General features: G+C 48.3%; 7 protein-coding genes and 4 long non-coding RNA genes across 35 annotated transcripts; 8 read left to right on the top strand and 3 right to left on the bottom strand.

Annotated features, from left to right (window-relative positions):
* The first annotated feature begins 18,633 nt into the window (after nt 1-18,633).
* LOC130159647 (polymeric immunoglobulin receptor-like) lies at nt 18,634-25,312 on the top strand. The gene is made up of 8 exons (XM_056361462.1): nt 18,634-18,840; nt 19,868-20,206; nt 20,515-20,829; nt 21,497-21,826; nt 22,894-22,969; nt 23,776-23,891; nt 24,307-24,356; nt 24,823-25,312. Exons 1-8 carry the CDS (start codon nt 18,732-18,734, stop codon nt 25,003-25,005), a joined length of 1,518 nt encoding a protein of 505 aa, XP_056217437.1. The 5' UTR covers nt 18,634-18,731; the 3' UTR covers nt 25,006-25,312.
* A 145-nt stretch (nt 25,313-25,457) lies between these two features.
* On the top strand, nt 25,458-34,316 carry LOC130159650 (triggering receptor expressed on myeloid cells 2-like). Of its 2 annotated transcripts, XR_008825813.1 has the most exons (5): nt 25,458-29,058; nt 31,627-31,971; nt 32,329-32,383; nt 32,788-33,341; nt 34,166-34,316. XR_008825813.1 is itself a non-coding variant. In XM_056361481.1 (4 exons), exons 1-4 carry the CDS (start codon nt 28,845-28,847, stop codon nt 33,002-33,004), a joined length of 831 nt encoding a protein of 276 aa, XP_056217456.1. In that variant the 5' UTR covers nt 25,458-28,844; the 3' UTR covers nt 33,005-34,316. The 2 variants fall into 2 exon arrangements, 1 of the variants encoding a protein (XP_056217456.1); XM_056361481.1 differs by having other exon boundaries at nt 32,788-34,316.
* Nucleotides 34,317-35,025: 709 nt separating this feature from the next.
* On the top strand, nt 35,026-42,435 carry LOC130159653 (uncharacterized). 2 transcript variants are annotated; one of them, XM_056361489.1, is made up of 5 exons: nt 35,026-35,252; nt 38,535-38,634; nt 39,374-39,477; nt 39,717-39,772; nt 40,373-42,435. In XM_056361489.1, the coding sequence occupies exons 1-5, from the start codon at nt 35,210-35,212 to the stop codon at nt 40,628-40,630; spliced, it is 561 nt and encodes a 186-aa protein (XP_056217464.1). In that variant the 5' UTR covers nt 35,026-35,209; the 3' UTR covers nt 40,631-42,435. The 2 variants fall into 2 exon arrangements, with proteins under 2 accessions (XP_056217464.1, XP_056217462.1); XM_056361487.1 differs by lacking the exon at nt 35,026-35,252 and adding an exon at nt 35,328-37,340.
* A 3,478-nt stretch (nt 42,436-45,913) lies between these two features.
* On the bottom strand, nt 45,914-62,228 carry NFYA (nuclear transcription factor Y subunit alpha). Of its 18 annotated transcripts, none has more exons than XM_056361464.1 (10): nt 62,093-62,228; nt 58,907-59,028; nt 57,148-57,234; nt 54,681-54,827; nt 53,264-53,395; nt 52,484-52,589; nt 51,787-51,953; nt 50,812-50,985; nt 50,328-50,429; nt 45,914-49,536 (listed from the first exon to the last, which is right to left on the bottom strand). In XM_056361464.1, exons 2-10 carry the CDS (start codon nt 58,979-58,981, stop codon nt 49,483-49,485), a joined length of 1,044 nt encoding a protein of 347 aa, XP_056217439.1. In that variant the 5' UTR covers nt 58,982-59,028; nt 62,093-62,228; the 3' UTR covers nt 45,914-49,482. The 18 variants fall into 18 exon arrangements, with proteins under 18 accessions (XP_056217439.1, XP_056217442.1, XP_056217438.1 ...); XM_056361467.1 differs by having other exon boundaries at nt 57,148-57,231; XM_056361463.1 differs by lacking the exon at nt 62,093-62,228 and adding an exon at nt 61,126-61,543.
* On the top strand, nt 61,696-66,195 carry OARD1 (O-acyl-ADP-ribose deacylase 1). Of its 5 annotated transcripts, none has more exons than XM_056361486.1 (6): nt 61,696-61,860; nt 62,969-63,036; nt 63,551-63,695; nt 63,845-63,903; nt 64,290-64,402; nt 64,706-66,195. In XM_056361486.1, exons 2-6 carry the CDS (start codon nt 63,001-63,003, stop codon nt 64,806-64,808), a joined length of 456 nt encoding a protein of 151 aa, XP_056217461.1. In that variant the 5' UTR covers nt 61,696-61,860; nt 62,969-63,000; the 3' UTR covers nt 64,809-66,195. The 5 variants fall into 5 exon arrangements, with proteins under 5 accessions (XP_056217461.1, XP_056217457.1, XP_056217458.1 ...); XM_056361482.1 differs by lacking the exon at nt 61,696-61,860 and adding an exon at nt 62,440-62,458; XM_056361483.1 differs by lacking the exon at nt 61,696-61,860 and adding an exon at nt 62,489-62,650.
* Nucleotides 66,196-67,660: 1,465 nt separating this feature from the next.
* APOBEC2 (apolipoprotein B mRNA editing enzyme catalytic subunit 2) lies at nt 67,661-88,989 on the bottom strand. The gene is given in 6 exon segments (XM_056361491.1): nt 67,661-67,849; nt 68,430-68,977; nt 76,797-76,957; nt 86,411-86,549; nt 86,979-87,185; nt 88,832-88,989. Coding segments are annotated over 4 exon segments (1,014 nt in total). The 5' UTR covers nt 87,152-87,185; nt 88,832-88,989; the 3' UTR covers nt 67,661-67,849; nt 68,430-68,436.
* LOC130159660 (uncharacterized) lies at nt 85,486-86,461 on the top strand. Its single transcript, XR_008825818.1, has 2 exons — nt 85,486-85,943; nt 86,304-86,461. It is a non-coding gene; the product is annotated as an uncharacterized LOC130159660 (long non-coding RNA).
* A 594-nt stretch (nt 88,990-89,583) lies between the features above and the next one.
* LOC130159656 (uncharacterized) lies at nt 89,584-101,477 on the top strand. Its single transcript, XR_008825814.1, has 3 exons — nt 89,584-90,137; nt 94,311-94,419; nt 101,396-101,477. It is a non-coding gene; the product is annotated as an uncharacterized LOC130159656 (long non-coding RNA).
* Nucleotides 98,759-117,767, bottom strand: BAK1 (BCL2 antagonist/killer 1). Its single transcript, XM_056361490.1, has 6 exons — nt 117,612-117,767; nt 113,482-113,598; nt 106,835-106,970; nt 106,563-106,706; nt 104,335-104,515; nt 98,759-104,178 (listed from the first exon to the last, which is right to left on the bottom strand). Exons 2-6 carry the CDS (start codon nt 113,564-113,566, stop codon nt 104,074-104,076), a joined length of 651 nt encoding a protein of 216 aa, XP_056217465.1. The 5' UTR covers nt 113,567-113,598; nt 117,612-117,767; the 3' UTR covers nt 98,759-104,073.
* On the top strand, nt 106,124-112,241 carry LOC130159658 (uncharacterized). Of its 2 annotated transcripts, XR_008825816.1 has the most exons (4): nt 106,124-106,365; nt 106,521-106,737; nt 107,659-110,010; nt 110,933-112,241. It is a non-coding gene; the product is annotated as an uncharacterized LOC130159658 (long non-coding RNA). The 2 variants fall into 2 exon arrangements; XR_008825815.1 differs by having other exon boundaries at nt 107,659-112,241.
* Nucleotides 113,607-131,799, top strand: LOC130159659 (uncharacterized). The gene is made up of 6 exons (XR_008825817.1): nt 113,607-115,452; nt 115,560-115,720; nt 116,281-116,907; nt 123,166-123,254; nt 123,730-123,997; nt 124,686-131,799. It is a non-coding gene; the product is annotated as an uncharacterized LOC130159659 (long non-coding RNA).
* Nucleotides 131,800-139,022: the final 7,223 nt, after the last annotated feature.

Raw genomic sequence — 139,022 nt, 5'->3', positions numbered from 1 at the left:
TTGAGCAGACAACCCCTGCGAAGACTGCTTGGAGAGCAGGCAGATGAGCTCTCAAGGTGCTTCCCAGACCCCTAGTTCAGATTTTGCACTATTACTAGAAGAAAAAGACAATACGGAGGGTAGCTCCCCTACCGCAGAGTGCTTTTTGTTTACACTGGTGTTAAGACATCAACAATGTTAGATCCTGAACTGATGGTTCTGACTGAAGGCTTGGTGATGCCCAGCTGGAAATAAAGCAAGTCCTTCCTTCACGTGTCGGAGCTGCTGCTTGCCGTGTTCCAATAACCCCATTGATTTCTATCAGGAAGGGTGACACCACAAGGAGTGATAGTTTTCTAGTTTCTGATGGCTTTGGTTTCTGGCTGCCAGAAATCGGAGAGAACCAGCACATGGGAATTTGTGTACTGCTCTGTTTTCAAAGGAGTGTGTTCAGTTAAGGTGGGGCCCCCCAAGTTATTTTTAGCTCAGTACAAATAACGGAGCAGAAGGCTTTGACGTTTTTCCTGAACGAGTCCCAGGACCAAATTAAAAAATCTAGGCGATTTAAGCTCCGATCAGGAATTTTTATAACCTTTCACCTTGATTTGTGCTGGCTTTGGTGAGTTTGAGCACAGGCCGGTGATAGCAGTGGGAGGATCAGCAGGAAGAAATGCACGGGGTACGGTTGAGGTGAGCTACACCAATTGAGACCTCATTTTTATGTCCAAAATATGGGCTTTGTTCCTTCTCAGATCTGCTCTGCAAAGTTGCTGAACAGTAACTCTTGACTTCAAGGAAGTACTCCAATGCCTCAAAGGGCTGAGGGCTCGCTGTTGCCAAATTAGAGTAAACAAGCCAATTTCCACGTCCCTCGGAACTGCAAGCACGCTGATAATCACTCGGGAGAAAGTTTAAGTGGAGCTGGGCCTCAGCAGTAACAAAGCCAGGGCACGTTCTAGTTGGCACACCCAGATGGATGTTTACACTCACACCCACAGAGGCGCCAACCCCAATCTCCTTCCATTGCAATGACAGGCCCGACTTTGCAGGGCTTCCAAAGGCGTAACACCTCCTGCCCTGCAGAGGAATTTTACTCCCAGAAGGCTGAGAAGGTTTTCCGTAGGAATCTGCAGTTGAGAAAGGCGCTGTTTTCCATGTTTCAAATACGCAAAGTGAGACATCATTTACTGCTCACGTTCCATAAGCCACACACCATCTCTGTCAAAAGCTGGAAGAAAGGTACTGACTTGAGTGGACTTCTTATGGACTCACCAGGGTTGCTCGTCAGCGAGACAAGGGGTAGCTTTCCAGTTCCTCTTATTATATATTTCCAGGGTCTCTCATTTAAACCTCTTCTATGCCTCTCTACCATCAACCCAGCGAAACAAAGTACCTTCCTCCAGGGACAGCTCAGCTGACTGCACAGCCAAAGGTAAAGCTACTGTGGACATTAAGAAGCCTCCACGCTACCCCCCGTCTGAGCTCAAATCTCAAAAAAGCCAAAAATCTCCAGCTCAAACTAATAGACACATCTGCCAACAACTTCTTTTAATTTTTTGGAACTACTCTATAGATTATTTCATTGCCAAGAAAAAGAAGAGATATTTATGATGGTGACTGAAAAGCCTTGAAATTCCAATCAGATCCTCAGTGGTGTAAACTGGAGCTGCTCCAGTGAGTCAAGGGGACACTGCCAATTTACACAGGTTGAATCGGCTCTCTAGTTTTATCTGCCTGGCTCTCTAGCACACATGGACGTTTAAAGGTAGCTTATTGAGGTACTATATGAGTATCTGCCACTCTGTCCTCTGGAGTCATCCAGTTGGAAGAGAAATATAAGGGCGCAAATGCAGAAATAAACCCAGACATTTGTTCCTACCTTGAACTTAGAGGTAGCTGGTGTTGCAGCTTTGGCATGAAAGTGGGAATTGAAAGCTGGCCAGAGAGAGAACACCTGATGACACAGTGCCAGGCAGTTTCCTTGAAGGCACTGGGTCTGTCCTATAAACCAGGCATGGGCAGGAATCTTTAGTTTGTGACAGAGTGGTGAGTATTAAAAACAGGTACCACAGGGAGGTGTTTCAATAGGAGCACGGGGGAGTTCTAGAGGTATAAAACACATGTGCTTAACATTCAGCAGGTGCTTAGGTATATATAAAGTGCAGCTCAATGGATTTCCTAACTTCCCTGTCCTGAGGTTCTTCATGAATACAGTTTCCCCAGGTGGGTCTCATTGAGAATCAGGGCCTTATTTAACATCAGGGAGGTTCTTTTGATCTGTTAAGTCTCCTGGTTTCCATTATAACCGAGACATCTTTTTGAGAAGGTTAAGGAAATGTGTATTAAATAATAATGGCCTTTATTCTTACTCTTTGGAATTAAAAAAAGAAGTATACAGTCAACAGAAAAATATAGGTACATTATAGTAGCATGCAACTGAGGACCTTCCTGAAGGTCCAGAAGACTGTGGTATTAGCAACTACACACATCAGTAACTTTACTCATGGCAATAGTCTCCATTATCTTAAACTACTCACACTGGTAAAGTGACTCCATGATTGAAAGTGCTGCAGGATTGGGCCCAGTGTACTCAACAGCGCATTTTAAAAAATTTAAATGTATCTAATCCCTTAAAAAAAAAAAAAGTAAACCAATTGTGACCTCCTGGCATCCTGTGAATTTAATGGGGAGTTTTGTCAGCACAAGGAACGATTCCTTTGTTAGATCAGAACATGCTGAATTTAATCTCAGAATGAATTTTTATGGCCAAGACATAACCCACCCTTGAAAAGAAAGAGAGTTTATAATGGAAAGGCTGACACAATCTGAATTATAGAGCTATAAATGACAGCACTTTAATCATTCGATTAAAGTGACCAATCACTTCCAACAAAGAGGTGCTTGAGCCAAAGCTATTGTAGCAGGTGGAAGGATCCTCCATTGACTTCAGAGGTCTTTGGATCAGGCCCAGATAATTTATGGATTTCAACTATTTTATATTCATTTCAATCCTTATTCCCCTAAATATTTAAACATGTGTTAAATAGTTATTGTTTGTGCAACCTGGAACTAATCTCAAGTTTCAGACTAGGCCTGGGTGTAACTATTTTGCCAACTGGTACTCAGATGAGCTAGATTAAAAAGGCTCTTACTTGAATTTGGTATTATATTTTACTTAGCTTTTTGATTTACCCCGATTGATTTAATGCATTTGTCACCTTTTGTTAAAGCACATATTGACACTGCAGTGCAGTGGTTTTAATTGTGTGGGTTTAAAAACCCCACAACTACCCTCTCCAGTTATTTGGGGTTTCATTTTCATTTTTTTTCATGTTTGGGGAAGAAGAAAAGACACAGGGAAGAAAAAAAAAAGAGAAAATGGAAGGTTGAAAATGATTGGGTTTCAGGAAAAAAAATATTTTTGGCAATGAAATCAGGAAAAGAAGCAGGGGTTTTGAATAGTGAAGCTCACCAGCTAAGCCTGGGAAAAAAACTGAACTGAGCTCTGAAACTTTACCTTCCTTTAATTATACAGGTGACATTTCAGACATTTAGTCTGATTTTTTTGCATCTGCATATTGAAAACACGCTTTTAAAAATACTTTAAAAAATAGCTGCTACAGAACATTTATTTAGTGAAAAGTAAATCTTATAAAAATTCAATTGCAAAGTAGTTAAGGTATTTGAATTTTTTTTAAAGAAGAAGAATCCCAAGAAAGAAAGTATTTGATGGCTAATAATCTCATTTCAATATAATAGGACCTTTCTTTTGCAAAGAGCAAGACAGGTTAAAAGATATAATTATGACTTTGCAAACTCTCCCAAGTGCTACGAGATCATCTGACAGTTCTGATCCCGGGCTCAGCTCTCAAAGGGGAAAAGTCTTTGTCTAGTTAGAGAGTTAAAGAGACAGGATCCCTATTCCACCCTCTGCCTACATTGCAATTTAACTGTCAAAAAAATCCAAGCTGCAAAATTGTCTTATTCCAACACAGCGCAGGAAAAGAGAGAGAGGTTTGAAACTGACCTGTCAAAAGCACCCTGTTTAAAAATGTATAATATATTTTAAACATTTTTTTCCAGAGGTACTTAAAGGTTAAAGATGTGCCAAAGAAGTAGGATGGATTTTTTTTCCCCCCTTCACTAAAGCTTTTTAAAACAATTAAAATAAAAAAAAAATCATTTCAAAATTAGGGATCATCAGTGTAAAAAATCCCCTGAAGATCAAAAGGAACACATTAGAATCACATTAATTCCGATTAAAAAAAAAAAAAGGAGAATAAATCCCCTTTTTCAATGGAAAGAGAAACTTCGAGGACATTTAAATAGTGTTTTCATTGTCAGAATTTACAAGAAGGTGGAGCAGAGTGTCTGGAAGAGACGAAGACCGAGGCAAGCACTGAGCCGTGAGGAAAGATAGAGGCTGCTGTTGACAGTCCGTCCTGGATATTCTTGGGCTGTTTAAAGCTTTGCTTTTTTTAATGTTTCAAAATAGTGAAAGAAGGAGGGGAAAATATTTTTCCCAAGTAACCAAACAAAAGAAGCCATTTCTTAAGGGGGGGTTTCCAAGGAGCCACAAACAAACAATTCCAAACCATTTTTTTACCAAATATAGATGGCAGATGGCTGGACACGACCAAAGGCTTTTACACAGTCCACCCGCTTGGCATTGTGCAGTACCACGAGCGCGTGGCATTGCACCAAAGCAGATCCCATCTGTCAAGATTACAGCAGCAGTTCCCTCGCCCAAGAGCGCTTCAACAGGATCAGGCCCCGAAGCGTGTCAGCAAACGCCAGTGGGAGCCTGGAGGCTGCAGGAAGGTCAGGCTGGGATCTGTACACGAGCTGTGTGTTTATCTCTTAGAGCATGCGATGCATTCCCCTAAGCAGGGACCAGGGGCCAAATTTCCCTATTATCCATCATACTGCAAATCGGGAGTGAGCCCTGCATAAATCAGGAGTCAGTTCCTCCGAGACAACAGTTCCCCCATCTGATAGAAACCAAGTGAGAGTGTGTTCAGGTCTGTTCATCCAGCCCCAGCAAACACTACAACAAATTGGAGCAACTGTGAGGACTCTCGCACGAGCAGCCTCTTTGTAGCCTTCATTTGCTGCAGGGGGGCTTGTCATCCAAGGAGCCAGTTGGGGTTTCCTCCCTCCTAATCAGCAAATTGTAACCTGCTCCTTCCCAGATGTGGCTTGACTAATGGTCCTGCCGTATGTCTGGCGGGGGCACAGGCCAAGCTGTTTCACACACGTGATTGCACGGAGAGCCGAGGGACAGGCAGAGCCGTGGGTGAGAGATTTGTAGCTTTTGGACAGAAAAGTTGCAAGATAATGTCCTTCCCTATCCCTCTTTGGCATTTTAGATCTTTCCCATAAATGAGTCCTCTCCCAGATGCTTAGGTCCCAAACCCACCAAGAAAAATGGGACTCCCGTTTGGGCTCTGCCACTGGTCCTTCTAACCGAAGGCTGACAGGGAGGACTACCAGACTCTCTTGTCCTCCAAGTCACAAGCTAAAATCTTTCTAGGACTGAGAGCCAAAGGACGCTACCTCAAGGAGTTCCCCAAGTCACAGGAGGAGATCAAACCAGCCCTAACAGAATAGCACTTACAGACAGCCGGCATTGCATTGCCAGCACGGGGGCCATGCCGCTGGGCTGATGCCATAAAGTGCTTTGAAACATACATTTATTTAGATTTATACAAACACCAGGGCCATAGGCTCCAGGCATCCTTGGCCTACCAAATAAATACACCCAAAACGTTATCAGGACAGTCCAAGATAACATGGCACCAGCAAGATGAGTGGCATAAAAATCAACCTATCCCCCTCTACTCCCCCTGCCAAATTTCTTCCCTTTCCAGCCCTCTTCAACCTGTCATTTCCAGGTGGGTGAGAAAATAGATGAGCTTTGCGACAGCACTGAACATCACCGTCAGACACAAGGAATTTTGGAAGAGGGGTAAAGCAGCAGTTGTGTATTGGTACTTACCTTCAGTATTTTAATATAGATAAAGAAACTCTAGTAAATCAAACAAACAAAAAAGGGGATGGGGGACCTCCATTAAAGCATCCTTGCAAGCTGATTTGCATACCTCCTGCTGCATTAGAAGGTGTGTCAACACAGCCCTGTGTTTCCACAGGACCTGCAGGGTGACCAGGCTTTAAGTATTACTCGCTAAAAATTAAAGCCAAACTGGACTCCTGCCCTAGGAAACTCGCCAGATTTCTGCTCTTAAAGGAACGATAAGCCTTTGGGATGCTGCTTTACTGATTGTGCAAAAATCAGGGTCAAGTCTGGGATAAGAGCTCCTTATTAAATAGCTTCGATCCTGCTTCCCTTAAATCTGGAGGGAAGTCTTCCTTGAAGAGCAGGACCAGAACCCTGGTGTGCTCCTGACAGCCCAGACGGATTATATTAGGGCAAAGGGCTCTGCAGAAAGTGTTCCTTTCATCATGTTGCTCATCAGATGACAAGAAAGCCTTCCCCAGCCTTTCTATTAAGCTCTCTGGACCCAAATTCTCATCAGTTTGCCTCAGTGTTTCAAGAGATGAGGTGGTGCTGAGGTTTTCCTGGTGCAACCAAGAGTAGGATCTAGGTCTCCCTGGGAAATATCGTATGCTAAAGCTGGCTGCCTCACGCCAGTGGAAAGCTGCCATGATTCTGCCCATGTACGAACCAAAACTCATCTGCTTTGCATGTCTTCCTCTTAACCCAACCTGTCCTCCAGCTCATCTTTTCTAATTTGTGCTCAGTTGGGAAGGATTTGTGCCTTTGTGCCAGGGACAGTCTAGCTGCTTGCTTATAACAGCACCAAGAGGGCTGCAGGTGTCAAAAGGGAATTCCTGCAGTGAAAATCATGGAGGCAGCTCTGAGGAGACATGGACAGTGGAGAGTAAGACAGTGCAAGTGTCACCTGGTGAGAAAACAGTAGAGTGTGGCAAAGAGCCATGGAGCACAGATTCAACATGTATTAAGGCTGTAGCTACACACAAAAGGGGAGAAGTGAGCAGGTGTAACCCCATGAAATTACCCAAGACCCATGCTTGGGTTTAGCATTTTCACCTCGTCACTTCCCTTCCTTCCCGTCGCTGCAGAAACCACCCACATCTGAACATCCCCAATGACCCATGCCAGCCGGCACCCTCTTACCGGGCAATTCAAACCAAAGGCCATGGTTAATACTAACAGCTTTGCCATTCCTCAAATAACGGAAATTTGCAAGTGGGTGCAGCTAGTGATGCTGGCTTTACACAGCAGAGCGTGACCCTACGGAAGCAGAGTACCTGTCCTCAGAGCAATGTCTCTCCATCAAACGATGATTTCAGCTGAGCTGCGAGCTGAGCTGCCTTCAGGCTGGGACAGGCTCAGGCGACGTCCCCACTCTGCAGTTGGTCCCCCCTCAGCGCACAGCACACGTTTCGGTTTGATTGATTTTGTAATTGCTCGTTTAATTGAACAGTTACAGCAACACTATCAGGAAAAGGTTTCAGGGCTGGGAAGGGAGGTGGGAGGGTGAGGGGGTGGAAGGGGAATTGGAGCTGGGGAAAGAGCAAAATGGGTTTTTCCCTTTCTCTTAAGATGAAAACAGAGAGAAGAAGAGGCAAGGAGATGAGTTCCCTTTAGCAGGCACTGAGGAGGAGGAGAGCCGAAAACAATAAATTACAAAAAGAGAAGAAGAAAAATGAGAAGTGGGTTGAAAAGTGTGGCAGGGCCGGAGGGTCCCAGGGACTGCTTAGCCTCTAACTGACATCCCCTTCCTGCGAGCTGTGAATGCTGCTGGCATGAGGAAAATGGGCCACAGAGAAGGAAAGCTGTGGGAGCTGGAAGGAGGCGAACAAGCAGGAGAAGGTGCCTGTGTGCCTAAATAAAAGGTGCAGGAGCAACGTGGAGAGACAGGGAAAGATATACCTGTGTCAGAGAAACTGCAAAGAGCTGAGAGCGTATGAAACCCAAACGGATGTGTACAGGGAAGTCTGCATTTCAAGCACAAGTAAGGGTGGTGTGTGTAACATACCGCTGAATGAGAGGTAAACCTCCAGGGAACGGGAAAATGGACAAGCAGGTATACACGGAAAAGCTGGAATATGCGAGTGTGAAGGAAGGGTGCACATATATGAGAGAGAAGTGAGAAAAATAGTGAGAGAGATGGATGGACACCTCCACAAAAGGAGATGAGTGCAAGAGAAGTTGGGAGACACGCTGGCTGGGTTTATTAGCAAGCCTGCTATTTATTGGGTATGCTCCGCCGTCATGCTGTGGTACGAGGTTGCCACTTCTTTGCAGATCTGGTGCCACACTGTTTTTCATGTCTGGAGCTGCGTGGGCACTACTTCCGTGTCTCTCTGAACTTTCTGGAGCATTTTTACCTCCAGTCTGCATACACTGCCTAGGTGGGTTTCCCAAAGGGGTGAGCAGTCTCTAGTTCTTGGCACGGTGGGTGTTTACATCACTTTTCACAGCACATTTGTCTATACCTGTCTGAAGGGGTGGGCACGGATATGTGTGTAAATCCACTGCACGCCCATCTGTGAGGTGGGCATAGCGCACCTCTGCCTCTGCTTTCGCAGGTCCAGATGTGGCAGCATCACTGTGTGCCCCTCCGTGGTATGCGTGTGTCAAAGGAGCATGTGCTTGTTGGGTGTGTGTCAGGAAAAGGACAGGAGAATCCAGACAGGGTCAGGGGGGAAGGTGCACACAGAGGCCATGGTGCAGCTCCACAGCAAAGCAGATCAGGTTTCAGGAGAGCCTGGAGCTGGGGCTGGAGGGGGACAGGAGGTGGGCTTTGCTGCCTGCATTCCCTGGCAGGCAGCACAAGGCAGGTTTAAAGAATATCCTTCCATTTAGGAGTTTGTTTATTATTCTTAACTAAGCAGCTCAGACAGGCAAGCCGGCAGCGCCATATCCACGCTGACTTCCCAGGAAGGCAGGGAAGGGAGGGACAGGAAGGCAGATTTCCAGACTAGGGGACAAAGGCATTTATGTACCGCTGGGCTAGGGAAGGGGCAAAGCCACTTTGCCAGCTATTTAGAGAGTGTGGAAGACACTCAGCTTTGGGATGTCAGAGTGGAGTCTGGGTGGGGTGCAACTGGAGTATGGCAAACAACATCATAGCTGACTCGCTGCTCCAAACCCCAGCAGCACCTTGGAGTTGGCTGCCCCTCTTACACTTGAGAACTCAGACTTTTGTCTGAAATTCCTCACAACTAGGAGCAGAGACTCAGCTGCGTGTTTTCTAGGGTGGAGGGAGAAGTGATCTCTTTGTCTCCTCTTAAAATCCGTTTACTCCATCAGGAGTCACAGGGTACCAGGGTATTTGTGGTAATAGAAATTCCCTTACCTTGCAAGGTCCAGGTGAGTCAACGCACACCTCCCAGCTCTGTGTTTTGGGCTGTCTGGCCCATCTAGCAAGTTTTCAGCTACTGGAGCAGTGACCAAGTACACAGTAACCTAGATAGAAAGGAGGGAAAATATTGGTGTGTCACAGGGACAGACCGCATAGGCCTGTGGGCTCCCCTGAAGCATAGGTGATGGAGAAGGGAAGAGTTCTGCACATTTACACATGGAGTGAAACGCGTGGGAGTATTTTCCTGCATACTGCTTGTGCATGCATGCCAGCTCAGCTAGACACTGTCCATATGTGCAAGGATACAACAGATGAGCATTTTTCAGCCAGCACCTTCCACATCTCTGGGCCCTAGTATGCAAAGGAGTGCTGCAAATCTAGGTGATGGGTCACGCATCTGCAGCAGGTGAGCACACACCAAACCGACCCCACGTATTGAACAGGAGAGTCAGCATCCTTGCGGCTCAGAGAGCAGGACTGCAAGGGAGGGACTATCTTTGCCATTCGCTGAGTGCCCATGTGTGTGCTCACACTGTCATGAAAATGAGGTCAAAGAAGGTCATTCAGTTCAACAGTATAAATCAAGGAGGAAAGTAGAGTGGAAGCCTGTGAACACTCGGGAGATCTCACCAGTGGGGGGTGGCCGGGGGAGCGGAGGAAGGGCTAATGAGACCGAGAATGCCACACACGGGTGAAGCAGAAAATAACGGTGAATGAAAGCAGCCAAACGGTGGCAGCCCAAACAGCAGGCAGGAAAGCCCAGCCTCGGGTCCTTTATCCTGCACTATAACCAACGCTTCGTGTTAACTCACAAGATTATTCTGCCAGAGCAGGCAGAAGGGCTCCACACCCTCCAGTCCCAACCTGCTGACAGGAAACCTTTCACTGGAAACTTGCTTGCATTCAGTGCAAAATGTCTCACTTCTGTTAGCAATTTGTTCCCCATCACAAGCATTCCTGGGGAAAATTTGGTGGGGGTAGGAAACGGGCCAGGAGGGCTGCATGCGGGGTGCTTCCACCTGGCGACCTGGTTAATAACACAATGGAGCAGACAGCCAGCCTTTCACCACCTCTCGCTCTCCTCCATGTCCCTCATTCTGCCTTTCACCACTTCCCCCTCCATTTCTCTCCTCTCTCCTCCCTTTTGCCAGCCTCCTCGTTCCCCTTCTCCGCTTTCCCTCTTCTTTCATCCCTTTATTTTTCCGCTGCTATGTGCTCTTGGACCTCACGCTCACTCCCCTGTGTGCAGGCCTCCCAAACTCATCACACCTGCACCCCACCACACTCTTGGGTATGGCAGAGCTCAGCACTTTCTCCCTGCGCTTGATCTGAGCCTCCAAAATGCTTTTTGTGATCGGTCTTTCCCCAGCACACTCTGGACAGAAGTCTCCCTCTTCCCTTCCCCCCTCTCTTTCTCTCTCTCACATAATATTTTCCATATGAAGAAGCCTTCCCGAAGCCGCACACTGCCCTCTTGGCGAGTCTTAGGCGGGTTAGAGGAGACCCTGGGAGCCTTTAATCCTCTCTCTCTCACTTGCTTTCATCCTCAGCCACAGCTGGACGCCCCATTGATGTGGAACAGACCAAACACCAGGCCTCTCGCTAAGCTGCTGCTGTGGGGCCTCTTCTCCTTTAGAGCCGAGCTGAGCCCATGGCCCATGTCTTGCTTCCAGAGTGCCTGTCCCGTGCACCCAGCAGCTCCTGCACGCACGTGGTCGGTGCCCCTGGCCCCGGTTCTGCCTGCCTGCCTCCCCGCCATGCTTCTGCTCTCTCTGCTCACTAAAGCTGCTGTTGCCCTGAGCCATCGTCTACCACCTTATTCTAAGGGAAGCCCCCACCTTCTCCCTTACCCCAGCATGCCCCCTTCATCAGGATTATATAGCATCAGTTTCCCACTGCCTTGCATCCCTGCAGAGCATCAGGCCCACGAGGGTGAAGGACTGGTTTGTGGGGCTACGCTGAAGAAGCAACTGGTGGCGATGCCCCCAGGAAGGGCCTGGCAGGCTCCATCACCTGACAGATAAGGTCTTAAGGCTGCAGCCCACCTGCAGTTTTGAGAAATGGCTTTGGCTGCCTGTTCGAGATCTCTCTTCGGCCGCACTGCAGGGTGAGGCAAGGGTATACAGCTTCTCTAAAAACTTCGCAGCACGCGCAAGACAAGGCTCAGGTGGGCACCTGCCTCCCGGAGCCAGGGGAGACAGACAAATTGCCACGCCTGGGCGCCTGCCTGCAGCCGGCGGCGTGATGCCCTGGGTTTCGGTCACTGCGCAGCCCGCCAGCCGAGCGGAGCATCTCTTCTTCACGCAAAAGATGGGCAATATCGCGGAAGCACTGCGCAGGCCAGCCCGTCACTCGGTGCCGAGCTCCATCCAGGCAGCTCAGCGGCAGAGACGGGCCCTGGCTGCCGGAGCCCCCGGCTGCCCGCGAAGCCGCCCCCGCGGCCCCCGCCCCCCATTCCTGATCTTCCTCCGCCCTCTAGCGGCCGCGCGCCCCAGCCCTGCCCCGCGCACCCCGCGGAGCAGCCCCGCCAGGTCCTCCCGTACCGCTCGGCAAGGGCCAAGCTGGTAAACCTAAAGCAGGGAAGGCTCTGTAAGGCCACTGACACTGCGAGAAGTGCCTAATCCGAAGAGGCTTCTGCGGGTTCCTCGGCAATGAGAGTAAATCCACGGGAAACAAGAATTTCTACGGAAGGCAACGGAGAAGCGCGCGGTTTCAGCCTCGACTGGATGCAAAGCTCCTAAGAAACTTCAGGAGGCTTTGGGGGCTCCGAGTAGAGAGGCAGAGAAGTGGTGGATTGATGAGAGAGTTCAGGGAAGGGGTGGTGGTGGTGGTGTGATCCAAGCTGTCAGAAACACAACCTAGGAGGGAAAATTAAAAGACATGGGGGTGGTTAGTCTGGAGTGGAAGACTGAAGGGAGGCATGGCAGGCGGCGTTGCATGCCAAGCAAGAGAAAGGGAATAATCTGTTCTCCGAATTCACAGTGGGTACAAAAGGGAGCAAGGTGCTTAAGTACCAGGGAGAGTCAGGTGTTAGAAGCAGCTTTCAAATAAGGATGCTGCAGCACTGGAATGGGTTACCAGGAGAATGCTGCAACCTAAACTAGTTAAACAGGGATCTTTAGAAATTACATTGAAAGAGCCGATCCTACTGCGTGTCACTGGGCTAGATTAAGCGATCTCCTGAGATAACATTAATCTTATTTTCTGTGATACTATAATTAAAAGCCATATTGATCCTCTGTCAGAGATGCAGCAAAAAGACCAACTTCATTACTTCCTTGCTGCTCCTTAGTGACCAATATGCTAGGTTCTGGACAGACATCTCTTCATGACGCGTCCTGCCCCAAAGAGCTTCTTTCCTCAAAGACAGGACCTCCAACGGACACGGCAAACACAGATGCTGTGGGAAAGGATAAGGCATTGCAACGCAGCACAGTTCGTGGTTCGGTTTGTAGGCAACCAGTTGCAGAAACTGAACTAATTGCAGACTCTTGGGATTTGTTCATAAGAGAACGAGTGCATTCCCCCTTCTTGTTACTGAGCATCAAGTGCCTGATGAGAGAGGGATTTGGGGACAAGACAATGCGAAGATATCTAGCACAAAATGATTAGCCAGAATGTATTGTTAATAAGCTCCTTATTCATATAATTGGAAATTATTTGCAGCCAGGGTGTCAGTACAGTCTTTCTGCACTGCTCTGATGGAGCGAGGCAGGTAGGTACTGGCCCAGGGGAGACCACTGCGAGAACATCTGCTGGCAGAGAGGAGGCAGAGGAATTTACTGCCATAATACTTCCTTACTGTCACTGCCTTGAAGGGCAGAGAAGGGCACAGGGATTTCAAGGGGAGGCAGAAGGGAATCTGCCAAGCCCCACTGACTACGGGCATGTTTCCCAGTCTGGCAAGCACAAGGTGTCTGGGGAACAGAGTGGAAGGACAGGCCTGCTCCCGTATCCTTAGAACGGCTAGAATGAAAGTAAGACCATGAAAGCACAGAGTCAAGGCAAATAAGACCTGCCACTGCTTACACTTCCCAAAGCAGCTGTTTGCAGTAGAGCCGGGTGTGCAAGATTCAAGAGTCCAACCCAGTGCTGCGGCAGCATCACTAAAGGGAGACTTTGGTTGTGGTTATGATGCACACATTGTAGCTTGATAATTGAATTGCAGGTTTCCACAGGTGGCTTTGCTCACCTTGAGGAGAACTGGCTTTACCCTGATTTGCAGGAGGCAAAGTTCCTCAGAGGCCGAGAGAAAGGAGGAGAAAAGCTACAGAAGCCATTCCCCATTCCCTCTGTTAGCTCTGCCCAGCAAGTGCACACATACAGGGATGTGGCATTGCACCACCCCATGTCTTTCTCCTCCCCTCCGCTGTGGTTGAACCCAGGCCTGCAAAGCACCTGGGATCAGAATCAGTCACACTGAAGTTTATGTACCTCCAAAACCTGAATTTTCCCTCATTTCTTTGAGACCAAGGGCTGGCTGAATTTAATTATGATGCTAGTGCCAAGTGTCAAAGCGTCTTGAAGGAACAACACTGAAAGCGTGGCAAGATGAAGACTTAGGAAGAAGCTCCTGTTGATGCAACGGGGAGAAGAAAGCTTATCCTTGAATTCTGCATAATGCATCTGTGTCTTCCGAGCTGGCCAAGCTCTATCGATACAGACAATTCAATTATTTAAGTGCGAATTTAGATGTAAAACAGCCGCAAAGGATTTCTGTGCCAAGCCAAATGGTAAGCCACTAAGCTCAGCCACTTCCCAGGATAGAAGGGTACAGAGAGAACACATCTACGAACCCTCTGATCTGCCTTAGTGTTGCTCTTTCTCTTGGCCCAACACAGACATGGAGCATGTTTCCTGTTTCTGCTCTTCTGTTTTTCAGGGAAGAGAAGGGGTGAGGTGGTACAAGAGGCAAAGGGAGCTCAAGTACAGTGTTTCTCTTGCATTTTGCCTGAGGTCCTCTACAATGCATGATACTCCAGCACTCGGAAAAGAATCTTCTGAAAGTTTGTAGCACCAAAGCAAGTTTCTTTTCAGACAGAGAAATTCTCTGCACTGCTACAAAAGGAGATGGGCCAGCTCCAGTTCTTATTACCTGCAGATTCTGGCTTCTCCAGGTCCATAAGCCAAGTCATTTTGGGCACAGTTTCCTCTTCAAAAATAGGTGTGTGTCATGCAGACAACGTGTCCCTTGGCATTGCCTGGTCTAGCTCCACCACTCCCTGAAAAGACCATGTGGTCACAGGCTCGAGGGACAACTGTCCTGGCCGCGATTCCTTCTCTGCATGTGTAATATTTAACAGAAATCACAGCTACTTAAGGACAGGCTAAATCTGTGTGAATCAAATAGGAAGGCCTTAAAGCATTTGTTTCATGGCTGTTAAATTCCTCTTAGGAGTGGATTATTAAGATGCAGAACGCCAGGTGCTGAGGCACACCAGGCTAAGTGCACAGAGCACCGCACCTTTGACACAGCACAAAAAGCAACTCTGAAGGGAAGGATTCCTCTGAAAGCTTCTGTCAAGGAAAAGGAGAGTCTTTGGGAGGTAGCAAGGAAGCAAACGTACATAAAAAGAGTTGCTAATAATTTTGGAACTGGGATCATCCAAATGACAGTAGCATAATACCACTTCAGCAGCCCCCAGGAATGACTAGCACAGATTTACTATCACACACGACTGACATCGTCTTCTGTTTCCTTACAAAACCTTTTATATCCTCAGTCTTTTGAAGCCTCTGCAGAGCCAGCTCAGGCCTGTTAACTATTCCATAGAGGGAATATAATTCCATATATATTTGTGCTCACTGTATCTCTAGACACAAAGCTTGCATAGCTATGAAAAGATCTGTCCCTGAGCACAGTACTAAGCTGTAACCAAAGCTGGAGAATCTCCTGATCTTTTGATGACCACAGTTTCCTGCCTGATCCCTCCCTTTCTCCTGAACACGCACACTGAACCCACCAGCCATCACAAGGACTTGTGCAGAACTACAGGGGAGCTGGCAGCAAGGCTCACGCCACAATTTCTTCATTTTTTAAGGGACCGTTTCTGACTCATGCTCCAGCAGGTCAGACTAAAACCAGCGAATCCCCCAACACTACAATACAAAGAACAGTTTCTACAGCAGATCTTCACAGACAGTCAGCAACCTTTGGTTAAAAAAACCCTACATTTTAGTGCAAATTTGTGACTTTTAACCCAAAAATATATTTGCTTTCTGTGAAAGATCAATTTTTTTAAAAAAACTAAGTTTGTGTTATCCTTTACAATACAGTAAAAAATTAATTTGGAATAAGGAAAAGCCCCCATTTTCCTATTAGCAAAGCTGAGGGATGCCGAGATATAACATTTTTTCTCTCACACACTCCAAGACCAAGAATTCAAACAAAACGCTACTAAAATTTGTCACACTAGTTTCCTTTTTCTCCATTGTTGTAAAAAAAAGGACACGTTATTTTAAGGCTTACTTCAATTTTATGTTCTTTCCAATATTTTTGCAAGAGGCTTACCTTCCCCTCAAACCACAACCTGAGATAAGGCAGCCTAAGAATTTACTCAGCAACTCCTACCTTGCTAGATTCTTCCATGGAGTCTGAATAAGAGAACAACTGCCTCTACCAGAGGTTTTATATGAACTCATTTGATAATGGGCTGAGGCTGCTCAGCTGTGAACACTGATGAGTTTCTCCCAGCTTGCTGTGATGGTGGTAACAGGAAAGGAGAGATGGAGTGCTTCTATCTTAAAATTGCTACTCCACCTAAATCCAGCAGCTTCTTTGTGTCAGAATTTGGGACATTGTGGGAAAATAAGTTGCTATGCAAGAGGCAGAGAGAGAGCAGCCGGTGTGTGAGGTACACAGGACTGATGTCCCAGCTGAAGCCAGGGTCTGGATTTCAGCTGTGAAGACTATCTCATAGTAGATATGTCATTCATGGAAGATGTGTCATTGTGGCTCTTAGCTGGGATTTATACTGCTGTTCTTACGTCCTGCAGTGGTCTAACACCACTCTCCTATGGAGCTGAAAAGTATTCCTGTTTTATGTCCCTATAATATCCAGAACTACAATGCTACGAGGAAAGCCTGGTGCTGAAGGAAATATAAAGATAAATGTGGTATCTTGGGTCAGCACCGATTACCACCTATCAGTGTATCAAAACAAGGTTTATTCTGAGAGAAGCACTCCATGTGATGACATCCAGAAGGGAACAATTACTGTCACGACGCAGAAGCTGCAAGCTGAAGACTTAGGAGTGCACTGGTGTGCACACTGTAAATCTTCTCATTTTTTCCCAAATAATTGAGATTAAGCTGTCTGTTTCCAAGAATGAGTATTTCTTTCTAAGGAACATGTCGGGTATTTTGTAGATTTCTTCCTCCCTTTCTCTGCTTACCTTTTCAGTGTCTTGTTCTCAGGTTACTGAGGAATAGCCATAGTAGGTCAGACCAAAGGTCTCCAACACTGGCTGAAGGACATAATTAGGAAGGAGTATAAAACCAAGAGGAGCACGTAGAAACAGCTCTCCTGAATACTCTCCCAGCCTCCAGTGAATTTCTGGAGAATTATTTTTGTTATAATAGCAATGGCTAAATTCTTTTTTCTCTTGAGTTCATCTACTCATTCTGCTGACACATAAAAACTTTTGGTATTTGAACATCCTGTGGCAGTGAACTCCACACTTGATGCATGCATGGAGAATTTCCTTTTCTCCTAACTAGTGACTTCCTTCTTAGAGTAGAAAGTGAATTGTTGCTCCCGTTCTCTCTCCCCCTGCTATTCCTGATTTTATAGATGTTTTTAATATCACCCCTGTCACCTCCTTTCCAGGAAAAAAGTTGGTTTAGTAATTTCTTGTACATAAGGTGCCTCAGATCTTTCTCTGTCTTGGCTATTTCTCTCTGATTTCCAACTCAGCTGATGAATTCAGAGCAAAGTTTCCTGATGTTTCTGTTACAATAAGCTTTGCTTTGTTTGGGGATATGATTATATTATTCTAAACTTGCTTTAGGAAAGAATATTTTGGACATTATTTAGCATCCCAGTTCAATTCGACCTTCCTGTAGCTAAAATGCTTGTGAATTGGACTACGATATTGTGCTTATTCTAATGGTGGAAAACGGATGTAATTGGACATTTTGCCTGGGCCATACTAACCAGTGTGACCTTTTCCAGAAACCCAAGGATATGTAGCTAGGGAGATGCAGTCTCTGCTGAGTGCCCATATAACATGCAAGATTACAAGGCTGCGTGGAAAGCCTGGTGCAAAAAGACAGTTGGAAAAGAGTGTGCTGTCTTGGTCAGTACAGAAAAGATGAGCGATCAGTATGAGACTATAACACTCAGAGGAAGATACACTGCACCCAGAGCGGTGTTCTCAGCATCACCATGGAGAAGCTCACAGTTCAAGACACTGGGGAGTACTGGTGTGTTCTTTATCATGCCTCTTGCTTCTTCCAAATAAAGGAAATTAAGTTGTCTGTTTTCATAAGGGACTGGATATTTTTTTTTTTTTAATTGGAGAAACTCCTTCCTCATTTTCCTTGCAGAACAATTAACTTCCCAGGCTTGCTGCCTCACCTGCTCCACCTGTTCTCTGCTCTCTATACTCTGCAGTTCCTGTTACCTACTAGGCTGCTCCCGACTCCTAGTTCCCTCACCCTACCATCTCCCATTCCTGAATCGTATGGGGGAACCAAAAGGACATGCAGAGCCAGGAAGCTGTGTTTAGCTGTCCATTTTCACAGTAAGCCAAGATTCAGTCGTGTCAGGAGCTGCTTTGAATGGATTATTCCAATATTTGCATTGTTTCCCCTGTACTTAAAATCTCTTCAGTCATGTGGAGACATTACTGTGTAATGTGCAAAAGCCAAATGGTTCTGGTTTGATTTCTCCAGCTGGGCACTCTGGGGGTAGTCACTCTGTGCACGGCAGAGCACAGGGCGCAAGGGGACTGGCTGGGGTGGGGGTGGAGATGAGGGATCCCAAATGGCACAGCCCATGGGACAGTCCATGCAGACACAGCCCTGGGCTTATTGCCACACTGACTTTGAGGTGACTTTTCAGCAAGGGCCTGGGCAGAGAATGCCTTGGGAGCCCAAAGAGAAGGGCTGGGCCAGGGCAAATGACCTGTTCCATCTCCCATGGCTCAGGACTGCCAAGCGAGTGCCCCAGTGCCACCCATCTGAGGGCAGAGCATAACGTGGCCAGGCGAGAGCAGCAAAGGGCCTTTGCCATCAGGATGGGGTGGGCCCTGCTCTCAGCCACTTCCCCAAATGCACTCTGAAATTATCTTAATTCAGTCTTGTAACAAAATGTAGTGAAGGATTTCCTCTTGAAGCAAGACGTTAGGCACTTCCTCTGGCAGTGCCACTGTGATGCAGAACTGTACACAAGGAAGATGCTTTTGCACAGGACACATAGAGCAGCCTCCAGCAATGCCCCTTCCCTGGGCCTGAGGACAGCCATGGAGCTGAGAGTCCTCCTGCTGCTGCTGCTCTGCTTCCCAGGTAAGAGAACGGCTGGGTATGCCTCAGGCTTCCCACACACTCAGGGGGAGTGGGACACCCTTCCCCACCTCCTGCCGCTTGGAGAGCTCCATAGCAGGGGGGAATCCCACACCAGCAGGACTCTTGAGCTGGGCAACTCGCTGCAGGGGTGGGAAGGGGCAGCCTGAATTCCCGCTACTGCACGTCTGGCTCCTCCATGCTCCCAGGACGTACCACCCCGGGAGCACAGAGCTGCAGCCTCTAAAGCAGCCTCGGTGCCTCCCCCAGTCAGCATTTCCCATCGTGCTGCCTGGTGCCACTTGGCTCCTCTGATCGAAGTCCTGGCTGAGGACAGAGTCGTCTGAGGGCACCTGCCTGCCTCCCCTGCCATCCCAGCAGAAAGCACAAAGCTTTCAGCATGTGGTATGTTGGGGAATCAAGGCAGCCCTGCACTTAGCACAGCCTCACACCTGTGAGTTGCTGGGCATCCTCCGAGGATACGGCATGGAGGAGCTGCAGGCTGCTGAAGGCGAGTTCAATCCCAGCCGCGGGTCGAGCATTTCATCCCCAGCACACACACTGCCCCGGGTCCTGCCCTCTGCCCCATCCCGCCATCCGGTACAGGTGGTACCCGGCCTGAGGGGCACTGTGTGGGGAGGGGTTGGTCCCCATTTTGCCTGCAGTGAGGAGCAGTTACAATGGGGCTGGGCTGCTGGGACAGCTCCAAAGACCGCATCATGCACGGCTCCATTTAGGCTTGAAGGTCCAACACCTCTAGTACCTGCATGTTTGTGAGATTTAAAGCAAAGATACTGGATTTTAAATCACGGTCCTAGCTCAGATCTCAACACTGCACACCAGAAATCAACCTTCCCGTTTTCAAGCAGGAGAATTTAACAGGGAGAATGGTTCTTGGTTTTTGTAGTTCCCCCAGCCACGAGTGCCCATGGGGGAAGGTCAGAGGCAGAGCTTCCCTGCGTCCGTCGGGACACTGTGGGCAGCCCTGCGTCAGCCCCCCTCTCCCTCACACTACATCTGATATTTGCAGGTCTCCAAGCCCAAACACCCGATTCTGAGGAGAGGCGATGGGAGGGAAGCACTCTGTATATCCGGTGTCCTTACACAGCAGGGGCTAACTACCAGCAGAAGAAAGTCTGGTGCCGTATGAGAGATGACATATGTGAGCCCTTAGTGGAGACGAATCACCCGTACCAAAAGGAGGTCACAAAGGGGAAGGTTAGAATAGAGGACAACCCCACGCACAAGACTGTGTCCATCACCATGACTGACCTCCAGGCAGAGGACTCAGGCATATACTCCTGTGCTTCTCGTTCCCGCAGTCACAATTACCTTCCACTAAAGACGATCTCACTGAGTGTTTTCAAGGGTGAGTACCTTTTTCCCCACACAAACCCACGTATTGTCAGAAAGCACCATCATTCCTTCCCCTGCTTTGTCCCCCCTCTCCCGCACAGCCGGGCAGCTCCCCCCGATCCCCACGGTCTCCCACCCTTCCCAGCTTCGCTCGCTGCCTTCCACGCTCATGCAGGCACAGTGTGCAGGAGCCCCACAGACCCGGCTGCCCCTGCAGACTCTCAGCTCTCTCTTGTCCTGCCCTAACCTCACCCCGGCCCTGAGGTGGATGCCCGTGTGGCCACTGCTTGTGCGTCAGTGACCGCATTTGCTGTTTTGCAGAGTTGCACAGGTGGGAATTGGACAGTCTCTCTCTGCAGTGCTCCTACAGGACCTTTGGGTACAGCTTGGGGACAAAAGTTTGGTGTCGTAAGGAAGGTCAGACTGGCTGTAAAGACCTGGTGAGGACAGATTCAACAGAGCATAACAGCAGAGCTCTGCAAGACAGAATATTGATCCAGGATGACACCCGCAAAAGGTCTGTCACCATCACCATGAAGAAGCTGCAGGCCCAGGACACTGGTGTGTACTGGTGTGCATTTGCCAGAGGCACTCATCTCACCCGGATAATGGAGGTCATGCTCCTTGTGTCCAAGAGTGAGTACCTGCTGGCAGCCAAGTGTGGATTTCGGCAGATTTCACCCCCACCTTCCCTGCTTGTTGTCCTTCCCGTCCTGTGCCACACCATGGAGAAGGCCTGTGCTGCCACTGCACAGCTGACACCCATCTCTCCCTGTCTGGTGGACACGCTGGTGGCTGCCCAAGAGGTCTGTGGAGCCAAAGCTCAGGCCGGGCCCTGCGTGCTCTGCTCACAGCAGAGACTCAGGGGAGGTTCCCATGAGCTCCCACAAACGGGGCCGCTCGTCGCAACTGCTTCCCACAGGGCTGATCCAGCGGCGCCAGGAGCAGCTTCCCCAGCTCAGTGTTTGGCTCGCCCATGCTGGGCGCTGCCGCCGACCTCCCCGCTGCCACGCATTGCTTTTGCTCTGACACCGCAGCTGCCAGCCCTGCCCTGTCCTTGCCTCCCAGACCCTACGGGTTGAACACCTGGGAGCATGCGGCCCCTGGGGGAACCGAAGGAAGTGGACAGGACCTACCCAATTTCGCGACTCACCATCTGGGTCTAGTCCCCTTCTGCTCCTCATATCTGGAGGTAGAAGGACATCCAGGGAGCGTTCAGCCCACAGCAAGTATTCCAGTGATGGGGAAAGGGTGCCATCGTGCCTGCACTGGGATCTCACCAAATATGCTGGGTGTTTTCCAGGGACCCAACAATACACAGCCACGGAGTCAGGCAATATCTCTGTCCAGTGCCTGTACAGTGCCCCAGTCTACTGGGCTGTGAGCAAAGCCTGGTGCAAAGAGGGAGCGAGGACAGCATGTATCGTACTGGTGAACAGCTACGTTAAGCCCACAGGGTACCGCAGATTACTCCAGAAAGGCAGAGTCACGATCCAGGACGACAGCCAGCAGGGGATTGTCACCATTACCATGGAGAAGCTGCAGGCACAGGACTCCGGCATGTACTGGTGTGCACTTTATGAACCCAACGGTCTTTTCCGAATGGCAGAGGTTACGCTCAGTATTTCTGAGGGTGAGTACTGACCTGTAGAAAAACATGGTTAGTTGTAGGTTGCAGACTCACTTTCCTACTCTCTCCCTCTAGTCTCTGCACTGCCCAGCTTACACCACCTCCCACGTTACATCTGTGTTTGCCTGCCCAAACCCCACATCACTCTACCTTCTCACACTAACCGTGCTATGGAATAGCAGCAGGGATCAGAACTGAACCACGTGTGTGCGCCGTGTGGCTTCTCTTTTACCTGAGAGCAGCTTCAGTCATTTTTGCGGAGGTGTTTCTGTCACTAATTCTCATAATACAAGTTCTTCCCCTTTACAGCAACTCATCCCTTGGCTTTTAAAGACATTAAGATCTTCACGTGTGGTTGCCTTCACCTTTATACCCGTATTTTAAAGATTTGTGACTTCTAGGTTTTATTTCAGCATAGTGTTTTAACAATATGTGATAACATTTAGGCACTGATTGTGGCAGACCAACACCACGCTGTAGCTTGTCTTTCAGGGGTGTGGCAGAGCAGCACCGAATGGATATGGCATTCCAGAAGATGACAGGGGACGGCATAATTCCCTAGGAGGAACTCCTATCGCATGGGACTGAATGCAGTCTCTAAGCGAGCAGGTTTCTGCACGCATAACCTCCTCTGGGTACTGAAACAGCCCCGGAAGCAATTTTTACAGCCAAGTCTTTCACAGGCAATGCTGTATGCTTAGTTCTCGCAAGCTTCGGTCTGCTTAAGCACAGAGTCGTTAAGTACTTCATTGCTGCCTGAAGATCTTTGCCATAGCACATACCTGCTTGCACTTAGAGCACTTCCTTCTGCCATGCTTTGGGATGGGAACACACAGAGAGGGGGTCCTGCTGAGCTCCTTGCCCCTCCCTGCCAGGTTTTGATCCTTACATTGCTTTGCCTGGTGGCAGCAAGTCTTGATGGCACAGGTTACAGCCTGGGCAGCTTGCCTGTGCCAGGTGTCACAGCGGGTGTGGATTTATATCCATGGTAGCAATGGCCGGGAAGTTTCGCTGGTAAATGCAAAGCAGCCCAGTAGTGATTATTCTTGTCTTCATGTTTGTGATTGCAGTATTGGCTGGAACAACTTTGTCAGGTACTGCAGGCAGAAGTGAAACAACCCCTTCTGTCAACACCCCAGCATCAAGGTAAGCCCTAAGGAAAGTCTCTGATCTTGAACACAGACAAGAGTTTGCAATGTCTCGTCCACAAAACACCTGTCTCCCTGGCTGGGCATTCTGAAGACTCCTGCTTACAGAGGAATTAGATATGACAGGTGTCCTTGCCAAAGATGGCCTTTCCTCTTCCAGCTCCTGCCCAGGGTGTAATTACAAGCAGAAGCAGACTGGTAAAATCAAGCCGCAGCTTTCTGGAATGTAGATGCCTATCTACTTTTTTTATCCTTATCTCTTTGGGCTGTGCTCTTTGCAGTAATAGAAACTCCCAGATACTGCCCCTAAGCCTTTCTGTCTCGATTTTGCTCACCCCTGCCCATGAATATTTAACAATGAAATAGTCCTTGGCTGCTATTTTATCCTTCTATTTCCATGCTGTTAAATGTAAAGGCTTTTCTTCCCCTTTGGACATCTGCTGTCATCAACACTACAGCAGCACTTTAAGAGTGCAATCATACATCAGCCCCAGTGTGCTAGGTGCAGCAAAACATGGGAGGAAAAGGCAGTACCTGCTCCAGCGAGCCTGGAATTGTGCTCTGAACTTTGAACAGTGGCTTGTTTTTAAAGCCTGAAGAGCGATTTAGGAAAAGCTCAGAAGGCACAGCCAGCTAGAAAAATCAAGACAGCATTGCTGCAGGAGAATCAGACCCTCCTTCCAAGTGCATAAAAGCTATTCCTGTTCCCTTTTTTTGGTCACTGTTTGTTTGGTAATGGGCTGTGCCAGCATCATGCAGTGCTACCCTATAACACTAGTAACTCATTCGCTTTCCTGGCTTCAGCACAAATGAAAACACCTTCATTGTACTCTCTGGGATCCTGAGCATCCTGTTCATCCTGGCAGTCATCAGCTTGATAATACTGTGCATCAGGCGGCGCAAGCAGCTGAAGAAAAGAGGTATGTGGAGACTGGTGATGCTTCATGTTCCACTCTATACTAAACAGGGCCTTCTCTGGCCATCACTTTTCCACTCCAGGTGAGCTTATTCCCAGTTTACAGTGCCCTGGAGAAGACAAGGCAGGTGCAGCCTGGGAAGCCTCATGTCAGGCTCCTTGCTGTAATCTCCTCTCACAATAAGTCAAACCCATGTTCCTCCAGACTCTGCACAGGACACCTGCTCACATGTTAGAGAAGTAAAACGAGAGCAACGTGTTCACCACATTCAGAGTAGATGGGTCCCACTGGCACACACATTGCTTCTAGCACTGGGCAATACCACAGCCTTCCCCAAAACTCCTGAACCATAGGTAATGCCCAGGCATTTCATGGACTTCTCTACTTCTAAAACCTCTGATTTTGGCTCGTTCCAAAGGTAACAGGCAAGCAGAGGACACCTATGACAAACAAGAGGACACAGCACAGGTAAGGAAAACATTTTACTTCCCGTACAGTAACGAATTCCTTACCAATAGTCTGTGAGGAGCTGGCTGATCCCCCTGATGTGGACCTTGGTGCTCATTTTTGCTTGTGAGCAGGAGGGGAAACGGTATTTAATGTCACCGGAGAGAAGCTGGAGTTCCTAGCTGGAGAGAGAGAAGGGTCATTAATGTAAGGAAACTCCAGTAGGAAAAAACCACAGTGGAGCAAATTGGGGTGATCTCTTAGAATTTACTCAAAGACTAGAAAGCAAGGTTAGATGATGAGGTTGTAACCTGTATCAAGAAGAGGTGATGAAGGAAAAACTTTTCTGTTCTTTCACCTCTGTCACGACCGAAGGTCAGTTTTTACATGGCTTCTCCTTTCCTCCTGGGAAAGTCTTGTTCTTTTGATAACAGCTGTGGCCTGGCACTGAATCATGCTAACAAGTGTTTTCCCTTTCTTTTCATAGCCTGACAGCACGGAAAGAATGGAAAGTCCCAAGGATGACAGCAAAGACCTAAAATATGTTGCTATGAACTTTAGATCCCGACTCAACCCTGGGGATCCTCTCTACTGTAATGTTGAACCAAGTCAGGCTCACAGGAAACCCAAAGATGAAAATGTGGAATATGCTACCATTGCGTTCAAGTAGTTACCAATGAATGACAAAGGATGAAGCACAAAATCCCCAAACAATCCAGAAATGGGAGAAAAGAACTGGAAGACAAAGTGGGAATAGGGAATAGAAGCTGTGTGGATGGACACTGGGGAAAGATCTAAGTCTTTGCTGCTTTGTCTATGTTGCCTATGCATTTTAAGACCACCCTCCTATTAGAAGCCAGTAGAGAATTTTGCCACAAGTGTGCAGATTCTCTCAGGTCAGACAGAGGTGTTGCCTAATTCTCAGGATGCCTTGCACATTTGCTTTCTTCGATTCCATTAAAATGAAGACATTTGGAGAGGCAGGTGTGGAGGACTGACCATTTGGAAAAGAGCAGCATTTGTCTGAACATGGATGGGTTTGGTATTTCAACTATGTTCACTGGTAGAAACTTTATTCCACTCCTAAAGGTTCAGCTACTATGGCCAAGCAAACTCATTCCAGTGCTGGAGGGATAAAACTCTAACCTTGCTGTGACCAGGTTCATTTGCCGGGTAACGGTTGGGGGAAATGAGCACTGGGTTGTAAGAATAAGCAGAACCAGCACCTACGTGAAGGTAAATAGCTTGAGGGTCTATTGCAACATGATGATACGCTGGATTGCAAACTTTGTAAACTGAGATTGTGCTGGATGAATCTGAGCACCAGAAGGTCTTGTAGCTACGAAACAACAACAGTGCATATAAGTAATATGTACACATTTTGAGACTTAAAGCAAATTCCCTTATAACCTAAATTTATCAGGCTGCTTAGGCAAGGAGTAAGATGGCAAGAGGCTTTCAAACTAAAGCGAAATGTTTAGCTTTAGATCAAGAAACAGAGCGTGCATGCTGGTGTTTGGGGGTAAGAGGGAATGAGAGTGATGACACTGCTGAGTGCGTGTATAAGTACCCTTTTAAGAAGTGCAGAGGGTTGTGGGATGCATTCAGTGCAGCTGCTGTGGATTACGCTGGTGACGGTCTCCAAGACTGTATCCTCTAGACAATTATTTCCAAGCTTGAGGGCTGAATTTGCTCTCAGGGTCATCCACATCTTCAGCATATTTATGCAGTCTTTGAGGCCTGTACATTAAAAACCAGTATGAGGCAGCAGCTACGGGCATGGCTTCCCATGTGTAGCTTGTGCAGACTGCCCCATTCTTTCACGACCTCCGAATCAAAGACCCTTACTTTGTTCAACAATTTCTGGCTGGCCTGTTGTCTTGCTCCCTCTGCTCCCCAAGAACACACAAACCAGCTGCTTAAACCAAGGCAGTGTGGAACCAAGACAAGTAGGAAGAACCAAAAATGGGTATTTCTGGAGAAAGGAAAGAAGGGTACAACATGTGGTGTTGCATTAGAGGAGTGGACAGAGCACTGGGACATTTTTGGACAAAATGTGCCTTGCTATGCTAGCTGCAAGGATGAGCCCTGAGACAGACGTGAGGAAAGTCTGTACAGACAGTGGCACAGAGCAAGAAACTGGTAGGCTGTGTGAAGAAGTTGCAGGAAGTATGACACACATAACAGAGGAAGAAGTATAAAGTTAGAGAGTTGGTCTCAGCATCAGATGATATAACAGAAGGGACACTATTGTAGTTAAGAGTGGATTATTTACGGATGTAAATGTCCGAGTAAGTCAGACATGCTTACTCATGTCAAACATATAAATACATTTATAGATCTCTAGTGCAGCTCTGATGCAGGTTGGCAATTTCCAAGAGCTGCCCCAGAAACACTAGACTGGCTGGGACCTCATCAAACCCTGCTATCCTGAATAATCACACCATAAACTACCAAACATGTTTTTCCAGTGCACTTGGTCACCTTCATTGTTATGAGGCATCTTTGCATCTCTGCAGGAATCACTATCCGGCCAGTCTCAGATGTAGCTCTGTTCCTTTGCAGCACTGTGTTGTACTTTTAGCAGCTCTTCCCAGCCTATTCGCACGTGCAGGTGGTTCTTTGTAAACTCTTTGGGAGACCAATACAAACCAGCATGCCTACTTCCAGCACCTTTTTTTTTTTTTTTTTTGGCTACAACATAGAATCATAGAATCTTTTAGGTTTGAAAAGACCTTTACAATCATCAAGTCTAACTGTTAACCCAGCACTACCAAGCCTACCACTAAACCGTGTCCCCAAGTGCCACATCTACATGCCTTTTAAATACCCCCAGGGATGGTGACTCCACCGCTTCCCTGAGCAGCCTGTTCCAATGGCTGACAACCCTTTCGGTGAAGAAATTTTTCCTAATATCCAATTTAAACCTCCCCTGGCACAACCTGAGGCTGTTCCTCTCACCCTATCGCTTGTTACTGGGGAGAAGAGACCGACACCCACCTCGCTACAACCTCCTTTCAGGGAGCTGTAGAGAGCGATAAGGTCTCCCCTGAGCCTCCTTTTCTCCAAGCTAAACAACCCCAGTTCCCTCAGCTGCTCCTCATAAGACTTGTGCTCTACACCCTTCATCATAGGATGCAAGCTTCTGTGGCTGCTTCTGAAGCCATAGACCAGAAACGCGTGTGCAGTTTCATGGGAGAGCTTACCAGAGCCTTGGAAAGTGATACCATTACTTCCATCTCTCTGCTGGAAATACTCCAAATGACATGCCTGCCACCTTCATTTAGCAGTCATGTGGCCACCAATATGAAATGAGTTTGCTGGGGCTCAGCTCAGTTTCTCCAAAAGACCAGAGACCCTGGCACTTTATTTAGCTGCGCCAAGCTCTGCAAACAAGTGGCAAATTAAAAAGGCCTGAACCACTCCTTATTCACAAGCCGGTCGCATCCAGTAGGTTTCTCTTCCTATGGCTGCAGCAGGGAAGCTGATGTGTTCTTTGAAATTTTCAGACTTGACATGTTTCGCTTGAAATGACAGAGAGAAAACAAAAATGGTTCATTCAGCTCAAGATTCCCCTAACTATTTACTATTCATTCAGTAAGTTACACTGGGTCAAACAGTGGAAGAGTAATAGTATAACACAATTGAGTGGAAGAGAGACATTTTCAGGGAGGCAGTTGCTTCTGATCAAAGAGAATTCAAATTTGTGCTCACTGGAGCAAGAATGAACAAAACCTGCAATCAGTAAGCCTCACACAGAATTTTTGGATACTGTAAGGTACCATTTTCTTAAACACTAATTACAGGAAAGAAAAAGAAGGCACATTTATGAATGGGTAGACCTGCAGGTTTACCCACCTGTTAAGAAGCAGATAAGCACACAAGTTAAGAAGCCGGGGTCTATTTGTACTTGCCTGGAAGGCTCTGGGTAAATAAATTCAAAAAAGAAAAAACAGCAACCCATCCACAGCCTGCCAGTTTGCTAATGCTGCAGTCCTAAACTGCTATTGAACTGATGAGGAACTACTGCATCAGTATGGCACTGATCGGCTCTAAATCAGTGCCCCCATCCCTTGATTTTATGTCCTTTCTGCTAGGTACCAAATAAAGATGTCTTTTTTTCCCATTTAAAGCACCTCACCGCTTCACTCAACACAGTGCTCTTGTCTTCCTGACTTCACGGACGGGAACGCTTCATGCAGAGGCTCTTCTAAATCTTCTTTCCCCTGAAAATAGCCCACAGGATTATGTCCTTACGCTCCTTTCACCCTCGTGATGCTGACTGAGCTACCTGCAGAGTCTTAATGAGAGCCACCCTCTCCCTTTTGGCTTTCCAAAAATTCACCCCCTGCGAAGCCTGCTCTGGTGGACAGGCACCATAGCTGAGCTGAGAGGACTCCAGTACCACGGCTTCAGGCCATCACATGATGCTCTCTTTCAGGCTGTCTAGACTAAATTGTTGCTGTGAGTGGGCAATGCTGATGCCTGAATTTTCAGCCCACGAGAGAAATGCCTGTCCCTGGCGAATTGCTCAATATGCAGGACAAAAAAGATGCCAAGTTCCTGTGCTCATTCCTTCCGGCAGAGCAAGGAGGGGGGGGAAAGCAAGCTGCTCTTGGGCAAGAGCTCTTTTTACTTTTCTCCAGACTCCTCTCTTGTCCCTTTCTCTGCTCAACTGACATGGAGAAGCTCATGCACCTCATCTTCATGGTCTTCTTGTCAGGTAAGAAAGCGTACGTGACCTTGGGTTTCAGTTAACCGATAGGGTAAAGGATTGGTGCAGAGCTTGCTCTCTATCTGCACCTGTTAGGAGATCAGCGACAATGCCACAGGAAAAGACTGCATGGGTCTTGAAACCCAGTAGCTTTTTCTGGATGTAAAGGTATCTTTGATGTAGCATGCTATTCTTTGGAAGACCAATATAATACAAACACTTACTATGGATACTCTTACTGCCTGTCTGTACACTGTAAAGTCCATGCAGTGCAAGCAGAAGGAACCTGGAGCACTGCAGTCTGTTTGACACTCTATTCTTCCTCCCGAATTATATTGCAGGGATGTCAGACTCCTTCCTCAGAGTTTGCTCTTTTCCCCTTAATTAAACAAAGGGCCAGTGGTGATCCAAGCTCACGAAACAGTGGCGACAGAAGTCTTGTGTGCCTTTTCAGAGTGAAACGTGAAATTTCAAAATCCTATTTGTTTGCATTTGTAGGTCTTTGAATGTAAATCACAGCAGCTAGGGTTCAAGAGGAGAAAAATAGAACTCAGTGAAGGGGACACCTCTGAAATCTTGGGCAATTAACTATTTTCAGCTTGAAAAGCAAAGTTCATCTGAAATGAGAAACAAGGCACAGGACCCAGCTGGTACTCCCAGCTGGCAGCCTTCTCTCTCCAGACACACTTTGCAGATCCCAGATAATTGCAGCAGTGCACAGAAAGGCAAGAGATTCAGGCTTTGGGCGCACAGAAACCTGTCTCAAAGATCTGAATGAGCCTGGAAAAAAGTCTGCTATACTGTTTTCAGTAGCACACAACAAGGGAGGAGGAACACAAATAGTGTGATCTGTCAGCAGAATTAGTTGAAAAGATAATGACACAAGGTTTTCCACAGGGGCATCAGCAAATCTTTAAATGCCCCGATTCTGACCAAGAGATTTTTCACAATGCTGCTACTATTTAAAACAAAACTAAAAAACAAACCCCTGGGCCCATTCCAGGAACTCAACATGCAGAATGGGAGGCAAGGGGTGGTCCACAAGAGAAATAGGAGAGGGAGTTAAAATGTTCGGAGGGATTGCATAGGCAGGACTGGACTGGACATTCAGCGAGGTAAGCTTGACTGGAGCAACATATCAGGATAAGGACTTGTAGGTGGTGGGTTGGTGGGTACTTGGAGAGCATAGATCCATTTTTATGTCCTCTTCTAGTCAAGCTGAAAGATCTTCAGATTTTTTTAGTTTGCAATTCGCTTAGAATGGTAGGAATTGTTTTTAAAAGTGTTATTTAGAGGCTCAGCCAGCACAAAGTCCTCACAACAGCCTATTTTTAAATTTATTTCTGTTTTGTAATTACTTATGGTTTCACTGAAGGCACCAGCCTCAGATTTTTTTCACTAGAAATAGAGATTTCCACAAATACCACACTGCACTTCTCTCTGGAAGTATTATTAGTTCACTGTCCCCTCTGCATTTGCCTGTCATACAGAGGAATGGAAATTAGAAATAAGGAACTAAGGCAAGAAAAAGGCCAAGCAGCCAAAGACCAGTTGTCAACATGATTAAAATTAGTAGGCTATTAAAAGATAGGGTAAAAAAAAAAAAGCTGAAACCCTGGGCTTTGAAATCAGGCATAGGATTAAGAAATAACCTCCTAAACAGCTAGCTGGACACTGGTTTGTAGATGTCACTGTGATTCTAGCACTTTCCAGGGCTGTGTAAAGATCCTTAAAATGGGAATAAAGTTTATGGGCATTTACTGCAAATGATCTTTTCCACAGCAGAGGGTATTCCAGAGCCAAATCTGCATCTATGGACATATGTGGAAGTGTTGAGCTCAAGGCCAAACCCTGAGGCAAGCTGCCTTGCTGCAGCTGTATGCAAGTCAGCAGGCTGGACGTTGCAAAGCAGGGATGTTACAGCAAGGCTGGTCTAAGCAGAGTTACACAGAAACAATTTGTCATTATTGGGTCAAGCTATGTTTTTATGAGCTGCCTTGTAAAAAAAGCTTTTAAAAACCAAGCCAGCTTGCCTGATGCCAACTCAATCTACCTGAATGCCCAGCTTCGTGCCCCTCAGGACCAGAGGAAAATGCAAGTTTCTATTTAATTCCCTAATTATGCTGACAAACTGCTTCCCCTTACTGGGCAGGAGCCCAATGATTACAGAAAGTGTGATGAGGTCGATTTCCAGACTGCAATCCAGAGCAGCCACCATGGGGCCAGATGGGAAGGCAAGGACCAAAATTTCCTGAGCGTCAGAAAATCTGCAAATATTAATGAAGCTGACACCTCTTCCTTTCCTCAGTGACCCCCACAAGAACAGCTACCTGGCAAAAGCCGAGTAACACACCAGTCAGAGGGATCACTACAGATGTATTTCAAGAAAGTCTGAATCCAGACTCTGAATCTGAGCACACCGTGTCTTTCCTGGGGGAAGTGGGCAGGTGACAGCCCTACAATTGACAGCAGCCATCACTAGAATTGTAAAAGATGAAAATGACATTTAGCATAAACATAGTGGGAACGGACAGATATAAAAGAGACTTGGCTCACTGCTTTCTCCTCCTCTCCTAGCATCATGTGCTGTAGAGAACGTCACTGTGGTGTACGGAATGGAGGGGGGCACCATTTCTGTCAACTGCACCTATAACCCCTGGCAGCAACGGTGGAGAGAAAAGAGCTGGTGCAAGATGATCGATGAGACCGAGTGCCAACATGTGGTGAGTGCCCGACGCTTCTGGCTGCCATTCCTAAAGAACAGGAATGGCAACACCTCCATCAGTGACAATGTCCGTGAAGGGGTCCTGACGGTGACCATGAAGCGACTCAAGAAGCAGGATGCTGGGTTGTACCAGTGCAAAACTGAGTACCTGGGGGAAACAAACAGCTTAAGGAAGGTCCAAGTGGAAGTGTTGACAGGTATGTCTTGGGGCTGTGTGTTTTCATGAGTTTCTGAGTTCCTACTTAAATTTCACATGTGTCTGCAGATGCCAAGGCCTCACTTCAGTAAAAAATGACTTTTGTCTTACTCTGAGGAGGTACTGGGTTTCATTGCCTCTTTTTAGTTCCTGATTTACAGCAACATGACCTCACTGTTAACAGGACATCTAACATATGTCATCCCTTTATTGCTACCCAGATTAATTTTCTAGCATACAACCCAGTGCCCAATCTCATTTTGGTTATCTATGCCTAGCTGGGGCACTGGCGCTGGTGATACCAGTGAATATCACCCAGAAACATCTGCAGACTAAACTGTTCTGTTTCTATCAACAGCTGTCCCGGAGACCCAAATGCCAGAGGAGCCTCGTGCTGTGCAGAGCATCTCTGGGTAAGCCATAAAACTCCTCATACTGTGATCTTTAGTCTTCCTAGGACAAAGGCAGATTAGCACCAGCAAGCCCATTAGAAGTGGAGAGGAATACCACCACAGGCATATTCTCTACCTCCTCCTCATTTATGACAATTCCTAGAACTGCCGTGTGGTTTCTAAAGAGCAGCTTTCTCCTAATCCAGAAAATGCGGTGCTTCGGTGCCAAGCAAAACAACTCCTGCAGGTCATAATTTATCTGTATGTGAGATAACTTATTAGAGTTGTTCTAACCTCCCAGGCTCTGTTGTGCACAGGCAGGGACCGCCTGTTGCAGATGTTACCGTCTCCAACACAGTGTGCTACAAGAGTTTTATTAAGGGTTGAACGGTCCCCCTCACTGTTATATTTATGGTTCCCCACAGCGTCCCTCCTGAAGCTGATTTCACTGTCCTCTATATCATTGTGGGATTCCTGGTTACTAAGTTCATGGTGGCCGTGCTGATCTTTATCATTGGCAACAGTAGGAAGAACGGAGAAACCGAGCAGAAGAACCCACGCTTGAATGAGCAGCAGGTCCTCCCTTTCACCGGTCACTTTGCACATGATGGAATCAGCCCCTCCTGGGAGAGCACTGCTTAGAGCCAAACCAAAGGGAATCCACAGAGAAATGAACATCAAGCATTTGTGGGCAAAGCTTTGCCAGCTGCCATAAGAAAAGGATCACCTATTAAACATAGGTATCGATTAACCTGTCACTCCAGAGAAGGAATGTTACCATCTACAGCTTCTTCTCATTGGCACTGACCGACTTTTTCCAACACAACTGAACTGAAAAGATGCTGCCAGTAACACCTGAACCTAATGGAAGAGGATGGGATCGATGGCCAGAGGGAAAGGAGGAATATGAAGTCTTTCTGTCAAGAGATCCAGCACAAACTTATCTCTGTGCAGAGATGCTTCCCTAGGCATGGTACAGGTGAGAGCTCTGCTCAGTTTCCCCCTAGCTCGTTGCTAGGCCACAAAAAACTTTGCTGCTCTATACAGCTACTGGCAAATGCCTTGTTATAAAAAAAAACTACCGATAAAATGGTGGACATAAATAGAAGTTCAGGTAACACATTTCAACAACCATGTGTTGAGCAACTTACAAACACATCCGCATAATGTAAAAAAGACAGGGTTCTGTCTCAAATCTCCAAGAAACTTCTGATTCATTGAAGATCAGTGTTAAAGAACTAATAGCTTTTTCCAAGGTGTCCTACACATCGCTACAAAACACTCAAATGCTTCCCTCAAAAGCATGAGATCAGAACTAGACGGTTTGTATTGAAAGCTAATATTATTGGTCTAGAAATCAGCTTTTTAACTGAGATTCTGCTGTCAAAAGTCTGAAGTTTCTGACAGGTTTTTGGCAATGCAGTGCTCTGCTATCGTCTCCGGTCACTGCCAGTAGCTGCATCATATCACCAGGCAGAATTATTCCAGATACTCATCCCCGTATCGTTCCACCAGGCTCTGAACTGAGACACATCAACTTCGTGTCATCTCAGAGCAGTGCCAGGTGAGAGATTCTGTCTTTCCAATGTAATGAAGACTAGCTCCTAAAAACTGCCTTGGACAGGGTGGATCTTCAGTGAACAGCCACTGTGGGAAGGCATAAGGAATTGCAGAACATAACAGAAAGGGATGTGAAGTCTACATGCAGCTGTGAGCCTGCTTCCTCATATCTCAAATGACTTTGCAACAAAGAACGAATGTTTTCTCTGTATTTCTCCCTGTATTTTTTTCCACTCTCTCCAGGGGATGTTACCAACATGTGATCATTGCTCAGCACTCCCCGAAGTAAAAAGCTGCTTTTAGCTCTCCCAGGAAGACCCCAAATCCAAGGGCATTGACACTTCTTTCCCCAGCACCGCCTGCAAAGCTAAATAAAATCAAACTGGTTATCTGACTTGGTGTGGATTCATGATAAAGAGCTGCAGTACTCCAGATCACATCACTCAAGGAAGAGGTAACACCTGGAACATGCTGGTGCGTTTATAATGTAGAGAAATGCTCTGAGCCAGCTGGGCAGGTTGGCACATTCCGCCAGCTCCGCTTAGTACCGTGCAGAAACAGCAGCTCACATCCTGACACCGGATCAGGCCAGCCGTGGTTGTGCTCTATCTAAACTCATTTTCTCTGTTTCCAGAGGGTAAATTAGCCCATACGCAGTCACGCACCAGTGCAGCTGTATTAACACAAACCTAGCTTCAGTATTCCTGGACCGTACTGTGGTGCCCAGCTAGATGTGCTAAAAAACAAGGGAATCACAGCTTTAACCCGGAGATCTGGGTCCTAGTTCCAGTTTCAACTTGTTGAGAGACCTCAGGCAGGGCCATCCACTGCCTCTGCGATGGCACGGTGACGGGTCTCCACCACTACACAAGGGCTTAGGGGAACCAGAGATATAAAACTTGCATGTAAGCGCAAAGCAGCAGTCAGGATGAATACATCCAACTGAAAGCTGCTCTGTAATACATCAAGGTAGCACTAGAGACCAAAACCACCTACTTCTTTCCCAGCCACACAATCTGATTGCTAAATACGGCAATCTAGACAACAATATATTTAAAACAAAAAAGTAGACAGTAAACATTGTGCAGTCTTCCCACCCATGAATTAACATTAAGGTTGTGGTTAAAAGATGTTCTCAGCAGTTCCAGACTGGCATCATTCTAGGCAGCAGACCACTGCAAGTGACAGAGCAAGTTAGCTTCCTCTGCAACAGAGAATTCTCAGTGATAAAGAAGCTCTGGGATACATTTTTTTCCTCTAGGCCCTAAAAAACCTTCTTACTACAGGATGGGGAGCCTTCCAGCCCTGCTGCTCTTGCTGGCACTTCCAGGTATGGCTTAGACTCTTCTTTTCTCCTAGGAAAAGGGTGCGCCCTGCACTGTTACACGCATTGCACGCTAACTTGCTTGGGCCATCTAAAGCCTGGCACAGAATGAGATTCCCTGAAGTCAATGAGGGGAGGAAATGTTCAGCCTGAAATTTCCTTATTTATATCAGCTGATGGGTTCTCATTTTGGTTTATAGTAGTTCTGTATTTGGTCCAGAAACTGAACTTCATGGTGGGACATTTGGCAATCATTGCCCTTCTGAGCGAGACCTTTCTCTCCTGCTATTGTGAAGTTCCCAGTCTGAAACCACCCAGCATATGGAGAAGAAAATCTGTTTCTTGCTCTCTCCTGATACATTATGGATCAGGCATTGCCGTAAGACAGGCTAGCTACTGTTTGCCTTCCTACTGCAAATAAATACTGAGTCCACAGAGAAGAACAATAGGAATAAAAATGAAAAAAGGGTAGTGGCACAAAGGCTAAGCATAGATGTTTATTTAGGCAAACCTGCAGGGTTAAATTACTCTTCTCAGAGTCCCAGCCGTATAATACTATGCTGTGACTAGTTGCAGCATCATTTTCTTCTTTCTTTGGAAGAATAATGCATGGCACGAGAGGACATGCAAGTGCTCCTGCATACAGAGGGAGACTCCTCCAGAGCTAACTGCTCATATGACATGCACAAGAATTTATGTGAGAAGACATTTTGGTGCAAGGAGCTGTCAGAAAAGTCTTGTCCAGTCTTAGCCTTGAGTTCCCCTTTAAAAGAAAGGATCAACCTTAACCATGCACCGCATCACTCAGTTGACCTGATAGACTTTGGACGTAGTAGGTTTTCTGTGATCATGACAGCACACCCAAGGTAGAACTCTGGCACGTATCCGTGTAGGGTGTGGGGTGATCTGAAGAATATTGTGCTGCAAAGGCTACAGGTGATGGTTTCATTTGAGGGCGAGCTATGAGATCAACAGTGCACCAGGTGGGAGACAGCCAAAATAAATCAAGAATGACGTGTCATTTCCATTTTTGTTTCACAGCAAAAGATGGTAGCTAGAGATAGAGATCCCACTAGAGGTTATCAAAGACAGAGTAAAACTCTTGTTATATAGTTCAACATAGAACCACAATATGTATCTAGAGCTAGAAGTGGCCAGGAAGTTATTTTTGCCATATGAAATAAAAAAGTTTCAAAGGAAAAAAAAAATTGTATGGATTACCATAAAAAATTAACACAATTTTGTATGATTGTATCAATTAAAAAAAAATGGTTTTGGGACAGAAATATTCAAAGTCAGCTGACGAAATCCAAAAAACAAAACTTGCTTTTGCACAAAACTTTCCATTTTGTTAAAAGTGTTTTACAGTCACAGAAACCTTTCACAGAGCAAAGCTTTGATAATTCATGTAGAAGACCGGTGAGACAGAGCAACATCATCTTAAACTTGAACGTACGTACGAGGCATAAGAAATATGCTGAGGTAGCTTCATGTCCCAGCACCTGGGGAATCTGACAGCAATAACAACCCTGGAACCTGAGACAGCCCACGTTTGGGAAGGGCAGCAGGAATCCAAATTTCCCATTTGGCACCCCAGCTTCATCTCTAGTGACCACTCTCATCAGACTGGGGCTGCTTATTTCCTTGTCTTCTGCAAGTTCTCTTTGTGCTGATGTTAGCTTTGCTCCTTCGTTGGGTGAGATGTACCCCACCATGGGGACTGGTTTTTCCTGTCTTCTCCCTCTAATGAGTCACCACTCCGTTTTCTTCAGAGTTTGTAAGGCTATTTGCAAAAAAAGGGAACAACTTGTCCCTCCATTGCTCCTATTCTGTGATAGCCAACATCAGGAAATTTCCAACATTTTATTTGGTGCAAAATGGTGTCCTGAATTAGATGTCAACCTATTATCAGAGGTAACTCTGATCAAAGTATCATTAAAGTAGGAAGGACTGAAATGATGAATGACTTCTCGTGGAAAATGATTAGTGTGTGGCTGAAAAAGCTCCAACTTAATGACTCAGGAGAATATAATCTTGAGAGCCATATCCAGGGGAGAAACAAACTACTGAATAGGATCATGCTGGAAGTTTTGGGTGAGTTAATCAAAGAATTAATGATCTTCTAAAAGTCAGCAATTTCTTACTGCTCGACAAGAAAGATTACAGGTCAATGTTAAAGAGCTCTCTTCTAAGCCTGGAAATTTCCTGAGACACAGATAATTCCTGAATTTCTTTTTATTAAACAGATTTTTGATACATACTAATGGCATAAATAAATTGCAGCCAGTTGGTGGGGGAAGTCTGTCTTGGTTTCATTGACTAACAAATTTTTATATTTACATCAGCAGATGAAACAGACCTCAAGCAATCTGAATCATTCCCTGAATTTCTACCTGAGTTCCTCTTTTTGCCACAGCTCATTAGTAAACTTCTGCATTTGTTTTAACACTTTACTTCCTTTTCTGCTTTTTGCTAGCACAGGAGGCAGAAAACCAGAAGATAGTGAAAGCTATTCTTTCATTTTTATGACATGACTGAAAAATGTTTATGGGAAGTACATGACATCTTTCTTCTAAGATGCTTCCTTTCCAACAGCATTCAAGTGCCCAAATAAGCAATTCAGTTTTCATATCATTCTCTAAAATGGTATGAATTTTTATGGCTGACCTATACCTTCTACAACACTCGTCTCCTGCAGGAGCTGTTCTTTCCCTTGGATCTGTTACAGGACCCAAACTTGTAAGGAAAGCAGAAACCAAATCTCATTTGCCCCTCTGCACATGATATTTGTGCAGAGTACATTGCACATTGTACATTGAGTAAGTAGATTTTCCAAGGCATCATGCAATCAAGTATCAAATAGTTTGCAAGAATGAAAACAGCACCAGAGGACCACAACCCAAAGGGAACAAAACGGGAATCACAGTATGTCTGTTCTTGCCCTACTAGCTACTTACTAGAACTCTTTGCCTGGGCCTACATTCAATGTTTTCGTTGAGATACCCTGATACCAGGTACTATCCAACAACCCCAAAAAACCTCCTAGCTCTTATCTGAGGAACTGGTTGATCCTATTCCTGTGATTCAGCTGCATTAACTAACTTTCTTTTACTCGTAAACAGCACAGGATTAATTTTCTTGTGCAACTTCACAATTTCATAGCTAACAAGCAAGCAGTAACTGGACCGTTCTACAAACTGGCAAAGCAGAATTTTTCAGCATGATAAGAAGTCACCAGGGATGGACTGATGTGGGAAAATCACCTGCTCTTGGTTTTTTTTTTTCAAGGGGAAAATTGGAAATGGGATGCAGATTTACACACCATTTCACTTCCCACTGAGAAGGGGGACGTTGCCAACCCCACAGATGACAGCAATAAGGATCAGAGGTAAAAACCAAAGACTCCCAGACTCTAAGCACAGCATTCTGGATGCACTGCAGGATTTGAGGTGTGGTGTGACAACTGAAGCATGTGCACACACACCCATACACACACAAAGAGGCTGCCCCTTCTCCCCTGCAGGGTTTGGTCCAACCTCCCCACCTCCCATGAAAGGGTAGCTGTAGAAGGTCCCTATTAGTTTCGGGAGCACTAAGTGAGGCTTCTACTGAAGATGCTCAGTTTGACCGTGTTCTTGACTTTCTACCCGGTTAAAAAAGGGACAACTATATGGGCCACGCAATGCTACAACGACTCTGCCTGTTGTACAAGCAGACCGGTGTAAGACCAATCCCAGCTAAACAACATAGCGTGGCAGACGAGAGTGATTACCAGACCTGATCAAAGACAGATCACGAGAAGGGCTACTGCATCCTGATGAGGGATGCCTTTGAACTCTGGTAGCGCTGCAAATGACTGCAGGAAGAGAATTCAAGCTCCTGAGTATTCCCCAGGCTTGCCAAGTGCCAAAGAAATATACGGCTGGGATGGATCCTCTGTGGCTGTAGATGAGTACTGACCTCATGGAACCATGCTTGTTTAGAGACAGCAAGGGTAATAGTCACGTGCTAAATTTTTATCCTGGAACCATAAGCCATTTTCAAACACATAAAATCCCCTCCCAAATTAACCTAGCCAACTTCTGGTGCTGTAAATAGTAATGGAGATATCATGCTTTCCCCTGCAGGACTCTCTATGGTCTCATAGTGCTGAGCTCCTTCCTGCCTACAACTGCTCTGATTGCTACTGTTATACTCCTTGTCACCATTTACATCAGAAGGAAAAGGGCAGGTAAAGCTCCCTAATCCTCTTGTCTAGTTTTCCTGCCCCTACAGCTTGCTGTCCCACCACACTGAATCTAAGGAAGGTCTGTTCGTAGTAATCATCGTCCAGGGAGGCAATGCAGCTGAGCTGAGAGTGAAATGCAAGATGCAAGTTAAATCGCAGGGATGGGGTAGTGGGGGGGTAGTCATCTTTAAAATAAAAAGGTAAAGGTGTAGTTTTACACTCAAAGGAGATTCTGTCCACAGCAGGAAAAGGGACGGACTTTGGCGGACATCCTTCTTTCAGACAAGCAGCACTGCAGGTAAGACATCATCAGAAATCCAACATTCCTGCTGCTTTTTTTGATCTCTGTCATGCAGAGACTCTCACTCTGTGTTCACCTCTCAGAGGGATTATGAAGCACACAGTAGCATCCACTCCAGCCAGCACACCGAAGCTAGCTGTCTGTATTTGTTGATTGTCTGACATCTTGTTGCAAAGCAGACCCTAACTTGTTCAACTCATAGCCCTTCTGCATATTTTTGTTTATAGTACTCAGAAAAATAAATATAATAACAAATATATAATTTTGATAATTAACTGGCCTTGACTCTTCAGTACCACCGCCAAAGTTCCTGATCAAAGGAAATCTTTGGTAGTTGCAATTGCTCTAAATATTTAGTGTGTAACAGTTGCTGCACCTTTCTACCCAGTCCCTTAAATCCTAGGAAGCAGACTTTTGAGCAAGAGAAGTTTTCTGAACTTCTCTGAGCACACGTGCCCTTTTCCCATGTATCCCTCCCCTTTTTCCCAGTTTTATAATAGGAGAAAATATTTGTGGTTATAAATGAACTAAGACTAATATTCCGAAGCAAAAAATGCTGAATTTCTTTTTAACTTCTCATTCTTCATTGTTCCTCAGAGCCACAGAAGAAACAAAGCAAGCAGAATGCTAGAAGGGGAACTGAATGATGCTACAATATACGCTGTCATAAGGCACCAACCTCAGCCAAAGCCTGAAGACGTTATATATGTCAACATGCAGCCTTCACCACAAGTTTTCTTCCACGTTCAAGAACCACCAGGCAATTCAGTCTCCCCAGGGCCTGTGGAATATGCTACTGTTATCTTCAGAGCCACAACTCCACATTCTGGAACTGAAAAAAACAGGCCCACCTAAACAACGCAGTATGAAGCCTCGGGCTTATTCATAGAATTTTGCTGAACTGCACTTAGAAACAATTCATTTGTAACCAATTACTGAAGTTGGATGCATAGGGGGTGTGAGGCAGGAAGCAACTGAAAGGATGAGGCGCACGGATGCACAAACCTTCCCTGAAAAAAATAACTGCGCTTTTCCAATAGTACAGCAGCACAATTTAGCTATTGGTAAGCAAATCTAGTAGAAAGCTATGGTACATTTGCTTTTTCCAAATTGCTCTATTTTTAAACGACAGGCAACTATAAACCCAAATGCAGGAAACTAGTTCTCTCTGGTAGCAACTGATACAGTGCAAGTCAACAAAGGGCTGTGAGATATGGGAACATGATGCTTCCTTTCAGACTTTCTTCAACAGCTCGCTTAAATACTCATATATAAAATGTTAATTATTGCCCACTCTGATAAGATCCAAATCAGCAACGTGGTAAAGAATCTGCTTTAAACATATGAGCTGCTTCATGGACTTCAGAGAGACAAGTAATGCACTTGGCATGTTTTAGTAAATAAGGGTCTTGTTGAAAAATATTTGTCTACCTTATAGTATAAACCATCTTCAGCTTGAACACATGGGTATAGAATTTACACCCAAAGTTATTTATTTATACAAAAAAATAACTTTGTCTTTCACTGCCTTTGGTGCTTGTTGTTTCTTAATGCCACACAATACAGTACAAATCTAACATGACTTTATTTGAAATTACACACATTTTGATCAAACAACTGAATCCTGTTATCATGGTGATATGCACAAACATCCCATTATGGATCATGGATAAATCCCAGAGTTCATCTGACTGAGATTTTTGTCTTAATTCCGTGAGTTAGAGCCCAAGGATGCCTAATCTGATATAAAAATGGGTTTAGCTTTTTGGTATTAAGATTGCAAGAAGACTCCCCAACCTAGGAGCTGGGTGGCATGGGAGGAAAGGAATGCGAAAAGGCGGAGAATACACCCATCAACCTTATAAACTCCCTCCGCCTGTGAGTGCTTTTACAATTCTGAAGCATGGGGAATAGAGACAGATGGGAGAGAAGAAGGAAATTCTGTTGTCTGCTCTGATGTGGCTACATAATAGCAGACTTTTTGCCATTATATCTGAGATTATTTTGTCCCTCTATCACAAATTATTTAAAAACAAAGCTAGAAAACCCCTATAATAATAGCTAAAGAAATCAATTTCTGTCTTCCCAAACAGGTTTGCATGACTGTATTATTCACTTCCTGTCCCAGCTTCCCACTTCTGTTCTTGCATACTGTTATTTCCTTTTTTTCCTCTCTTTTTTTTTCTTTTTTTCTTTTTTTTTCTCTCCTTATTATTACTGCATTGACCACGTCTGGAAAGAATTAGTGACTGACACCCTTGTGCTTTGGGTCATTTTTGAGATGTCAAAGGCATTGGTGTGGAGACCATACACAACCAGAAAGGTTAACATAAGCCTCAATATACAAATGCAACACCTTATTTAGCCTGTTTGACTCTTTGAAAACATCTATTTGCATGCATAAATTCCTCATCTGGGTGGAACGGCATACACGGTGAAAGGTCTGGGGGCCTCAGATCCTAAAGTAATAGAAGTTAAATAACTAGCTTGATAGAGACACTGGGATACACTTCTGTCTGCCTACAAAGCTAAAGATAATCTGCTATCATATGATGAATTTGAGAGTGTTTCCAGGGATGTTTCTATGGATGGCATCAGTCCTCTGTCGTAAAAATGTAACTGCCTGATTTAAAATAAAAGACACAATAAACATTCTCAAATCTTTCTAAATTTGTAACATCTTACAGGTATTGTCCTCTATGCAAATGATGGAGATTTGCTAGTAACCCCAGCTGGCTACAACGGAAGAAGAATTATCATAAAACACAGTTTAGATTGGCACGTTTGATAGTTAAGTTTGGAAAGCATCAGCAGCCCATCCAATCTATTTCTGTTATGCTCAGCTGTGGAACCACATTCAGGAGTGGTCTAACTTACACGAGCGGCCTCTGGACATCTGGGACGTGACAAACCTGGCCATGTCTTCAGATAAGCCTGACAGACAGCTAGTTAGTGACCTAGTTCTATATTGGCTGTTGAATAGTGCTGTAGACCTGTATCTGGCTAATGTCTCACACATCCTCCCAGCTTATCTTTCATTTGATGGCAGCAGGAAACAAAGTTGTGGCATTTTAGGAACTGGGCATATCAGATTGGCAGGGCACAGCTGACACAATGTAAGAGGACAGGAGCATTTTCTAAGACTGAGGCTATTAGTCAATACATTCCATTCCAGTGCCTCCAGACATCTCCTCTGTCCTTCTACGGGATGTCTAGTTAAAAACTCACTCCGTATCTAAATATTCTTTGCAGCCTATGCTGAAATAGTTGTTTCTTCTTTGTCTCACTTCAAAAGCAGTAAACGCTAAAAGGACCGTTTCCATCTCTAATAAGGAGTAAATGAATATCCACACAACTAATGGCTGGGCACCTTCATCTGTTACCTGCTGTTCACTGCGAAACACTCTTGCCCTAAGGGCACTGTAAGAACAGAAAAAAATCATATAATAAATTATACTCTGAAGATTCTGCTAAAGTCATCATAGTACTATGCCACCTAAGTGCCTTCCGGTAGCAGTTTTGCAAACTGGGTAAAATTTGCCATATGCCTAAGCAGCCAGGGAGATTTGAGCAAAAGGCAGAGATGAAAAGGACAACGTCTTATTAGCCACTGTGGAAACCATCCAGTTCTGCTCCATGTCTTGAAACACCCACAAAAAGCGAAATGGGAAAGTCAACTGAATTTTGGATATACTGCAACTACAGAGACCAAGGCATCTTCTGCTAGACAAAATGAAGTTGACTCACTCGTACCTTCCCTCTTCCTCTGGAAGTCACTGAAACATGAGAATGTTTTTGGAACAAATGATTGTATCTAACCCCTCCAAGTACAAAGAATTAGCAAAGTGTTTCATGAAGAACCTGAAGAAAAAGAAAACTCAGCTTTCCAACCCTATTCACTTCACATTAGTAGTACATAATTTTATTAATTCTATTCACTTTAGAACATTTGTTCAATTGTTCTCAACTTCCTGCCTAGCAATTGCAAAATACTGATTACCACATAGGAAAACCAAGCAGTATGCGACAAGATCCTGGCAACTGTGACTAGCACAAGATTAGCAGATCAACTTCTCTCCGAAGTGAAGGATTACTTTAAATCAGTCTGCTCCTGTTCTTGTTAGGGAACTGAAAAGAATTTCAAATTAAGAATAAAGCAAAAAGCTGTAAAAAGCAGTATCTGAGTAGCTCTGTAATCAGGTAACTTACTATGGGCCCAAGGGCATTCCGTCTGGGCCCACAATGCCTGCTTACTCCCTTGGACCACTGCCCTTCATGCTCTTCTGCGTTCCTGAATCTTCAGCTGCGAGGTCCTCAAGGATTTATTCTGCTCTATTTGCCAAGAATCACACTTCCAGCATATCTGCATTTCACCACGATTGCAGAGCTGCCAGCAACGCAGTGACAGAAAACCAGGCCAGCTTTCTTCAGGACCCACGCTGACTGCCAGCCTGTGGCGGCTTCGCAGCACACAACGGAGCCCGAGTTAGGAGGCCAGATCCTGTACGTGTGGCGGGGGGGAAAGGGCATCTTCAGAAGGTATTTCCAAACAGCAGGATGTGACTGGATGCTCTGAACTGCCTGCTGGAGAAACTTCTCTGTCACCTGTGGGGACACCATCCTATCCCCATTTTGACACTTAACACTGGCAGTATGGCGATGGCCCGTTATAAAGGGCATTAGAAGTACGCACCAATTTCCCATTAGAGCTCTGAGACCACCTCAGTGTAGCTAAATACAAACTCACCCAGTATTTCCAAGCGATTTTACAGCCAGTGTAAAGATGTCACTCGCAGTTGGCTCACTTAGAAAACACTATGAAGGGGTCTATTGCAGGAGAAAGAACGCAATAGTGTTTGGAGTAAAACTTGCCTTTTTTGTTCTGTTTGTTGGGAGCTAGTGACATCCATGTCTGTTTTCAAGCACTGCTAGCGGAGAGATGCTTTTGCATCAGCGAGGGCAAAACGAGACCCCCTGACCTGCAGTGTTCTTTCAAGAACACAGCATATAGCTACAAACGTGTGCAGTTCAGTGTGCCCCTGCTAGGATTGCCTACCCCAGGAACACAGGAAAAAAAAAAAAAAAATAGGCAGAACTTAGTATCTTGCTTTTTGATATGGCTGCTTTTAACCCAAAGAGCTTTGCAAACTGTAAACACACACAGGAACTGTTTCAACAATACTGTACATACAACTACCTGATACCATACAAAAGATTGCTGAACAGTGTAGAACCTCAGCCTTGATAAAAGTATTTACATTATTGTAGTGAATGTTTAAGTTACAATACTGCTGAGAGATCCCGAGCAGCACACGTGGAAGAAACAGCATGCCTGCGAGGGATTAGCAGGCAGACATGGAAACTGGCTCTCCCTTAAACCTTTCAAAGCCTGCCCAATCCTCTTAAGAGGAATACTCCCTTTTGTGCCAAAACACAAGGAATAAGCTCTTTCTAAGGGTGTCCATTCAGTCACATTTGGCCAAAAAAAGATAACATGATACTTGGGAATCTGGGGACAAGAAAGATTCACCATCCTGGAAGGTAACCAAAAATATAAAGGAATGAATGTCTTACAAAGAAGAGAATTTGAGTCACATGAAGTTGGATCTCTTAAACTTACGCAACTCTGGACAGATTCCATCGCTGCATCCATAGGGCACTCCCTGTGCTCCAGAGCAGCTTCTGCATCAGCACTGGATTCTTTTGCATGGCCCTTCAGGGCTAATTATTCAATTCAACAAATCCTGCAGCAAGCACGCAGAGACTGAAATGTCACCGAAGGATGCCGAGCATTATGCCAACAGATATCCAGAAGCTGGCTAGGCATGGATGGGACACAGTGCAACTACCAGGCGTGTTTCTCTTCATTATTAGAATGGTAAGTTTTTCTTTCAAGCGGTAACTGCAGTGCATCCTCTTTCCTCCCAGCCCAGACTTGCTGCACATTTTCCCCACACTCGAAGAACACACAGAAGCAATGCTGGCCAGCTTGGAGCAACTCTCCTTCCCTCCCCAGCTCAGTGAGGCCATCTCCCAACTTCAAGCGGGTCACAGCAGCTCCCCTGGACTCAGGGCTGAGAGGAAAGTCCTTCTTCCATCCTTCCTGCAGCCCCTCCTCAGGGCCCAAGCCAAAGCTGCTTCTCGGTTTATAATTTTTTATTAGCTGGATAGTGTACACAGTACTTACAATTGCATCTATTAAAGACCAAAATACACTTGAAAAAATGCATCATATAAAAAAAATTATAAACTTTTAACTATATACAAACTTTGCCTTAACGTTAATCTCAGTACCCTCCCACACCCATTCACAAATAAATGATTTTCTCCCCCCACTCCCCCCTTTTTAACATGCAAGGCCTTAAAGCCATTTAGCATCACTTGAGGACCATTTTCCACATCCCATTCTTTACACTCATATAAAACTGGTTTTTGATCGGTTCACCACTCCAGTGCTCTCTGGATCAATTGACCACATTTCTCCCCGAGCTGCTTCTTTTATCCTCATACACTCTTTCATGCACTCCTGAAGTGGAGTTTTTGCTCAAGTGTAGCCAATCCACAAAGAATTCTCATTTAATTACTAGAGAGGTTTGAACATGATGACATCTCCAATTTAACAAATTTACCCAGGAAAAGAAAGCAGACTTTTTTGGTAACATGTTGTTGACCGGTAACTCCAATCTCACCAAGCAAACACTACTTTTAGAAGTGATACACATAACCCAAAGCAAATGAAAAATATGACAGTAGCACTCAGGCTTTCACATCACTAAAGTATTAACGATAAAACTTCCTATATAACACAAATCCATAGGTCTTAATACACATTCTACAACAACAGATCAGAGAACCTATATATGAAGGGCTTATTGGGAGAAAAGTTCTAGCTGCTTTGAAGAAGTTTACAAGTTCTTTAAGAAAAGGATTACTCATTAAAAATAAAAACAACCAACCAAACCAAAAAACTATGTCAGAGCAATAATCTTGCTTCCCCAAGTTCCAGCTCTCAAGAGGGGGTTCTCCAGGACAGAGATTAGCTGTCAGTTGAAGACCAGAAATGGTATGGAGAGGCTGTCTTACTCCAGCACAGAAATATTCCTCCAGCCCATGAATACTCCACCGACAAAACGTACAGATGCTCTAAAAAAATATTTACAATAACGCTGCAAATTCTTTGTTATTCCTTCACTAAAAGAGAGCTACCTATTTCCTGAAATGGGTGACCTCACAAGAAATGCTAGATGAGAATTTCGTAGTCGCCAACTGAAGAAGTTAAGCACCGTGCTCTAACTGGCCAAGTATTTTAAGGCAGAAGCGACCAAAGGCACCAAAGATGCCATCAATGCAATGGAGGTAAACAAAGGCCTTTTAAATCACTAGACTAAAAATCCTAATGTAAGATATACGAGCAGAGCGCTAGATTACTGATATAATTCAAAACAAAACTGAAAGAAAGATTTATTTGCATGTCAAGAACTAGGCCACCTCCTCCCATCGCTGGTGTGTCAGTTTCTGTCTCAGCTTCAGTTCACTACATCAGCTGTGGTAAAGGTAAGAACAAGGAACTAAAATTCAGAAAAATGAACCAAACTAAATTTAGAAAATCCAGCTGCCTAACTACAAATACCAGATCTGCATTTCTTCACTGTTCTTTAACAGGCTATGTTCCTCCACAGGTGGCTGACCTAAACATTGTCATCCTTAGTATCTGGACAAGCATACTCTTCCTCCAAGATTGCCTGCTGGAAACGTAGAATTTAATGTTTCTCCACATTTCTGCCCCCTCTTCTTGCATTCCTTCCCATCTTCTCATACTCTTAGGTCTAGTATTTTTCTTTTATGCAAAGTAAATAGTATATTCAAGGCTCTGCCCTTTTGTATCCTCCCGGTCTTCTACAACTTGCTAATTTGTCCTCCATTTTGTATTTAGTCATAATTGTGACTTAGTCACAGTGAACGGGAAAAACATAGAGGGGAGATAATATGGGTTGTATTTTTCAAGTTGCATTTACTTTTTTTTTTGTCACTTGAAAACAGAGTTCACTGAATTTAAACCAGTCTCGCCTGTCCTTGGCTGCTTTCCTCAAGAACATCTCACCCTCTGCAACTTCACCTATTCAGGTCCATAATCACCTCCCTCAATGACAATGCCTGGCAGTTATTTCCAATCTCATGCTTAACTGCCACGATGCAGTTCTGGGTTTTAACTACAGAACACAAAAATTGGAGGAGAGAGGACTACAGCACACAGGTGATACACAGAGCATCTGTAAAACTCATTCAAGATGGCAGGAGACAGGCATGGAGAGATGCAAGTATCATCTGTTAAAATGCTTATGAACTACACCTTCCATCGCCAAATTTCAAATTAGTACAAACGGATCAAGCTTAAACTCTGTAATGAGCTACGGAATTATAGATAAAGATATGTTTTGTTGAGATACTCAGCCAGAAGTCATGAAAAAAATCCTTTTTTAAAAATGTAAGTACTCCTCCTTCATTAAGTACCACTTTTTTTTTTTATTTAAAGAGGATAATCTATAAAAAGCCTCAAAGGTTCATCAGTATCTGCCTTCATTTGTTTAACAGTCCTTCAGTTACATCAGGATGAGCCGAGTTGAGTTGCCCTATGCTTCTGCTGTCATGAAACAATCCCTCACTGTGCAGAATGAGAGAATTGTAGAACTGATTTAGACCAGACATCAAGAAAAACCGTCACAGAGGCGGTCAAGTGCTATCACTATGAGATTGCAGATTTTGTGTGTCTTTTGGAGGAACCATGCACTGGACTGGCAGGTTAGAAGGAAGAGTAAAAAGAAAAAATCTCCTTTGGAAGAGATTCACTTACGTCTTAATCCCTTTTATACTAGCAACAACTCCTCTTCCAAAGCAACAACCACTGGCAATAAACAGACCAAAAAACACCCAGAGATTGCTTTTACTAATTAGATCCTTATCCCCACACATCACCCTCTCCCACCTTAATTCTTGGAACAGATACACAATATATCAAGTCCTGTAATAATCTTGAAATATTTCTATCATTGTCACTGGATGGCTGAACTTTTCCCAGAGAAGAGCTTGCTGTTTACATATTTTACAAGGTGGAACTTAAAAGAATCTCCCTTCAGTTTCTGCCAGTTCTGCCAGAAGTGCAGATGCAACAACAGGGAACAGTTCAGTTGATAATAAAATCCAAAGGTGTAAGGAATGGATGTAAATAACAAGTCTCTGCTGGGAAAACAAAGCACTGTCGTGTAGCCACGTCAGTGCTGGTCGCTATAAACTGGATTATGTCTCTAGAGAAGGGCCGTAACTCCAAGATGTCTTTGCTGGCCCTGCTTCAGCCTGCCAGAGTTATTGCTGATCACTGAGTCAGTGGCACACTCTCAGCCATGGCCAATCTTAATGCAAGAGGTGTTTAAAAGAAGAAAAAAAAAGGCATGAGCAGTCAGACTCTGAAATCCCTGTGCTGTATCAGAAGAGTGTACCGAGAAAGTCGTTAAGTCTCTATTTGTTGACTCAACTTCAGTTAAAATCTTGACCACACACTGAAAATGTGGTGCTTGTTCTGTAGAAAAGGATAGGCTGTGATATGGCGATTGTCCCACTGAAAGACTCACTTGATACACTGGAAAGGTAAGACAGACTTGCAGAAGGGACGGGAATTTTTTTCAGTTATTTTGATTTTCTTCAAGCAGTGGTTAGGAAACTCTGATCATCTGTGTCATTGCTTCTTCGTTGGCCTGAGTTGGATCCTACGGATACAAAATACGTACCATGTTGTAATTCAGCATTTTCCCGTAACAGCAGAGAGAATCACAGACACACAAGACTATCAAGAGGAGACACTCCTGCCACCTCCTTTGATGTCTAAACATGTCATATTTTTCCGGGGTTTTACAGGCCAGTGAAAGAGAATGGGATATATAGATCTTACTAGTTCCTAGTAATGAGTTGTTTCTGGTAATAGGGGAGACCAAGCACTGGTCTACTATTTGGGAAGGATTCTACTTCTGAGTAAGAAACAGTCTTTTGCTAAAGCCACAGGAATGCTTTAAAGCACTAATCAACAGCAGAATTTGCTAATTCTACTCTATTGTGTCCCTTCCTTTGAAAACCTGTCTTGCACTTTTTATGTAAATCAATATGCAGCTAAGAATCAGATAGCCACATTTTTTAATTTTCCATCAGATCTAAGATAAGGTGTATCTACTTTTAATTCATGTCCTTAAAAAATACTTCTGGTATGCAACCAGAAAGGCTGCAAAGACTGTATTTCTTAGGACAAATAAATACAAGCATTCTTTGTAAAACAATGTGAATACACTTCTATCAATATCACTATAATTACTCAAGGCAAATAGACACTTGCTTTCTACAAGAAGAGAGACAGAAGTTTTCTTTACAATGCCTGAAACAAATTCAAAGGAAGAAAATGACAAAGGTCAGCAGCCTAGCTCAAAAAGGAACAAATAAACCGGTACAAAGACACCTCTGAAGAACTGGAAGTGGCAGCTGTCCAAAGAACAGACAAAATTCTACTTACCTGCATATGAGGACTGTCTTTTTCCTTTGGTGAGAAGAAACGTCCACCTTCTCCCCGCTTCCTGGCCATGGCATGGCGATGCCGAGATTCATGCAAATATTTCTGCAACAATACGAAGGAAGTAATGAGAGACCAGCTTACTATTTCTAGTTCAGTATTTTCAGTAAGGCAAATTCCTGACCGCTAGAAAAGCCTACCCAATCCCTATCCTTCCCTGAAGATAAATTGTTTACAGTAAATGCTCATTTGCAACACTGCTACACAGCTGTTCAACAATTAAGAGCACACAAAGGAAGCATGACTGCCACTAAGGGGCTTAAAAAAAATAATTCTGATGGGGCTTATGAACAACAATGATGACAACAAAAATAAATTAAAAAAACCTGAAGAACACTAGGATCCTAGTCCTCATTTTCCAGCACAAGTGGTTTTTCTATGCCTTTCTCATAAAGCAACCCAGTATTAATCAGAGTTATTTTCTCACCCTTCTCTCTTTGGGAATTTTTCCCTCTGCTTCAAGCTTAGCACGTGCCTGCCTCCTCTTAAGGATCCGGTGATACTGCTTGGCGTTTACATAGAGGGGCTCTTCTTCCAGCATCTCTGCTCCAGGCAAAGGTATTCTCTGGATAGCCGGTACTGATCCAGCTCCAGGTACCATCTGTACAGAGAATACGTTTTTAGTACTTGTAGCTCAAAACACAAAGTGAATGCAAAAAAGTAATTAAAAAAAAAAAGAAAAGAAAAGTTAAAATGGAAATTGTTTGGGTTTTTTCAGATAATGCACCCACTTAAATTAAAAGGAGTAATAAAGTTCTCAAACTGCAGAACAAATTTAAACAAATCAATTACTTATCAGTCGTGCTTGGGTTTTTTCCCCGATAATGGTAAAATTTCAATACAACATACGGTTCTACAACCATGTTACTGCTTCTTGTAAAATTAAGCATACAGGACATGCCCATTGCTTCCCTTTCTTTTTTGTTATCACTTATTTAATTTATATGATAATTTCAGAGCATTTCTTAAGCAAATATTACTTGTAGAGCTGCTGACATCTAGTGGGGACGAACAATGAAATACAAGTTAAAAGGCCTCACTACAAAGAAATCAGAATCGGCAGAAAAAGGCCTCTTATGAATCACAGAAACAAATACTAAGGGATCCTCAAGAAAAGCAACAGTTAATTCAATCCTTTTAAACCTCTGCTTATCAGTTAACAGCTTATTTTGAATTTCAGTTTCTAGATTTTTGAACTCAGTCTGCTGTGGTAGCAAGTACAGAATATATAGATCACAATAAGACACAGGCCATTAAAACTGAAAACTTACTGCGTTTAAACTAATGGTCAGTCTTCCCAGTAGCTACCATATTAAGGTGACATGAATCTCAGAGAACAGTCTGCGTACAGACATCTTAAACCTCAATCTTTAGAAATATCAATGGAAAGTTAAACACATACCATAACCATTCCACCTGAATTGACAACATTTCCAGCAACCGGCAGCGTCACTGTGACAGTCCCTTGTCCACTACTAGTTGTATTGGTGTTGGCTCCTGTTTGGACAATTTGTGCTCCAGCCAAACTGGCTGCTGGAATGGTGATCATGCCTGTAACAGGGACTGTAACTTTAAGAAAATAAAACACAAAAGAACACACACACACACAAAAAAACAAAAAAAACAAAAACAAACCAAAAACACGCACACAAAAAGAAGGGAACACCATTAGTCCCACTTCTGTTTTTTATTCATTCATCCTTCCATAACAGGCAAAAAGATTCAGAAAAGCATTGCAAGTTATTAACTCCACCACCTGGTCCTCATACTTCCTATTTTTTGCATTTGTATCTGCACAGTAAACCTAGTGTCAGATAAGAGATCACGTACTCTCAGGTGCAAAAGCAAACTTAAGCGTTTCTATTCTAACACCCCTTGCCAAAGAAAAGAGCCATTTTTTAGTTTTCTGGGGCATGAACTGCAGACCAAATTCCTGTATAACAACATAAACATCTCTTCTTCCATTCACTATGCCAACAACTCGTATCACAGCACTCACAGCAGTACTAGCATTGCAACTCAATGTTTGACAATAATTACAAGATACAATACTATCAAAGATATTGAGAAGTTTTGACTCTTCACGCCAAAGCTCATACCTTGTTGGAGAATGGTTCCATCAGCGTTAACTGGCTGATAGACTATGGTCTGGCCTTCAGCTGCTTGTGCCACTTGTTGTCCTTGAACTGCTATTTGTTGCTGGGTCTAAACAAAAAAAAAAAAAAAAAAAAAAAAAAAGAACACAGTAACTTTACAAATTGCTTATTTTTCAAAGTTTACAATTCCTGAATTAACACATGGCGCTTAAAGTGTTTCAGGCATCTATTTCTTTTGCTTTATTACCAGCATCAAGAAATAGGATGGAGCACAAACCAACTGTAGACAAAATACCTAAAGCACATAGAACATACTTTTTCTAACAGTGTAGTATTTAATACTGAAAGAAACAAGTTCTAGCTTTCCTGTCTCACTATGAACATGTTAAAGGAACAACTATTCTGCTTAGAAATTTGATTTTGGTCCTAAACAAAAACATCAGCAGAAAACCCAGGTATGACTAGACTACATCACAAAATGGCGCAAGTATGAAATTAGCAATACTTCATGTTTTCAACTTTCAACAAATAGACAAAAACAACCATGAACCAATAAAATACAGAAACACAATGGATAAAAAAACATGCAATCTATTTATTCTGCCCCAGAGTTATGTACAAAAACACTACAAAACCGTGAAATTTATTCTCAAGTTCTCCTCAATATTAATAATTCCTCTTTTTTTTTTTTTTTTCTCCCCCTTTTTTACTTAACCGCATCTTAAGTCATTTGTTTCTCTTCCTGTTCCTCTCAAGAAAACCCTTTCATGCTGGTGCAGTTACCTGTGTCTGGCCAGCAGTAACTGCAGTCTGTGGCTGCTGTATAATGATCTGCTGGGTCTGGCCCTGCTGCCCCTGTACCTGCACAGCCTGCCCACCTTGAATCTGAATCTGACCTGGCTGGACCAACTGAATCTGTGGAAGAAAGAGTCAGAAAGGAACATTAACTATGCCTCTTATTTCTCCCTCCTTGGCCTCAGCATTACCAAATCATCTCTGAGGATGATTTACTGTTGCAAAGAAAAAGAAAGCACTGATTCTTCTCTTTTTCCATTTTAAAACGAAGATTTTAATCTTTTCCTCCCTGTGACACAGCAGTCACAACCATACAGAATAAACATAACATGCTGGTGTCATTATGCCCTAACAGTTCTCCACTGCTTACACAATAAAATGGTCAGAAGAAATAAATTTCTCACATCAAACTAAAATAGTAATACTCAGGTGAAAGAAAAATAAAAGAGGACTAAGATTTAAGATATCTGTAGAGTGTTAATTATCCAGCATACAGAGGTACTCCTGGATATATAAAAGTTGTCTTCAGCTTCGCAGAGAAGTCTTTCCACCAATATGGAACATTTGTTAGATTAAAAAAAGAGGAACTGGAATATGGTTTGAAGCTTGGGCTTAAAAACCCAGTTACGGATTTTCCTCCAACAACCAGACTGTAAAGAACCTAACACAAAATATACTGGTTTTCTACAAAATAAATTTAAAAAAAAAAACCACTAAATAAACCTCTCAAAACACTGAAACATCACATGCCTTCCTGGACTGTGCTCAACCCGACCCCTAAATCCCATTCTCAAATCACTACAACACTTCCATTATGCCACTGTTAAGAGTTTTTCCCTGTGCTTTTGAGGAACACACTTTGAGCACCTGTTTAAATTTTAAAACTGTCTTTTAGACAAATATTTCAAAATAATTACTTCTAACAGAATGCATCTTCTATACCTTCTACAGTATTACCTTCTGTGCAATGGACATGTTTAAATTCACCTTCACCCATCACATATTAGATGAACTCAAGCACAAGAGTTATTTTCAAGAAGCTTTCTTAAATAAACAAAATCCTCTTTCTGAGCCATAAATTGAGTAGGCACCAGATAACCAACTATACTGCAAGGGCCAGTTAAAATAAAAAATAAACAAACACAAAACCCCAAACCAACTCCAGCTGTATTTTAATGGACTTAATTTAAAAGGTTTGCCCCATCCCATAAAATACAAAAATCAGATACACAAACAAATTTCACTGCAAATTTCACGCAGCTCACTGCCAGATCCATTGCTGGAGAATGACCATCTCTGGCCAGTTTATTTTAAGAACACTGAGGCAAATGCACTATCTGACAAGGCGAAAACATCACAGTTCATTCTCTGCAATTTATCTTAAATAAAATGAGGGTTATCTCACCTGCTGCAATCCCTGTGTTCCAGAAACCGGGACTTGCATGATTGTCTGGCCCTGACTCCCAGGCACAGCCTGCACCATGATCGGCTGGCCAGTTGATGTGATCAGTTGACCTCCGCTTACTTGTACCATTAGTGGTTGACCCTGCACCTAGGAAATGGGAGAAAAAACCAAAAAGAACAATGAAAAAGTCTGGTGACATGAAGCCAGAAAGTGAAGTGGCTACCACATGAGGCTAAGTGCTTACCTATTTTAACGCAGTGACCAGAGAAACTGAGCAACAGTCACTAACCTGGGTTCATAATCAACATCAAATACCTTTAGTTTCTAAAACTTTCCATTATTAGCTACTGCACTTAGTAAAGGATCTTTTTCTGTTGCAGTCCAACCAAAATTTCCACGGCTAATTGCAGCAGAGCATGAAAAGCATGGCTAAACTTTCCAGACATAGTAACTACCTTTATGCACAGCCCAAGAGCAAAGTGTAATAAGAGAAACTTCATTATCCACACAATTATTCCTAATTTTTAACTGATGTTCCTAATGAGAAAGCTCTAAATAAGCTAATTCTGACTAAGAGATTCTGAGGTAGCTTCAACTCTCTCCAATTAAATGCTTTGAACATTTCCATTTCCTAACTGATATGTAGCATGTGACGTTCTTAGAGAACCTTTTCATGGTTAAGTGGCACTATGAATGTAACAACACAAAATGTAGTTCAGTAAGGAAGAGCGAAATAGAATGAGCAGCAGCTCCCTCTTGGCCCAACAAGGCTTACAGCAGACTTATAAATATGGCATAAGAGTCTCGGTGCTCTTGAACCAGGTATGTCTCTGTCACTAGGAAAAAGGCCAATGAAAAGAAAATCAAGGGGGAAACCTCTGTTTTAACACTCTTACCCACTAAGTCCCCAAACTCCCCAAAATATATTTTTCAAAATACCACCATACCTCCATGGCTTAAATGTGAAATGAGTCTGATGAACTAGGTCATCACTTTACCACGCTCTAAGTTAGTTAGAAACAAGAGCAACACGTGATAAAAAAAATCACCAACTTCTTGGGGTTTTTTACTTCTACATTTCAAGACTATGCGCTAGCAAACGCTGACTCTTCAAGAACTGTAGAATACCAGGCTAAATATCAGTACAGATTTTCAGCACATACTGAACTACCTACAAAAACCTTCACTTTGCATAGTTCAAATTATAAGTTAGTGAATTATATGCTAACACATCCACAGAAACAACCACAGCTGCACCTCAGTGATCAACGCCCTGCATAGAATGTTATGACTCTACAGGTCACCCAACATCCTTGCAACACTGTGCTGTTCCTCAGCCTTGTAACTATCAAGTACAAAACCCTAACAAAAATGAGTAAGTACTTGTTTTGTATTACCACAGGGAGAGAGAGGGGGGGGTAAGCATGCTCATGTCAGCCACAGAGAAGCACAGTCAGCAGTACAATACCCAATTAGCAGAAAGAAAAATGATACATTCCAGGATTCTTGTTAATGCACTAGAACAAGCCAAAAAAAAAAAAAAGGGGGGGGGGGGGGCGGGGGATGGGGGGGACACGACACGCATATAATGATGACCAGGAGGCCACAGTGACCCAAGCAATTCAAGTCAGCCAGCTTTTCATATTTTAACTCTGAACATAAAAAATGCTGTGTTCAACTTGACACCTGGGCAAGACCATCCCAGCCTTTTAGAAAACCTCCTCCTCCGAAGACTTAAAAAAACAAAGAAAACTAAAATACTGAGTGAAAAATGCACAACTAAGCTGCTGCAGCTATCCAGGATTTATTGACTCCTTTAAAAGCCTCCTACGTGAGCTAATGAAATTAAGTTTGCAAGACAGAAAATACTTCACATTGAAACAAATCAGCAAAAAACTTGCATTTCTTTCCAGTTTGTGATGCATTTACTGTTAGAGTACATACTTCTCCTGGGTTTCCCTGTGTTGTTCACATGTAAATAAGAGGCCAATATTGCCCTCTGGCGCCCCTTTTAATCACAGATGAAAAAGTTTCACTCTTCAAGCTCATGGGTCATCCACCACCTTTCTGTCTTTCATGTAGTGAAGACACAGAACTACTCACAGGATATAAGAAGTCTAATCTCCTTGAAACTAGAAGAAATCTCTGGATTGTATCCCTTGACTGTCACTTCCTCGTCTTGGTGGTTTTTTCCTTTTAAATCCCATTCCAACCTCTATTCACTTTCAGAATTACAGCAGCATGAATTCATGAATGCATCAGGGTGTCTGCCGTGCAGCTGAGTTCCAATGAAAAGCTATAATCCCCAGCACTTCACTGGAAACCCGACCGCTAGCGTAAAGCACAGCTACTACTGCTAACAAATTTTCCTGTTCCTATTTCAAACCCTGGAAAAAACACAGCATTAGATATGTGGCGATGGTGAGAGTCATGCAGTGCTCACAAACACAATTAGAGAGATCACCACTACCTGGAGGGTCTGGACTTGCTGGCCTGAGGCGGATGCCACCTGGGCCTCAGTCTGCAGCTGGACAGCAGTGACACCACCCTGCTGCTGGGAATAGGAACAGGAATAGCTTGAAACATGGAAATGCACAGCTCTGACAAGAGACGACGACACTTTGCTGGAAGAGGGTGAATTTAAATTTCATACACTGCTCTTGGAACGTAAGGCACGTGAATACGTTTAGCAAACCTGAGAATGGAATACCAACAAAACTGCATGTGATACTGACAGACTGCAATATCCTGAACAAAAATCGCTTACAAAGCACATGAAAGATTATTTCCTAGAATTTAAAATCTCATCTTCAGTGGTTTTGGACTGCTATCTTTCTGCTTAACATTTCCTTTCACTGCCCAGGTTTCTTACTGTGAAGAGGTTCCAGATTTTTGTCAGACTTACTAATTACAATAAAGGCTATAAATTCCTTTCTGCACAGAACAGCAGCACAGATGACTACAGTCTAAGCTTCATCTATGTCACCCCTGCATCAATGTCTTCCCACCACTGACCTTGAAGGACAATCTTGAGAGGTTGCAAGAGCAGTTAAATCTAGAAGCCTTTTCTATCTTTAGCCTCTTTAGTAAGAGTCCAAAAATAATCTGTGTTAGCATTTGGGAGATGAAGGACATCTCTCTACTAAAAGCTGTACTACAACAAGCCTGTTTAAAAAAAATATTTTACAAAAACATGTCATGTCAAATACATCAAGGCTTTAAGAGTGTGTACTAAAAAGGAAGCCAGTATGTTTTTACCTCCCTTTTACCTACAAAGTGTCAATAAACCCAAACGTATCTTTGGTTATCTGCTAGAAGCAGCTATTTTTGATAATTCTTAATATGTAATTTTTAAACCTCAAGAACAATCTTGTTCTGACTGAAAAAGTCAACTTTAGCTAAGTTCAATGGAAGAAGCTGGTCCCCACTATCACTCAAACAGGCTGATGACAAACCAAAGTATCTCTCACTGAAAATATAATCCAGTGGCTCGTTCATTTGCATGACAAAACTAAGAAACTCCTCTTGCCTTGAACTAGAACAAACATAAGATGCAACAAAAACTCAGCAGCAGCACAGCTCATCTGAAAATGCATTACTGTATCTGAATGTGTAAAGCTTAACAACAGAAAAATCTGTAAGCCCTTAAAAAAATGCAGCCCTACGCATCTGCATATCATAACATGAAGTAGAAACTTTCTGGAATGGATCAATTCATTCAAGGCTACACGTTTTGTTGCAAATCCTGTACTGTGTGTTTGTTTTGATGTACCTGTATTATCTCAATAAATATTTCTTCGGAGAAAGCCGGAGAAAGCCTCTAGGGGCTTGAACAAAACCTATTTCAATTTGGGGAAGGAATCTACGTTGTTTCTTGTGGACAACTGACTATTTCTATTAATAGTCTGTTTCCTCCATTTTCAGAGAGGATTTTTTACCTTACTCATCTCACTACCAGTTTGCAAACTCCCTACTACACTGAAATTCGGTAACTTGTAGATCTGCATTTTTATTCATATTATAAAAAGTGTTTTTTTTTAAAAAAAACCATATTTACTCTGACTTCAAGTCAAGTCAGATCACTGATCTGGTGACAAAAGTCAGGTAAACACATACCCAGACAGTATCATGAAGCATCTTGCTGGTTCCATGAAACTCTGACAAGTACAGAAAGATTTGTAACTCGGCACTGGCAATGCAAGCTCACCCGTTATCACTTCCCATACCTGCTGCTGAATCTGTCCAGCCTGCACAACGATCTGCTCTGTGGAACTGTTACTATTCGCTGTGTACTGCTCCATAGTGCTTCAGTTCCAACACGGTAAAAGGCACACCTCAGTCTGTGTATCTGGCAAGGCAAGTTAAAAAGGCACATGATTATAGTCCTAAGGTTTGAAATTTGTATTATCTTACAGTAGCTGAAAAGCAAACCATCTGCTGACATTGAGGACAGAGCCACAGAGTAAGAGCCAGTTTAATCAAGGACATACCTCTTTCATAATGTTGAGTAACAAAACTAGAATTGTAATTTCAAGAACACCTAACGTGACTGAGAAACAAAAAGTATCTCAACCTCAATTCTGTCATTATCTTCAGTGAATCAAACAGTAGCCGCGAGCCTGTCTCTCTTGCTATTTTACCCCTGGAGTTTGCATAGTCTGGGCTACAGACAGTTGCCTACACCGCGTATTGGTGGAGGAGAGGGGTGTTATTGCTAAAAAACTTGACAAAATACAAAGTTTAGGTGTAAAACCAAACTATATTTCAAGAATTCAACACGGCTAAATGAAACTCTCTCTCCTTCCCCAACTACACAGCACCCCCTCCTCACAGCTCTTTCTCCTCTTACTTTCATATATTTTGAAAATAGCCAGCGGACTTCTTGCTGCCTCCACCCTTTAACTGCCTCTCATTCCTTGGACCCTTGCCTACACATACGAAGAACACACTGTTGAAATAAAGTACTCGGTTCCATTACCTCCTTTCTCCCTCACATTTCTCCTCGGTTGATCAACAAGGGAAGAACTCTTACTATTACTTTGAATGAAGTATTTCATTTACGCTATAATTGAACAAATACCTACCACGTTAGTGCAAAAGCAGCCTGTAACTTTAATAAAAGAAGTCTGAAGCAACAAAAAAACAGGTTCCTTCAGTTTTCAAAGAAACACACAAAACATTTCGTCAAAAGCTTAACTGTAACAGTTGCTGTAGTTACTACTGTAATGACACCTCTCACACTTCCTGCTCTTTAAAACATTATTTGTACTTCAGTGTCTGGCATTTATCCTAAGAACACTTCAGTTTTTCAACTTACTCCTCACTGTGGCCTAAGAAGACATACAATCATTTCACATTTTGTTACTTTCTTGCTTGTTAACGCTAAATGTCACTTACCTGCAAACCCACCCAATTAACCAGTATGTATCACAACAGACCAGAAGCATGTTCGTTACAGGGGACGTAATACTGAGCCGCAATAATGTAAGAACTTTCTCTGTCCCTATCAGATCTTTTGTTCAGAATAAGGACCTATGTGGTGATGCTAACCCTGGAGATCACAAAGATAATCTCAGCCACAGCACCGAAAGGCACTACACCTTACTGCATTTTTAACTCTATCCTTGGCTCACTTAGGAACAGTTTTTCACAGCCTGACAGACTAAAAGAAGATAAACATTCTTTCTGAAGATGATGCTGCCTACCAAGGTTCCCATTTCGATTTTGCACTGTATGGTTTCTGCCCCAAATGCCTGGGGACCTGTCAGAAAACAGCTCCCACATTTCACTCTTCAGGGAAGTTATTTCAATAGCAAGCACAGGATGCCAGTAAACCAGTTGCCAGAAGTTCTCCAGCTTCCTTAACACCACAACCAATAATCAAGCACAGGCGTACCTCTACTAGGGAATGCTTCTTTACAGACCCCCACATCAGGCCCCTGTCTTGTTTATTTAAACTATTAACAGCATTGTGATCTTAACAATCTGCACCAGCTGTGGCTAGCCAAAGTTAGAAAAATTTACACCGGCTTGATCATGGTCCTCCAAGGGATTATTTCATTCCCTTCATTAAAACACAGCGCACTGGCGTTACTGTACCAAAGTTAAATTTTAAAGACCGGTGATCTGCTTTGATGGTATGCTCCTCCCATAGCTGATCTCACCAGCCAGCTCCGCCTCACTAGGCCCGTCTGGGCTGAAAATGACTTCATGTTCTAGTTCTGTCAGCATATATTCATATACGTACACACACATATATATATGAGGCTATAGAAGCTATATCGAAAACCGTTCCCTCAGCAGATGAGCTATGCCGAGAACAACGTAGCGTGACAAACCGTGCTGGGACTTGAGCTAGCTCAAAAGCCTCATTATTAAATGTGTTGCATCCTGAAGCAACGTTACTAACGGGCAGAAGTTTCTAGGGCAGACCCTGTCCACCTACCCGTGCGATCGCTGTCCTCTAAGGACACCAGCAGAGGACAGACACGCAGACGAAGCCAAAGACAGGATTTAACTAAAGAGCAGCACGGGCAGGCCACGCTCTTATCTCCCACTGCTGAGCAGAGTAAAACATCTGGTTCCCAGATTTTGTTTTCCAACCTCCTTATAACACATGCATGTCAGGGAGTTCACCCAGGGACGCTTTTATTTTGCTGCGGCAAGCCAGCCTCAAAGCTGGTCATTTTCTCGGCGGGCTGAGCAGGTGGAGCCCTGCCAGGAGGGAGGGGAAGGCCTGGCAGCCCCCCGCCCCGCAAAGGGCACTTTGTCCTGGCGGAGCAGCACGTGGCCGGCGACATTCGGCGCCCAGGTGCGCTGAGAGGAGGCGGGAGCGCCCCCCGCACCCCCGGGTGAGGGGAAGGGGGGGCAGCGGCCTGCCCCACCTCCCACGGGCAAGGCGGGGGGGGGGGGGGGGAAAGAGGAGGAGGAGGAGGAGCAGCCCGGGCTGCCCGCGGCCCATCTGTCAGCTGGGCCGGCGGGGAGGCTCACCCGCTCCGCTCCCCCCGCCCGGCCGGTGGAGGGCGGGGCCCTGCCGGCTCCCGTCCCAGCGGCCCCGCACGGGAGGCCTGTCCCCGCCGCGGAGGCCGGGCCCGCCGCGCGCCTCCCCTCCGCGGCCCAGGCCGCGCCCGCGCCTTCTCCTCCATCGCAGCCGCCCTCGGCCCCGCGCCAGCACCTCCCGGTACACCCCACCCGCCCCGGGCCCTCTCCTCCCGCGGTGCGGAGCCCCCGAGCCCTCTCCCCCCGGCCAGCCCCCCGCCCCCGGAGCGGCCGGGCCCCGTCCCCTCGCCTCCCCCAGTGCCCGGCCGGCCGGCCCCGGCCCTGCGAGCGGCCTCCTGACTGGTCACTCGGCCCCGCCAATCCCGGCGCTGGGGCCGGCGCTCGGGGGCTCCATATTGGCTGCTCGCACTCACCGTGCCTCGCTCCCCCGGTTCGGGTCCCGCGCTGATTGGCTCCGCTACCGGTCCCCGAAACCCAATCAGCGCCTCCACTCAGCCGCCGCGCAAAATGGCGCCCAACCCCGAACAAAGGCGAGAGAGGGGGCGGGCACGGGCGGCGCAGGCGCATGGCGGCGCCCGCCCCGGATGGCTCCGCCTCCCTCGCCGCGGCCCTCAGCGTCAGGCCCCGCCTACTTGCGGTTACTGCGCCTGCGCTTGGGGCCGGCGCTGCCAGCAACGCGCATGTGCAGGATGTGACCCCGCCCCTTTCTCCTCCTAATTCAGGCTCCGCCCCCCTCGTCCTACGCATGCGCCGGGGGGCTGCCCTGCGGAATGTTCTGGGCGAGTATCATAGAGAGGCCGTTCCTCCCGCCTGCCTAGAGAGGCGAGCCAGGGCGGCCATTTTGCCGTGACGAGGAGGCCGCGGCGGCGGACCGGAGCGGGGCGTGGGTTGGCTGATGTGGGGAGCGCTGGGGAGGTTCTTCGTGGCGCAAGCCCAGGCCCAGCGGATCGTTCTTCGCACCGCGCCCGCGGGTGTGGCCGGCTGAGGGGTTTCCTGACGGGGCAGGGGTGATTTGGAGAAGGATGGAGGGCCTGTGGGTGCCGGTTGAGTGGTGACCCTGCTCTGGGGCCTCCTTGCGCCTGGCGGGCTGGAGCTGTGGGGCTGAAGTGGGAAAGCTTGCGCCATGCTGTTCAGGCGTTTGGGCCTCCTCCTTTGATGTTTTCAAGGGGTGTCTTGGCCATCCCAGCAGTCCCACAGAAAAAGCAGGTTTAGCTGTGCACCATGTGGCACGCCAGCTTCTTGCCTAGTTTGGGGTTCCTAATAACTCTGTTTTTCTCTCATCTTTCCAGCTGCAGGAGCCTTCACCATAGCCCACGTTACCATGGCCACCCACTTGTCCAAGGATCACGAGGAGAGAGTGCGTAGAAAATGCATTATGTCGGTTACCGCTGTGATGCATGTCTCTGTAAAGAGGCCCAATTACCTGACAGTTGGCCGTATACCATGTAGCTTTTTGGAGGAAAGTAGGTGATATTGCTAAGTTCTTGTGCTTTTGTGCTTATGTCAGTGATGGAGATGCTGCACAACAGCACAGAGCTTACCCGCTTAACTAAATGAGGATATCCAGCACTGACACGCTCTAGTATGCTGAAGGTGTGCGCTAATCCAGTTGTACTCTATGACAAAATTTTCCTTTTTAAGCATTGATTTTGTAAAAGTAACTACTGAGCTGCCGTGGGATACTCATAACTGATCTTGTAGGAAAGATTGTTAGCTGTATATTGGGTTGGTAATTCATGCCAACTTGTGCAGTTGTGAGCTGAATCTTAATGCGTTAACACTTCAGCGTACAGGCTTGTCAGATTCCCTGTTCTTTGAGTCTGCACTCTTAGCTCCGTTTTACTTACCCTTCTGTTTGTGTTGCTTTCCAGATCAAATGTGTTAAGGGGGACCTTTTCTCATGCCCCCAGACGGACGCATTGGCTCATTGCATCAGTGAGGACTGTCGCATGGGTGCAGGCATAGCTGTTCTTTTTAAGAAAAAGTTTGGAGGCGTACAAGAGCTGTTGGATCAACGTGAGTGATACACGTGGGGTGGACATGCAGGAGCTGAAGGGAAAACCTTGATTTCCAGCAGTAAGGGTATTCCAAGCTACTTGGGGTGCAGGGGGCATTATGCAGTGGAGTGTAGCTGTTTTAAAAATACCTTAATTTCTTCACTTCAGAAAAGAAGACTGGGGAGGTGGCAGTTCTCCGAAGAGACGACCGATACATTTACTACCTGGTAAGAGTGGGACATCACTCAGGCACTTCCTTGTAACTAAACTATATTAGATAGGATGAAGGGGGGTTTAATAGCCCTGGTTTTTCAGGGTATGTCCTTCTAAATAAGGGATGTGAGATGTATTACTCAAATATTGCTAGTTGAGGAGAAGCCAAGCTGTCTTGGGTATATATGTTTAAACTTTAAATGGGAAGAACTATGTGCTAAATTACACTATTTTAAGCTGTGAAACTTACTTCTTTCCCCAAGGCGTCTTGTCTTCATGGTGGCAAGCCTGGGTGTGGAGTTTCAGAGCATAGTGGAATATGTTTTTTAAAAAAGAATGTGGTTTGCAGTGATCATGCTGGAGGCACAGCTGACCTTTTACATGTAACATGTGTACTTAGATTACGAAGAAGAAAGTTTCTCACAAACCAACATATGAGACTATGCGAAAGAGTTTAGAAGCCATGAAAGCTCACTGTCTGAACAATGGAGTTACTGACATTTCCATGCCTAGGTAAGAAAACTAGTTACTGCAATGTAAATACTGAGAGATGATCCCCTGCTGTGAAATAAGAGTTCCAAATATCCACTTCTATTCAACTCTTCTGTTCAATTGTGCAAATGAAATTTGCATTTCCCAATGCGTTTAAATGATAGCAAAACACAGGCTTGGTTGCTTCCTTATTTTAACTGCATTACGTTGGTTTATGGTGAGCTGAGTTAGTGCTACATAAAATTGTAGCTGCTTCAAGGGCTGGTTGTTCATAGCATGCTCCAAAAGAGGCCATTACAGTTGTTTTGATGTCTTATTTTCCAGGATTGGATGTGGACTTGACCGCCTGGAATGGGATAAAGTTTCAGCAATACTTGGGGAAGTGTTTGAAGACACAGATATAAAGATCACAGTTTACACGCTGTGAGCGAAAGAGTTTAAAGAGAGCCCCATTTCCCTTTCTTTCAGGAGTGGAAACCTGTTAAAATGATTAGGGGGGAAACTGCATGCTGAGCACATTCTTTGTCTGAGCATAGCTCACTCTCGTATCGTCACTGGCAGTGGCTTTTATCAACAACAACAAAAAAGCTCCAGAGCAGCTAATTTGGGAGGTGGTGCTCAGGGAGGCTGCGAAGAGGGCAGGCAGTTGGTGGTGTGCTAACCCTACAGCAGTTCCCAGTCTACCCCCACAAGCCACCAGATGTCACTGGTCCTCCACAGAGCACCTGCCTGTGCTGGAGCTTCTACTTAGAGCTGACAGTTCCTGTGCAGAGTGAAATTGGAGCTGTCTGTTGCTTAGGTATTTGTTGGTTTGTAGTTATGGTTGATAATGATGAGCTGTGGAGCCCTGTCGCTTTTTTTTTTTTAAGTTTTGGAATGTTTATATCTGGCATACAGTTCACAGGATAATTGTTACAGGATTAAAAACTTAATTTCTACCTTCTGGCCATAAATACAATTTTCTGTTAGGAGATTGTACTCACTTAAGAATTAGGCTGTCAACATTAAATAAATTGCTCTTCAGTAATCTGCTGTCGGATCAGAGCACAGTCCTTTTGGAAAACATACCGATGTCTGTCTGTGTTGTGGCTATGTGCTAGAGGGGAAGCCACATTTTGAAGGCAAACACTCAAAAAAAACACCTTTTGGGTGCATTTTCTGCTGTGTAATTGCTGTGGTTTTCAGAACTCAGTTTTCTGAGAATCCGCATGTTTGAATCCACACTGTCAAAAGTCTTAGCATGGAGTTTAAGGTTGATTTTTTCCTATTTCTTTTTTTAACTGCATTTGTAATTTAGCTGTTATACGTAGGTTGCTGTTTGATGTCACCAACAGCAGAAGCAAATCAGTAATATGGTTTATCAGATCGTTGGTAAACACTTGATTTTGGAAAGTTTGGTTCTGGTACCAAAGAAGTACCGTGTACTCTGCATTTCCTTTATGTTTGGTTTTTCCCACCCTCCCAAAGTAACAGATCTTTCGGACTTCGCGTACTGGATGGCCAGAAGAATGCCAGATGTACTGAATAAACCTAAAAGATGGGACATAACAGTTGAGAAATTTGTAGTATACCATAGGGTTCCTAATTGGTTTTCACTATTAATTGAATGGTAGAGTGTTTTCTGTTCTTAGCATTGTGGTTAGTCTGTATTGTGTGGTTTCTTTGCTGATGCAGTTCTGCAAATCCTGTTTGTGTCTTTAAGAGCTTCATATTATTTCCCTGTTTGTTGATCATCTTTTGTAAACTTGGTTTTGGTGGATAATTACTGTAGCTAAATACGCAACTGGAAAAAAAAATAAACTCGGTAAGATACACAGGAACATGGATTATTGAGCTAATCAGGAGCGGGCATCAAGACTGCTCAGTGATTTAGTCCTTACACTTTTTTTTTTTTTTTTTAATGTAGTGACAAAGAGATGAAACCCATAGTGGCTTCACAAAGGTGTTCTTACTGCTGCACGTTTTTTCAGCCTTGAAAATTTATGCCAAGAGTGTAGTGCAGTTGACTGAGGTAAGAGATGGGTGCAGTCAGCAGTTTTACATGTCTGCGTCTAGCATCCTTCCAGCTTGTGACAGTGCAGGAGAATCATAGGATCACCACAGATCGGGTTGAAAGGGACCTTAAAGATACGTAGTTCCCACCCCCTGCCACGGGCAGGGACATCTTTCACTAGACCATGTTTCTCCAAGCCCCATCCAGCTTGACCTTGAATGCTTCCAGGGATGGGGCACCCACAGCTTCTATGGGTGACCTGTTCCCAGTGCCTCGCCACCCTCACGATAAAGTATCTAACCTAAATCTACCCTCTTTCAGTTTAAAACAGTTACCCCTTGTCTTAACACTTCAGGCCCTATTAAAAAGTGTATCCCCATCTTTCTTACAAGCCCCATTTAAGCACTGGAAGGCTGGTAAAGGTTTCCTGGAGCCTTCTCCAAGCTGAACAACCCCAACTCTCAGCCCGTCCTTATAGGAGAGGTGCTCCAGCCCTCTGACCTTCTTCATGGCCTCTGGGGTTTCTCCGTCAGGTCCAGGAGAAACCAAGGAAGAACAAACCCTATCTGACTCAGTTTCTTAGCCAGTGTGTGTCCCCCATGACCCCTTACTTGGTCTGTGCCTAGTTTTAGGTGGAAAGTGATAGGCCCATATTTTCGTGTCTCCCACGCTTGTATGTACTCTTGAAATTTTTTTGGCATGTAGTAATTCTCTCTTCTTGTTATGCTGCGCTTTGCCTAGGAAATATTTCATATATGGCTGTCCCAGGATGTCTCACTTGTCAGATTAAATTTAGGACCTCTTGCAAGTAGAGGGGAAGGAGTAAACAGTGCTTGAGCTTTTGCAGTGACTTCCAATTTTATTTCACTTTGCCTTTCCCAATTTTATTATCACAAACATCATTGAACAAGGGAAGAAGGTATTTGATGTGTTTGAAATCAAGTACTTGGGGCTCTGTCATAATTCGGCATAGACCAGTTACCCCTAGTTTAATTCACAGCTCTGAGGACGACAAGAAGAAGAAGACTTTTTTTTTTTTCTTATCTTAAATCCCTCTCTTCTTAATATTTATGAAGAATGTACTTTCTAAATGCATTTATCTAATTGCCAGCTTTGTTCTAAGGTATTGTCTGATAGAGGCATCCCAGTACTTGAGGCCTACAGTCTTCCTGTAGGTCCACTGCAATCCATTTCGTTCAAGACTTTAACCACACCGTACGTTGCTTTCTTTTTTTCGTATCGGCAGAGGCAGCATGGGTTTGTTTGGGGTGGGGGCCAGCGTAGGGGGAGGAATAAAACAAACCAAAAAAATTCCCAATCACCAAAGATCTGTTTTGTACGTGTATTTGTAGTCCATCAGGGCCTGGTTCCAGAAGTTGGTACTCCATCCTGCTGGAATCAAAGCTTGGAAAGTGGGAGTGTCCTAGATGTCCAAGTCTGTTGCATCTCTCTTCATAATCTTTTCTGAATTGGTCCTGGGGGAGGTAAAAGAGAGATGTGTTAGAACCTTTAAATGCTTTCATGTTTTATGGCTTAAATAGGTGACTTTTGTACTCCTTAAAAAATCAAAAAGGAAATTCTGCAATGATAACTGATTTCCTTTAGTGGTTGGTTGTTTTGGTTTTTTTTTCTAGAGGGCTAGACTTTGTGGGGTGGGGGAATCCCCTTTTCTCCACCTTCCTCTCACTGTTTCCGTGTGTGTTACAAATAACCATGCATGTGGGGAGCAATGATTGTTGCACCTAGTGACCCTGCTACCATTTTATTATTTATTCCTGGAGATGTTTACTTAGAGGAGAAAAAACCCCCAACTCTAAATCCCTTAATGTGTTTGCTGTGGAGGAGCCCACTGTAGCGTTATTACCCTTAAAGGGTAAGTTACTGCCAGGGGTTATTGTCTGTATTTGGGTACAGGCAAACCCTGCCAGGTACATAGGAGTGTAACAATAACTGAAGTTGGCTCTGGGTTACATCTTTAAGAACCTGAGGAAAAAAAAGAGGAGTCTGTAATACTAGTACAAGGAGGTACGTGACCAAGTGGAAATCCTCACTCACGTGAGCTTCAGTGTAAAATCTCGGCCAGCTTTTCCTCGTAATACTGGAAGTTCTCTTGAATGTCCTCCCATGGCACGAAAGCCTTTGCTTCCTCTCCTTCCTCCTGTTCCACAAAGTTCTGCCAGACATACTCAAAGTCTTGAGGCTTCATAATCCTCAGCTTGCAGCCAACTGACTTCATTTTTTTCAGGGCAGCCTGCATTTCTGGCTCTTCCCACATGAAGAGGCGCCCTACCATGATTGTCAGATGCAGGTTCTTGTTCTTCTTTAGGGTCTCGGTTATCCGATCAGCACAGGTCACACAGGGACTGGAGGAGACGTACCAAGTGATGTTGTAGCGGAGGCTTGATTCAAACTTTGGTAAAATTGTGTTAAAGAAAGCCATTTCTGCATGGGCGGCAGCGTGCTCATCTTCCAGGTAACCCCGAGAAGTCACTGACTCTTTGCCTTGGGTCTCGACAACATAACACAGGAAGGTTTTGTTCCTGCCTGAGCTGTATTCCACATTCCTGAACTGGAATTTGAAAAACATGGCTGGGAGGCGCTCCCTATAGAAAGTGGAGAGGAGAGAAGCATCTCAGAGGCTGACAATAAAGGGTTATAGCATTTGTTTAGTTCCTGCGTGTGATCTTGGACATCGTTGCATCTACGAAGGCTGCATTTCTCCATGTATTAAAAGGAGATGCCTTTTAACAGAAGGATAAGAATACATTAAAAATTCTAAGTTACTCAGCTAGTTTTGCTGTGTAGTGAGGCTTACAGGCCCGTTCTTACTACCTAGTCTTTTTCACTTCATTTTAACAAACTTGTACTGGGAATTTCAGGTATTGGCATTGAGGTATTTGAAGAGGAGCTTGCTTCTGAAACGTATTTGTTGAGACTATGATACTTGCTGTTGTTAAGGAGGGACAGCACCTGGCATTTTCCCAGTCTTAATGCACCTATAGCCTGAACTGTTCTGTTTTCTAGGCCATTAACATAGTTCTCTCAGGGTGGTGGTGCAATATTAATCTGCAGGACCTGTTGCCCTAAATTGTTAGGATGATGTCTAGCATCGCTAACTAATGTTTTACCCCCAGTGCTTTTGCAGTCTGGATTTCCTCTGAGTAGAGGCAAGCGTGACTGTCTAGTTGCAGTTTTCACGTGTTCTAGTTTTACTCTTCCAGTATCAGTTGAATACAAATATTCAGTAGGATTATGTTGTGATTTTAGTTTAATAAAATACCTGAGATCAAATCTAACTTTGCTATGAAAAAGTGTATTTCCTACTGAAGTTTGATAGCTGTCTCATAGATACTACTGATAAACTTCAGATATTTTTTAAAAAAAATTGTATCGCACTTCTTCCATTCTGGGTTTCTATAGAAGCATAATCCAAAGTGAATCATCACAGTGAGTAATGTGTTTGCAGTCCTCTTTTCACCCAGACAAGGTAGTCTGCTGTTATTTAGGGAAATTAATAGCAGTCCCTTAAAATACCATGTATAGCTTTTACGCATTGTTGAGTGAAGAGGTCAAAAAGGAAAGCTGTGTTGTCTCATAGTACCTGCTCCTTTCTTAGGAGTACCAGGCTTTCCTGATTGCCCCTTTAGCATCTAACTGTGGAGTACATCAGTACAAGGACTAGTACTTGAAGGATGTTAGGTGGAACGATGAAAAAGATACTGCTGACATCATGCCTTGTGACCCATGAAGTGCTACAAAGGACAGGAGTGAAGACTGCACAAAGCAGTCAAAGTGAAATAATGAACAGCAGTAGGACAGTATTTCATTTATTACACACTCGTAATCTTCTGGCATGTTGTACTCCTCTCATCTGAGCTTTAGGTGGACCTATAACCTTGATATTCCCAGTGAGGCAGTAATGAATCTTTGTAAAACAGTAAGTGTCTTATTCATCCCTGTCTCATCTATAGTCGGATTGTAATGTCAGGCCTCTCCAGGGGGTACACTGAGCAAAGGTCAGGAGAGATTCTCAGACTCTTGGAAAATTTAATTGGGGAGAGCAAAGAGGCTGCAGAAGTAAGTGGCAAAGCATCGTTCTGCTGAAAGGAAAGAACAATTTGTGATGCAACATCTCACAAGATGTCTCCGGAGGTGGTGGAAGTGAACAGTATGGGAAAGAGTGAAAAGAATCAAGATCAGTTTATTATGCTTGTGTAGTAATGTGGGAACTACGAATGAAGGTGCTGTCAGATCACTAGTGGGAAATGCTAGTATGGGACACTGGAAGTGTGGGATGCTTGCAGGTCGGGGGCAGGGACTGTTGATGAAGAGCTGGATCTGATGTTTTTTAAAATTAGTGGAAGTGCAAAGGGTAAGGCTTTGCTAAGTCTGCAAGAAAAGCCCCAAACAGCATGATATTCTGTACAAATTGGAGGGATTGGAATGGGAATGTGAGCAGAAAGACCAGGAAATAGGCATTTAAGAGTTCTGCATGAAATACCTGGCTGCAAATAGGTTATGTTCTGTAAGCAAATGGCTTTTTGCTTAGAAACAAATTGGAAATGGTGTGCTGTCTAGATACGTAACTCGGAGTAAATTACAGTGATCATCAGGCTGCTTTAGCTGTGTTATTTTATGGAAAATTGTATTTAAACATTTGAATGTTTAATTCTACTTACAAAGTTTCAGAAATTCCTCTCTGGTACGTGTATTCCATACTTCATGCAGCCAGGAATTTTCTTGCTGCCAAAGTCCTGTGGCACTTCTGGCTTTTGAGAAAGCGAAAACAAAAGAACACCCTCTCTATTTAATTTTTTATGATACTGCTGTAGTATCTGGGGTGCATTTGGGTCTGCTACACAGATTGGCAGTAAAAGGACTGGAGTTACAGTTCCCACTTCTGTTTTGGATTTCCCAGCGCGTGATTTTACAGATGAACGACTTCACTTGGAATATCAGTGTACTGTACCAGCCAAGTGGTGTGAGAGTTGATGTGGTTGGGTTGGCACAGTTGTACTTTGTACTGCGAGAGGAAGTTCGTTAGTCTTCTAAATGCAACAAGATGTATGAGTCAAAACAATTTTGTTCACAGAATTGCATCTGCCCTGGGAATATCTACTGTTGCTGTCAGTCAAGGACCACCGTAATTCTTTTCACATATCATTGATCCGTGACAGTGGAAGTTGAGAGTGCTAGTTCAGCTGTAGAAATTTTACTAGAAGCAGGTGTTGAGCTGCTTCTTAAACGATATAATTAAAGCCTTGTATTGTTCCATTCTACATAGATGGGATCTGCACAAGAAGGGATTTAAACAACAGAAAAGCCCGTTTGGGAGCCTTCCATGCTATTAATGTTTTAGCTTGCGGTGTATTAATGAGGGATGAGAAGCAGTAGTGTGGATGCAGACTTTTATTTTGATTAATGAGCAAATGATTCATGGTGTTTGGGTATGATTTGGTCTGTGGTTCCCTAGTTTGCATTGAGAGTTAGCACAAGCCTAGGTAAGGGAAACTTGCACTGGCTTGCACAATTTCTAAACTACCTGGAAAGACTATTTCAGCTTCCTTTTCTTAGCATTTTGACTGCTGTTCCTTTACAGTAGATGACTTAAAGTTTTGCTAGAGCGAGTCTTATTTTATTTGAGATTAATTGTAAGGCTTTCACTGATTTTATTAAAGAGCATTATCAGATTCTAATTTAGCACGGTGCTGCTTATTCCCTGAACTCCTTTCTCTTGTTCTTTGAGACAAAAAATTTCACATGCTTCTGAGAACAGCGATTTTCCTGCTTTATATCCTAGATAATGAATGGTTCTTTGCTAATGATTTAATGATTCTTTAATTAACAATTTCTCTGAAGTCCAGCTACGTTGGGTCTGACATAAGCCACCCGTTGCCTCGTTTCAGAGCTAAGTTTGTAAGGCTACAATAAGTTGTTTTAAAATAACATCATATATTTAAACGTGGCACATCAGAGTCACATGGAAGTTCATTCCTGATTTAACTCTCCTGACCGCAGAGTGGTTACATCAGTGGTGGGATTGAGTCTGTTATGTTTTGATGAACTGTTTAAACAGCAGCAATCTGTTCCAGGATGCTTTGACTCAGAGGTTATTTAGACAGGCCTTCTAGATGGGTTTTATTGCTTATCATCTCAGCGTCTAAGATTATCTGGGATGTTCACCTAAATCTATCCTCCTAGCAACATGGCATATCCATCAGCTTAATAAGTTTCAGGTAAAGAATGTAAACAAAGCTAAGGGCATTTCCCAAGTCTGTAAGTAGCTGGCTGAGAGCTTGGAAAATTGGCTGATCGTGGATACACAGGCAAGCAATGGGCTGTGTGTGCTAGTTAGCAAGAATCTGCTTAATCCCATGTAAACCAGAGCAGGGAGGACGCTTCGGCACAAGTGTGAAGGCTTAGCTGAGTCCTTGCTATGTGACTTCCCAGCAGTGGGGACCTGGGGAAGGTCTCTCTGGTCCTGCAAGTAACTGGAAAGCCCTGTAGCAAGTGGTTCAGCGGGGAGAGAGTGGGCAAGAACAAACCACGTGTACCTTAAGGGTGCATATATATTTAATTGCCGTATGCTGCATAATTTCACCTTTTGAATTACAGCGTGATTGGCAGATGACCCTCATAACTTATTGCGAAGTGAAGTATCAAAATTGTATGGTTTATTTGGGTAGATTAAAACTCTTTGCAAACAATTGAGCATCAAAATACATCCCTGAAACAGCTGTGTCATTAAGCCAACTTCTTTGGAAACTCAAGTTTAGCTTTGAATAGACTGTTTCTGAGTAAATGACTAATTCTTGGCAAGCCCATTTTCCCATGTTTGAATGACAGGTGGTGTACAAATGTTAATATTATCTCTATTTTACCCTTTATTTTTGTTCCAACATTAAGGAGAGATAATGCAAACAAAATGTGCCTAGGAGATGTGAGTTCTGTTCTTGTATTTTCTTGTAGTGGAAGCTTTACTGCTGTAACTTCTAAACATAAAAATTGTGTCATCTTGCCTGTGACTTTGCAATCTATTAAAATATGCAAATATCAGATATTTCAGTGACTAGGCTAATTACTTTTCTGTTGTTGTTTTTTCGTTGCAGTTAGTGAAGTTGGCTTGCTATTTCCCTCTCCGGTGAAGGCATTACAGTCATTGTAAGACTTGCAGATAAGTTTTATGTATATAGAAAGTTTAAAAATTGTTTACAGGCACTGAACTGTCATAATATTCTTAATAATCACCTGTTCCCGCAATAGGATGCAGGTGGTCGCATAGCTCACGGTGTATGGGGAAGGTGAAAGTTGAAATCCTCATCCTCCTCGTTCTCTGAAGGTCATCGTTAAAGGGTGATCTGTAGGGATTTTCTAAATGCCTCAAACCTAATTTATCGAAGGGCTTACCCTGGGGAGCAAAGTGTTTTGTCATCCATTAGGTCACATGGAGATGAAAAAGATAGAAACTTTGAGACAGAAACCTCAATCTGTAAGAATGGTACTGGACTGAGCAGAAGGTTTTGCTGAAATAGGGTAGGCTGGAGGAACAGAGCAGCTGCCCAGTGTGACACTGGCAGTATTGCATGTCAGGTAGGAGAAGAGAGTGAGAACTTCTAATGAGAGAATAAAACTACAGGATTATCTAAAAGATGCTGTAAACAAGTAGGACATAATCTTTAGATTTCAATATTTGTTCAGTGACTAATTTACTATGGTCTTAGGTGGTTTAAAGTGATAAAACACTGTCCTTTGACTTGCTCTTTGACAGCTATTCACAGATAAACGCATGCTGGGCTCATTGATTATAGAAAGCCTGTAACGATCAACTGTAACAGGAACCAAGGATTTGTCACTGCCAGAAGGAGCCTCATTTACACTCTGGGGAAAGTGTAAATAAATGTGTCTGCTTAATTGTCATGAAATGTACACAGATGGGGCTTATATTTATCCAGGATTGTGAGCCAAATGTTGACAAAAAAAGGGGTTAATATTCTTAAACAGAGTAATTACATTCCCAGTATTTTTCTTGTAAGCCAGACTCCCCAGAGCTATAAGGAACAGCTTGAAAACTTGGCTGTGTCATAAGATGCCCCTAATCCAAGGGCTAAAACTGAAATGCAATGTAACTGGATTTAAGTGCTTCCACAGTTGCAGTTACGTGTTTTCTCATAATTCACATAACTGACTTTATTGGCTGAAAATTTGTAAATAATTAGAAAAATTCTAACAGGGATCATAGTAGGTCAAGGCACAGTCTAAACTCACAGCGTACTTAATGAAAGTAAAAATTGCTGGATTTTTCTGTACCTCTTTCAGGGTCCTTTAGGATTTCTGCTTTACTTCCTCATTCTCACCTTAGCCAGCGTATTAGTAATAAACTAATAATCAGAGGAGACTTGGTCCCAGTTCCTACAGGAATTCACCAGATATTTATAAGCGTTTTCCAAATAATATTGTGATGGGGGTGGTATACTCGCATACCAGCAGCTCTGTCATCTCTCATCAGGTGTCTGAGTACTTTCATTTCAAAACCTTAGAACTCTTGTCTTGCTTGGAATCGGGGTATAGAACGTGAAAACCAGCTGGTACCAACTTAACATATGTAGATGCCATATCACAGACATTAACTTGTCCCCGCAAAAGCGTTACCCGAGGCTTCCTTGCATCACTTGCTGCTCTTACTTTAGTCCCTCTGCCCTGGTGCAGTTCCAGCTGTGCAGCTCACTCCTGAATCTCAGCAGGTTAACTTTTCCCGGTTTTACTCCTTTCTGTAAGCACGTCTTCCCTCGTGTTCTTGTTGTTGCCTTTCCGGAGCGGAAAGTCCTGTCAAATTCTGCAATGCCCATGTAATTTCAGCAAATAATTTAATTGCAGGATGACACTAAGAAATTATTTTTCATCCATGATTAGCATACCAATTCCTATCCAGGTTGTGTTTGGCTTAGCAAGGAAGTTTGAAGGTACTGCCCAATTCCTTAGCATTTCTAATTGCAAAGTTGAGTGCTGCAAGGCTGAAAAATCTAACTTCTTCATGGAGATTCATTTTAGTACATCTTAATTGTCTAGAAATTGTCACCGTATGTGTCATTGGTCCAGTGGCTTGTATAAACAATTTTTGGTGTCTTAGCTCCCTTCCTAGCAGAGGGATGTGCTTTTCTTAAAAAGATTTCTTAATTTTTTAATGTCTTGATTTCTTAATCAAGAAATCAATTAATTTCTTGATTTCTTAAAAGTCACTGCTTTAGCAGACGTGTATTATTTCCATGTTTGTGTATGACAGAGACCAAAGGCTGAGAACAGCCCCCTCCTCAAGAAGTTATTTTTTTCAGAGCAGACACGTTTTAAGGAGAAAATGTTTTTTTTTTCACCCCTGCACAGGAATGTAACCCAATTGTGTGAGATCAGACGTAGGTGCTGTCCTGCCTCATGCACTGTTTTCAGAAATGCCAGCCAAATTGTATTTCCAGAATCTTTCTTCCCAGTGACCGTGTCACAGGCAGATGGATTCCAAGTGGGATTTTAGGGTGTGTGGCCTGAGCTTTACATTTGAGCAGCTGGAAGAAACCGTAGTTTTGGTTTACACACTGGGAACACTGCCTCGGTGGCTGCTAAGGGAGACCAGAGGGAAGCATGACACAGGGCATCTTGCTGCTACTACTACTACTACAACAAACATTTTGAAATGTGTAGAGATAGGAGATTACAGAGGTTTTTTCCTAGTTGCAGCTGTCAGTTACGCCTGACAGTTCACCTTCCTGGTAGATCTCTGTTACATCTGCCTTTTGCAAAGGCCAGACTCGCTGGAAGAAAGGAGCTGCTTGCTGCTTTGCTGTCTTGAAAACTGCCTGTTCTTTTGGTGCCTTTCTGTGAGTTAGGCTTTTTTGAAAGTCAGGCTCCAGCTGTGGGTGTGGAGTGCTTGAAAATGTGGAATTTTAGCTCTCTTGGAAAATCTGTCCCTTAGGTCCATAAAGCAAATCAGCCATAGCAGGAGTATTTTTTCCTAATCCACAGACAGAGAAACTTTCAGACAAGAGCCATTGATCATCCCAAGAAATCAATATTCAGCGCTCATCAAGGGCCAGTACCTACCATCCCGATATCATCAGGCAAGTGATCCCTTTGCAGTCAGTGGGACTGCTCCCACTGTAAGGGAATCAGTCAACACTAAAGAAACAGACCTGCTTGTATAAAACAAAGATTTTTCTGCCTGGCTGGTGTGAATCCATCCTCCGTAAAGCTCATTGAAACTTCTAACAAAACTCCACAATAACAAAATCCGTACTTACACCATTTAAAAATATTCAGAAGTGCACTGGCTGAAGATGCCGTCTTTGATTACCCAACATAAGAGCTGAGACAGAGACCTTTGAACATCCCCACTTCACTCTCTTGCACCCTCGTATTTATATCCCAACCTCTTACCCTGTCACAATTTCAAATGGCGGCAGGTCTTCCCGCTTCAACTTCTTCTTCTTTTTTTCCTCGCCTTCTTCTGCATTGTCAGGCTCTCCATTCTGGGTGTTGCTGGGCTCCTCCTGCTTTTCTGCCATCTTCTTGAGTATGGGAGTATTAAGTTATGGCCACTGGGAAAAAGAAAGAGCGATTTCTGAGAGCTCTCGGGGAGAGGAGACAGCAGAGGGAGGAGGGAAAAACAGAGCTGGGAGTTCCTGCACTAGGCACAGTTGTCAGGAGCTAAATACGGAACAAAGCAGCAATGATAGAGGCTGGATGGGGTAGGATGACCCAGGGCTCTCAGATGTCGCCTCCTTCCCTTGCTTTCTCTAGGTCTTTTTAACAGTTCCTCTTGCTCCCCTTTTAATTTAAAACTGACAACTTCACTGTGGGCGGGTTAAGCGATAGATGGAAAATCTTGGAAGCATAGTACCTATTTATCCATTAGTGTGACAGCTGGCAAGATGCAGAGCTGGCAGCTTTTCCATTTATCTTCTTTTGCCAGTTTATTACATTGCTGACTTTGAAGGACCATTGTTTTGGCTTGGGCAAGGGGGGAAAGGGATAATCCCCATTTGGTTTGCTGAGAAATCCCCATTGTTGGTGGATTTGGCCTCATGTTGCATGCCAGCAGGAGTGCTCGGAGGAGCAGGAGACCTGCCTTTCCTTCCACCCTGCTCATCCGTGCAGGGACACAAAACGGGAGCTGAACAGGGTGAAATCTTGCTTGTTGAAGTTGCTGACAGAGTGTACTGGTGTAAAGGCAAGCCAGAACCTGCTCCCACATATTTTAAAGTCAGCTGTATAATTCACAGTGGGACACTGTTTCTGGTGCAGGGCAATTCCGAGTGCACGTACTGAGCATCTACCTGTTGTTCTGTTTTTGTTTTTTTTTTTTCTTCTTTTTTTCACTGTTGCCTGAACATTTGAAAGATGCCCAGCATACCAGGAGCGGTAACATGGCTAGGTAAGGGTAACCAGTTGAAAACTGCTGGGCTTAGTGATTCTTGCCGTATTTCTTAGTTTCTTTCATCTTTGCCACTGCAGAGGATGCAGATGTTGAATGAGTGATTGTGCTGGAGCCAAATAATCAGGCAGATGAGAGCCCGTGGTGGAGGTATGATGAGAAGTGAAGTGTGTGGTTATGCTGGTTATAACTGGGACAGGTGTCAGCAGCGTGCTGAGGACAGGCTACTGGAGGCATTCTGCTAAGGTACTTATTGGGGTTTGCCTGGACTAGTGTGGGTGTGGAGTCTTTCATACAAAGAGAAGTGAGAAGGACTATAAAGATTTTATTGACACAAGTTTGGGATGTTTGGTTTGCTCGGCACTGTATCAACCAGATTTCTGAAAGAGGCTCTGCTATCTCAGAAGGATACTCGGGGGTAATGTAGCTTTCACATGAGCTCTTTTTAGAGTTTTATATGTTTGGGCTGGGGGAGTTCTCTTTTCCTTTTTTCTTTCAGGATTATGTGAAATTCTTCCAGTTGCTCACTGAATTTAAATGATGTAAAGTCTGTGTAAATCCCATGTGAGCCAAGCCTAATGAAAACCTGAGTATGATTTTTCTTGGAGACTAATCCTGCTATGCGATGAGGGCGAAAGTAAATGGAAAATGTGTAGCTGTGCAGAACTCATGTTTTAGCCAACGCATATTGGAAATCAAATCTCCAGTATCTTGGGTTCTGCACTTAGTTCACAACCCCGCATCATCAAGATTTGGATAAATATGAAATACTAAGCTAGATTTGATTGAGTGCTCAGTCTGTACTTAGTGGAAAGCCTGCTCCTAGTTTGGGGAGGATAAACCACATTCCATAGAAATCAAATAGGTGTGAATACCTGCTTTCAGGCCAAACTCAGTCTTTGTGATGTTGTTGTAGTCAGCTCTTTAGAGACTCTAGAGGGGTCTGCATTATCACAAAGTGAAATAAATTTTTGCCATGGGGCAGATAATTTATTATCATAGGCAATAAATAATATGTTATCATAGATAATTCATTCTGGCTACTCTCAAGCCCCCTTGTTAACAGCAGCCTGCCTTTCTGTGCTACAGTATCTTTTGTAGCTTTTCATTAGTAACATCACTGAAATGCAGTTGTTCTGGGGACAGAGCATCCCACCCCCCACTTTACTCCCACACTGTTTGCTAGCGATGAGAAGTTGTTTATTTGATGACTGACACTGCTGGCATGGAGAGTATTGTGACAACAGCGGAATCAAGGATTTGACAAGTTCCAAGACATCCTATCCATGGAACACGGATCTTTCATTTTCATGATGCAGAATTTTATTTATCTTTAAGCTCAAAATACTTTTCCTGGAGGGCAGGTGTAGTGTTTTTCCTCTCGCATGGCAACTGTGCTCAAATTCCAAGTCCCCTGTCCAATTACTCTCACCTTTGACATTTCAGCCAGTATTTTTGGGGATGGGAATCCTCTCTTAATGAGTGACAGCTTGTTTCCTTCTTACCCTTATACTTAAAAGAAGCATTTCAGTCCCTCTGACCCACTTTTCTTTATTTTTGGAAGCTCTTGATGGCTAGGGTCCCATCCTTCTTGCAGCCTTTAGCTTTCACTGGCCTGGCCCCTCTGCAGGGTTCAGGGCTGAGCTCTAATCTAATCTCGGGAATGTGGCACTGAGACTCTACCTCAATCCAGCCCTTCCCCAGCTGCTTCGCCGCTCCATCTAGGGCAGTGCACTAAATAGTCATGATCCACCCTGTCGCAGCATCTGCCTGTGCCAAAAATATAAAAGGACACCACCGAGTCGCTGTCAATCTGACATTTTGCGTTAGAGCCATAGGAATGAAAGCTTTGATCAGTTTTGTTTGGTTGGTTTTTAGTGACCCGAGTTTCCCCCGAGGTGCGCACGTGTGTACAAGAGCTTGGTGCGTGGGCCTGATGACTGAAGCCAGTGACGGAAATTTTTTTTCCGTCAGCTAGTTCAGAGAAGGAGCTGGGACACGGGTGCTGAGAGGTGCCAGGGATGCGGTTAGCCTCTTGTGAGGACCTTCCAGTGGCACTTAGGTTAACTGAAGTCATTGCACTTGCCAACCAGCGTTTTTATCGAGGTTCCCCTCTCCCCACTGATTGAATGGCTTATTTAGTTGACTCTGAATTTCATGCTGCTCGGAGTGCCCTGCACGCTGGAATCGCTGTTCAGCTGCTGATGGGGCACAAGAGGTCCCCACGCATGTTGGGTCTTGCGCAGGGAGAATGTGACTCAGTCCGTTGTCTCTTCTTGTTCGCTCCCCCCTGGCAAGAGCCAAACCTTCCAGCAGCACCTCGTGGCGTCTCCCCGCACCCAGCAGGCTGGACGCAGCCGGTAGCTGCAGACTTTTCCCTCGTAGGTAAAATTCTTCAGCAGCTGCACCTCGTGTGTGGGGAAACCTCCGAGGTGACCACAGCCCTGCACTGCAGCCACAGGATCGGCCATTGAGCCAACGCCATCTCAGTGGTGCAAGCCCAAGCTGTGGTGTCCTGCCCTGAGCCTGTTCTCCATCCTGTGGCAGATGTGTCCTGCAACATCTGGCGGTCTGTCTGTCTCTGTTTTAAAAGATCTGGCCTCACTGTGTCAGGGTATGGAGGGCAGAACGCCTGAGCAGACCTCGGTGAAGTGATGGGGAAGAGCAGTCCTCGGGGACGCCGAGTCGCAGTAAGATTTGAAGAGCTGTCTGCGTGGGAGCACCGCCAGCGAAGGCGGCTGCTAGCAAGGCAAGGCTGGGCTGACAACCTGTTCTGGGAGCAGCTTTCTAGCTTTGCTGAAGTATTCGATATTAAGATGTGATCCTGCATCCATCCGAGTCCGGAATAGTTTCTCTGCTGACTTTAGAGGCATCTCTGAACAATATGATGACTTTTTCACCCCATCCTAAATCGGTATCTCACAGAGAGAGTACCGTATTGCCTTCACCTGTCTCCCAGGCAGGTTGTCTGCTGTTCCTCTAATTGTCGCAGGAGTTACTTTCCTGAAGTTAAAATGGTTGGTTTCCTCTCCTCATCACACAGGGGCAGTAGAAGAGACCTGGCTGCGACAGTGCTTGCCAGGAAAAGGAGGCTTTTACTGCATTCTCGGGCTAAAGGAACATTTTTTGGATAGATGCAAGAGTGAAATAAGACACTGGCTGTGTGAGTCATGGCTCAGACGTGCTCTCTATTCCAAAGGGACAGCTGGTGGCACTAACAAAACATCTCCCTAGATACATTGTCTGGCAGCAATCCCCCTCCTGCTTTTTCCAGTTGTAACTACCGTTACGTGATAAATAAATAAACACACTGACAGTGATGTGCAGAGGCAGCTTTCCTTTTCTTGGCCCCTGTGGGTTCTCACCTGTCCCTCTCCTCCTGCTGCAGGACCATGCTGCCAAGATTTAAAAGAAGGGGCAGGAAACACTGGTGCAGACACTGCGGCGTCCCATGGGCTCGACCTGGCCAGTGCTCGCGTCCCTCTGGGCAGGGTGGTGGCTCCCCATGGAAGGCACTCCACCAGACCCGAAGCCAGCTGTGGTACCAGCAGAGATAAGCGATGCTCTCACCTCCTTGTCTGCCTTATCTTCACAGCTACAGCCTGGGCCTCCCTGGCTCCTGATCCCCAAGCTTCACACACCCATCACCATGTTGCTGTAGAGCTGGGAAAGAGTCTGTTTTGTTGGCAGTGTCCAATTAATTCAAAGCCCAACTGGAAGTTAATGACACCTCCAAGCAGCACAACCTCTTTCCTGCTGGGCTTCTGCTGCAGCTTTACTGGGAGCAGTTCAAGGGGAAGGTCAGCCCCAGCCATGCCGCAGGTGCTCAAAGTCACAAGAATTTATATTCTGCACCACCCCGTGCTAACGACGGGGCAGTGGGGTTAGCTGCTGGCCCATACTCGGCTCTCTGAAGTTTACATGCACACAGCAGCAAATCCTCTCTAGCATTAGACTGTATTTTAACATAGCTCCAGACATCAGCAAATCAATTAAAGTTCCTTACTGCTGAAGCCAAAGCGTTTTCTGGAACAGCTGGTAAATTATTGAATGAGACAAGGCTTAGGAAAAGACCGGACTGAAAGGCAGCGAGATTTTGTTTATGCACAAATATTGCGTATGCAGCAGCCGTGGATGTGCCCTTTGGGCTAAGATCAAGTGTAACGATCAGTTTAATTTCAAATAGGTCTTTCTGGAAAGACTGGCTGAAGTTTGAAGAGAGGGATCATAGTCAGACGTGGTGATCTGAGAGGTGGCCCTTCTCTAAATGCCACGACCCCCTGAAAGCTGTCATGAATGCACAGCCTTTGTCTGAGTCACTGCTTGAATCACGTAGACCGCGACATGTCCTGTCGTGGGTTATGAATGTTCATGACGCTGGGTGGGACGTGGTATCCATTCCACAAGCTAATTTAGCTTTGGATTTCTAGCATCTCTTTGCTTTGGTTTTTTTTCCTCTTCCCTTTGCAACTCGGGGATGGATCCAGGCAAGGGCTGCATGGCCACGTGCTTCTTCCAGCCATCGTGTGACCGGGAGCACAAGCCCCGTTAGCCATCACTGATGGGAAACCAGGACCCCTCCAGCTCCACAAAGGCAGAGCCTGATTTTGGTCTGCACTGCACAGTATAACTAATACATTTTCTAGATGACTGACTTTGAAACGTCATTAAAGTTACTGTTACGCAAGGGGGTTTAGTGTATCTGTTTAAATAGCAAATACACTAAATGATGCTTTAAATATTAATACAAGAGGGTGCTTTGCAGAATTTAACTTCGTCAATTGATTTCAAGCTATTATGTATATCATATGTAGGAACATCTGCTGTTTTTGCTGCCTGCAAGAAAATGCAAGTAGCAAAGATAAGCTATTGGTGCACTTGTAGGTGGACTGGAAGGAAGAGGAACTGAAATGTAGACAAAAACATGTCAGCTAGTCACATCGGTTGGGAAAATGGGGAGGGCAAACATGAAAAGATCAAAAAATTACTCTTAATACCAGATTTTCCTTTAACTGAACAAAAAAAAAATGGAAGGAGGGGAAAGCCGACTAATTTACGAAAGCTGAGCAAATGTGCATCCATATCTTTAATTTAGACGTGTTATTAAAACGTTGCAGGTTTGAACCAGATCTAGAGTCACTTGCCAACTTAAATGTGATTGAAGTAATACTTTTCCCCTTTCCAAAAGGCAGAGCTCACTGTAAAGGCTTGTTCCATCCCTCCTGGCTGCACTAGGTGGCTCTGCTCGTCTCTGTTCCTGGTGGCTTTGCTGTGCTGACTTGGAAAGGACAGGCGTAATGATGTTCAGGTGCCCTAAATCATTCTTAAGTCCACTGAATTGAATCTGCAGCCCAGATATTAGCTTCTTTTTAGGAAGAAATAATTTATGTCTTCCTGTCCTTTAGCATGTGGCTTTCTAGAAGACACAGACGAGGCACCGCTGTAAATAAGCTCCGTGGTAACATACAGTTACATAAAGCCCTGAAATATATAGGATTTTTTTTTTATTTTTTTATTTTTGTTAAAGTAGCTTATGATTTTTCTAGTGCTGCTTGCAGTGCTCATGCTTTATAGTCCTGCTCCTGCTTACAGCCACGTCTATTCAATGGCCTGTTCTTATGCAGCTTTTACTCGGGAGATTATAGCAATATGCTTGCAGCAGCAGTCCTGCATAAAGGTGTCCTGTAGCTAGAAGGGAAAAATAATGAATGGGATCAAAATGACAGCACAAGATATATGACCAAATTTTCGAAAAGCACTACAGATTTCACCTGCTCTCAGCTACTGGTATTGGTTTCTCCTGGTCCCAGCTTTCAGTCACGCTGAGCACCCAGCTCTGCCATTGACGTGAGTTGGACCTGAAAATATTCAGCATCTCTAAAAACCGGGCTGGATGTGACTCAGGAGGGACCCCAAACCCAAGAATTAGCTTCCTTACCTTGAAGCTGTGGGTGAGGTATAAGGGAGGAGCCTGTCATGGGGATGCATCCCCAAACGAGCGTGTCTCTGCTCTGAAGGAACCTCTGGGATCTTTAGGCTCAAAACCCACGCAGCCCATTTACTCCTAACGTGCAGCCAGGCACGAGTCTGGCTGTAAATCCCCTGCCCTCTGGAGCCAGAGCACAAGCCATGGACTCCAGAGCAGGTCCCTTGAGCTTTTGGGAAACCAAGTGCCAAACCAGTAAAACAAGAATAACTTGGATTTATTTATTCTCCAAACAAAAGTGGCTTGGTTTTATTAAAAGCAAATGCAATTTATGTTACAACCCCAGCTAAGCCCTCCTACCCCCAACCTTTGCAAGTGTACCCACGCACCTTAATCGACAGTCAGCTGCCAGAAAGAAGATCCACTTACCACTTTTCTTGACATATATTGCTTCTATCGATTAAAAATAATAGTAAGTATTCTTTGTGGAGAGCAGCATCTAAGGTTCAGATCTATCTAAGGCAGTGGCCAGAAAAAAGGATGGACAGGGGCTATCCATGCACCTCTTGTGTCTGATTCTGTCATGGCTTGGTCCCGTTTCTCTGGAACTACTTAATAATACTTAATATCTGCTTAATAATATTCAGGAATGAAAAGAGTCTGGGATGAGTTACCCATACTGCACCTGACAGACCTGGCATGGGGTTTTTTGCCAGTCATGTAATTACAACCTTCAAAGCAGTGTGAGCAAGCTCTTGAATTTTACAAAGGCTCTTGTGTTTCTGTACTTAAGAAAACATTTTTAAGTGTTTTCTTCAAAGGCACCGTGTTAGTTTTTCTTTTCTGCTGAGGAATAGCACACAGAAGTGGAAAAGAGAAATTTCCTCTTGGGAAAAGCATTTGCATTCTAATCATTGCTGCTTTATCTTGGAGCATGAAACTCAAGAAGTGTGATACTCCACAAATAGAAGTCAAAGTGCCCGGTCTCCTTTCACTAGCAGAACAAGACAGATTACTGCTTGCTCAGTAGCTGACAGATAAAAAGTTAATGGTATAAAGCACAAACCAGGTGATACATGAAAATGAAGCTACAGCACAAATAGCAAAAAATCAAGTAAGTTCTTAAAAATTGGTGTGCATGAGTGAAGGGCATTTTTGTTTGGTCCCAGAAGAGGTGATGGGACTTACCACATGTGTGAACAAGTTCTGCTCTCTGGGGGAATGGTAATAACAGTTTCGAGGGGTGTCCAGGATTGCTACTCTGAATTATGCTGCTGTCATGAGATCCTAATTTGGCTAATGGAATTTGACCTGATAGCATCAAGGTCACCATACAGCTGTAGCCCCCAAACCTCAGCAGTGCTGGAGAAAATGGTTCCCAGGTTAAGGATGGACGGTTACTTTAAAGGAGCACATGGGTGTGTGATGCAAACCTTTCCTTTACACAGCTGCGATGAAGGTGGGAACAGGAGGCATGTTCTGATGCCTGTCCCAAAACCGAATCCCCCAAATCATCAGATCTTGGTTCACATCAGCATAGGTTAGCTTCACAAAATGCCTTCGTTTCTGTCCCGCTCTTATTCACTCTTTCCTGCTTTTTGCTCAGGGTTGTCCTTCCAGATGCGGATTGTGAGGCAGGTCGCCATGGCCAGCCAGCCCAGGTAAGGCACCATCAGCAGTGCTGCTATCTTGTTAATGCGGTACCAGGAGCACGTCGTGCCTATCGCCAGGACGTCCAAGCACAGGATGTCGATCAGTGCCTGGAGCAGAGAGAAGACGACTCAGGAGCTCACTCCTGGGAACGTGCAGCAGTCTTCCCCACACACAGCTAGAAACCATCCTACTAAAGGTGGTGAGATGGGATAGGAACGGGGCAGGTTTAGCACTGACAAGTTACCTTGAGTGGTCCTAAACCCCACGACCGGGGCTCCGAACTCTAATCAGCGAGATCTGAATGTATCACGCCAGCAGCCAAGACTAACGTTAATATTTTTTTGTTCATTATTGAGTTTTGCACATTAATACACTGTTTATGACGATCAGTGCCCCCTTCTGCTGCTGATGCCTATGCAGGCAGATCACAAACGTGCTTGTCTTAATATTGGTGACTATTATCACTTCACAAACTTTGTAAATGTACCTTTCATCCACAGGGTGACAAAATTCGGATGGAAGCATATATCCTGCTCTGTGCTTCCATCACCTGTGGGCCTTGGCACCTGAGGTAAGTGCTTTTTGAATATAGCACCAATTCAGCTGTGCCTCACCTTCCCGCATATCCTCCTTGTGGGCTCTGCCATCCACAGGGCGTTGTATTTGCTCGATAAGCCCCTCACCGCACCCCCCACCAGGGATGCTAGCTTTGCTGCTTGCTGGCGCCGGGTGTGACTCCCAGAGGGACTTATCTCTAACCCCAAATCCTTAACTAGGAGCTGCAGCAGCTGGGCTATTGACTCGCTGATCTCCCACCCTGCGCTGGCGGGGCTGGCTATCTCGTGGCAAGAGCAGGGTGAGGGGTGGAAGGGACTGATACCATTGTCTAGACCAGGTGCAGCGTGTACCTGAGCAAAAGCTCTTCTTGCAGCTCTCTTTGCAATTGCACGATGCTAGTTAGAAAATCTCCAAGCAACCCCAAAACCCCTGTGGCAGGGACACCAGCAAACAAGATGAATGGATGGCCAGATACGTTACCATCTTCAGGTTATGTGCGCTGAAGAAGAGGGGAGGCCAAGCCCAGTTCAAGACCAGCTGAGCCCCGTAGAGGCCAAGCGGGACGAGGGCTTTGCTGCTGCAGCCACCCAGGTCATTCCATATCAGGTAGGAGGCATAGCTGTGAAGAGGGAAAGACATTAGTGTTTTGCAGTGAGTAAATCCCTAATACAGACAAAGTCTTTTCATGTGAGATTGTTTTGCAACAGGGATTTGCAGGACAGTCGCATTTGCACGACGGTTGCATCTGTCGCGTACCTGGGTGGCTTGTACGACCTCCCCAGGACATGGCTGGTTTTGGTACGTGGTTACAAAGCTGAGCACAGGCTGTGTCCCTGGCCAAAAGCATCGCCTGCAGTGGGAATCTGAGGCACTCGGCCCAGAGCATGGCTCGGGCTGTACTGCATCGGGTAGGAATAAGCGTACCTGGTGTGCCCTGCAGGTTCGGGTACGAGGGATATCCCAAAAGCAAATGAAAGAGTTTGCAACGACTGCTCTTCTGAGTGTCAGAAATGGCAAGGTGAGAGAGGGAGTAATATGCAAAACTTACCCCATGCCGGTGTACAGGACAGTCCAAGCAATAGGGAATATTTTGCGGGGTGGACACCATGAAGGCTTTTTCAGCTTCTCATACCAAACAGGTATTTCTTTTCGATTAATGAACCAGCCAAGGAAACCTCCAATGTGAGGCAGGACAGTAAAACCAGCAGTATAAGCCCACATCCTTCCTTGGTGGCTTGAAGTAGCCTTTTGCCTGCTGCGAGTTAAAAAATAATAATTGATTATCATTTTAAAAAGACATTTTTTCCTACTTTGATCTTTCAAGCTTTTTCTCTGATTGTCCATATTCCACTTCAGTCTCTAAAGCGAAATCTAAGTATTTAGCGTTGCATTCAGCTCTGCAGCTGGCTGCCCTCTGCCCATCTCCCGATCTCTGAAATAAAGGTAATTATTTCTATCACAGGTACATTTTTCCTGATCCACCCAGCAAAGTAGCTCCTCCCTGGTATTTCATGGCTTTTCATTTCAGTTTGTATTTCAGTATTTGTGTGGCAGGGTTCAGCTAAGGTGGTTGTATTCGTAGAAGACAAGACTGCAGTTACTTTTATCATTCCTCCCCCAAATGCCTAAGCCAGACAGCACACAAACTGTAACGTACGTTCACGGAGGCTGTGCATCTCAGCAGAGCTGTTCTCTCCCCTCTGCATGCTATTCTCAATATGAAAACCCAGACAGATCATCCCGGGAAAACCCCATCCATTCTGACTTTGTCTAATTTTTCACCATGCCTTTATATTTTAAATGAGTCTACAACAAGACAGCATCCTTACAGCAGATTTTAATGAACCTTGTTGAATCCTCCCTGCAGCCCCAGCAGGCGGAGGTGGATTCTCACCTCTGCAAACAGGTAAGCTGAGGCACAACAGTAGCGTCTTAATTTCCTCATGGTCTTCCTCTTGCGTAAAAGGAAGGAACTTTCACTTTAATAATTACGTTATGCTTCCGCACAAGACAGCTGTGTTCAGGGTAACAGCTAGCATTTCATTCTCTGTCCCCTCTCTTCCCCTGCCGTTATTCTCTGTAGGGCTCGGAACCTGCCTGTCGTTTGTCCTCCTTCCTTTGGTCTCTATGTTTGCCTTCCCTGTTGATCCATTAAGGAATTAAACCCAAATTAGCATTCACCAGGGATAACGCAGAGGATTCACCAGGGGCACGGCAGTTTTGTGCTGTCAGCAGAAGTGCACAGTGCACTTGGGCGAATGCACTTGGCAAGGACTGGCTTTTAGCAGTGCAGGAAGAGAAGAGCAGGCACAGAACATTTCCTCGCCTCGGGAATGGCCCTGGCACTCCGAGCGCTGTTCAGAGACAGGGAGCACGAGGAAGGGACTGATCTGCACAGGCATCTCTGTTCGGGATTTTAATTCACAATTAACGCTTTGCTATATCCTATGCTAATTGTTATTATTATCATCGTGCTATGAAGCATTCATCTTTAGAAACGCATGGCAGCAGTACAAGCCAATTTACACGTCACTGAGGAACAAATACGGCAGACACCGTCTCTAACAATTCCTTTACCAGACAATTTATAGTGCTATTAAAGTGTCTACAGAACCAGAAAATCAACCGAACACTGAGCAAAAAATTAAAGCTGTTAGCCCTTGCTTTTAAAGTCTAAATAAAACAGCACCAGCTGAGTTCAGGTTCCTCTATAGTACTTTGGAAAAGTAATATGGGAAAAGTAGATTTTTCCCTCCTCCCAACCCCTTTGTAGTTGCTAGATTAACCTGATTGACTGCGGAAGCAACTGAGGGTTGAAAATAACACAACACTGTTATAAAACCTTATTTCTTCTTGCAGCTGTTAAGAACTTAACGGGGTAGGAGCTGTAAAGAACCTTACCGTCTCTTACTGCCTTCCTCTCCCTCGCAAAGGAAAAGGGTTGGACATCCAAGGCCAGCTTCTGCCTGCAGTGCGGGTGCTGCTATACAATGAAGAAATTGTTGGCTCAGTTTTACCTAAATAGCAGAAAAAAAAAAGGGTGTGTGTGCGTGCCGGTGGCTGGATGAGATTACACAAGAGAGCCCACGCTGGGCGAGGATTTCAGGGGCTTTGGCGGTGGTTGAGCAAGGGGCGGAGGGCAGGACCCGCTTCTGGTCCAGGCACCGTCGAGATGGGACATCTGAGGCTCTTGGCTGGGGTTGAGGACCAGCATCTTGCGGAGGGTGGCAGAGGAGCACCCTTTCACCCGCCTGCGAGTGCTTTGGGCAGGCAAAAGTAAAAATTAAAGCGTGTTGCGGACAAATGAACAGGGTCATTTCTCACATGGACATCCCCGTTGCATAAGGGATCAGGTCCATAACAGCAGGATTTCCGTGCGTGTTCCATGGATGCAAGCTCTGCTGCTCTACCCCATGCGAGGATCTATCCCAGAGCGTGTTGGTGGCTGTGAGCAGGGCAGGAGGAGCCTGCTGGATGTGCGAGGGTATCCCTGCCGTGCCAGTCCCCCATGCGCTGTTTTACACAACAGTGATTAACCAGATGCTTTCGGTGGTCGCCCGCGCACTAGCCTTTTGGCTAAAATTCACTGGAAAACACTTGAATCTAAAATAAAGACGTTGCACAAGCATGTTCAATGAAAAAGAAAAAGGCTAGAAATCAATTTCCATCAGTAAGCTGTCTGCAAGGGATGGGAAATGAAACACTAATTTACTTCATTTATGGGTCATTACCTGAATTTCATGGCCAGAAGCAGAATTTCTGGCTCCTAGCAGAATGCAATATAACTGTTATAACACAGAATCAATGAGATCTTCTGTTTTATTGGGCTCAGAAGGAAATTATTTTTTGTGGGAGGAGGAAAGAAAGTAAAAAACGATGTAAAGGGACAGATTTTCAGCTAGCATAAATCAATGCACTGCTATTGCAGTGGTGTGTTTATACAGTGTAATTGCCACTTTGAAATAACAGATGCAGCACTCATTAATCAAGCTGTAGCCATCCGCGTATTCCTTCAGAGTCCGTTGCTATTTGCGATCGGAAACTTCTGTCGTGCAACGATGCGGCTACTATATGTGACTGGATGGTTTCCGTTGCAGTTGGCCACTTCTCGGCTGAAGCGGTCGTGGTGCAGATCGCTGGGTAGCAAAACCTTCCCCAGGCTTAGGCAACTTGGTCAGGAAGCAAACAATTCCACATTTTTTAGCTGGTAAGTATTTCTCTCCCCAGGCTTGAGCACAAACCCACGATTACCAGTTTGCTTGACATGTAGCAGTTGTATTCCCAGGCTGGTCTAGGGTGTAATAATGCTGGAAGAATTAAAAACTAAAGGACAAATCACGCGGATCTCGGTGAATCTGTGAAGCTGGGATGCTGCTGCGTGACTGGGGAATAGCAGGTGCAAAGAAGAAAAAAATAGCAGAGGTGATTACAGGCCTAAAAGTCAGGTATCGGTCCTAGACGAGCTTTAGAGCAAAGAAAGGGGTAAAGGTATGAAGGTTATGAAGGATGTGAAAGGATATGGAGGTGTGTGGATATAAGAGGATATGGAGATGGGTGGAAAAATGGGATAATACATAACAAATTTGCCCAAAGTGGATGACAGCAGGTGGACGCCATTGCCTGGGCAGGTGTCTGTGCCCTGGGCAAGAAGATACGGTCCCCCTGGCTTGTCTGAAGGCCAGAAGAGGCCCTGCTACGGGGTTCAGTAGGTGGTCATTGAGCTGAAGATGCTGGCAGATGGCAGCAGGGCTGCTGGGCAGCGGGAGGGGGGCAGAAAGGCAAGGACCAGGTCTGGGAAGTCTTGTGGCACCAGCCAGGGATCAGTACTGGGAGCCAGGGTGGTTTCAGATCTACTACAAGGACGTGCGTGGACACGGTGACAGAGCCAGGCGTGTGTGCGTGCCCCATCCTGCGTGTGAGCACACGCCATGGGCTGGGGGGGGAGAGTCCTGCAAGAATCCGGAAAGAGTTTCTCTATCACAATATTGGTTTTCCTCTGTTACCTCAGATTTATGTCTCAATATTTCTGGTTTGAATCATTTTACAGTAATACAAGATGAGGTAATACTACCTCTTGGTAAAATGTTTTCGATCCTGTGTCTTGGTATGCTTCGGATTATTCAAGTAATATTACTGCTGGGTTTTCGGATGGCTGCCATATCGCTGCAATGTGTTTTCGTGAAAAAAAAAAAAAAAAAAGACATGGGGGAACTGAGTTACACAACTGTTTGTTTTCTTCTTCTTAGCAACCTTTGCACGTTGTCCCAAGAGGTTCTCAGTCTATGCAAGATTAATTGCCCAAATATAAAAGCCCTGTTAACCTGAATATATTATTGAAAAACAGCATATTTCAATCTGCCCTAGTTTTGAAAATAGAGATGCCGGGTCAGCTCCTGGCATAAATCTGCAGTGCTCCTCGGAAGCCAGCGGAGCTTCTCTGATTTACATAGGCAATAAACTCGTCCTGTGGCACTGAGGAGAGCGTGAGCATGCCCGCCGTGTGCCACAAAGGACACGGCCGTGGCCGAGGAGGAGCCTCCGTGGCCGTCACCTTCTCCTGAGCAACTCCAACGTGCCAGCCTCGACACTGCAGAATAAAACATTGCATTTCTCTCTCTGAAAAGCCATTTTTCAAAGATTAAAAATCCCCTAGTTTTATTTCTAATGAATAAAAGCTTGTCTTTTAAAAGTTTTCAGTTATGTTGAAATAAAAATTCTGGGTAATATGAAATGCTGTAGGAATTTCCAGCTGGTCAATTGGTTTTTTTCTGCCTGGGCTGAAGTGGCCCTGGGCTGGCCAGTGGCTCCCAGTCCCTCAGAACTTGGATGTGGATGGCTGAGTTGAACTTGAATTCAACTTGAAATTCAACCGCTTGAATTTCCACAATCTGTCCGCTAGAGGGGATTTTAAAACAGATCTTTTTGGGGAGTAAAGTCCAGTTTTCAGTGTGTTACCGGGTGCTGCCCGCAGGACACCGCTGCGTCTGGATGCGCCGGGGCACTGGCTCCGCTGTAAGGCGCAAGATGCTGTCTCGGTGCTGGCTGATGACAGCTAATTGCAGGAATAAATTCGGTTGGGAGGTGAAGAGCAGAAAAAAAACTCCTTAATTTTTTAGGGCTCAGCCTTTGATTTCCCTCTGCCCGCGGGGAGGACCGGGTGCACCCCAGCTGCGGGGCTCGCCTGGCTCCCCCGGGGCTGGGGTCTCTGCATCCCAGTGGTCAAGCTGGAAGCTCCGGCTGAGTTTTGAGGGAAATGTTGGATGTTGGACCTTGCCGTGGGGCTGGTTGGTTGTCGGCAGCAGGGCCGGTGAGGGCTGGCGTGCGGAACTGCCTGCAGGCGATAACCGCCGGGGGGAATGCTTTGCTCTTATCTGCACGCAGAAGTTGCACCTCAGTAGCCAAAAGAATAAATTTTAACGGACACGGTTCAACGCCTTCTTTCATGTTAGGAGTAGCTTAGTGTGGGGACAGGCAGATGATTGCAAGCAATTAGGTTATGCAGCTTAACAAATTACCGCTCTCTAGCTGAGCCTTTTTAATTAACCACATGCACAGACCCAGCCCAGCACTAACGTGACATAAAATATTTTGCCTTCAACTGCCGTGACCAGTCATACCAGCTTTACCGGAGTCCTTGTTAGCACTAATTGTGACCTGCAGCAGACTAAGCTGCGAGAGCATGAAATTCTGGTACCCCTGACCATGCCGTGCTGTGTCGTCCACTGGTACTGCCTGGTGCACGTAGGATGCTGGGCTGCTGGCACGGCCAGGATGCTACCTGGGGATGCCAAGGGCTGGATTTTTGTCTCAGGACTTAGCCCTTGCCTCAGCCAAAAAAAAACCAAAACCAAAACAACAAACCAAGCTGCAGAAATGACACAAAGCCACTGGCAGGGTGCTGTATTGCAGTGGGTGAAGTGTTATCACAACTCGGCTGCTTAGTTCTGTGGTTGCATGATCACAACCCTTGTATTAATGTCAGGCGGGGGGATCAGGTTTAAAGTGAGCCAGAAAAATAGTGTTCACAAAGGATTTTCTAATGCCTTAATATAGAAGTTTAAAATGCTTTTCAAGGTCTTTCCACCATGCAGAGTTAATTGAGAAAAGCTATTGCAGTGTCAAATGATGCTCTCACTTAAATCAAGTTCACTTTCATGTGCTGATGTGCCCTAAATTACCCTGGTGCAGTTTTCCAGCCAGGCAAGGCTTTGTAGTGAGGGCATGACGCTCACCAGTTATGAAAAAATTGAGGAGAGGGTTTTCCTGCTGGGACTTTCAGAGGAAAACCAGAAACTGAGGGGCAGCGCTTACCACCCTGAGGTCTTAAAAAAGCAGCAGGTGACCTCTGGACCCTTAACTGTGCTTTCTGTGACCATAAGAAAAACTTGGGGATGTTTCCCCACCCAGGTGGTTCAGGCAGTGAACTGGGAAAAGAAGGCAAGCGCTGGTCACGGGCAGTGGATGGTGAACTTTAGGAGACTGGATGCCTCTTATTCCTGGAGTGGGATGGCACAGCCCTTTCCTGCAGATGCCTCCCGAGGGATTTATAAGCACTGCTGAGCCAGCAGCGGGAGGAGGTCAGGGTCTTTTCCACGGGCTTTTCCAGGTTTGGGGAATCTGTCAAGCCCTTGGCTTGCCCAGAGCTCAGGAAGCACAAAAACTAGAAACAACCTTTGTTCCAGGTATTAGGGAAAGCACCGGTTCAGCCTGCGAGGTTATTGCTGGTGATTATGAAGAAAGGGACCAGCTGTCTTGGATTTTCAGTGGAAGGAGTTTTCTGCACTAATTTGTTAATTCAAGGCCTCCACAAGACCTGCACCGTTCCCTCTAAAGCTGCATTTCTTAGACAGTTCAGCCTAAGATGAGATCGGCCAAGAAACTTCTATCAGAGTATTTTTGTTGTTCTTTTAAGGGACTTGCCCTTTTTACTAGGAGGGAGGACATCCGTGACTGCTTCTTTTTGGTCTAAATGTTTTTGCTGATCATTTTGAATCTGCCAAAATGCATCAAAACAAGTGCTTTGAGAAGGTTTTGTTAGGAGAAAACCTATGTTTTTCTTGTGTGTTTCTTCAGTCTTAGCAGAAATAGAAAGTGAAAAGGTGAATGAACACAGGGACCAGCAGGAATTCCTAGAAGAGGGAAAATAAAGATAGAGATTCTGCAGAAAACCAAGGTTTTCATTAAAGGAAGAGAAACGACAACATTTGGAAGATATGACAAATGTTGGTTTTTTTTCATTTATTTGTTTTGAAGTGCACATCATTTTCTTGAGTTAATAGCTCTCACCTTGGTGTTATTCTTATGCAGGACCTCCTTTTTTGTTGTTGTTTTGTTAGTGAGTCATAACAAGCCCATTTATTTTTATTATTTTTTTCCCCAGATGTAGAGGCATGTGAGCAAGGTGACTCTTGCCTCTTGCAGCACCTTCTCCTGAAGGCTGCAGCCGGTTGTGAAGGACAGCAGATGCTTCACATCTGAGCATCTTCCAGGTAGGGAATCACAGGAGAAATGCAGTACCCATTCCTGATGGCCTTCTCTGGGGGCTCGGAAGGTCAGTTCCTCAGCATCTGAGACGGTTCTCGATTGTGGTGGCTTCGCCCTTGGCAGCGATGGTCCCCACAAACCTGCCACAGAAAAGCCTTCTGCAGGAGCATCAACATCACCGTTTAGCATCAGAAGAGTTGCCAGCTGTAGGGGATGAAGCACAGCGCTTCTGCTGGGAATGATGCTCGGTTGCATTTTCCCCTGACATCATCTGCATCAGGGAATAACAAAGACGGGGGTGCAGCAGGAGCAGCACTGCTGGCACATCTATGAATTGCTTTAAAGACAAGGCTCAAAGTCTGAACAAGCTGTCGGGTGCCAGATTTTTGCTGTCTTTGTGGGTCAGCCTTTCCCTCACTCACATGTCCCCGCTGCTACATGATGCATTTCTTCTTAAGAAAGTGTCCTGCTGCCTCAGCAAAGCCTTGGTGCCTTCATGGTAGGATTGCTTTATTTTTGAGGAAGCTCAGCTGAGCCGTGGCCATTACACAGGTTGTCAGCGTTTAGCTGCAGATACTTGCAAGAAGATTGCAAGGAAAAAAGGATTGTGAAACATCCCGTGCCAATTGAGTGCTGCTGTGGAGTTCACAGAGGGTGTCACCCGAGCCATGCGGACCTCATCCAGTTTCAGCTTTCTGACCTTTGGTGCAGGTTCTGCAGAGTCAGTGTAGAACAACCCCACCTAAAATCCCAGGTGTAAATCCACCCGGATGAGCACACCCAGCACATGGTAAATGCCAGGGAGCTTCCCCTGGCTATTCTGGTGAACAGGTTGATGGGCAGAGGCATGGTTCTAGCAAATGTGAGGGCATTTTTGGAGAGAGGGAGTTTGGAATTAGAAATGCTACTTGTATAAAGACAGGGTTATGGTTTGGTCTCCTTCAAGGACTGGTGTAAGTGGAAAACTGTATTTCTTGCTTGCTTTGTGCTGAATCAAGTCTTCTAACTGCAATGGAAGAGGTTGCTCCTTTACAACACAGATCTATCCAAGGGCATTGCATTACTGCAGTATTCCCCACAGCCATCTGATGATAAGGATACGTCTAAACGGTATATTGAGCGCAGACATGAAATTGCTGTGTCAGAGCTCTTGCTATGTGGCCAGCCTCCAGCTTTGATCCAGAAAGCTGTATGACTGCCAGGAAAGCAGAGCAGAGCCCAGCTTCATCCATGGATAACGGTTGGACTTGATCTCAAAGGTCTTTTCCAACCTAAACGATTCCGTGATTCTGTGTCAGGGCGGTCGTGTCTGCTGGAACAAGCTCATCTTGCTCCGCTTGCTCACTGATAGATGGACCTCCAGGACTGAATTTGCCCAGACCACCATGATGCATGGAGATTGTTCAGGGAATGTCAGGGAGATCTGGGAATAAGGAATAAATTGGAGAAGGCTGCATCTCTGGCTGCCAGTTCTCAGGATGGAAAAACCCGCTGGCTTAGCGACCTGTTTGCTGCGAGCCACAAAGGCGCTCGCGCTGTCGGAGGTGCCAGTGTCGGTTCACGTCAATCAAGGGGTTTCACGGCTGCACGCGTTCCCCTTTCAGCTGGGAGATCAAAGCCTGTTTCCTTCACTTCGTTTGTGGCGATGCAGCCAGGTCCCATGTGGAATCCCAGATAGCAGTGGCAGAAATGATGCGTGAGATGAATGGATGTGACCAAGCCCCCGAGAGCGAGCGTGTCCCTGACACGGCAATGACAGCGTGCTGAATCGTAGCCAGGGGCTGAGAATCCTCAAACACATGCCAAATGAAGGAAACCTGCCTGGGAGTCAAGGATTTTTGTTTCAAATACAAAGATAATAAAAACAAGCATGATTTCCCAGCTCCTGCCCACTCTCATTTCATATCCTGGAAGTTAACTAGAAAAACTTTTATTTCTGCAGGACTCAGGGTGGGTCAGAGTTTGACCCAGTTTGAGACATAAGGTCACTTGTCTCAAGTACCAGATCTAGATCTAGATCGCTCCCAGATCTTGGATTCTGGTTTAGGGTCAATTCTATTTGAATGGCCAAAGGCAAATACTTCAATAATATTGTGGCCTTAATATTATTTTTTTTTTTGGTAATTTAATTAGGAGCTTGATCTGGTTTTGGGGCAGGACACAAAGTGGATTACAGGAGCAGCTGGCTCTTTAATTAGGGCCGTTTATCTTCTGTTAAAGTTTAACCTTTACTTGCACGGAGAGGCAGGGACAGCAAGGGCCGGAGCTTTGGCAGTGTTTTTGTGTGCAGAGCATCGGGTCAGCCGGGTACGTGCAAGATTGCGTGACTGGGAATACTCTCATCTTGCTCCAATCTCACTGCGATGGTCCCAAAGTACCAACTGGCAACTGTGGCGTACAGCTATTTATAGAGACCAGGAACGAGCCGGTAAATATTTATTCAGATTCCGATGCTTAATCTGCTGCTGGCTGATTGCGTGGAAAGCCTGAGCCCCTGCTGCTTCTACAGCAATTTATAACCAGAGCCTTCAGCTCCTCTCCTTCTCCCAACACTCCCATACACATTCCCCAGGATTAATTCCGCAGAAAACGGGCATGGCCTGAGTTCAGGCCCTCGGGCACCTGCTGGTCGCAGGCCACCCCAGCAGGCATCCTGCTCTCTGAATCTCCTCCCTTGGCATTCAGAGGTAGAAATTGCAAACCCAGGCGCCGAGGGAGCATGAAGGGCAATGGCACGAAGCTGTCAGTGCTCCCTTGGATAGACAGACTCATTTGCAATGACGTGGGATGGGACAGAGCAGCGGCCGGGAGCTGTGGAGTCACTTGGATTCATCACTAAGCTGGCTGAACGCTGACAGCTGCGCTGCTCTGCATGCTGACAAGGCAGAGCCACCCCTGGTACACCGCAGCGTCCTGCGGGTCCCATCCGTCCTGCCACCGCCCACTCTGCTCCTTCTCCCCACCAGAACAGATCCTTATTGAGGGGGGACAGGGAAACTGGAAGGATGCTCCGTGTTCATCAGCAAGGACTGATGGAGACAGCATCTCCCCTGACTGGTCACCGGGGCTGCCCTGGGCTCGTTGCTCCCACCACAGTGACCAAGAGGCTGGGGCTCCACTGGGGGGTTCATCCCAGCCCCAAAATAGTGACAGAAGGTGGGAAGGCATCAGCAGAAGTGGCTGCAGGTGGGGACAACGGGGTGGGGGGGGGGGGTGGGGGGCTGTTAGCACAGGGGGTGTGTGTCTGTGCTTATTAGTGAGGAGCGTGCTCATTAAGAAGACACATGGTCCCAGCTGCCAGACACTACCCAGTGGTGTTAAAGCCTCCTGTTCCCCTAATTACAACTCCCTGATGGAGCTCTGCAGTGCTGGTAGGAATGGTTGGTGGATACCGGCACCCAGACTGGTCCTGCAAAGGGCTGAGAAGTCAGGCAAGCAGCAAGGTTTGGAGCAGAGTGAAGGAGAGCAGTGCAAGGAAGGGAGGGAGGGCAGCTTGGTATGAGCTCGTGCCCGATCCTGGGATGTGGGAAGAGAGCAGCTGGAAGTGGCCTTGGACCTGGGCTGGTGGTTGCGGAAGGCAGCCCAGGGCAGTGACTGGTGCAGAAGCACCAGCTTCCCAGCTTCGTGCCAGCCCCGGTCCCAGTTAGCAGCGTGAGTTCTCCATGCGCTCAGCTGGAGCTGTTAGCAGGAGGCACGGCTCCATCCCCACCCAGGGCAGCGGCAGCACCTCCCCATCTTCTACCTGTTGGGCTTTTCTGGTAAGAACACGCGTGTCCCTTTCCCTTGGCGCAGTGTTTTATGGCAGATGACAACCCTGCCGTACTCCTCCGTAAAGGATTTTTCCCTTTGCCATTTCCTATCCTTATTGTTTCCTGCTGGGCAGGTGTGGACACAGCGGAGAGTAGATCCTTAACTCCTAGGTGGGTCCAGCAGCTGCTCAGAGAGCAGGTTACTACAGTGTAACCTGCACCTCTCACCCCTGCAGCATCTACTGGGTTCTCTACATTATCTACATCTGTTTCTCAGGGATGGCAAAGCAAGCTCCAGCGGCAGGTTTCTCTCCCTGTCTAGGTCTCCAACTACAAAAAGTGTAAGAAGGGCCGGTATCCTTAAACTAATGGGGCAACTGAGATTAAATACCTTGTACAAATTTGTGCAGGGGGATCTATAATGCACCCAAGAGCCACCCAGAGCATCCCACGGAGCACGGCTTCTGGAAGAAAACCCTCAGCACAGCCAGGAAAAGTTTGCACTGCATGTACCATTTTTATTTTCACATATAATATATATATATTATATCATTTAAAAACAGAATATTTGTGAAAGAAATGTCGTTTGGGTTTGTTTTTATTTTTTTTTTTTCAGGTAAAAGCAACCCGCAGTGTTTCACGCAGCCCCTCTGCCTGCCATTTCAAATGACCTGCCCTGGGGAAAGGCTGGTCTGCAGGCAGAGCTTGTTCCCCATCTCCCTGCTGCTGCAGGGACAGCCTGCGGTCTTCCTCTCCTCCCCACCCCCTGGAAAGAAAAGGTCTTTACCAGTCATCTCCCCCTCCTCCAGAGTCAGTGCAAAGCATCTTTATTGCTTCATCATATACCCCGTCCCCTTCCTGCAGTGCTGGGAGAGACCTGGGGCTTCCTGGAGGGGTGGAGAGAGGAGCTGGGGAAGGAGCTGTGTGAAATACATACTTTTCGATACTGTGAAAAAGGCAAGGAAGAACCAGAATTGCTAGTGTGGTTTCAAGTATATGTGTAAAACCCATCGCACAGAGCAGGCTGCTACCAGTCCAGACTGTGAAGGGACCAGTTCCTCTGGGGCAGCGCTGGCCCCTGCCACCCCCCAGCACCCGACGTTCAGCTGGGATGGCTCGGGGCTGGGTCCCAGGGAGAGGTGGTTCTGACAGCGCAATAACTCGGGCAGGTTCCTCCATCCAGAAGGAACAGGCTCAGTAAAGGAGATTTTCCTTCAGGCTCTCACCCCTTTTCAACGCACCCGTTATAACCTCCCGGATTAATTTCTCCTGCCGACCCTCCCGAACACAGATGCTTCTGCTTGAACCAAGTTTTCTGTCTGGACAATTCCCTGCGCTGTGCTCCCTTAGCACCTCTCCTGGGGCAGCCTCTTGCACCACGAGATCCTCACCGAATGTACCTGTCCCTTCCCGCACCCCTTGCCACGCCGGGGGAGGAACCACGGTGCCCCCCCAGAGGCTGTGACCGCCTGCCCTGCCGTGTATCCATGCACGGTTCCTCCAGCCCTGCGGACTGGACAGCCTGCACCCCACTTTGCTGCTTCTGGGGTGTACCTCAGCCTTCTCTGGGCACCGTGATGCTGAAGCCATCGCGGGGCTGGGTGGAGAAAGGAAATGGCAGAAATTTTTCTTTGGTCCCTCTTCCTTTCCACTCTAGGAGCGGACCAGGCAGGCACTGGTACCCGTGGGTGCGCTAAGCTGTAGGCATCGGAGAGCCAGTCCTTTCCCAGTTGCAGCCCCAGCTTGGGTCTCTGATACTGGGAAAACAACCAGCTTGCCCAGCAGCCACCCACCAAACCCTGCAGTGATTTAGGTAGCCTTGCTTTGAGTGGGGGTGAGACTTCCCTTCTAACCCAAATGATTCCGTGAACAATCCTCTCCATGGGAACAGCCATAGCGGAAACTTCTCCTCATCTTCCACCTTCATTTTCCAGTTGAGGGCTTCCCACCTGTTTCCCTTGCTCGCCAGGGGAAGAAGCTAAAGCCCCCGGCACATGGTGCCCGAGTAGCATCACGGTAGTGAGGAAGGTGGCAGCAGGGAGAGCCTGCTATCCAGTGCATCACAAGGGCTTGCTTTCATACGAGGCACAATATGTGACTGGGATGGGGGTTAAATGACATTTACACTGGTTAAAAATATTGTAGTCACGCAGGGCTTTATCCCTGCAGAGTCAAGTGGCTGATTCAGCCCCGTAAGGGAAGCCTGGGCTGATTCTAAGATTGTAGTTTTATTCAGAGCTCTTGCTTCTATAGCAAAAACGTACTTTTTTTTCTTTTTTTTCTTTTTTTTTTTTTGTAGAAATGGCTTCTGGCACTGCCAGTCCCAGAGCAACAGCCTTATGCACACGGCCAGGGTAGCCCGTGGTACCCTGTCCGCCCCCTGCCCAAGCTCTGCCAAGTGGGGCTTCGAGGTAGATACCGGCTGCGGCTCCCCCGAGGGCCCACCGACCCTGCCGAGAGCACCAGCTTCTGGGGAGGGCCAAGCCTTCTCCTCTTGGGTCTGCCTCTTCTTGCTGCTCTAAAGCACTCCCCGACAGCACTCCAGTACAAACCAGTGATGCCTGCCTTTGCTATAGGGCAGGCACGGTGCGCACCCATCACTCCAGGTGCGCGGACCACAGCTGATGGATGGATAGCGAGGTCACCCGGCCAAAGAGGGGGATGGGGAAGGGGATTTGTGTCCCCTTGGGTGGGAGCTCAGCCCCTCTCTGCCCTCGGAGCCAGCACCCCGGTGGCTGTGCCCGCAGTGCTGTTGCCATCCAGTGACAGGACACAGTACTACAGACCAGTCACCCATTCACAGTCCCAGTTCAAGCCTTTTTCCACTTGGTCACCATCATCAGGAAGGCTGGGAGAGGTGAGAGCAGGGGGAGACAATATACTGATATCCTGAGATGATCCTCCCTGCAAATCCCCTGAGAAAACGGATAAAATGGAAACTTTCCTTTGCTACAGCACCTATTTTTAAAAGTTCTCTCCTCTGTCCTGGTATCACAGACTTTGCTAAGGCTTGAGCATCTACCCTAAAGCTGAAAAATGTTCTTTCTTTAAAGTCTGCTGGCCTTACGGCTGGATTTGGATTGCAAGGTGAAACGCTTTATCTGGAAGATGAGAATAAATTACAAACAGCATGGCTTTTTGTACAAGCAAAAGTTCTCTCCAATCTGTTAGAGTTCTTGGAGTCTGTCGGTAAAGTAGTGGATAAAAGCTGATCTATTGTTTTCTTTCCAAGGTCCTCTGAAAAAGTCCTGCTGGAGACACAGCCAAACCAGAGAACCAGCTTAGAGGACGGTGACGTGCCAATAATGTGGCTGATTAAAAGAAAAGAAGAACAATTAACAGTTCATTTTCATCGTGGCAAAAAGGCTCCATCTGGTGGTGTTTTCACCCAGAAAAGAAGGTAAGGAGTGGGGATGGGCCACTGCAGATGATGCTAAGGTGGCTAAACTGGTGCTCACACCAGAGAAGAGTCTTGAGATCTTGAGGGAATCTCAAGATCTGCTCAAGATGGGTAAACAGGTGATGGTCAATGAAGTTGTGTGTGGATAAATGCCAAGAAATACATTTGCAAGGGGACAAATGAGCTAGGCAGGCGTTCAGCTGCTCCGAGAGAGTCAGCACAGCCGCAAAACCTGAGCACAGACAATCCACGGGAGGTTTGTGCTGCTCAGAACAGCTACAACAAATAAAGCAACCAAACCAGAGCTATATAGAAGAGGAATATTACAGCAAATATTTTAATGCCTTTCTATTAAGCACAGGCCAGGGCACTCCACCAGGGAAAGGGATGCTGCAGAAACAGGCAGGGTCAAAATGCTAAGCACAGAGAGACCACGATATGGGAACAGGCTGAAAAGTTTGCTATTCTTACGTTAAAAGCAGCAGGAACAGGAGGGACGTTAAGTGTTACTAAATTATGGCTGGTCCTGCTAAGCCTCTGCAGCTGCGAGGAGAAAGGATGCAAGGATGCAAGGATGCAAGGATGCAAGGATGCAAGGTGTCCTGTCCCTGTGCCTCGCACAGGACGTGCAGGAACAACCCTAAACTGCAGCAAGGGACGGGCATTGAGGAGAAGAAAAAAAAAAATCCATCTGAAGGTAAAGATCAAGGTAGGAACGAGCGATACGGGGAGGCAATACTGGAGGGTTTTAAAAACAGGTTAGACAGCTGTCTGTCAGGAATGCCTCTGTTACAGGGGGCGGAGGGGCTGCCCTGGAGATCTCTCTGACCCTCCCCCCGGGCTCTCAGGGTGACACCAGGCAGGGTGGCCCTGTCCCCCTTTGGCCACCCCCGTGCCATAGAGGAGCGGGAGCACCGTCTGTCGCGGTGGCTCAGCCCGTCCTGCGATAGCGATGCCGGCAAGTTCTCTGCTCCAGCCACGGTGGGAAGGCTCCGGAGGGCTCAGGGCTACGGAGCTGCGACTCCCATGGTGCTGGTCTCCAGCCCAGGAGGGCTGTCTGCATTAGGAGAGGAGCCCAGACATGGAACCACCGCTCATTTCTTATCCCCGAGGTCCCTCTGGTCCCCTCCCCCAGCTGGCTGACCTGCTCTAGGAGCCGGGTGATGCTGGAATAGGGCAAGTTTGGCTCAGACAGGGCCAGTCACAGTTTCGAGCCTTACAGAGTCACCTGGAGTTAAGAAGAACGGAGCTAAACTGTGCGGTCCACGCCGAGATGCTCTCCCTATTTTGCAAAAGCCAGAAAGATGGGAGAGTGGAGCCTGCTTCCCTCCCTCCCCCCAAAATCATGCTCAAGCGTTAATTGTGAACGGAACAAGGTCAAGTCACGTCCCAAAGACACTGTGCCCAGAAGAGGCTGGGTCCTGCTGTCCCGGCAGCGGTCAAACACTGCACCCCTGAGCTCAGCCAGGGCATGCCTGCACCATCCTGCCCAGCTGAGCTCAGAGGACAAAGAGCTGATGCAGGGATGGGATGCGACTCCAGTGCCTCCCCCTAAGAGCAAGGGAGACCAACTGGTCACAACTGGGCTGCTCGCTTGCCAGCATCCAGGTCTACTGAATGGAAGCCCCCAGCAGAACCGGAGGGAGGGCAGGCAGGCTGCCTACACCCACCGTTAGTCACCCCAAAACTTTTTAGTGTTTGGCAACCTGCTGGTGCTTCCTAGGTCTCTTGGGGGGGTGGGGGGGGGCTGGGAGGCTGCAGCCCAGCACCTGCATCAGCCACGGGAGAGCTGCAGGTCTCCAGGCTTGGGCTGTGGCAGGGCAAACCAGCGCTGCCAGGGGGCCCATCGATTGTCAGAGGACAGGTAGTTGGCGTGTTTCTTTAAAAAGGGGAAGGGATGCTTGTTAAAAGGAAAGAGAGGGCTCACGTACTTGGGCTCAGGAAGAGAGGGAAGGTGAAAGCAAGCCCCACACGGGCTAATTAATGCTGGCTTGCCCCTCCAGTGACGTACAGACAACGATTGCAGCAACCAAGGCTGCAATCCCTCTCCAAATGCAGGCATGGGCTGGGCTGGAGCTGTCGGCACGTGGGAGCTGTGCACCAGCCCCGAGGAACGGACAAGCCCCACGCGCTTGCACACGCACACACAGGCGTATGTTACCACAATGTCCTTGTTCCCCCAGAGTCTTGACTCCAGAGGAGCCCGTTCTGCCTTGCTCCTGCATGCCAGGAGTCACAGCGATGCTCTGTCCTCGGCAGCCAGCAAGGCATAAAACAGACAACAAAGTTGAACCTTCCCCCTCCCCCCCCCCCGCTTCTCTCCATAGCTCCCGGTGGTGTCAGTGTAGATGGCAGAGACCCTGGGCTTTGCGGTGGGAGGGTCGCAGGTCCAAGCCGCTCTCTCTCTCAGAGGTTCCTTGAATCCCCCTTCTCTCAGGAGATGTCAATGCAGAGCAGAGATGTGAGAGCGAGCTTGGCCGGACCCCCCCCAGCCTCTGCCCCCACCTTAGTTAGGGCCTGAAGAAGCGTCGTACCACTAAATGCCCCACCATGACCAGGGCCACCACCACCAGCATGTACTTCATGTAAACATTGTCCAGCTCGAGTGCAGCCACCTAATGGGAAACGGAGAATAACCACAGCGTGTTAGATCTGCCTGGGCCAGGTCGCTGCTCTGCCTGCACCCGGGTAACCCCACCGACCTCCGCAGTGCCACAGCCCCCCCTCAGCCCCGGACCCCCCGGGACAGCCCCACGCTCCCGCTGGCTCACCCATCCTCCCTGCTGGGCGATCCACTGGGCGATGCGGTTCCGGAGCATGAACTCCACCACGTAGCGGGCGATCCGGCGGAGGAAACCCGTTATGCCTTGCTGGTAGACATGGATGGCCATGCGGTAGCCGAAACCCAGCAGCGCGATCACCCGGCCCCAGTTAATGCCGCTCTCGAACAAGCTGCAACGAAGCCGATTGACTCACTGAACGACCGCCCTGCCTCAGACCTCCCCATTCCCCGCATCCCTGTGTTGCCCAGGCTGCGGGTTCCTGAGCAGGGCTGGGGATGCTGCACTAGTCATCCAGGCGCATCCCAGCGGCACAGACAGCGCAGTGATTTTTGTGCCTAGATGACACGTGGCTCCCCATCACCAGGACGGGCTTTCAGAGCAGAACAAACGTGGCCTCAGTTGCAACCACCGTTTGCCTCAGCCAGGGATGTCCTAGGGAAAAGGAGCTTCCAAATCCTGCCTACAGCCTCTGAACTGCTGGAGGGGAGGCTTTGCGATGCCTGTTGCTGACCTGCCAGCATTCCTGCCTTTCCCACAGGTCTCCATCCAAATGCAGGGATCGTCAGCTGCCCGCAGGTCCTGTGTTTGCATGGGCAAGGGCACCGAACGAGGTGTGCTGGAACTGGTGCTACACAAGCAGCCAGCAGCAGGAACAACCACCCACCTCTCCCAAACCATCCCTTGCTTCTCTGGTCATACCCGCAGGTCAGGAAGTTTAAGGATATCTAAGGACGAAACATGTTAGAACAGAATTTTCCCGCATAGACAAACCCCTCCGAGCCCCAAATCTTGGCTTTTCCTTAGACTGATGTTCCCAAGGGCTGGGGGGGCTCTGAAATGCACCTACTCGACGCTCCCGATTTACGTTTCAGATGCACAAACTGTATCGCTGTGGGCAGCTTTGGCACCGATTGATCTATACCGGCTTTTGAAGATATTTTTCCTGGTTCCCAGCACAGCAAGCAAGAAGGAAAAGAAAATTAAAAAAGAGTAGACTCAGGCCCTGTGTTTTGACCTGGTGCCCTGTCCTGCTGGTCCCTGTCTGCACAGCCGAAGGGAATGGTCTTCTCGGCGGAGCCTTGGTGTGGAGCTGCCACCGAGCAGGTCGCAGAGGGACGTTAGAGGGAACAAGAGAGAAACAGGCAGCACAAAGAGAGGGACAGAGGTTAATTTACCTGTTTGCGGTGCGTTTACCGCCTCAGGCTGGCAAAGCGGTGAAAACAGCGCAGCGTGGCTTCCCAAGGACAGGGGAGCAGGAAAAGGACAGAAGAGAGGCAGTTAGACAGCGAACACCGAGCGGAGGGTGCGCAGGGATGGGGCCGCAGCGGAGCCAGGCGCGCTCGGAGGAGCGGTGGGAGCCTGGGAGCCCAGAGACCCCGGCTTCTCCTCTGGTTGTGCCAGAGGTCTTCTGCATGCCCCTGGGCAAACCGTTTTAGGTGCATAGTGCCTTGGGTTCCCTACAGACAGAGTGGAGGGAGGACTGAACCCCTGGACGGCCACCTCAATCCCCGCCTGTGCCTCAGGCAAGCAGGGCAGTACGTTATCCAGGTGCTCGCCCTTCGGTCTTCACCCTGTCGCTGTGCTTTGGGTGGGCGAGCTGGGTGTGCATCACCCACCGGCTCTGCAAGCCTGTGGAGCATCCCCCATCCTTAGCCTGATCCCGTTCCGCGTGGACCATGTGCCAAGGACAGCAGGTACCTGCCCGTCCCCACAGCCTGCAGCTTTGCTTTGTGCCTCTGAAAGCCCGAGCCATCGGGACTTGCCAGCTAGCCAGCAAGCCCCAGTGGGACCAGCAGCACATCTGCCTTGGTCCAGGGCTGCTTATAGCCCTAACGGGGAGCTGGGGTGGTTTTTTGGCTACTGATGCATGGGCCACACTTCCCAGGCATGCCCCCCAAACCTTCTGAGCCCGGCCAGCGTGCGCAAGGACTGTGAGATGACTGTCAGGTGAAGACCACCCGAACAGCGTGCAGGAGGAAGAGCAGACAGGCAGAAAACACAGGACCCATCACGGTGATGGTGAGCTCAGCCCGGGGGTGGTGGGTGAAACTTTTGAAGGGACGGGGTCTGTGTGCTGGGGCACAGCCGGGGAGGCAGCTGCTCCGGGGTGGGGGCAAGGGTTGAACCGACTGCATTGCATCCCGTCGGATCTTCCCTTCCCTGGGTTTCTGCAGGAGAAGGTGCCCAGCCCACGCCGAGGGAGCCGGTGGCCTTACCTGGAGGCTATTCTGGTGAAGTACTCGTAGGCGTTCTCCTTGGTGGGCTGCAAGGATTTCAGCATGTAGCGAAACTCCGCGTCGTACCGCTCGTTGATGTCATCACCGATGATGGCCAGGCGCCTTCCCACCAGGCTCCCGGTGCTGCCCAGGGGGAAGACGATGTTATGGACAGGTCAGCAAGACCAGTAAGCAGGACTGAGGGGTGTCTGTACTGCAGCCTGGCTCGGGATGGGGTTGAGGGATGTGCATGCGGTTGGTAACAGTGTTACCTGCCCAGCTCCTGCTGGATCTCCACAATCTCTGGGTCCATGGGCACCTCCTCCCCTCTCTCCTCCCTCTCCTGTTGGTAGCGGTAGAAGGCATAGCTCCGAAACACCTCCTCCGTCTCCTCCGCCACTCGGTCTTCTGAGGGTGACAAGAGGAAGAAAAGTCAAGGGAGAAGTTCATCTCCCCGCTTTCCCAAGCTGGAAAGAGGCCATTCCCTCATTTTCAGCCTAAATTTGTGCTGTTTGCACTAAACCGAAAAGAATCCAACATCAATTAGTTCTCAGAAAACTAATTTTGAAGCCAGCCTTTGTTATTAAGGGCACGGACCCACCTTTTGAATCCGCTTTTGGCAAGAGACAGCTACAGGACTGTCCCAACACAAACCAGATGCTTGAGTGCTTGCACTTGGCAGCTCTTCGTTACCTCTCCATAAGGGCATCGCTCAGCACAAGCAAGTTCAGGCATCTCAGATCCAAACCCAAACTGGAGGCAAAGCTCCGTCCAGCGCTGCCCACCAACCCTCTGCAAGCCACCTTGTTTTCCAGCGCCACCAACGATCGTGCCCTCAGGTGGCATCAGCGATGACGCGGTGAGCACAAGTTAAATGGGTCATTTTTAGTATAATTCCTTGCCGATTCCATCACGCATCGCTGGTCTTACATACACCCAGCAGCAGCGACGCCAGGGTGGGGTTTGCAACCTCTGCGTGGGCTGCTGGCAGGAACAGAAAGGAAAGGAATAACCCAGAAACTGTAGCCCAGGGAGGTGGGTCCCCATCCTGGGCTTGAAAGCAGAAAATAAAAACGGAAAAAATATATTTTCACAGCCAGGCGATCAGCATGAACCGAATGCCTGCTCCTGCTCCAGCACACCCGTTGCCACCGTGCCACAGCAGACGCCTCAACCCCCTGCTCTGCTAACCCGTGGAAGCAATAAGCCCGTTGCACAGCGAGCGTGAGGCTGCGGTGGGCAGGGGGGGTCGTGCTGTGGGGGCGAGCTGAGGCTGGTTTTGGGTGCCACAGCGTCCCTCCCCTGCTCTTGTAAACAAGCAGGGCTCGGCACGCCAGGTATTCGGGGTTCAGCGGGGGGAATGCACCCGTGCAGCCACATCACCCAGCCCCGCCAGCGCGCCGAAACCCACCCGGCTCCGCGCAATGAATGAAACAACCAGCGTCAACAAGCATGCGCCTGTCTGCAAACGGCTCAAGCTCCAGACCCGCACGCGTGTCCCCCGTGCCCACGCTGCTCGGGGAAGAGCGAGGGTCTGGAGGTGGCCAGGACCTGCCCCTTCCAGAGCAGGGAGCCCCCAGCAAGGCGCCTGGGTCCCGCAGGTACCATGGTGACCGATACCTTATCACACACGCTACACTGCTCCCGGGAAAGTCCCCGCTCTGTCACGGGTTGTCTTTGATTAGAGCTCGGTTTCGGGTGACTTGAGAAGCAATCTGGTCTGAGGCACAGGTTCCCAAACAGCCCAGTCACCCCGCAGGGTTGGGGGATGCTGGCCTTAAGGTCCCAGTAACACAGCTCTTCCCAGTTTCTTTCCTAAGATGCAAAATTTAGAGGGGATAGAAATGGAATGGACGGAGCAGAGCCCCACTCCCTTGCCACAGCATCACCATTCAGGGTGGAGGTTCACAGACGCTACACCGAGGTGCAAAGCCCAGATAAATGAGCCACTTGGAGGAACCTTTAGGTGATCCTCCTGCAAGGCTGGTGACACGCAGCAGCACATCTGCACCGGCAATGCTGTCTAGCAGCAGCGCAGCTCACTGCAGCCAACCCAGCTAAACCCCTGTCCTGCCCTCCCAGTATATCCACCCGCCAGACTGGCCATGCAGTTCTCCGGCTGCTGGAAACTGCATTTCCAATACAGAGATGCTCCTGCCCCAGCAGTGTCCCAGGGTTGGGATACGAAGACCTGGACTGATGGACGCAGCTTTCCTGGCAACAATGCCCTGTAATCCCTGTATCCAAGTCTCCAAAACATGCCACACAGCTCGTCACGGAGTTTTTCCGGCTGGTCACACCTACGTGCCCCATGTGTGACTCTGGGGAGATGGACCCAGCCCTGGATGGGGCGTGGGGAAGGGAGAGGACCTGTCCTGCAGAGACTCAGGTTACACCGAGTTTAGGGTGGGTAAATAAAGGTGAAGGGAAATGACAAGCCCCGGTTGCTGTGTTTTCAGGGGATTGTTTTTTCTTTCGCAGGAACAGGTTTATTTGGTGGTAAATAAATCCCACCTTACGGAGGAGCCAGTGACCGCTCCAGCGAGAGCCTGAAAACGAAACCGACTGACTCACAGTTTCAGTGAGAGGCAGGGTAAACACGCTGCTGTGAGAAGAAAAGAGGAAATAAGTGTACCAAAAAAAAATCCCTGGCTTTAATTACCCCAGGTGCTATTTTTAGTAACACATGGACAGGAGAACACACGTCTTTTTCTCCCCCTTGCAGCACCCACTGGGTCTCTCCCACCCAAAGGAAGACTGTCCAGATCAAGATTTGGCTTGTGGACCCCCAGTACCAGCAGCGGAGAGGGGGGAGAGTGGTTTGGAGCTCCTCTGGGGTCTTTGGGCTCCCTGTGGGATCCTCGGGGCCGCGTCAGGCAGCTCAGGAGCTGCTGTGAACCCCCCACACACACTGCAAGGGAGGACCCCCTCTGCTTTGGCTTCACGGAGCTGTGACCCCATCGTCCTTGGTCCCCAGCTCACTCTCAGCATCCAGACCAGACCTACCCCAACAGCCTCTCGCCTGGATGTGCACTGCAGACAGCACTGACCAGAGCCCAGCCAGCCTCAGACATGCAACATCTGCCTTTCTGGGCAAGATCCTTTATTTCTCACAGTTCCCGTCTCCTGGAGAGCAGCTGCACTACAGGAAAAACTGGCAGGTCCCACCAAAGTTATCCGTCAGACCTCGTTACAACTAAACAGCCCTGCTAAAGACGGCAGTAATGACAGATGCAACCTGGCAGCATCCCCTTTCGAGGGCAGGAGATGGGCAGTATCTACACCCAGAGGTGCATCTGGTTGCACAGAGGGAGATACCCAGCCTGGAAAGAGCAACAGGCTCTGAAGGGAGAAGACAGCCCTGAGGAACCAAGAACGTGTCTCTGGAGATTTCTGCCTCCAGGGGAAGCTCAGTTCCACCTCATGGTAGTTGCAATTCAAGTGTGGGGTGAGTAGCATCTGCGTTAATGGATTTGGTTAAGCTTCTACCGGGCAAGGCAGCCACTTGTGAAACGTACTGCTGGCCAAGAGCAATGCCACCCAGGATCAAAGGCTGCTCCACCTGGCACTGCATCACACCGGCACAATCCTGCACCCAAAAGCAGGGCTTCTAGACAGGGAAATGGAAAACTGCCGTCCCCAGAACCATCGGCACAGCACAAAGCCCTGCCCCTTATCCTGCTGTATCCCCAAAGAGCAGCAATATTCTCCAACAGCCTCCTGGCAGAGCTAATGGTTTTAAGAGAAATTTATCTGTCAAATAAGGGAGATTCTCTGATCCAGGTTCTGGACTGGACTCAAGAAACCTGGTTTAATTCTTCTCTTCCGTGGTGTCCCACCAACACACCCAGAGTTACAGGCTTGGGGCTGGGGGCTGCAGCAAGGTTTTGCTCTGGTACTTTGCTGCCCAAGCTGAGCCCTGTCCCATATCTGCAAAGCTACTGAACTGGGAAGGGAGGCTGGGCCCAGTGCCCAGTGGGATGCCCGAGACTGGTGGGCATCTCAGCTTTGGCGGTGTATCTCCCCCTACCCCATCACGTTTTTCATAAAAGATTTTGGGGGGCATCCTTTGCAGGGCAGAACAAAGGAGTCACGAGGCAGTTCCACAGCAGAGTTATTTCCCAGTGCAGCCATCAGAAGGATGACTTTTTTTTTTTTTTTTTTTTTTTTTCTTTTAAGAATGGAAACCACATGTTGATGGGAGATGCAGTTCCATGGGAAGTCCAGTACTCTGTGTCTGTGCTGGAGATAGGAACTGCATGGGCACCAAACAAGACAAAAATATCTTTAAATGGGTTTGGATGCTCTACAGAATGTATGAGAACCCGGGCTTAAACAGGCAGCTCACATTTTTCCTGTTCATTTTGCAGTTGGCCTGGGCAATGAAGGCATGGAGATGCTCACAGATGCATGACTAACATCCCTAAGCAACTGTTCATCAGTTCATGACTTGCTTCACATGCAACATCAGGTCCAGGGCTGAGACAAACAACCAAGGAGCAAATCTTACACCTCTCTAGGCATGTTACGTGAGTATTAAACACAGACAGGTGAGAAAGCCCGAGCAACCCGAGGAAGAGCACGGTTGCCAGTCGGACACTGCAAACTGGGTGTCGGGGTGGCTGGGCTTCCCATGCGCAACCCTGGCACCTCGGGCATCCCTGCAGAGACTGGCATCAAATCTCCCTCTATTTCCACAGCAGTAACAAGTGGATATAGTGATACATCACCTTGCTCAACAGAGTGCTTTGGGGTTCTGGCTGACGTGGTCCACGCAGGCGCTTACGCCCACATAAGTGGTATTTTCACCACGTGGGCTAGCCCCTCTGCGGTGGAGGGGGCTGAGCTGCCTTTGGGTGGTTACCTGCAAGTGTGAGGACATGTCCATGGCTGGTGCCATAGATCTAAGCCTCCATGGAATGATCCAAACCATTCCTGTAGCGGTGTGCATACCCTGGCTGCACGTCCGAACAGGCACGACAGCCACCCCCTCGTTACAGATGAGAACCAAGGTCACTTTTCTGCAGTATGAGCCCCGCTTCCTGAGCTCAGCTCAGCACCGTTGGTGCTGGGCCTCCTACAGCCTCCTTCTGCAATGTTTGCTCCCCTTTGCATGACTATCAATGAGCTCACTTGCTCCTCCTCTTCACCACATACTGCCAGGAGCATGAAGCTCCTGCCTTTGTCTACAATGCCCTGAAAACACCAGAAGTGCAACTTGGGCACCCAGCCTAGACAGAACCAGCAGCATCTTGCCCATGCCCTAAGCAACAGCTGGCGGAACCAGGGCTCAGCATCTTGCCCATGCCCTAAGCAACAGCTGGCGGAACCAGGGCTCAGCATCTTGCCCATGCCCTAAGCAACAGCTGGCGGAACCAGGGCTCAGCATCTTGCCCATGCCCTAAGCAACGGCTGGTGGAACCAGAGCTCAGAAGGATGTTCAAGCAGATCCTTGTGCAGCAGGTAAATCTCTTCACTCCCTACTGCATCCAAAGATAAACAAACAGAGCAAGCAAGCCCTAAATGAAAGCCAGACTTAATACCTGTTGACAAAAGCCTTCCGCCCCATAATGGTGGAAGCTGCACGTTTCTGCCTCCACTGGAGTCCATGAGGCTTTTGCCCAAGAGGCATGCAGAGATCCCACCTCCAAATTCCAGCTGGACCGCCGCCCCCCCCCCCCCCCCCCCCCCCCCGAGTTTTGGGAAGCAGAGGGATACCAGTACTGCCAGTAAGTGTTTGCAAGTGTACAGGAAGCGTGACTGTACAACAGTGTGGTTTGAGCTTGGGGCCTGATCCTTTCACTGGTTTTCACATCAGCATCTCAATGGCCTCAACAGGAAATCAGCATACGTAAACAACTGCTCTTATTTATTTTCATACCTTGTAGACTTTGGTAAGGGAAGGACAGGGTGCTTTTTTCTTCTAGTGTATTCACGCAGGATCTAGCACAAACGGTACTCTGAGATGGAGAGGAGTCCAGGCAATACGAGAGTATAAATAACATTATCAGGCCAATAAACCAGCTCTGAGCTGGATCTGAGCTCAAATACATAAACAGGTAGGTATAGCTTCTAATCTGCATTATTGACAGAACTGCAGTGACTCAGCCTTATTTACAAATCCACCTGCAGAACAGGTTAAGAAGTCACCTGTGTTCAACAGCTCCCTGTGCAGCGGCATTTTATCATTTGGGGATGAAACGGGAGCTGAGGATTTTCCCAGCTTCCTTTCAGCCCCTTTCCCAGTTTTTCCCATTAGTAACAGTCTGCTGGGCTTGGCACGCACGAGAAACGGACTGAACTGCTCCTGCACGTTGGTAAGCCGTAACTTTGCATTGCTGCTCTGCCAAGGCACACCGGACACCCCAGCTCATCCAGCAGCTGATGCAGCAAGGCTGAAAGCAACTGCCCGACACCCGGCGCTGCTCGGCCAGGCGCGTTTTTCTCTGTGTTTTAAGCATCGAGCATCTTTTGCTCAGGGAAGGGAAAGTAAATGACACCAGGCACCAGCCAGACATCTCGCAGCCAGCCCCGTGTCCCAACCCCCGTGCCCTCTGGCACCCCACTGCCCACCTCAGCGTGCCTGCACGGAGCTGCGAGCGTACCCCACTCCGGCAGCTCCCTGCACACTTATTTTCTCCGTGCTTTTCAAGCCCCCCCTTGCTGCCCACCGCGCTAATCCAACGCCACGCATCTCCCCAAAGCATTGCGCACAGCGCTGCTCTCCCAGTTCAGTTCAGCACAGCTTTATGGAGTTGGTTTGTTACCCCAGTCTTGCCAAGGGCCCTGGAGGTATGAAGAAACCACCTTTCCCAAGGAACAGAGCAGGGAGGGGAAAAAAAAAAAAAAAAGAAAAAAAAAAAGAAAGAAAAAGAGTTGAAAATGCTTCCTCCCCTGAATATCACAGCAACCTTTTTACCTGAGTTGAGCTCTTGCGACCTGCGCCTGTGGCTTTCCCGACGCCCGTGGGCCCCCAGTGGGTCACCGTCGTTCCCTGAAGCCATTGCAGAGAGATGCTGGGGAGTATCAGCGTTACCTGGAACGACCAGAGACAATATGTGAGCGAGGTTATGAGCAGCCAGCAGGGTCACGGGAGCCTTGCTCCCCCCTTGCTCCCCCACACCAGCCTTAGGAAGCCCCTTTGGCTGAGCCAAGTGCTTGGAGGAGCAATGCTGCCTGCTTTTATCTCTGCAGGTGACCTGGCTGCTCCCTTTGCAGCACTGCTCCCCAATTCCAATCCACACCAAGCCCCTTGGCTGGATTTCTCCTCTCCTGACTCATCTAACGTTGCAGGTGGTCACATGCCACAAAAGGTAGTCACTCAGCTCCGCACTTGACCTCAGGACCTGCGCATCCTCACCGGGAACCTGCGAGCAACTTGCTGACCAACCCACTCAGCAAGTGCCCGGGGCTGCACCGGCTCTTAGCCCAGACACCAGCACTCGCAGCAGCTCTGCGCCGGGCTGAAAGCCAAAAATCACAGCGCAAGAGGGCTCTGTGACTTCCTGGCAGCACCCAGAGAACGTGCCTGGGAGCTGAGTCGTGGGGCTCTGCTGCTGCCCCGAACGCTGCTACCCTGACCTGCTGGCACGGCAAGAGCAAACCCACCGCGGCTCCCGCGCAGAGCCGGAGCGATGGCGCCGATTCCTCTTGGCAAGCACCTCCAACTTGATTTCCAAAACTCCTGCAAGAGACGAGTTCCCTCTTCTCCAAAATCCAGAAGCTAGAATTCCCCCTGTTCTGCACAGTTCTTACTCTGAGCCGCTCCCAGAACAAGAAAACGAAATGAGAACCAAATGCACGGCTCCTGTCGCCCCTGAACTTCACAGGTGGCCTAAAGCCAGACCTGTGGCTTAGGGCTGTCGCAGCTCCTTTATCTCTCTGCTCGTTGCACTGACCTCACCCCCAGTTTTTGCAGAGAAGGAAGCGAGTCGATGCAGTTACCACCAGGGTTAGCGAGAGAGCACGGCAGCTCCCAGCCCGCCTGGCATGCCAGTACATGTCCTCGGGGCTTCTACAGGGCTCAACTGGTGGGGGTTGTGATTTGCACCAGGTCTAAATTACTAAAGACACACCGACACCCAGAAATGTAACTTGTATCCTGGGCAAAAATAATAATAATAAAAAAAGCACTGGTTATGGATAAATAAGCACCTGTGTCAGGATGAGAAGGGCAACACACGGTCCGAGCATATAACCTCACGCTGAAGATTATGCAGAATTAAAACTTAAATTGAGGGTGCTGTGAAGTAAGTGTGAAGTACAGTTTGCAGTCGAGGTGGGGACGGGGGTCTGGAAATGCAAAGCTTATCAGCCCGGCTTAGAAAGCCACCGCGTGTTTGCAGAGCTGCAGTCAGGGAGCCCCGGCCGCGGTGACACGCAGATGGAGATGCTGTTTTTTCCTCTGTGCCCCCGAGGACAGGATTTCCCTTTTCCTCCCCAACCTTAAACATCCCCATCCAAGGAAAAGCTGGAAACACGATGAGGATCAGCAGTTGGGATGGAGAGTAAAGCCGGGAGGAGAGCTGGCTCCCACTTGCCCAGATCAGAGACCCAGGCTCCAGAGCTGCTCCTCTCCTTGCTCTTCGCTGCTCTGGGAAGTGGTGGAGAGAGCTCAGGGAGTCCTTGGAGCGGATGCACGTGCCCCCGTCCCCTCCTCCACAGAGGAAACCCTCCCGTCCTTCCTCCGCTGCCATCCCCAGCGCCTCCTGGGGTGCTCAGCAAGGCTCCAGCTGCAGCCCACCTCGCAGGGAAGGGCCTCAGCACCCTTCAAGGGGAAGCCAGCCCGGACCCAGAGCAGCTCTCTGGCGTTCGTGCTAACCAAAGCACTACGAATTTCCACTGTATTCCACGCTGCTGCGACCCGAGGCTGCCCTGGATGCTGGGGAGGGTAAGGATGCATTCGGCCAAAGAGTCCAGCTGCCCCTGGAGCCTTTACAGCTGGGTCTGTAGGTGCATCTGGCTGCGTTTGACATCACCCCACTGCCTCTGTCCCAGACCTCCGCTGCGATTAGCAGGGAATTTCTGATGCAGACCTGACTGCCCAGCATGAAGGGTGGCCTGCGAGCGCAGGAGGCTGGAGAGAAGCAGCTGACTCGTGATTTTTCACGCTTGCCGTCTGGCAAACCCTGAGGAAGGCTGCGACTGTGGCCGCCCATGTAAGAGGCACTTTCATTTTCAGTTTCCTTCTCAATATAGTTTCATGCAGCGCTTTCTTCTCCTGCAACATGGGCCACCGCAGCCCCTTTTGCACACATGCGCAGCTGGGACTGGCAGCTATGCTGGCTCCTGACCCGCTCCCCGGGGAGCACCCCAAACTCCCACTCCTGCAAACTAAGTGAACACCCAAGACAGCTCACTGCCCGTCCTGCTGGGGGTCCAGGTGCCTGGGACCATCCTATCCCATACCAAGGGTGCTGCTGCCCACATTCCTCCCGCTTCCCAGCCCAGTGCCCCTTTGCTTTGCCCCGTTCTCCGTTAGGAGAATCCACGCTGGAAGATAAGGGGAAGGGTGTGAGGGTGGATGGGAAGGGTGTGAGGATGCGCATCACGCCCATACACTTCAGAACAGCCCAAGGCTGCAGAAAACGAGGGCTCTCCAGGATCCGAGACAGGGCTCCAGCCAGGGTTTGGGGGAAGCTGCAGGCTGCTGGGGGGGTGGGTGGTTAACACTCAGCAGCTGCTGAAGGATTCAGCTTCACCCTTTTTGCTCTTGTAGGAGGCCACAAAGGGTTAAAAGCTGCAGACAGCACCTAGGATGTGGATTTAGCAACACCTCCGAGGTGGCACAGGATTCTTATCTTTATTAATGAGCACATGCCATGCAGAGAATCAGCCTTCCTGGAACCCCTCAGGCTTCCCTAATAAAAAAAGACCTTTGCCTCAACTGTTTCTCATTTCACCCTCATCTCCTGTTCTTCAAGAACAGCTCTCTGACACATTGCCCGTGTGCTCTCATGACACACTCACTACTTCTCCCAACTTTTCTCAGAAGGAAAGTGCCTGGGTGCGGGAAAGCTGGTGGGATGGACCCAGAGAGGGAGGCAGATCTGCAGGAGCAGCCATAATCCCCAGGAATAAGCCCAGCTCTGGGGCTCTGAAGTCACCTCCCGACATGTTATGAAGATCCTGTTCCAGGAAATGTGTGGAGCATCCTCTGGGACGAGCATTTTGTAGGTCTGGCCCCGAGCCCGGGCATGGGAGCGATTCCATCCTGCAGCGTGCAGGTCAGCTAACCCTCTCCTGGGGGGAGATCCCGCAGGACCCCCATGCCCTGCTGCCAGCCCTGCACGGGCAGTGCAGAATCAGGCCCGCTCCTCCCAGCCTGGCTTCGAAGAGCAAACAGGTGAGTTCGCCCAGTTTACCCAGTATGGCACCAGTGTCCTGCTGGCCCACGAGCCCCAGCAGATGCAGACGTCGTGGCCGGGGTGTCCCCCCCCTGCTGCGTGCCCCCATCCCGGTGGTCCCCGCTGCTGGGTGCAAAGCCACATGTGCCGTGCCATGCCAGTCGCCAGAGGTCACAGCCCGGAGCGGGGCGAGCCAGATGTCACCCTCAGCGTGGCCACAGCTCTTCCCACCCACGGCTCGGACAGCCCCGGCCTCCCTCTGCCCCCGACCCCGGGCGCTGGCACCGGGATGCTGGGTGCGACTGTCACCGCCGCGGCCTCGCAAGGGGGAAAACCCGGCAGCTGGAGAAAATATGATTAAAAGAGGCGACAATTCCTCCGGGGGGCACCGACCCGCTTGTTGAGGGGCGGCGGGACCCCCACCCCGGCCCTGCTACCGCCCGCACCGCCGTGCTGCTCTGCCAGGTACCACCGCGTACTTTACCCTCGCTCCCGGGGCGGTGCAGGATGAGGCCCTGCGGCTCTGCCCCCTCCCCCCGCTCCAGCTTTGCTGCCCCCCCCCCCCCTCCCCCCACCCCCCCAGCCCCAGCCCCCCGGGGCTCCCGGTGCATCCCCCGATTCCCGGCACCGCCCGGCCGGGCCCGGTTAATAAAGATACCCCATCCCGGGGGAGGCTGGGGGTGGGGGGTCCCCCGGTACTCACCGCGTCCCGGCGGGGACCAGGCGGGCCGGGGGGTCCCGGGGAGCTAACGCATCCCGGCGGGGGGCTGCTCCATCCCCGCCGCCTCCCTTCCTGCCTCCTCCCCGGAGCGCGGCGCGGGGGAAGGAAGCGAGCAGAGCCGGGGAGGAGGGAAAAGAAGAAGAGGAAAAAAAAAAAAAAAAAAAAAAAAAAAAAAAAAGAAACCCAACCCCAGACCATAGATGCAGGCGCGCAGCCGGGCAGGGCTCAGCTCCCTCTAGAGGCGCCTTGCCCGGCCCCAGCGTGGGAAAGCGGCGGCGGGGCCGGGGGCAGCGGGGGGCTGGGGGGGCCGGGGTGGAGCTGGGGCATCGCCTGGCTGCGGGGCGCGGGGCAGCGCGGGGGGGCTGCTACCTAGTGCTGTGGGGATGGCGCATCCCGCCCCAGCGCATCCCATCTCACCCCAGCGCATCCCACCCCACGGCATCCCCCAGCATCCCACTGTGTCCCATCCCACTCCATCCAATCGCGTCCCATTCCACCGCATCCCACCCCATCCCACTGCATCGCATCCCACCCCATCCCATCCTCTCCCCTCCCACCCCACCGCATCCCATCCCACCGCACCCCGCCCCACCACATCCCACAGCATCCCACTGTGTTCCATCCCACCCCATCCAATCGCACCGCATCCCATCCCATCCCACGCAGCGCATCCCATCCCCTCCCACCCCACCCCACAGCATCCCCTCCCACCCCATCCCACCGCATCCCACCCCAGCGCATCCCACCACACCCCACCCCAGCACCCTCCTTGCATGATTCCCCAGAGTCTTTGGCTTCTCCCCGGGTTCCAGTGATGTTTTGCCCCTCTTTTAGGGCTGCGGCTCCTCAGCACCACCAGGTTGCCCTCGGTCAGGCATCGCTAAAGCACTCCTGGTTTCCAGTAGGAAACTTCTGCGTTGATTCACCAGATCCACCAGCAAAAGCTGCTGGTGGCAGAGGGGGTTCACACCGAGTGGCTTAGGAAATTAGAAATCCACTGAGGTTGGGACGGATCACAGTGGCTGGGGGAAAGGGTGCATGTGGATAACCCTAGGGAACAAGACGGCTTTTTCCCTGGAGGTGGCTCTTTGCCTCAGGAAGCTGCCCCAGATGCTTTTCCTCTCCTTGCTCCTGGGGGACCTGCCAGGGGCTTCGTGTTGGTGCTGAAACAGGCCACGTAAGCAAAGGTTTGGGGCTCGTATAAATGCCTGACTGCTAATTATCAAACGACCTGGCTGTCCAATGGTAGGAGCATTTTCCATGCCCTGGGACGGCATGCCCTGTGGGATGCTCCCTGTCCCAGAGCTGAAAAAAACCAGAGATTTTTGAATTCTTGATTTACTTGGCTGAGCTTTCCCTGCGGAAAATGAGCCCCTGGCCCCAGAGATGCCCTGGCCCCAGAGATGCCCTAGCCCCTCGGAGCTCGGCAGACCTTTCCGAGGGCGGTAGCTACATTGACACCAGTGAGAAGCAGGTTGTGGAGGGTGAAGCGAGGGATGCCTGCAGTAACTGTGGGGGCCAGGGGCCAAGAGAGCTGTGTCCGGGCCACAGATGGCTTTCAGGACTAATCATGGAGCAGAGGAGGGTGAGGAATCACCTAACAGGGAGCACCCCATCAGCCTGGTAGCAAGGGGTCTGCCTTCCTCCCAGCATGCAGAGAAACTCCTGGTTCTGGGGGGGCTCAAGGTCCCACCACCAACCTTACTTCTGCACTGAGCCTTGGGGTGGGTTTTGGTGGTGAATGTAGCAGCGGTGGCTGGCTGGGGCCCTCTGGGTTATCCCAGCATCCCTGCTGGTCTGTGCTGGTGGTGGCTGGTCTTGTACACAGCCGGTGTGATGTGCAGCCAGGTCTGAAGCTGAATTCTAGTGCAGTGGGATGTGCTGCCTGGTGCAGGATGAATCCTGTGCTTCTCTCTGCCACATCACATCAATCTGGGCTGTTCCTGAGTCCCACCACCGCTTCAGATTTAGCATCCCTTAGTATTACCTCACTAGGCAACAGCGTTGGTAAGAACTTTTGCAAAAACAAATCTAATCTAAAAATTCTTCTTCCTTTTTGCAAACCACTTCTACCTCAGATACATTGCATAACACCCCTGTGGCACAACTGTATGCTTGGGAAAGGGGTACGGGGCGAGCATCAGGTGTATGATATTCATAGCTGCTTCTAATCACGTTGAGCAGCAAAAGGTATGGAAAATAAGCTGTGCAGGAGGGTTGAACAACTCCTCTGTGTCCATGGAAAGTGCAGCAAGGAGCTTGTGGGGACCGAGTTGTGGGTGGGCAGCAGGGACTCGTACCGCGACGTGTCTGCAAAGTGGCTACTGGAGAGTGTCAAAGAGCAGGACGATGTCTGGGATAAAGGGAAATGAGTCTGAAAGCACCAGCTGTGCTGTGGGAATGGCCACTATGGACATCAAGAAATGATGGTGGCAAGCAAGAATTTAGGACATCATTTGGTGAGTGGTCTAAACCCTGCGTGTGGCTCTGCTGGTGCAGGGACAGCCTGCTTTGTTGTTGCAGTGGCTTTAAGATGTTGAGGCAATAGGGAAGAAATTCCCAGCTGGCTCTGCCGCGCTGGCTTTGCGATCGCTGCTGCTGATGTGAGATGTTCCCTGCTTCCACCAGCAGCTCCTTTGGCTGGTGTAAACAAAGAGATATATTTGCTGGTGCAAATAGGAGATGCACGGCAGCTGCAGAGAAGGAGCCCCTGGCTTCGGGATTCATGTGGGATTTTAGGCTGTGGTTTCACCACTTGGTTGTCGTAGTCTAAATCTGTGCTGGTGCTGGGAAAGGGGGCTGCGCTCAGCCGTGCATCCCCAGCCCTCTTGTGCCAGGAAGAGCAAGGGGCTGATGTGGAAACACACTTTTTGCAGCAAGGAGGGCTGCGGTCTGTGCTTTGCAGGAGCTGTGCCCTGCACCGGCTGCCCAAGCCCAGCGATGACAGAGGAAAGGAAGCAGGAGGGTGCAGCTGGAGGATGGGAGAATCTCGGTTTCAACCAGTCATGATGACATGGCAGTTTTAGATGAGTTTTTCTGAGGGGGAAAAAAGACCAAACCCACCCTTCTTGCGGCTAGCTGAGCCAAGGATGAGCAAGCACCGGCAGAAACTCGTAGTGCAGAAGCAAAGCTGAACCCCAAGCAGCGTGCCTCCGCGAGGGACACGCTACAGCAGCCAGGGCAGCTTTGTGCCAGCGTCACTGCGGCTCCAGCATGGCTCTGTTGAGCACAGGAATATTGTAGGGAAAATCATCCCCTGCCTGAGGCTGTGGTCCCAGGAAAATACCTGGTGCCAGGGTGGCCGAGGGAGAAACAGGTCCTTGAGTTTGCTGCTCTTTCAGTTCCTGCTCTTATTGCCATAAACATATCGCATTGCAATGGTGAGCGCAGACACTTTAAAAAGCCGTTTGCTCCGTCGCTGCCTGCAGAAGTAGTTAATTTTTCATCTTTCTCTCTTTGGCCATGGTACTGCACTGCTGCAGGAGTTCCTGTGTGTTTCCATGAGCCTTCTCCCTTCCTCCCACCCTCCCTCGCTGGTGTGACATCTCAGGGCTAGGCCAGGCTGTAGCAGAGGTGCGAATGCTGCAAGAACCAGTTGCTGGGGGTAGAAGGGGGACTTCACCTTTTGGGACCCCCCTTCTCCCCCAGCTCTGGGCTGTGCTTGGTCTCTATCCGCCTCCCAGCCCTGGGTTGTGTATCCTTTGCCCCCCCCCCCCCCGAGTGGCATCTCGCCCCGTCCCCAGCCTTGTTTCAGACCCCTGTCACTGTCTCGGTGTGGCAGCTCTGGGTTCGGGGCCATTTGGGACCATTTAATCCAAACCCAGGTCTGAGCTGCTGAGCCACCAGCACTGGGCACCGAAGGATGCTCCAGCGGCCGCCCAGGCTCCCGGCCATCCTACCCTGCTCCAGCTCCTCCGAGGTCTTTTTGAGATCCCATGGAGCATGCAGGGCACATGGGAGCCCAGGGCGCAGGGGCAAGCGCTGGGTGCTGTTGGGGGCTGCAGCAGCTGAGGGGAACTGGCAGGCCAGCAGCACTCAAGCTGGGAGCACTGGGAGCACTGGGAGGGTGCTGAGGAGAGAGCACAGAGGAGCTGGAGAAGCTCAGCCTCGCCGCCTGCCTGGGGAGCAGCAGGAGCAGGAGCTGCCTGATGTTGAGCACCAGCAGCAGGGAGCTGGTGGCCGGGGATGCAGGGGATGCTCCTGCTGGCAGCCCAGCCTGGCAGCGTGCAGGCAGTGGGGTGGCCAGCAAGGAGGGGACAGCCACGCCAGAAGCTTTTGGTGACAAAGCTCTGGAGACGTAAGCGGTGGGTGGGTGGGTGACATGGGGCCAAAAGCCCCACTTGCTTCAGTGTCCCTGTTGAGGGAGCAAGTCCTCTAGACACGGATGCCCTGGAGGGACAGGGAGCAGCTCCCCTGGCTGTGTCAGCCTTGTCACATCCTGAGCAGCCGGTGTTCAGCAGAAGGCTGCTCATTTGGACTTTATAAACAGCTACTCGTTTGGATTTTATAAAACCCAATTTTCCCACAACTTCCTTAAAAGACCGAAATGAGCCCAGTGTTTCCAGTAAGGCTGCAACTGGCTCCCAGAACCAGTACGGCTTCGGGACATGCTGCATGCACAGCAGGCAGGCTCCGCTGCCACCGCTGCCTGTGCTGCCCTTACCTCCCCAAAGGTCCCCAGGCAGCTCCTGCAGGCTGTGGCACCCTTCAGACACCTGAGTTACAGCCCTTTGCAGCCTTTGGCTTCTCCAGGCTGCTGACAAAGGATGCAACCAGATCCAGCTGTGCTAGTGCTGCTGCTAGAGGGTCAGAAATTGCAACGCTGGTCCTGCTGGCCTTCGGTTGAACGCATCTAACTGTGCTTTGCCTCCAGGGACAGGGTCCCTCAAGGTTTGTGTGCTGATGGTGATGATGTTATCTGTGGTGCAAGCCCCGAGCCAATTATTTCTTTGGACTTTGATGTTGAAGGGGAGAAAAAGCAGCTCCTGCAAGGTGAGAGGATGGCTCAGAGGAAAGGAAATCCCCCTACTCATCCTCAAGAAATTGTGGGCTGCCTGGTTGTTGGCGGGAGAAGTCCTGAGGAATGACTGGTAGCCCTTCTCCCGGTGTGTATGTTGCTTTTTGGAGAGGAGCTTTGGGTGACAGGAGCTTTGGATATGAGCTTTTTGGATATGTGCTGCATGCTGTTTGCTGGCTAAATGTTGGCATCCAAGCCACTCGTTGGAGAAGATCGAGCAGGGGGATTGGGGGGGGCGGTCAGAGCACTGCAGGGAGCACCCAAGGGCCAGGGCAGAGAGCACTGGAATTTCCCAGGGGATTCGAGGGGCTGCGGCACTTCAGCCAGTTGCTCGCTGAATTCAAAGCCCAGTGTGCCTGGTGGTAAATCCTTCTGCTTTGCTCTACTAGAGGATCTGGACCTGGCATGGTGTCCTCTTTCAGACACTCTACTGCATGTTCAATTGCTGTGCCAAGGAGCATGTGCAGGGAGGTGACAGCTTTGGGGTGTCACTGTTTTCTTTGGGCTTGTTTTAAACAGGAGGCGAGGATGCAGGATCCCCGAAAACAGAGCTGTTCCAGAGGACCAGGCTCTTCCACATGAACAGACATCAACGGACTTCACCTAAGGTTGGTGAAAGGACATGGGACATGGGGCTAAGGCGGTGATCACTCCTGAGAAGGATCTACGTGCACACAGATCTTAATGCCCTCAGGCTGCAGAAAAAGGATAGGGATAGAGCAACATGGGGGATGCTAAAAAATGACCCCTGGCACTGCCAAGGCACGGCCGTGTCAGAGGCTGTGGGCTTTCAGGGGTGTCTCTGAAGTTCTTCTGTACCTCCCTGGTCCTGTCCAGCTGAGCAGGGAATGGTCTCAGGATGCTGCTGCTGGTCACTGACGGGCAGTGCATGGTATTGGGATGTTTGCTGAAGTGGGATGGATGGGACTGAAATAGGGATAAGTGGCAAGAGCCAAGCCTTTGGGGTTCCCTTCCTGGTCTTAAAGACCCCCACTGTGACCATGGGTGTTTAACTGGGTATCTTGTTACCCACCAGCCATGAAACAAGCTGGATCTGCAAATTTATCTTGCCATCCCTGACAGACCTGTTGTCGTAAACCACATCGATCCACAATGGGACAAGAGATGCCCCTGCAGCCTAGGTCTTCATCAGAGATGAGCTCAGGGGTGCTGGTCATTTCCCCACGTATCCACAGGACAGCTTGAGCAAGCCAGGAGGCCACGGGTGGAGCAGGATGGGTGCCACCAATCCAGACAATACAAACAGGGCAGATTTGCAGCAGAAAACCAAATGCACAGCGGAGCCGAGACTCCAACTGCTCGGTCAGGGCTGAAAAAGGCGCAGGACTTGGTAAGAGCTGCAGGAAGTAGCTGGGGTGGCAGATGGATTAGTGGTTTAATAAAGCTGCTCAGCCGGAGCGTGGGTGTGGGGAGGGGATGGTGCAGCACAGAGGTGCAAGGCAAATTAGCCCCCCTCACTGCGGGATGGTGCAGCACGTTAAATCAGCTCTTTGAGAAACGGTCAGCGTTTTGTTCCAGGCAGCAAAGAGGGACGCCAGGGCAGCGTTTTACCAGTAGGCTTGGGGAGCTGCCTGAAGCTGTTAAAAAGTTGGGGTTTTTTGATAGATTTCCTTTGTATATGGCACAATTGTGCTACAGATCCTGCCGCTGCCTGGTGAAATGGGGGAGACGGGAGCTAAGGAACAGTTAGGGTGGGGGAAGCTGAGGAGCAGATGTCTGCAGGGTTTTGTTGCTGGCTCCCTATGTGACCCCAGGCCAGCTTTCCCCCCTGCTTGCCTCAGTTTCCCTCCTGCGCCAGGAGACATCTGCTCGAGTGCATGAGGCGCTCTGAGCTCTCCGGATGATAAATTGGCATGGCCAGGGTGGTGAGGGGAGGAGAGGTAGAGTTTTTTTCAAGATCAGCTGCCGGAATTAGCATTACATCAGAATCAAGCCGTTTTACACAGATATTTTGTCAATGCTGACATCAACTTTTATTTTTTTCTCTCTCATTTTTTTTTTTTTTTTCCCTGCTGCAGCCTCATGCCCTGGGAAGCTCGGTGGAGCTGGAAGGCAAGGAGGAGCTGATTCTGAATGCAGCAGCTGATACACCTGCAACTCCACTTGTCACCCTCCTGCCTGCAACCCCCCCCCCCCCCCGGCTGCGGTCCTGGCCGGGAGGTGAGCCCCCCGCACCCTCCTGCCAAGGCTGGGAGCAGAGCCCCTGCGCTGGGTCCCCCCAGACCCTCAGCTGAGCTGCGAGAACCTGCTTGGGGAAGAGAAATCTCCTCGCAGCACCAGATGGCACTCTCCGACTTCCAACCGAGCTGAACCAAGCCGGTCTAACCCAGCTGGGTGACACAGACACCCGTGGGTGGCTGCGGGGCCACCCTGGCTCCTTGCCCCGTGCCCGGGTCCAGGCTGCGGGGAGCAGGGGACACTGGGGACAGGAGGATGGGGGGCATCAAGGGACCATCTCTGCACAGGCCAAGGAGGTTTTGGAGGTTTTCCATCAACCTACAGGTTCTGGTCACCCCACGCAGCACGGGTGGCAGGCTCACCTCTTGCAAACCCTTGGCAAAGCCAGGATTCCAGGTTTGTGCGGTCCAGCCATGAGCCCCGGACGCGGTGCCGGCAGCGTGTGCATGCCACCCACGGCTCAGTCGGGCTCGCCGCAGCCTCGCTGAACTGTCTGGAGGATGTGACTAAGGGAAAGTTATTCTCTGCTGCCCTTCGTGCTGTGGTGCAGGGCTGCCTGCTGCTCCCAGGCAGGAGGGAGAGCTGGTCCAGCTCGCCCGGCACCGCAGCACCCAGCTCAGCACGGGGTGATGGCTCTCCAGGGATGCTGCGGTACGGAGAACGCTGCGGAAAGGAACAGCAAACCTGTTGTTTGTCAGGTTTTAGCCACAATTCCTTCCCAGTTCCCTCTGGGATTGCTGGGAGGATGCAGACGGTGGCAGTGCCAAGTGCCTGGGGGCCAAGGTCGGAGCTGTGATGCCCCAGCCCCCCGCAGAGCCCAGCCACCGTGCCCAGATCATGGGTGTCTCCACACCAAGTTTATCGTGACTGTGCTGTCTTTGGGCTCTGGATGGAAGGAGAATGTGGGCTTCAGGCAAAGTGCTTCTCACACACCCCAGATTTATCAAATTGATTAAAAAAAACCCCAACAGATCCAGGCCTTATTCCTATAATAGCTATTGGAGCGTGTTGGATGTTAATCAAACTGTCTGTTCGCTGTGTCCAGAGAAACCAGCATAAGCCAGCTTGTGTTTTTCAGGCATTGGAAGAGCTGTCAAGCTATAATCTGTTTAGGACCAAGCAACTTATAAATATACTTTCTGATAATCTGTTGTATAAATATGGGAAGAGAGGGGGTGTTCTGTGACTGTGTGTATCGATCAGATGGCTGATAAATCTGGGGTGGGGTGTGTGTGTGTGCTGAGTGTAGGGGCTCCCAGCAAGAAGGGAGGGACCCTTCCTCCTTTCCACCTTTGTCCCCGGCACAGAATCGTTCTGTCCAGACTGTTCCCTCCAGCTTTGCCCACTGGGTTTGAAATATTGCAAATAACAGAGCCCCCCTCTCTGGGATGCATCTCTGGGATGCAGACGGTGGTCGAGCGCTGATCCGTCACGTCCTGGTGTGAGCCCTGCAGCACCCGGCACCTGCGAGCACCCTGGGGAGACTCTCAGATCCTTGGTGTGCCAGCGCAGAGGGTGCTCAAGCATGGCAGCAGAGCTCTCTGCAGGCAAGAAGCTTGGGACAACCTGCTCCCAAGGTCCCACAGGTCTGTGCTGATGTGGCCAAGCGCCTGGGGTCGGCTCCCGGCTGAGAGGACACGTTGAGAGCGTTATCCAATTTGCCGAAGTACTCGAGGTGTCTGTCTCTGACATATTTCTTTCTCTGACCAAGGTTTTCGGAAGATGGCAGGAGAAACCATTGGCAGCTTTGGGAGAAGCTGGGCACAGCTGGGAGCATGTGGAGCAGGAGCTCCTGGAAAAGGCTGAGGTCAGTCTGGAAGAGGACGCCGTCGGTGTGCCGGCGTGGGATGTGTGCCACCACGTGCGCCGTGGCCACAGCTGTATTTCTGCCTCCTCCACCAAGCCATTGTGGGACCATGGGCAAGGCACTTGGGCCAATACGCTTTCAATTGCGGAGTGACAGGTCCGTAAATCCATTTTAGAAAAGCTGGTGGCTTCTGTAGGAAAAAACAAAACAAAACAAAACCAACCACCCCAGCACGTTTCAGCAGAGGCTGTTTATTAAACGAGCCTAGGTTTAAGTCTCCCCTTTGAGAAGGCTGGCTGTGCGCTCCCTGCCTCAGCTTCCCCTTTCACACAAGGGGTTGCGTACCACCTCCTCCCCTCCAAAGCACCTTATGGATCAGTGCCAAATTTCTAAATGCCTCTGAAATCAGGGCTGACAAGGGCTCTGGGCAGTACCAGGCAACTGGCTCCGGAAACCCTCCGTCTCCCCGTGGGGAATTTCCAAGCCTGGCTCTGAGAAGGCAGATCCACGCGCCGGTTATCGCTCCTCGCTGGTGTGAACCGAGGGCAGCCGAACACCAGCACGCCCCTCCTGAAGGCAGGGACAGCCCGGGAGAGAGGAAAAAGTGACTTCCTTCGCTTCATGCACAGGAAAAGCATGTCTGGGAGGTGGGGAGGGGGGTTCTGGGGGGGGCTGCTCGCCCTTGCTGTCTGCCGGGCACGTGTGCATGGGGGTCACTTCACAGCATCCCATCTTCTCCCTCGTGCAAAGACCAGATGTGTTGTCTTGTCTTCAGGAGCTGCAAAAGGGGGATGGGAAACTTCCAAACAGCGTTGGAAAATGGAGCGTGGAGGCGGTTTCTTTGTCTCACGCCGCGCGGGCCAGGAGTTACACTGGGTTGTTTGCTTGGTTAATTATTTTTTTTTTTCCCTCCATGCTCAGCTTTCTCCGCAGCCACCTCATCCTGCAGTGTGGGGGCAGGCGCAGACTTTGAGCATTTAGGAAAGCACTCAGAGTTTAATGGGGATGCTTCTCTGTTTGAACCCATCTGCCATGAGCTCCGGAGCGCGGGTCTGATCCCAGAGCCCGCACAGTAGCTCCTTTCAGCCTCTGAGGGGGTGTCTGCAAACAGATGCCGATTCATAAGCACAGTCTTCGCAGGCAGATAAAGGCAAGGGCACGCCTGGCATGGCTCCCGGAGCCGCAGTCACTGGGAATTGCTGGTGTCCAGCTTCTCTGAGGCAGTAAATGGAGCTGGAGGCCAGAGGGGTGCAAGCAGCTGGGCATCAGTGGGGTGTCACGTCAACCTTGCTTCACGCTAATGGTTGTGACGTGGCAGCGTGGGTCCAGCTCTCATAGCCAGGGATGCTGGAGGTGCCCAGGGCTCCGTGCTGCCCAGCGGCTGCAGGTAACGGGAGGGAAGAGCACGGGGCAGCACCGGCAGGCGGAGGGAGTGGGCCGCAGGGCTGGTGGGAGGCAGTGCCAGTGTGTTGGCTGCTTTGGTCCTGAGGTGCATCCTTCCCTCCCTAGATCCCACTCCTGGGAGAGGTGGGATGCAGCTCTGGATGGACCACCCCACATCGGCAGCCCTTCTGGAAGAGATCCATGCTGCTTCTTTGCTCCCCACCCTGGTACCGGCCAGGCTTAGGCTTGTCCCAAAGAGCTCCTCAGCTCCAGCTTTTTCCTCTTCGTTCCCCTATGTTTCTCTTTAATGAACATACCACATTTCCCTTTTTGCTTTCTCCTGTCCTGTTCCTGGGGAAGGTTCTGTGAGTCTCACCCCCCTGGCTGGCATGGCCTGGGTTTGGGTTGGATTTATTATATATATATATTTAGATCAAGCATTTAGTGTAAGTAAATTGTTCTCACTTCTCCCTCTGATTATTCACTTTCCCTTATTAATCAGTTCTGTGTTGCATTACTTTTTCTCCTTTCCCAACTCTTCCACCCTCTAGCTTTTTCATGTTCCCCACATTAGTTATTCCCTGTGGCTTTTAGCATTTTTATTTATTAATTTCAGGGTAAGAAGAGACAGGTTCTGCCTCTGTTCCCTACCCACTGCAAAAGGAGCAGTGAGATTGGTTTGGCTGGTGATGATCTCCATCCCCTGGGTCTACAGCCAACCTCTTGTAGAGGTATCAGGGAGGGGTCAGGGGGGTGGTCCTGTCCCTGGGGTTGGAGAAGTACCCCCCTGCCCCTTCGTTTTCCCTTGGGTGCATGGGAGGTGTCCCGTCCCTGCATCCTCACCTCATCCCAATCCCCTGCCTCTGCCCTGAGCCACTTGAACCACTGACCTCGGCAGCGGTTCCCAGCCCCGAGCGGCTCATTCACGGCCAGGCAGGAGGAGCTGCTGGCAGCCGGGCTCCTGCTAATCTGGGAATTGTATGCCAGGAAGCACACACCCAGCCGAGCTGCCCCAGACAAAGCCAGCAGTGTACGCACCAGCTCTCCCCAGGCGTTGCTCTGCGCGGCTCAGGGCTATTTCTGAGCCGTCCCCAGCGCGTGAGGCCTCGGTGGTTCCTTCCCTGGACTTGCCCGAGGGTTGGGCACCTGCGATGGCTGCAGTGCCAGAGCTCGGTCCTCCTACGAGGGCTCCCAGCCTGGCACCTCGTGCTCCTGCCTTTCTCCGGGGCGAATCATAAAACAGGGCTGTAGCATCTAAACTGTGCTGGCTAACTGGAAACCATGGCTGTGAAAGGGATGAACTCCCTGATTATCTCTGGGGTGTTTACTCTGGAGCCTAACAATAGCAAATTAACCACAGCCATCATTACTTTCGAGCTAGAGTGGTTTAGCCCATCTGTCCTGGCAGTCCCTTCCCACCTGGGTACCAAAACTCTGTCCTTGACACATCCCTGGAAGCCTTGAGCTCCAAATAGACTTGACTTCTGTGTAAAACCGTCTGAGATTTCCCGAAGAGAAGTGCTATATAAAATGTAGGTATTATTAGCATTCTCCCACTGCCAGGTCATATGTCAAACACCAGCCCAAGGTGTTAGGAGGAAGGGTTTGCCTTGGCTGAGTCATTTCGTAGCAGCTCGTTTCAGGGTTATGCGCACCTCTTTGGGAAGCAGCTGGTGTCATCTGCTAAATTAGGTCTGGCAGAGGCAGCAAGTCATTTCCACAGCATCCGAGCATCCCTGGTCAGCACAGTCCTTGTCCCTGTGCTGTTCCCGCTGCGTAGGTGGGAAGCGGAGACGCCTACACCGAGCTGTCCTTGGCGATGTTCAGGGCAGGCTGATGGAAATTTGCTCGGTGACTTATTCTGCTCTACCCTTTTGAGGGCACATCGCCTTGACAAGAAGCTGCACGTTCACGTGATGCTCCCACATCCTGCTCGATGTATTTTAAGGTTGTTTACAAACACTGATGTGGTGCTAGAGCAAGCGAGGCTGCTCACAAACTGCGTGAGCTAGAAAAGCCTCTACAAACCTTGTCGTCTTCCCATGCGCTGATAGAAGATGATGATCCAGCGCTGGAGTGCAGCTCTAACTGGAGATGGATGGGCTGGTGGGACTGCTCTGGCGCTGGGAGGCTCAATCCAATTCCCTGCATCGTCCTGCACTTCGCTGCAGCCTTGCATGGAGACCCATGGCCTTGCTCTGCTTATTCTGCGTCTTCAGTAGCGCCACGAAGCCCCGGTGATGGGCTCCTTTGTGCAAGATGCTGCACAAATGCGGAGTAAAATAGATGGCCGGTGCCTGAAATAATGTCCAGTCTGAGACTTCCAGGTCTCACAAAGCTGTTGTAAAGTTGCATTACAAATGTGAGACGCTCAGATATTACGATGATATGAGCCAACATAATAGAATATTTTAAATTAAATATTTATCTGGATCCTCAGCTTGTGAAAGGGGTAGAGCTCTGCTGGCTTCTGTGGACTCACACTAATTTATTTTTTATTATGACCCATTTGTATTATGATGGTGGCGGGGAGGTTCTAGGAGATCGCCTCCAGCTTAAGACCCCATTATTTCAGGTGTTCTAAAAGCACAGAACAGCTCGACGATCTGTGCCCCAAATTTGAAACCGCTAAGGATGTAGCCTGGTAATTTTGTAAAAACCAAACTTGTTCTCTAACGTACACACAGTGCTTCCTCTGCACAGGCATGGACCCTTCCCCGGCGATGCAGACGGGCTGCAGAAGCCCCCTCTCCCTGCTGATGGTACCGCACTGGCTGAGAAAGGGATTGCCATTGCATCAACAAAGAGCCCTTGCAGCCCCAGCCCAGACAGGAGAAATATTTGCCACACAAAGACTCTATTTTCAGGGAAATCCTCCGACTTCGGCGTCGAATGAGAGAAATGATTCAAACTCTGGAGGCAAGCGGCCGAGACAGCCGTGGGTAGGAAATTCTCATGGCATGGGCTGAGCGATTCGCCTGCCTTGTCCACAACGGGAGCAAGGGCTGCTTTTACGAGCAGATATAATTCCTGCTTTACATTCAGGAATTATTTGAATCCCTTTGCAGATGCAGGCTGCAGCTAAACCTGTTTTCTATTTGCACCCACCCATAGCCCTCCTAGAGGGATGCTTGGGGCTTGTGCAATGGGGTGAAGCAGCAGGGATCCAGGGGAACCCCAGCATGGGGCTGGCAGAGCCCTGGAGATGCTTCTGTCTGGGATGAGGAACAGCAACCGATGGCCCGAGCTCACCGGAGAAATCCTGTGCGGGGCTGGGGCCAGCCACTGCGGAGCAGCTACGTGCTGCTCACACCTTCCTCCCAGCAGCGTCAGGACGTTTTGCTCACCAGAGCCATGATTTTGATCAAAGGAAACATTAGTCATTGGAGACTTGAGCTTTTGGTGTTAAAATTAAATGTTAGCTGTTAAGCTGGCACCCATGATAAAGAAAACTCTGCTTCACCAGCACGAACACGCTTCGTGCCTGAGTTTAAAAGGCCAACGGGGCAACTGCATCCTCTGCGGGCTGGGGGTAGCTCCTGGGACCCACGTTGCTCCTGGGACAGCCTGGATGGGTTTTCAAGCCATCAGCTGCCTTTCCACAGCCCCGGCCGAGGTGCTGATGCCTTCAGAAATGACAGGCCAGCTGCCGCTCTGAATCAGGCAGGAAGGAGCCGCGTCTGCCGCAGCATATAAAAGAGCTGTTGGGTCTGTTGGTGATATATAAAATGCGATATAATGTTACCTATAATTTTTAAAGCTAGTTCCAGTCCTGCAAATAAAATACCTCTATGTTTCCTTTTTTTTTTTTTTTTTTTCTTTTCTTTAACAGCGATAAACTCTGCCTGACTATTCCTCTTCCCTCTCAGCTTGTGACTGTCTCAGTTTATGGCATCGTCACAACCTCCTGATTGATTTACATGTAAAGTCAGTAAACAATCGCTCCCACCCTCTCCAGTCCCTTATCCCACGGGCTCTGTGGCTGCTGGGTGACTCAGCACCATGGAGCACATGCATGACTAATTCTTCCCTCTCCAACAAACAGGGAGTTTGGGTCTTTGTTCAATGCATTCCTCTGCTGGTGGAAGCTGCCGAATGAGCCGCCCTGGCACAGCAGCATGACTCATCCCAAGGAGGTGCGTGCTGAGCTCCGGACGCGAGGATGTCCGGGTCCTCCAGCACCGCTTCTACCCGTATCCTGCTGCAGGAGCTGGGGCTGGACCGATGCACGTGGCCGTGCCAGGCTAGCAGCAGGCAGAGCAGCCAACATTCCGCCCTTGCCAAGCCCGGTGCTCCCTCCAGCACACCCAGCGTGTTTTATTCTCAGAACTGGATGTGGCCAGTCCCTCGGAATCAGATCTCAGGCTGGTTATTATCAGTCCTCCCAGTGCTGTTTGGGCTGTTTCCTCCCCAGCAGCTTTTGGACCCCTTGAGGGGGTTTGGCCACCGCAAAGCTGGTCGCTGCTGGGGTTCACATCCAGCCTCTTGCACGATGAGGTGGGCTTGGGAGCGCGAACACCCCTCACCTGGGACATCATCACTGTGAGGGTGGAAACATGTCCAATGGGGCACTGTTACCGCATGTGCCATCTTCCTTTTCTCTCTTTGCCAAGCAAATTTTGAGCAGGAAGAAGCTGAGAGCTCAGTTCTTTAGTCCACAACACCTAAGTGCCTGCAGCCAGGTGAGCCCCCCTGGTCCTTTAATTGCAGTGGTGGGTGGGAGCCTTTAGAAGGGAGGGAGGGGGGATTCCTCCTGGCAGCCTGGGCCGATGCAGCTGTGGGGCTGGTGGGGCCTGTGGTGCCTGACCACGATGGAGCCTGCACCGTGAGTACTCACACTGGGGGCCGGGGGTGTCTTTGGTAGGCAGCTGGTGCAGTGGGGGTTTGCAGCACTGGGGTGCACGCAAAAGGGTTGCGAGCTGGAAAGCTGCTCCCCCTGTGCCAGCCTTGCCTGAGAGCAGAGGGGGCGCAGAGCTCCGGGGAGATGAAGGCACAAATGTGTTTTGCAGCCTGGGGTAGTAACTGGTGTGTGGGCTGCCCCTGGGGGTGCCCCGTATGCCCAGCCCTGGGACTCCGTCCTGTCCCGTGCTCCTGCTGCAGGTTTTAGAGCGGTTTGGGTTGGAAGGGACCTTAAAGATCATCCAGTTCCCCCACCCCCCCCCCCGACCCCGCCATGGGCAGGGACACCTTCCACCAGCCCAGGTTGCTCCAAGCCCCGTCCAACCTGGCCTTGAACCTTTCCAGGGATGGGGCATCCACAGCTGCTGTGGGCAACCCGCACCAGTGTCTCGCCACCCTCCAGTAAAGAATTTCTTCCTAATCTCTAATCTAAATCGACCCTCTTTTCAGTGTAAAGCCACCCCGCCTTGTCCCATCGCTACATTGCTGCCCTGGGCTGGGTTCAGCTGGGGCTGTGTGGCAGCCTCCCGGCCAGGGCACAGGCAGAGCCCCGCTCCCTGCACTTGCCTCCCCACACAGCACCCATGGCCCCATCCTGAAGGGTACAGGGTCTTGTGCAGGACCTCACTGTATCGAGCACCTGTGCCCCCGCATCTCCCCTGCGATGGGGGTGCTGGGAGCGGAGCCCCTCTGACCCCAGCAAGGACCTCACCAGCCGCACAGGGACCCCCCACTTGCAGGTCCAGCCCTTGCTGTGCTGCATGCACAGCAGCTCCCCCAGCACCCTGCACTGAAGCTGGTCCCCAATTTGAGGTGACAGCAGGCTGTGCCAGGTGGGCACACCTCGCTCGCGGTGCTGGGACGGGGGTACAGCACGACGTGGGATCCCCGCTGCGGGGTGCGCAGCCGCAAGTGCTGCGGCATCACCCTGCTCGCCCCGAGCATCTCCTTTGATCTCGGGGCTGTGACGCCCGTGCAGCAGCCCGGCCGTGCTCGCAGAGTGTTTCCTTTCATTGTCGCATGAAGGGAGCCCATAAAACTGACTGCAAGCGCGGGCTGCGGCAGCGAAGCTCCTGCAGGCAATGCTGCCCGCTGCTCCCGTTCTCAGCACACCCTCACCGGAGGGGAACAGTGTGTCCCCCCCATCCCTTGGGGATGTCACCAGTGTGCTGAAGGCGGTGGCCTGGCCCAGACAGGGAGGCAGCTGGTCCTGGCCCTGAGCCACATGGTAACCCAGCCTGTCATTCAGCAGGAAAGCATGTGGTTATCTCAGCCGAGACTGTAATTACGCTGATTGGCACTAACTTGTCTCAAAAAGCTGGGGAGGAGGGAAGAACCTCACATCAGCCATTTTATATGAAACTTTACAGGGAGAAATGGAGGCCAGGGCAGGACAAGTTTGTAGTGGGATCCTCTGCACTCTGCCCCTTCTCCTGTCCATGACGTTCCCACGCGTCCCTGCACCCTTCAGACCAGCCCCACGCCAAGAGGAGCTGGGCTGGGTGCCCCCTGTTTAAAACCAGCCCAGCATCCCCATCCCCAGCTTGCAGGCGGCAGGATGGAGCTGGAGCCCATCCTGCATCCCGGCAGCGCGCGGAGGTGGGCACCGTGCCCGTCCCGGGCTGTAGCTGGAGAGCATTTCCCATCCGCTCTCCGATAAGATGTTGTTCATTCATCGCTGCGTGTTGACAGCAAGCCAGGCAAGAGGGCCTGCGTGGCCCACTTGGAGGCAGAGGAAATGCTGCTTGGCGTGGTAATCCATCTCCAAAAGAGCTATTGAAAGAAGAGGCTGTGCTGCTGGCTCCTCCACGCTGGAGCGTGGTTTGCAGCGGATCCCTCCGGATTTCTTCAGGGACTGAGACACATGCTGGTGTGATCCGATTCCAGCAGCACTCAGGCTCACTCTGGAGCTGCTGGCCGCTCTGGAAAATCTGCCCATCGATGGGGACCGTGTGAGGCAGCTGAGTTTGAGTCCCTGCCCTGATGTGCAGGAGCGAGGAGGGCTTGGGGAAGTAACAGGAGACTCTGCCCAGGATGTAAATTAGTGTGTGCCCTTGGAGATGAGCCAGCAAAGCCGTTAGTGATGCTCTCACATGGGCATGACTGTAGTGGGCAATAAATCAGCTGATTTGGAGCAAAACAGTTGTGCAACTTGTGGAGGAGTTTGCATGGCGGCTGCACACAGGCAATGAGCAAGGTACGGGGCAGCGGATGGCCAGCTGAGCCAGGGAGGGTTGGGCAATGCAAAATCTCTTGGGCAATGCAAAAATCTCTTGGGCAATGCACCAGAAGGGATGGGAGATGGAGAACGGGGCTCTTCCTTGCCCATTCTGTCCCTGCTGCTGGCTGCCATTCTGGCCCACGGCGAGGGTACAGCTGACGGCTCCAGCCCCTGCTCCACCCCACAATTAACCTGTGTTTGCTTATTAGGGAAGCCACAAGCCTGTGCAAACACTTCCATTTGCTTTTGATAAACTAAAGGTAGAAGAAAATCATGCCCATGAGGTGCGGCCAGTCCTGGCAAGCTGCTCGTGCAGGTCTGGGTCACGCTGGATGGGTCCTGAGGGCCATCTGCCAAGGGCCGAGCATCCCTCCCTGCCCCGTGTCACCCAGCCAATTCCCATGTCACCCGGCCATGCCAGTGGCTGTTCCCAGCCCTGCTGTTCTCCAGAAAACCACGGTGTTTGTCCCAAACTTGGCCTGGTGTCGCTAACGGCAACTGCTAATTGTACTCTCGTTCTGTACTATATTTAATTCCCCACTATTATTTTTTCCCCTCTTAATCATAAAAAGCCTAAATTTCCCTCGGGGAAGGTTATTGGCTCAAGTGTGGAAATATACCTGCAACTTGCACAGAGCTGAGCCACCGGGGCATTGGCTGTATTTTTAAATCCAAGTACAAAGTGTCTTCGATGCGAGCGTCGCTTAACCCGTCTCTGGGAGGGGGGGTGGGAGTGTGGGGGGGGTCCTTCCCCTCTTCTCAGCTCCCACTGCTCACCCTGCCCATCCTCAGGGTGGGATGCAGCCACCCGTGGGCTTGGATGTGTGGATGGGAGGGTGGATAAGGAGCAAGTGTGGGACTGGAGGAATTGCTCTGTTCTGCCCTATTTTCCTGCTGCATCCTCCTCCCTGCCTCACCGGGGTGAGGGCAGCGTGCGGGCATCCTCCCGCGCACGGGGAGGGTCAGTCAGCAGGACGGCGAGTGCCTCAGCATCCTCTCCTTCCCAGGCCATCTCCCGCCACCCCTGCAGGGACAGAGGCTCAGGTTCTCCGAGGTAACCTGGAGCCTCCATACCTTTGAGGATGTGGGCCAAAGTCATCCAGTCTGAGAGCTATTTTGGGGGCGCGTGGCTGCTCCCGTGAGGCCGTTGGCACAGCCAAGCCGGAGACGGCCAGGCGCGAGCAGAGGCACAGATGGGACGTGCAGGAGGGAACTGGCCCTCGTCTCCACCAGTTAATGAAGTCACCCAAGGGGGTTTCAGCCCTGTGCTGGGCAGACCTTGGGTCACCTTTCAAACAACTGCTGAGGGGCAGGTTTGGGTTTGCAGCTCAAGCAGAGCAGATTTGGGGTCTAACCCTCACCACCGCAAATGCTCGTAGCATCTTCTGCACCAAAGGAGCAATTATTTTTTTTTTTTTTTTAGTGGTAGTTACTTTGGGCTCTGAAATCCTCACCCAGAAGGAGACACAAGGTTGAAACAACCCTTTATTATTTGATAGCTGTAGCCTACAGTCAGTCCTGGCCTGCTGCTGCTGCTCTCTCTGGGGTGGCTGGGGTGGGAGGACAGCGTAGCAGCGTGAAAGGCGCCATACAGAGCCCAGACAGCCTTTGTGTCACATCTGCAGGCAGCAGCGGGGTCAGGGCACACCCAGAGCCAGCAAGCCGAGGGGGCAAGCTCGCCTCCTGGCCAAAGAATCCCCCTCTTATGTGCATCTGTCAGCAGAACCTTCCTGCTCCCCACTCTGCTCGTGCACAAGGGACCGAGTGTCTCCCTTCCTCCTCTTCGAACAAAGGAGGCTACAGTTATTTTTTGCTTCCTTCTTCCAAGTGGCTTCACCCTTGAGTTCCCGGCCTCAATTTGGGATGTCCAAGGAGACCCGTGCAAAAGTCAGAGGGGGACCAGGCAGGGCACTGGGATGCTCCTTGGGTACCACTAACCCATCTGCCTCCTCAGCCAGCATCCCTCCTTGCCATCCTCTCTCTCCATCAGAGACATATTTGCTCCCAAAGCATGTGGACAAACTTAAGCTCCAGTTGGGCTCCTGTCCAGCCCTGGGGGGCTACAGCCCTGGCTGATCTGGTGGAGGGTTGTGGCTTGTTGGGAAGGCAACCCCATCCCACGTTTGGGAGTGGTCACTGCCAAGGGCCATTGTGGGCAAGGCATGCAGGTAGAGGGGAACTTTGGCCAAAGGAGCATCCTGTGGACAGTGCTGGGGGGCTTGGGGGAGGGAGGTAGCCCTGCGTTTTGAGCAGTTGCCTGCAAAGGAGCAATTTCAGCATGTGAAAGGAATGTGGCTCAGACTCTGCCAGAGATGGAGGCTATGCCTTAGGGATGGGGAGGACTGCTGCTGGACTGACTCACCGGCTGCCTCTGCAGCTGCTTCCTCTCCAGGAGGCAGAAACTCCCAGTTTTTATTTATCATGTGGCTTAAAGTAGGGGGTAAGAAAGGAAATGCCCTTATTTTTAACTTGTCTGTCTCCCCAGGGCCGGGGGGAGCAAGCGTGGGCACAGAGAGGTGGCCACCCTGCTGCGTGTGCCCATGAGCATCCCCACGGCCAGGGCTGCTCGCTCACCTGGGGGCTGCAGGCTGTTTGCAGCCCTCCACAGTATTTTGGGGTCTGAGCCCATGCAAAAACTGTCCCTGCATGTTGGGAGCTGCCCAGACACCCTGTGTGGAGTGGGGACACGCAGGGTGGGCACCGTGATAGCTCAGCGTGGGCATAGCTAAGTGGAGGGCAGCTGCGAGCAACTTAGCCACAGGAGAAATGCACATTTTTGGTTTTTTTTCCCTTCTGGAAGCCACCAGTCTGTGCTGCTGCCTGTGTGTTGGCAGGTTTTGGGTGGCACATGCTGGGGGGTCCCTATTTGTCCCCACCACAGGGACAGAGCTGTCGAGTCCCAGCCACTTGGCTGGGGAGCTGGAGCTGCATGTTGCCCTCCCAGGGCTGGAGGATGGGGAGGGGTTTGTTTATCCCAGCTTCATCCAGGAAGGATTGGGAGATGTGGTGTCACCATCCCCAGAGTGACGGTAGGCCGGGGTGCACCCCTGAAACATTTTGGGTTCCTCATCCTTAACTGAGCTGAGCTGGGACATCCAGCCCTGAGCACAGGCTGGGCACGGTGTCCACCACCCTGGCATGGGGAGGGGGCTGCTTCCCGCCATGGGGTGGGAAGGAGACCTCGGGAGACCTCGTCTTGCTTGCACCCTGTTCTCCTGGGTGGGAGAAACCGCGCCAGACACCCGTTTGGTTAATGTTATGGAGGTTTTTTGTGCTTCCAGGTGATTTTTTGTCACCTGGTGCTCTGCAAACACAAGCCATCCCTGGGGTCGAGGGAGGATGGCTGCATGGGGAGCCCAGCTGGGGCCGGGCTGGGAGAGGTGATGTTTGGCCTGGCTGTGCCCAGCAATGCTGGTGGGACTGGTGTGGGCATGGGCATGCCGCAGTGCCCCTCAGCTGAGGTACCACTTGTGCCTTTGATTGAAGTGGCTGATCTGTACACAAAGTTTTGGTCTTTAACTCCTTGGGGGCTTTCTTTGAGCTCCTGTTGTGAAACCTTCATTTGCTTTTAACAGCTGCAAGGGGGTTTTTTTTTCTAATGATCTTCTCTTTTCCCCCTCTGTTGCCCTGAGATAAAGGCTTCTAAATTTGTCCTGTGCTGAAAACGCAGCTAATCCTGATGGACCTGAATTCGCATCTCCCCCTGGAGGAATTGCACTAATTTTTTTCCCTTTGTTCTGCCAGGGGACCTGTCCGTTTCCTAGTGGAAAAAAAAAATTTCACTATTTAGGGCAAGGTTTATATTCCTGAAACCTGTGTGTTTGTTTGTGAGAAAAGAGGACAGGAGGGAAATAAATGAGAAAAGCA

The sequence above is a fragment of the Falco biarmicus genome, chromosome 16 (genome assembly GCF_023638135.1).
Source record: "Falco biarmicus isolate bFalBia1 chromosome 16, bFalBia1.pri, whole genome shotgun sequence".
Lineage (NCBI taxonomy): Eukaryota > Metazoa > Chordata > Aves > Falconiformes > Falconidae > Falco > Falco biarmicus.
The sequence above is the reverse complement of the archived record's forward strand: the minus strand, read 5'-3'. Positions and strand labels throughout refer to the sequence as shown.

Bases quoted from the DNA above. Each gene is read 5' to 3' on its own strand.
- NFYA (XM_056361464.1), bottom strand. From the start codon at position 58,981: ATGGAGCAGTACACAGCGAATAGTAACAGTTCCACAGAGCAGATCGTT. The intron at 57,235-58,906 runs GTATGGGAAGTG...TCCTATTCCCAG, and splicing joins CTGGACAGATTCAGCAGCAG to CAGCAGGGTGGTGTCACTGC. The intron at 50,430-50,811 runs GTGAGAAAATAA...GTATTGTTGCAG, and splicing joins AAATTCCCAAAGAGAGAAGG to AAATATTTGCATGAATCTCG.
- LOC130159653 (XM_056361487.1), top strand. From the start codon at position 37,202: ATGATGAATGACTTCTCGTGGAAAATGATTAGTGTGTGGCTGAAAAAG. The intron at 37,341-38,534 runs GTGAGTTAATCA...TTTTTTTTCAAG, and splicing joins GATCATGCTGGAAGTTTTGG to GGGAAAATTGGAAATGGGAT. The intron at 39,773-40,372 runs GTAAGACATCAT...ATTGTTCCTCAG, and splicing joins TCAGACAAGCAGCACTGCAG to AGCCACAGAAGAAACAAAGC.
- OARD1 (XM_056361483.1), top strand. From the start codon at position 62,575: ATGTGGGGAGCGCTGGGGAGGTTCTTCGTGGCGCAAGCCCAGGCCCAG. The intron at 62,651-62,968 runs GTGTGGCCGGCT...TCATCTTTCCAG, and splicing joins TCTTCGCACCGCGCCCGCGG to CTGCAGGAGCCTTCACCATA. The intron at 64,403-64,705 runs GTAAGAAAACTA...CTTATTTTCCAG, and splicing joins ACTGACATTTCCATGCCTAG to GATTGGATGTGGACTTGACC.
- BAK1 (XM_056361490.1), bottom strand. From the start codon at position 113,566: ATGGCTTCAGGGAACGACGGTGACCCACTGGGGGCCCACGGGCGTCGG. The intron at 104,516-106,562 runs GTAAGGCCACCG...GCTTCGTTGCAG, and splicing joins TTCACCAGAATAGCCTCCAG to CTTGTTCGAGAGCGGCATTA. The intron at 104,179-104,334 runs GTGAGCCAGCGG...GTTTCCCATTAG, and splicing joins TCGCCCAGCAGGGAGGATGG to GTGGCTGCACTCGAGCTGGA.
- LOC130159647 (XM_056361462.1), top strand. From the start codon at position 18,732: ATGCTTTTGCACAGGACACATAGAGCAGCCTCCAGCAATGCCCCTTCC. The intron at 18,841-19,867 runs GTAAGAGAACGG...TGATATTTGCAG, and splicing joins GCTGCTGCTCTGCTTCCCAG to GTCTCCAAGCCCAAACACCC. The intron at 22,970-23,775 runs GTAAGCCCTAAG...TCCTGGCTTCAG, and splicing joins GTCAACACCCCAGCATCAAG to CACAAATGAAAACACCTTCA.
- LOC130159650 (XM_056361481.1), top strand. From the start codon at position 28,845: ATGCCTGTCCCTGGCGAATTGCTCAATATGCAGGACAAAAAAGATGCC. The intron at 31,972-32,328 runs GTATGTCTTGGG...TTCTATCAACAG, and splicing joins CCAAGTGGAAGTGTTGACAG to CTGTCCCGGAGACCCAAATG. The intron at 32,384-32,787 runs GTAAGCCATAAA...GGTTCCCCACAG, and splicing joins GCTGTGCAGAGCATCTCTGG to CGTCCCTCCTGAAGCTGATT.